At 37.5% G+C, this 144,179-nt stretch overlaps 4 protein-coding genes across 6 annotated transcripts in view; 2 read left to right on the plus strand and 2 right to left on the minus strand.

Annotated features, from left to right (window-relative positions):
- Positions 1-8,603: 8,603 nt before the first annotated feature.
- Positions 8,604-36,585, plus strand: LOC105446097. The gene is made up of 3 exons (XM_011682469.2): positions 8,604-10,116; positions 32,263-32,473; positions 34,444-36,585. Exons 1-3 carry the CDS (start codon positions 9,211-9,213, stop codon positions 35,721-35,723), a joined length of 2,397 nt encoding a protein of 798 aa, XP_011680771.2. The 5' UTR covers positions 8,604-9,210; the 3' UTR covers positions 35,724-36,585.
- Positions 36,586-41,320: 4,735 nt separating this feature from the next.
- LOC590201 (guanine nucleotide-binding protein G(s) subunit alpha) lies at positions 41,321-71,581 on the minus strand. 2 transcript variants are annotated; one of them, XM_030986759.1, is made up of 14 exons: positions 71,231-71,581; positions 59,631-60,279; positions 55,711-55,783; positions 54,925-54,979; positions 51,177-51,290; positions 50,567-50,664; positions 48,140-48,194; positions 47,820-47,893; positions 45,503-45,561; positions 44,976-45,096; positions 44,424-44,548; positions 43,541-43,621; positions 42,791-42,864; positions 41,321-42,148 (listed from the first exon to the last, which is right to left on the minus strand). In XM_030986759.1, exons 2-14 carry the CDS (start codon positions 59,836-59,838, stop codon positions 41,993-41,995), a joined length of 1,293 nt encoding a protein of 430 aa, XP_030842619.1. In that variant the 5' UTR covers positions 59,839-60,279; positions 71,231-71,581; the 3' UTR covers positions 41,321-41,992. The 2 variants fall into 2 exon arrangements, with proteins under 2 accessions (XP_030842619.1, XP_030842620.1); XM_030986760.1 differs by lacking the exon at positions 71,231-71,581 and adding an exon at positions 60,401-60,492.
- A 21,912-nt stretch (positions 71,582-93,493) lies between these two features.
- Positions 93,494-94,459, minus strand: LOC586114 (adenosine receptor A2b-like). The gene has a single exon (XM_785910.1). The coding sequence runs from the start codon at positions 94,457-94,459 to the stop codon at positions 93,494-93,496; it is 966 nt and encodes a 321-aa protein (XP_791003.1).
- Positions 94,460-99,712: 5,253 nt separating this feature from the next.
- Positions 99,713-144,179, plus strand: part of LOC590219 — a 62,940-nt gene continuing 18,473 nt past the window's right edge. The window contains exons 1-2 of one of the 2 annotated variants that reach the window (XM_003727182.3): positions 99,713-99,890; positions 126,111-128,026. In XM_003727182.3, coding sequence (XP_003727230.2) covers positions 126,242-128,026 — 1,785 coding nt within the window. In that variant the 5' untranslated portion in view covers positions 99,713-99,890; positions 126,111-126,241. Of the gene's footprint in view, positions 99,891-107,953; positions 108,268-126,110; positions 128,027-144,179 lie in introns of those variants that run through there. The other variant, XM_030986761.1, reaches the window with a different exon arrangement.

Raw genomic sequence — 144,179 nt, forward strand, 5'->3', positions numbered from 1 at the left:
AATTGGCCCATCTCCCTTTGTTTTCCTGTATCACATTCACACAAAATGCCTTTGTGGTGTTCACTAAAAATATGTTGAATAAACATCAGAGTTGCTCTTCTATTTACTGGAAAAATATCTCTTTTTGTATCTAGAAAGACTGTAAATTTGGAGTGATTAAATACAAAAAGTTGAAAACAAAAAATTGTGTCTTTTTTTTACATAGGAATGCTGTAGAAAACTGGGATATGCAAAATTACTCTGTGTATACAATTTGAATAGTGAAATTATACATGGTGCGGTTTAATGATGTTTTTATGCTTGGTTACAGAAACATTGCCTCAGAAATATCAGTCACACGAAGTGCCTTTGTATTTTTACTACATTAATGTTGAATTTACAGCAACATTTATATTTTGTTATCTACTTTCTTACTCTGTATTTTTTGGTTACTATAAAAATGCATTTATTTTTTTACAGAAACTGTAAATTTGAAGTGATTTGAAAATTTAAAGCTTTTTTGTTTTTACTATTACGTGAGAATGCTGTAAAAAAAAATGTATACTACTGGTATACCATTTGAATTGTAAAATTACACACAAAGTACGTTTTTTTATGTTTTATACATCTTTACAGAGAAATTGCCTCTAAAATTCATCTTTTATTTTGTTTATAACATTTACACAAATTATTTTTGAAAGTTTACTTACTTCAATACTTCTTGTATAATTACACCAGAATTGCTGTTTTTGTAATTTACCTGTTGATCCGTATTTGTATTACTGTCAAAATAAATACTTTTTGTTACAGTGTACGTATGTAATTTTTATACTTTGTGAGTGTGCGCCAATCGCGAGTGGATGCTAGCTAGTTGTGGCAATAATCCATAAATATTTTATTATACGTTCTTGACACAGGTAAAATATATTTAGAGGTGTATTAGATTGACTCTCCCCTGTTGAAAATGAAATGTTAAATATTATGATCAACTATGTGAACACAATTAATACATTAATTGTGTTATATCAGCGTTTTTCAACCGGGGTGCCGCTAGGAATCTGTAGAGGTGCTGCTAAAGAAATTAGGTACATCAAAACAATATTTTGGGGAATAACGTCGATTGCGTAAAACACCATAAAAAATTAACATCGAGAGTTCATGGGGAGAAAGCTTTTTTTAAGGTAATGGGAATATTTCTTTCTCGCTTACTTCGCTTGTTGGCATTATACACAGACAGGATGAGTTCAGGTTATAAGTGCCTGAATCCCTCCATATTATGGAAATGAGGTGCCCCTAATCATTCTATTTGATAGTAACACGCCCTATACATGTGTACATTTTATATCATGTATATCAAAATTACTTCTTTACCGCCCGTTCACATATCCTCATATTTATGAATATTTGGTGGTGGGATGCCTGCATAATTTGTTTTATATCTTATCTAATGTCTTGGTTACAAAAATACTGTGTTTTACATGACAAAGATGTCTTTTTTGGTTTGCTCGCTCCCTCAAAATTAGATGCAAGTATACCTTTACATGGCGATTCAAGAGTTTCAGAGTAATACCCATGTAATATTTTGTGATGAATTTGTGACACGAAACTTTTTAATTCTGGGTTCCATGACTGAAAACAGGTTGGAAAATGTTGTTTCATAATGATGTAACGTGAATGTATGTACAATGTTAAAATGTACAATGTAAAATGCCAAATTCAGCCAATGGCTGAAATGCATTGATTTAAGGAAAGATAGTTATTGAATTGAATTGAATTGATCGTGAGTGATGAAAGAAAAGAGATTTAATCTACAGTACCGGTACATAATTATGTATTATTCAGAGTCTGAGAATTATGTGCCAGAAGTTTTACATACATTTGTATAAACTAATTGGCTATTTGTATGGTAAAGTCACTGTTTTGTCTATGTGATCATGATGATGAATGGAATAATGCAGCCTTCTTAAACCAGGGCCAAATGGATGTTTTATTTTTATATTAAATGCGTGGAAAATACACTATATCGACTAAAGGCATTCAGAATTATTTTGTTCTCTTGTTTATCAATATTACTATTATTCATTCGTTTGGGTTGCTGAGAGAGAGATTTACAGAATCGGAAAGAATAAAGATTTGGTGATGAATATTTAAAGACTGTCAATACTACTGGGCCAGAAGGGATTAGACGACACAGCGAGGTCACTGACAGGTGGCTATCTCATTAACTCAGCTCTCACCTAACTTAAGACAAAGAGGATCATGGGGGACCAACAGGCACCGATTGGGGAAGTTTTCTATATAAAGGGAGCAATTAGCAAAAAATAGGACAGTGGGGTTTAATACATTGATGACGCACGCCCAAAATATACCCTTCCATCTTCCGATTAGACACTTGATACTTTTTTACTACAAAAAATGATAATTCATGTAACGCCCAGCGCACTACACGATACAAATTGCAACGATATTTCATATGAACATTTAACAATCATCTCCCCGATTTAGATTCTAAATAATGATATAAGCACGCTAATAACCTGAACGTGAGTGCAATTAAAACTTCTGGTCAGAATCAAAGACTGACGTCACTACGATTCTGAGTCAATTAAGTATTACATATTTTGAATGTTCATGTTAAATGCTTTTGCGAATTCTTCCAAAACCGGATCGTAGTCGGATCGAACAGTGTGCGACGGGCTTAAAGGAAACCAAAACCTTCATACTAAGTTACTTTTATTGTAAAGCTTAAAAGATTTGAATAAAATAAGTGAAAATTTGAACAAAATCGGGCAAGGAATAAGGAAGTAAGAGCTTTTTGAAATGACTAGTCACTAGAGGGCGGTATTCAATTTGATGACATCATCTGTGAACAACTCTCCATGCCTTTTGCACATAAAATTTCACATTTTTTTTGTTTTCTTCGTATTTATTTGTTGTTCTTGATCCGACTTCATAACATGTGAAGTACAATATCATTTTGCATTCTATATCTTGCTTTCGGGGGAGTACATTATCTCAATCACAAGAAAGAAGGAAAAGCATGAAATTTGATGTACAAAAGGCATGGAGAGTTGTCCACAGATAATGTCATCAAATTGAATACCGCCCTCTAGTGACCAGTCATTTCAAAAAGCTCTTACTTCCTTATTCCTTGCCCGATTTTGATCAAATTGTCACTATATTTTCCAAATATCTTAAACTTTACAATAAAAGTAACTTAGTATGAAGGTTTTGGTTTCCTTTAAGATACAGTAGAGGAGAGAGAGAGAGAGAGAGAGAGAGAGGGGGGGAGGGCAAATGGTTGCAAAGTCTTTCGAGAAATTTACTCAGGGCAATTTTAATACCTTAATGTACATTCCATGAATCATATTCGAGTCTACGTTATACGGGATTGGAATTTCAAAAGGTGATGGACATTGGAAAAGAATTGCGTTCGGGAAGATTTTTGGAAAGTCGTTGCGATAGTAGAAGGGAGAGAGGAGAGGAGTGAAAGAGAGAATGGATAGAGATTTTTCAAAAAGAGGGGAAAAGGAGTCGAGTGAAAGTTCAAATTATTTGAAATCCCAGAATGGCGATTTTTTTTAATGTGACAATGACCTACTTGGGGTCAACTATTCTATTAATATTATAATATTCAGATATCGATTTCCACTTCCCATAAGCACCGTTTTTTCGGGAATATTCTAAAAAAAATCATGTTAGACAGTTCGAGGTCCTAATAATAATTTTGAAGGAAAAAAATGTATACATGTTCCAAAATGCATTTATTGTAAATACCAACAAAAAATGTAATACATACTTTACCTACTTATAACAAATGTACGCTTTCGCAGGCAACGGGTCAACATATGTTTCTCTCTCTCTCTCTCTCTCTCTCTCTCTCTCTCTCTCTCTCTCTCTCTATGGGAGCCAAGATTTAATTTTACTGATGTTGACTTGAATTATTATTTTGAAAATGCAAAACAATAAAAGGTTCAGTCGGTAAGTTTGTATTATAGTTAACGGGCGCCTGTAATACTTCAGCCACTTTTTTCAAATTCTTGCATTGGATTTTTTTTTTTTTTTTAATCTGAGCTACCCAATTCTCATCTTGTAGCTACAGGGGATACCCTCCCAATCGAATGGCTGAAAAAAGCAAGATCTAGAAGAAGAAAAAAGAAGGGAGGTAGAATCCTAATGATAGACGATAATGTACCTCCCCCACACCCTCCCCCTATTTTGTAGGCTTATCACATTGACATTTGATCCAACCCCCCCCACCCCAGTCCAGAATATGGTCTATTTAATTTTGATCGCCAACGCAATATGCGACCTCCCCCTACTTACTTGCTGCCAGCCAAACATGGCGTGATCATTAAATTAGGACGCCCGGCGAAAACTGGTGAGCGTACATGAGTTCGTTGATAACGCCATCTTCGGCGGTAGGGAATATAATAGGAAGAACCGGCCAGATTTTGGACTAACACCCCCACCCCCCCCCCCCCCCTCCCGTCTCCACGCAAAAGCCCATTCGACAACCTACGTCACTGCTTCTCATATAACGTTGTATATTGCCGCCGAGTTATAGGCTGATGAACTCGATATCTGGTAACCAAAATATCAAAACGTCTTGAGTTTAAGTGTTCACGTCAGTTGCACTCTTAAAGCATTCAATGCCTCATCGAGTATTTAGTGTCGCCAACTCAAAAGCCGCCGGTTTAAAAAATAATTTGTGGCCTTTCCCTTTATGCTTATAATGAGCGGTGATGTCATAATAAAATTGTTACATGCAAATGATTGCTGTTTATCTTTATGTCCTTGTACTAGTTCAAATATGACAAGATGATATTTCAGAAGGTTGGACCAAAGTTAGATGCAACATGATTGTATAGTCCCCATTAAATTCCCATATCTCTGTGCAATTAGTTTTCCTTGTCAGCAGGGTCATATGCAATAATTTGCCAAGCAGTTAAAATTGTTTTAGCAGTACGTAGTATGAATAGTTAGATCTTGTGAGCAGTATTCTTTATGAATGTCAATTCTGAATTGCGACAGTTACAGCTGGTCAGGCAATTGCAGGACTGGAAGACGTGCTTTTCGAGGATTAACGTGTGTCCAGACGTTGAAGGGGCACTGGTATCATGGGGGTCGTACCGGTCCAACTCGCTGGATAATATTTAAAAAGTAAAAAAAGATTGTCTTCACCCCCCCCCCCCTTCCCTATTCCTCTTTTTTTTCCCATCCTCTTTTCACAATTCAATTGGAGACAAGTGCCTATGCTACTGACTGCCCTGGTTTTAGAAGTAGAGGTCGCGAAGAAGGCGGGTACCCTATATTTTGGGGGAAATCCCTTTTATTTTTATTTTCCTCTCTCTCTCCTATTCCTCTCTTTCCATTCTCTTTTCACAATTCAATTGGAGACAAGTGCCTATGCTACTGACTGCCCTGGTTTTAGAAGTAGAGGTCGCGAAGAAGGCGGGTACCCTATATTTGGGGGGAAATCCCTTTTATTTTTATTTTCCTCTCTCTCCTATTCCTCTCTTTTCGCACTACAATAATTATTGGCGGCAGGTGCCCTCTTCCCCCTCCCCCGGAGCTATGCTTCTAATTGCCCTTGATTCAGTGGTAAAGGTGGCGCAGAAGGTGAGTACCCTTCGATATTTTGGGGTAGCTCCCTTTCATGTTCCCTTTCCTCTCTCTCCTAGTCTATTTATCCTGTTTTTCCCGCAAATTAATTGGATGAGGTGCAAACGTGCACCCCCCCCCCCCGGTACGCCCCTGCAAAGCTATGCCATTGACTGTTCATATTCTAGTGATAGAGAAGGCCCTTCGATATTTGGTAGTTACCGCTACATCGTGTAGGTTCAACTGGGATTTGCGGGCGCCCCCTATATTCATAAATATTCATAAAAATAAATAATATTTATAATAATGCTAATAATAATCCGGGTTTTTATTGCGCTTACTACAAGGACGATGTCTCAAAGCGATTACAGATATGTATTTATATACATGTATTTTATATACATTTATATATATATACGTATATATATATATATATATATATATATATAAGTTAATTTGATTATTTGTACATTCAACATGAATATTGGTTTCGCTTACTCGAAAAAAAGGCTCAAACATAGCGTATACAAAGAACATAAATTGGACACAAAACATGAATACGTATTGATGATGGCAAAATAATAGTCATACATAATATCGATTCTCGTTTTTGTATGGCGTGTTTCGTTTCCGTTAGTTATGTTATTCAACTGTCCTCATGCATATTTATAAATACAAATTAAGTACCTCTATACACATAGAAAATTAAGCTTTTAAATTCGATTGAGGTTTATCGGAATAAATCTGATAAATTGAAAATATAAATACTGAATTATATAGGGCAATTGATTACCGTATACCACATCGTGATAATTACTTTCACTAAAATTATATTACACTTATTTCCTAACGAAACATTACTATTAAAGAGAAGGTTGAGTTCTGGGAAGGAGTGAAAAATAGTTTGTGAGCGTTATCATTGTATTATGCAAGTGTGGAAGAACATCAGATAAAACATGTTCCCTGAAAAGCACGGCTCTTCAAATGCTGTAATATTCTAAGTATGGCATGTAACATCATACAAATCGGGACGGATTTTTTCGCCACGTGTTCGTTTAGTCCCATATACATCTTTCTGTGTATACAGCGCTTGTAACTTTACCAAGACTGGGCCAAATTTCTTAGCATTTTGATGATTCCAGAACCTTGCAATACACATAAATACTTATATGCTAGATGATCAATCTATCGATTCCACAACGTTTCGTTCCAAATGCAATCGCTTGACCAGAACTCAAACTTCTCTTTGAAGAAAAGAGCATAAACGCTGGGTAACAAAACGCGTTATATTTGGATGCATGCCCCGATTGAATACGGAACGAATGTGTTTGTAAATCGCTGTGTCCTACATCTCAATGACCTCAATCTTACCCCTGATCTGAGAAACTCATAGAAAGATAAATAAAGGATAATATATAAATATATATATATATATATATATATAGTTCTCCTATGCAAACTTTCCTCTGTGAAATGCATAATAAATTCGTTTTCGAGGGTTGGCAATGAAAATAGATAAACAGTAGAAACAGACCATAAATAAAGAAATAAACAGCTTGTTCGATTTTTTTTGAAGCATTATATTCAAAGACCCGGACAGCTTTATCTTTATTATCCATATAAATAACGTCTATAAACACTCTCAGATGGAAGATAATACCAATACGAAATATATTAAGCAACGTCTAGACATAAAGGTCGAATCTCAAATTTATTTTTCTTCTTCTTCTTTTACATTTCGAAGCGTTGCATGGGATCTTAATCCTGATTTTTCTACATACATCAATGCCCCCATATAAGCATACTTTGAATCCGGTCACGCTTCGAAAAGTTCGTGGCCTAGCATTTTGCTTCTGTTGATGATCAAATAAAGAAAGTACCCTTTATAGATCAGGGAGAGTGTTAAAAAAGCAGTAGGAGCAGTGAAATTTAAATATCAAGGGATGGGTTAGAGTTTATTTCCAAAAATTGAAATGAAAGGGCTATTTTACTTTCAAGAGACCTTTCATTTCATTTAAGAAATAACCTCTCTTTATATCTTAGAGACACTTTCTCTTGAGAGTCAAATAAACTCGAGAGCATCCTTGGTCTCCGCCCCGGCACCCCCGGCAGGGTCTCTGCCAGGCAAAGCTGTGTCATATTGTACGGATCTATTGGAAAGCAAAATAAGCCCAATAAATAATTCGTATATAAAATACATAAAACAATTATATATATATATATATATAATGTATCGATCAGATATGATTATTTACGTCTGGGGATCGACCTTTAAACGTCACCATCCGAAAGAGGTGACTCAGTTTCGTACTTGCGTCCTCGGCTGAATCAGTTTGTAACTTTCATTGTTAGCTGGATTACAGACGCCACAACACCTAGTGATAATGTGCACGAGCGTGCAATATAAAGACTCTTTTTCACGGTAAAACGCAAACATAGGTGAATTAGACTGCTCACCTCTCTTTTCTGGGCGTATTCATTGTCTTAGCTGAGCCGGAGCTGAGCGCATCCCACGCGAAGGCAATTTGAATTTAATCAAGACGGCCAGACTCCAAAGGATCGCAAATACCCTACATAATTAATATATAAGAAACATTGAATGTATTTCGTTCGTTAATGGAGCATATATTCACCTTCGAATTCGGAATTTCTCTCGCGCCATTATATTTCAACATCAGCCTGCGGCCTTGGGGAACTACAACATCACTCGGGGATATTCTGAATCGGTCGATTCCAATTTTTTTAATTATTGAACGCCGGAGCATGCAATATTTGTATAATGTTTGTGTGTGTGTAGGCTCTTTCTATGCCCTTCCTCACACTATAATGTTTCTTTAGAAAATGCCTTAGAAAAATACATGAGTATATCTCCCTTTATTCCCCCAACCCAAACAGCGTCCATTTGAATGAAGATATGATGTCAATATCAGTTTCTGAATCAAAATTATCGATACATTATATAAATTTAAAATCGTCACGGCATTTCTTTTCGAAAGTTTATGTAACATAATATTATGGAGGTCTATTAACATTTAACAACATTCCCACAACTTTTTATTTGTTTTTTATTTTTCTCATAGGTTTACAGCGAGCAAGCGTTATTGCCTGACACGAAATCACTAATCCATGACATGTACAATAAGTGCAATACAGATTTGTGTTTAATCCTTTCCCGCCCATAATGGCAAAGGATATTAAATGAGAAAAGGGTCCTTCAAAGCAATGACGCTGCCGGTGAAGCATTTTCTTTTAATATGAAAGTTAGCGCACATGAATTCGCAGAAGTACGGTTGTGTCACCGTGAGAAACGTGCGCCCTGCTAAATTAATATGATGACGAGAGTACGACCCATCAACGAGCGGTAGTGCCTACAACTTCACCACAAACAATTAAGCACTTCATCCTCGGCTCTACATAGCGCCAGTGTCTCGTGCACCGAATCAATCATGTTCATTAGCTTCATGCCCAGTGAGTCGAACTTATGATGGCTCCGATTGTGTTTTTGCTTCAATCACGGGTCGCCCATCTAATTCTGATATGAAACTACCATCGAGTTCACCGCGTCAGCTACTGTTTTGTCGGTGATTCTATACCGCGTTAGCTCATTTTTCTCGCGCATAGCCTGACATGGCGGTTGATAATTTCTCGGCGCTCCCCATGACGCTGGATGAAGGTGAAAACTTGGAAAGTTTAGGCATCCTCAACGCTACCATCATCATTGTAATCGCAGTCCTTGTCAACATCAGTAATTTTATAACTCTTCTTGTCGTTCGCTCCTACAAGTACGTATTCAATCCTAACATCCTGATCGGTGGTATAGCCCTCGTGAACTATGTCTCCACGCTCTCCTTATTCCCTCTCATCGCCTACGCGTATCTTGCTTCAGAGCCACTATCACCTATCATCTGTGAGCTCTTTGACGCCATGTGGGCATTCTATCAGCTTCTATCAACTTCCATCGTCACCTTAATGGTCCTAGACCGTTACATCGCTATCAGAAAACCTATTTTGTATAGAACAAGACTCAGCGGTGCGTTCATGAAGTACATCATGGTGTGTGCATTGCTGACTTCCATACCCTTATCTTTCACACCCATCATCGTCAAAATCTTAGCAGACGATCCCGTGGTCGAACTGGAGCGGGAAGGGTCCAGGACACACTATTGCATCGGATTACACAACCAGTACTACCACGTTCATAGGATACTTATTCTGGCCATCAACTGTGCTCATCTACCCTTAGGTCTATTCTGTTACATTGGATTCTTGCTGGGTGTACGGAATTTTGTGAATCGTTGGCTGGTGAGGTTCTCAAACCAAAATCCATCATCCGTGGAGCCACCGGACGTTGAGGCATCCTCATGCTGGTGCCGGTGCGTCAAGGAACAACCCCAGAAGTCGCTCTCGAAAGAGCAGTTGGTGGAACGAACTCTACATCTTATGAAGAGTCTCCACGTCAAACGCTGCACCAGGATATCTAAGACCATCGCAGTTGCCGCTGGGATCTACTATATACCATGGCTATTTTCGCAGGTAAGATGCTCTTGGAGCCCATACATGGCGATTTGTTCAAACAAAAGAAAAAACAAGGAAAGTGTTGACGATACATGTAAAATTGTTACGATGCCCAATTTATTGAGTTATGATCGGTACGTCTAAACTTTCCTTTTTTCAGTATTTGTTATGATTGATATACAAAGTTACAAACAATGAAAGAATGATGCCCCGCAATGAGGTAAGATTTCACAAATTTCTCCTAAATGGCCATGTCAAAGGTTACTGGATTATTTCTTACACCTTTACGAAGCATCTTTTACTCATTGAACACATCGCAAAGACTTTCGAAAAAATAAACGAGAGTAATTTCAATTTCCTTTTGTATAAGCTATCAACATTTCGTTCGGAGTACGCAATTCTTCATATTGTAATGATTGCACATTGCAATGGATGATGGACGAGAGAACTGAGAACGCTTTAGGTTGATTTTGTTGCAAACGTCTTTGTGATCATGTTATTGTTTTTCATAGTTTCCTATTTTCAACTCTTCGAGAAGGGCCTATTTTCTATATACTCTTGTGACAGAAATCTTACTTTCTACAGTTTCTACATCTCCCACATAATATAACATCGTATTCTGTATGACTCGTTAATTTATGAGCAGACAGCAGCCGAAGAGAGGCGTTAAAAGATATCCATCTCACGGCGACTTATTGATACGTCATTGCCAGATTAAGGAGATCATACCTTAATCGACTTACAGCTATAAATCGTCTACTTGGGTAAATAGCACTTTGCATACCCATAAGAGCAACAGAAAAAAGGGACAAATGGTGGCTTTTGGTAGATTGAACCATTGGCGACTTACAGGCGAGCAGCTGCCATGAACTTTCGGCACTATATGGCGAAGACCTCTAAGTTATAATCTCAAGGATAATTTCAAGGCCCAATTGCATTGCCTATACAGACCATTGGCGGATTATGTAATATGTCTTTTTCATGTTTTCACATTTGAAATGGATCGTACCATGGAAATTGAAATTGCCTTCAAATTATTTGTTCTCCCTTTTCCATCGTGTCTGGCAACTATTGGCGACTAGTTGGCGGGCAACCTACACGTGCTTTTCAATTTAACATAGACTTGGTGAATGTTTTATTGTTAAGATTAGCGCCATTGCCATGTATTCTTAGATTTTTCATCAATAGGCACGCGGTATGTTTATTTTCAACGATATTCCCACAAGGCATATACTAGAACAAGTCTTAATATGTCAAACTTTCCTCCAGTCTGTAATATGTATACTGTATAAAAGGGCGCTACAAGGATTTGCACGGTGAAAATCTCAAAAGTTCACGGGCAGGTTTTTATCATCATTGATGGCAACATCGGGTCCTGCAATATATTGTTTGAAAAAGAGGGCCAAAAGAATTTTTTTGTAATCACCATTAAAAAAAATTTCTAAAATTAGTGTGATTTTTTTTTTGCCTTTGTTGTGTACAAAATGAAAGCTTCTTTTTTCACTCATAGAGGTGAAACAACACACTCGTTTGAACTGGAATTTAGCACAGATACTTTCATATATTCACCTTAATGCTACAAATACATTTTAGAGATAAGTTATCCTGGCTCCCCCATTGAATCAATTAGTTTGTCTACTCCACACTCAATGCACCCCAATATTACCCTCCAAGTGATCTATGTGATGGAGTTGATGCAATTGAGATTAGAATATACTTTTTTTTGGTGGACAGTTGCTAAAATCGATTCTGATTGATCATTATTGATTTACCAATAGAAGCCATTGGACTATCAACAATCCATCGTTTCATAACGTGTAATTAGTTGAGTCTCCATAGACTGATGTAAGTTTAGATCATCCTCTTCATTTCAACTGGTTTCACAAAGATCGTAAGTTGAACTTATCTCTAATATGTTGGACTTAACAATTGTTGAAAGCCGTTAGCTTCTATGAATTTTGTTTGTACAAGTTATTTTAAAAGGCATAAAATGTTGATTCAAATCATTCACATTTTCTATTATCAAGGAGAGTTCATGTTCTTGATGTGGAATTTGTGAAAAGTCTACAATATATGAATTTTTGCTGTTGAATATATTTTATCTTAAGGCTACAAAATGGCTCTCCGTGATGTTTAAGTCAAACTTAAGAGTTAAGTTCGACTAAGGATCTTTGTGAAACACCCCCCCAGATCCAATAGAGGACAATAAAGAGCGTTTAATATATTGTATGTTCTTTTGCGGTTTTCCAAACATCTTTCTTAGGGTTTCCCAGCAGACTGTCTATTATGTTAATCTGCAAAAACCACAGCGATTGTACGTCGATCATGTCATCTTTAGAAAACATGCCTGTTGCAGTGTAGTGAGAGCCACGATATAATGAAAGGGACACGGGAAAACAGAAGGAAATTAGCTTGAGAAAGACAACAGCTAGGACCCCTCCGAATCCTTCCCTAAATGTTGGCCTTTGTAATTCACATTTATTCCACCTAATAAATCCGATAACCAACCCGCCCCCACTATAACAGTGCCCCGCTAATAACTATGTGGATTCATGACAATCGAATGATTGGGGCATTAGTGCATGGTTGACAGGGTTAACATTATAGAATTCCTGACACTTAGCAGTGATTGATATGCGTGGATAACATGGTAATTGATATTAAAGCCAAAGCGAAGGTTACATATTAGTAGAAGGCGATATTCTACTGCATTGTGGGTATTCGCATTTATGGATCTCGATGTTTAACATTTTTATCTAGACAATTACAAAATTGTTTGAGAGATCATATTCTTTTATATGAAAATATGAAAATCCAATGCCACACTCAACGACGGGGTAAAGGTAGTTGAATTCAATGTCCATATCTAGCGGTGCATTTTTTTTATAAAGCTGATCTTTCTGCCGCCCCCCCCCCCTATTTAATAAATAATTCTTAGAATTTGAATATTTTACCAGCAGTAGCTGTCCTAGCGAGCTTGCTAAAGATTGATATATTATAAATATGGTCTACATACTAACAAAAAGGGTAATAGTGAAGTAAAGCCCTTAAAGCTTATCTGCCATAGTTTACAGGAGGGATTAGAGCGCCCTGCAAGATCACTAGACAGGTGGTTATCTCATCAACTCAGTTCTCAGTTAACATAAGAAAAAGAGGATCATGGGGGACCAATGGTCACCGATTAGGCATTGTTTGTTATATAGAGGGCGCAAGTAGCTACAAGTAGTGCAGTGGGCCTTTAAACAAATTAATACCGGCGTGCACATCCCCCAGTTAATATGAATGCATTGCTACGTCACTGATTTAGGTCAGCAAACATGGAAAAGATCACCTCCACTTTGAAACCCGCGTCAGGATTCCCCGTAAAAATATATAAACAAACCATCGGCGATTCCAGGATTCTCTGACGGGGGGGTGGAGGCGGTGTTGGGAGAGGCACGAGTCCGCAAAATATACTCTGACGGGCCATTTAAAAAAGTAGTGTGGTACGGTATGTCACTGAAACAGCTCCCGTAGGATTTTTGTGCCAAAGTTGAATTTTTTTTTTTTTTTTTTTTTTTGCATTTTTGCATTTTTGGATTCATTGGGGTCCAAGCTATCATAAATTGATGGGGGTTCAAATTTTCCCGAAAAGACAACATTTCCCTATTGCGCGTTATATATGCCATTTTGGCGCCCAATATGGAACCCCAAGAAAATGAAGGAGGGGTCTGAAAATTTGAACCCCATCATTTTAGGCCAATTGGGACCCTTTTGAAGCCAAAACAGCAAAAAAAAAATCAACTTTGGCAAAAAAAATCCTACGGGATTACATACCATACCGCACTAAAGAGGGAAGGACAAAGTTTATTCGATTGTTAGCCTGCCTTTTTCACTCCGAACTTTTCTGCCAAGCAACACGAAATTGTGCACGATCAGGAATCACGATAACTTTGTGCTTTTTTCTTTTTTTTTTTCTTTTTCTTTTTTTTTTTGAGGGAGGTGTTTCTATTGTGGGCGTATTTTCTATGGGTACATTATGTATGTGCACTTTAGGTAAGCCTTGTTGCGTTTGTATTGCCTGCCTCCCGAATATGATCCTTAATTTCCACGCACACACGCGCGCACGCACACGCACACACACACACACACACACACACACACTGGATTTCATGCGTTTCAATCCATTAATGGAACTGAATCATTAATTCATGTATTAATTTCGCTATACGTGATCATGATACAAAGTGGATTATCTACTACAACTTTTTTTTAGAGAATCTGTTTTGCTGTTAGCTTGAATTTACGTGTTGCCGTCATTCAAATTCGTACTAAATAAACTCACACAAGCAACAGTTCAATAATACATGGCGGGGTTAACCTCTTAAAAAAATCACCTAAAACAATAAAACAACTGCCAAAAAAAGAAATTACAAAAGCGGAATAAGAGTACAAAACTTTCTAGCTCACGAAAGAAATGTATTACCACTATTTTCTATGCATTTACACATGCATTTAATTTTGCTATGGATGTAACTTTGTATACAGTTTCCCACGTGATAAGTGAATGAAGCTAACCCTTGTGAAGATATAGTGATAATAATACATACTAGAGAACCATCGTTTGCCCGCATAGTGTGAACATATCAAATGCATTTAGAACTTTCTTAGTTTGTGCACAGTGTGAACATACCCATTTTTCACACTGATTTCAAAGTGGGCAACTATTTTGTTCCCAACGTATGGTAATCCCAAACAGCTCGACCTCCATTCCTGTCAATGAATGCTTCCGTCATCTTACAATATGCGTCTTTAAATGATACTTCCTTCAAAACCATTGTGACGCAATAATGTTGACAAGACAATGTGACAAGCTATCTTTTTACACTGACTTCAAACAGGTACACTATTATATTCCCAGGATCTTGGAACTATTTGGTTAACCCAAACATCACGGCCTTCAGTATTGTAAATGATCTGTTTAAAGGTAAAGGCAAGTATTGGAAACGCCCAAATTACAAAAAATGAAATGGAAGCTCTTATTACCAATCATGTGAAAGAATATGTTTTTAATAATACATGATGATAAAAATGTTGACGGGAAACCGCCTACTAATTGATATATTTGGTATCTCTTGCCTGTTGAGATATACAAATGTACGTGTCGCGCACGTGTGTGTAGTCCCATATACATCTTTCTGTGTACAATGATTCTAACTTTATGAAGACTTGGCCAAATTTCTTATCATTTTGATGATTCCAGAACCTTGCAGTACATCTATGCTAGATGATCAACCTTTTCTGATCGATTTCACAATGTTTCTTTCACAATGCAATCGCATGACCATATTGGTCTTTAGCTTTAAGTGAAGGCTTTCGGTATATATCAGCGTCTTTAATTTAGACATTAACTGCACGTATGAAAGACAGATCGAAGTCATCTCAAAGATCTTGTCATTCCGAAAGTGGGCATGCGTGGGGTGCGTCGCTGGGCCTGCATGTTTTTGTTCCGCCGCGTAATAGTTTGGTTTGACCATAAAAATGATGATAGGAACGTTGGAAGAAGAATTAAATGGATTTCTGGTTAATTGTCTCAGTTTTTAATTGTGTTTTGGCATTGAAGGTTTACAAGGTTGCATTTATACCGCAAGAAAGTATAATCAGATGTAAGATACGTGATGTCATCATGGTCAGCACGCTCAGCGGTACAAAATCAGCAAAATAAGTAAAACAATGTATACGGTTGGAAGGTTTGGCCTTGTTGTTGAAGATAGATGATAATTGTGATTTTTCTCACTACTTCGGGGCAATTTTAGGTGACAATATTACTTATTTTATTATTGTAAATTCAAGACCTTTAATGCAGGATAATGCAAAAATACAATATGAAACAGGATATAACACAATCATGTAGAAACTCAGTGGGAGATTTGGTCTTTAAACTCGCCTATGTACAAGCTCATTAAGTAATCAAGGATGTAGAAACCGAAGGTAAATACATTAGAATGGTTGTGCTGATTGTTGTTCGGTACAACCCTGTTACCACTAAATTAATGACAGGAGTAGGCGAACAAACAACAAAGAAACACGTCGTTCATAAAATACAAAGTACTAATTAGATCGTGTAGAGTAGCAAGAAAAGCGATGCTGACAGTCGAGAATTGTGAGGAGATAATGTGCAGATGAGAATTGTTAGAGAGATACTTAAGGTATCCATGGAGACTGGCTGGGATTCGAACTCTCAATCTCTTCCTTGAAAGCCATATGAATGAACAGCCATTCGACAACATCCGTTTGTGTTTGTGGTATCTTCTCGTTTTTATATCGAGGAAATTTTGTAACAAGAGGTGGCAGGAAAATGGTCTGGGAAAAATAGGGAAATTAACATAAACTAAAGGTAATACAAAGTTTTGAGAAATTTTGAAAATTGGGCGGATAGTGATTCTTTACATTTGTATATATTGGATGCCCCTGTGGATATATTATAAGCACTAGCAAATTCAGCGCCGAAAACACTTCTGCTTTTGAGAAAAATGGAATATTAAAATTTACCCCAATCGGTAATAATACCTACAGACATGGGCGTAAATCTGTAATTGATACCTATTGTTCAGGGGGATGATCTATTCATTCATCCCCCCCTGAACAATAGGTATTAAGTAAGGATTGACGCCCATGCCTACAGAGTACATAACAAAAACCTTGGAGAACAACCACACGGTAAAAAATAATGAACCTCGTTAAAATTGTTAAGTGTTTATTTTGTTGTTCAATATTATTTATATTAGGTATAATATTTTATTTCATCACATATACGCCATAATGGTTACCGACTGAACCAGGGTGGCCAGACACTGTGTCTAGATGGCTCTGGTTGAGACTAGTACATGTATCCAGTGGTAGTAATTGTAACAGTGTATTTTTAACACAGCCATATAACAAAATAGTTTCTCTTTTCGCAAACAAGAGATGTTGCAGTTTTCATCAAACATGATATTTCAGCCCTTTTTTTTAAACATTTTTTGAAAATATTTTGCCACTTCAAACGACCAATCATTTGGGAAATGTGCCAACCGTGAACTGGTCTATTATGCCATGAATATCATTGCCGCCTGGTAATCCATAAATTCATTGTTGTTTTAAAATATTGACTAAAACGGAATACCGCGATACAAACAGGTGGTCCGAGATATACCGATATAGTTTGAGTCTACCGATTTTATAAAAAAATACCTTCAATGGATTATTTTCTTTACAAGCAGCTTGTTCAAGGCCTCAGTGTGTTTCCAGTAGCATATATGAGAATAAAATTTGCCGTTAGGCTTTGTGCATTAACAGACCGTATGCATGAACAACTATCTATTTGTCTATTTAAACGGATGATTATTATTCTGTTATGGTAGGTAGGATTGATATCTGTCCTCAGTATTATTTTAGTTTTTTTTGCATTATGATGACATATTTGCTGTAGGTCATATAAGTACATTCAACATTCAACTTCAAACTGGATAAATGCATTCCTTGTCTGAACTTCTAAATCATTCTATCGCATTAACCCAGGTTATTTTGAACCGAAACATGCTTGAACGAAACCTATTCTGAAAAAAACTTATTTAGTACACGCATCTCTCCTTAGTAATTGCATTCGTTGAAATTGCTGAGAATGCGATTCAGCTCGATTTATGAATTAAATTTCAGACAGGAAATTGACCAAATTGCCATGCAAAAGAGGAAAGCTACCTTTGTTTCTCTTCCTGATGAGCAATTATAATTGGATATTTTGATATTTCACCGTGAGCTGATGATTGGTATCAGCATGGTCATCAACAATGACATTGACCCCAGGAAGGTGAAATCAGCAAGTCAGACACCTTCTGTCAATTTTTTCTTCATTTCGTCTACCTCTGATTTCTTCCTTGTTCTCCTTCATAATTTATTCAGTTGTCGGTTATTGTTTCATCCGATCAATTATACAGAACTCTCCTCGATCTCTTTCTGTCGTTTGTTTCTCTCCGTTTGTTATTCCACCGTTCATACTCACCCCCCCCCCCCCCCCTCTCTCTCTCTCTCTCTCTCTCTCTTCACTGACTTTCCCTCATTCTCTCCTCACTCTTTCCTGCATGGGAAATATCGATTTCAGTGCTCTGTCTCTGTCGCTCTCTCTCTCTCTCTCTCTCTCTCTCTCTTTCCCGTTCTATCCATCTACCTGTCTATCATCATTCTATTGCCCTCTATTCCTCTCTCTCTCTCTTCCCCAATATCCGTAACACACTCTCACACTACCGCTCTCATCGCACTCAAGCACACACTTCTTTTTTACACACACGCGCAGCTATACATACACTCACACTCGCGCACACCACATCTGGGGACTTCGTACAATCATGGACCTAAACTGTACTATACGTAAACAATGCGTAGTCATGCCATTCGTAACAATTATCTCCTTCTAAGCCTTTGTTTTCTTTAATGGCCATCAGAGATTCGGCGTATGGTTTGAAACGTTTGATTGTTGTAATTGCCTCTCAAACTATTTCATATTGAGGTGAAGGGCATGCTTGCCAATCAAAATATAAACATCGAGGAAAAACAATCGATCGGCTATAGTAAAGAAAACAATGATAGGCAATTATTCAAGTAGCAATTGAATGAACACAATTGCATCAAAATAACTAACTAATATAACGTGTATATTAAAAAGAACAACCAATATCTCCTTTTTTATATGAATACAAAATATTAATATATTGTGGAACGCCACATGCTCCTGCGAGAATTCTTCTGGAGTAAGTCATACACTAGCCGAATTGCTAACTTTAAACAATAGACTATAGTATTTTTATTGCAATTTACACATGACTGTATATTATTATGCATGTCTGAGGCATAGCATGATCTCTATCTAAGAATTGAATCACTTCTTATTCTTTTGTGCAGATACATAATAAATTGCACAATAAAAATGGGGGAAACTTGTTGGTTTTAATTTCATTGAGACGGGGGCATGTCCCAATGGCATGTTTTACCATATACTGTACGTCACTGTAACATTTTAGATTCATCAAACTAATTTGTGATGCCCTGTTAGAGAAAAGAACTAGCATTATTTTGACGTTTCGAAACGGTGTATGGAGGGGAAAAGAAGGGTGGCCTCTGCAGACACAGGGACGTTAGCTCATATCGTTTAAATAGGATAAACATCTTTACAGTAGTTCTCTGCTGATTATATCAAAGAGAAGATTGAGTTTGGGAGAAAGTGAAATGTCATTTATGAGTTTTTTTTTGTGTGTGTAATTCTTTTCATGTTCGTGTGGAAGAATGTCCTGCAAAAGAATGTCTCCTGACTAGGATTTTTTTCTTCAAAATAATGCCCTTATATTCCAAAATATGCCAAAATATGTTCAAAAAATGTGTGCTGGTGATTATTTTACCTGACTGCTTAGAAAGCATAAATGCTCGTTAGTGAGCAACCAGAAAACCGACGGCTTTAGGTCCTTACCACAGGGCACTAGCGCATCGACTTGGTTTCGAACCCGGTCATAACTGAGCTATCGCGCCTCCTTCAAGGTGGCTGAAGTTTGTGAACTAATCTTTCATGCCACATCTCTGTGTACAATGTCTATAACATTCAGCGAGCCTGAGTTCACTTGTTATGGTAATTCCAAAATCTCACGTTTAATACAACAACGTGTTCAACCTTTTTGTAATCGCTTCCAGACACGACCTGAACTCAACTGTATCTCTACATTAAAGGGATTGGGTAACTTTGTCTCAGATTCTGAAACAAAATCCTGGATTTAGCTCATGCTGCAATGATAATTATAAACCTTTAGGTCAGTGAGGAACCCATACAAGCCGATCGCTCGTCTGATTATCACGATATTTATGATTGGAAATCGAAATCAAATTTTGCGTTTTCCTAACGATTTTCATAACACTCCAGTCTATTGGGGAAAATGAGTATGGTAAAACCGGTCACTCCAAGAATTATACTTTTTGAAGCACTTCATGACCATTTTGACGCGCAATTTTTTTCGGGGCTTAATTATTACACCATATCACAGACACTAATAGCACATAGGGCCATGAATCTCATATTTGACATTGTTAAGCGATGCCTTTAAAGGTTGCATGGTGCTTTTGATTGCCCGGAGAACTCTCTGAATTGCCAGATGTTGCTGCTTTCCTGTCAGGGAATCAATACAGTTCACGGGGGATCTCTCACGGTCCAACGCCAAACTTACCCGCAACATGCAGCGGCATTCCCGCTATGACAGCTGTCCTCTTCTAAACACTGCAGGGAAAAGGGAAATCTTTTCGAGAATCGTCTAGTGCTGCATCTCTACTTTTTTAACATTTAATATGCTCTAGTAATAAAGTTGCATTTTGATTCAAGAAATGCTTCATTGCATTCTCCTTGGGGTTTAGCTCGAAGAAAATATGATGGCTCGCGTATTGACATTGGGTTTTGTCGAGACCAGTGATGCGAGTCGTGTTTTTAGGCAGGGAAGGGAAGTACAAAAACGAATGTCTACGTCTGAAATTACGCAAAAAATGCATTGCCTGCATTTAAAACTTTTTATTTTTCATAAGGTTTGAACAAAATTCACCGACAAGTCTCTCCCCCCCCCCCCTTCCATCATACAAACAAAAACACATAACTTGTCACAGTTTTCAGAGGCATAGGTAAATGCATCATAAATCTCTTACAGAGGTGTCGTGGTCGAGTGGATATATCACGTGACTGTGGATCACAAGGTCCACGGTTGAGTCCCGCCGCAGCACTAATGTCCTTTGGCAAGACATTAATCTTCATTTGCCACACTCGACCCAGGTGAGGTAAATGAGTATTTGGCAGGGAATCAATTCCTTGAAATGCTAGAGCGCCGTAATGGCAGCTAGGCTATCAATTTCCAGATTTGCAAGCGCATACCGTACAGATGTTTAATTGTGATATGCGCTATACAAGAACCGAGTATTATTATCATTATTACATCCCCCCCCCCCCCAAAAAAAAAAGGAATTAAAACCAATAAAAAAAAGTAATTTCAGTTTTCTCGTTTATATAAAAAAAAAATAATAATAATAATAAATAAATAAATAAATAAATAAAAATAATAATAATAATAACAATAATACCGAACGCTCAACCAACAACAGTATGCTGAAGGTGTAGAAAATGGAGAAACAGCTGAGATATTTCAAATGTAGATCCAATCAGATCCTCTTAATGATCATATTATGTCTAGTAGGTTTTCTGCATTGCATGTATATGTTCTTATAACGATACTTTATTTTTATGAAATTTAGTTGACGCACCCCCCCCCCCCCTCTCTCTCTCTCTCTCTCCCTCTATCTTTCTCTTTTCCTCTATCTCTATTCCTTTCTCCCTTTCTCTTTCTTTTCCTATCTCTCTCTCTCCCTTTCTATCTTTCTCTCTCTCTATCTCTCTCTCTCTCTCCTATCTCTCTCCTATCTCTCTCCTATCTCTCTCCTATCTCTCTCTCTCTCTCCCTTCTCTCTCTCTTTTTTCTTTCTCTCCCTATATTTCAAACATTTAAGATATACCAATTTCGCTTAAAATTCATCCCTTTTCTATATACCTCTCTCCTTGTCGAGTATTATTTATTTACACATTATGCATTACTGAACACTTATCCATGACACGATTCGACATTCTCTCTCTCTCTCTCTCTCTCTCTCTCTTAAATCAAATCGTATCTTTTTTGAAAAGTAGGGCATATGCCCTCCGTTCAAATCAGAGGTTATATGTATTCCAGATTTAGAAAATATCAACATATTATATAAACTGTCTAAGACTTGCACAGAAAAAATGATGTGATTATGATATTGATTTGATATGTCAAAATTCTATATGGTTGATATGACATTCGAGTTTCTGCCCCAAAGTGTAGCTGACAGGTTTCAAATTTCATCTACGATGGAGTAAGATACAAGGTGTTGGAAGGTGTGTGAATTGTGGCTCGCCTGGGCAAATGTGATAAAAACGCGATCACAAATACTTTCGAAAGATCAACTGAAGGGGCTGCTTCAGTACCATATGCTGCATTGCCTATGTAAATCATGTAGGGATTACGTAAGATGTTGATGCAATGTTTGCAAGTCTCAATAGGTGAATCACGAGGTTATTAAAATAAACTTCGGTTTATTTTTTTAAAGTATTTTCGTAAGGGTTGAAACACATGTTATCCTTTATTTTGTGTCTGTATAAGTCTTTGCGAACAGGTTTAAACATATGATGAAAGTAATTAAAGAAATCAAATTTCATGTTATTACCTAATTATTATATATAACTCTAAATTTTGATTGTTTTCAGCTTTCATCTCATTTGTTAGGCTACGTATATGTTAGGGGGAAATGGGCCCGTTCGTCTATTAAAGGCAGTCTTTACTACTTCAGCTAGAAGGGATTAGACCACCCAGTGAGCCAGCGAGGTCACTGTGACAGGTGGTTATCTCATCAACTCAGCTCTCAGTTAACATAAGAAAAAGAGGATCATGGGGGACCAATGGTCACCGATTAGGCATTGTTTGTTATGTAGAGGGCGCAAGTAGCTATAAGTAGTGCAGTGGGCCTTTAAGGGCAGCAGTGTTATTTCACGTTCATACCAGACTTACACTGACGAGACAGCCACCAATGTTTCGAAGCTTATTTCCATATTACGTTATTATTGTCTTTTTCTTCAATCAAAATACCGTAACAAAACTATACACGAAACTTACATAGTAGAAGTGACACAGAATCAATTTACATTGCCTATTCTTTAAAATGGAAATATGTAATATGCATAAGCAATCCATATCAGCTAGACGAAAAGAAAGGCTTGTATTCTATAGGGCCGTGGGTGAAAAGGAAAACGTTTCAATTTTGATGATTAGATAGCATTGGTGGAAGCGTGATTACTTAAGCACTACAAAAATCTCCTTTAAAAAAGGAGGAGGAAGAAGAACACGAAAACATAACATAAAACAGGAGAAAGGGAAAAGGAAGAACAAAATGTAGCTACTGACAATAAACACTTGATTTGTCGACAATAAGTTCATTTTGGAGTCAGTCTGGCGGTGCGGCAAGGCAATTAACACTTCAAAAGGTTTCAGTATGTAAATGTGTTGTTGTAAATCTCCATAGTTTATTCCTTCTTAAGTGTTTTGCTTTCGTCTAATCTAATAACTACCAGTATTACAATATTTCATGCCAGACAAGAACCTCATCAAAGGAGGGGATCCCCGTCATTGCATCGTTATGTTACCATAGTTACCACGTAATCGTGTAAATGCGGTGTATACAAAACATAATAATAACATTGAGATGAAAAAGAATTAATGATTTTTTTTTGTGTATAGTTTGTGTTAGTCCGTTCCAGACGAAACACACTTTCTTTACAATAAATTATCATTAAAGGGGATGTCCACCCTTATATTAAATTGGTTTTATTAAAAGCGGAACAATTAGAGAAACACATTATAAGTGAAAGTTTGAGCAGTATCCGAAATAGCAAAGTTATGAAATTGTGAAGCTTTCATTAATGAAACACAATTTGGCAACGCTGTGATGACGTATTTTGCGAGCACCTCTCCATTCTGCTTTGTACACAGAAGGTTTCATAAACTTTCATTTTCTCATTTATTGATGACGGAATAGTTTTTTGTTTCATGCAGGGGTTGTATAAAAACCTATTTGCAATAAACAAAATTAGGGGGAATGTATGATTTTAAATATTTTTGAATTTAACTTTACTAGTACATGCAGGGCCAAAATCGAAGGAAACCTCGCAAGTTACGTCACAGAGTTGATCATTGGTTTTCAATTGATCGCACGTGCAAAGATTGTAACTTTCTTATTCGTAATCGTTCTTTGCTCAAACTTGCATTGAATTGTTTCTCTCATTTTCTGCTTCTATTAAAACCAAATTAATATCAGGGTGGACTTCCCCTTTAACAATTAAAGGATCACTTTTATGGAGTAGGGAAGTGATCCTGCGGGTAGGTAGCTTTAATTATCACCGCGTTTCATGATCGTAGGCAGGATATTGATGAACAGGCTTAAAAGATTACTCCAGTCACACTATGGTCACACCTTTAAACGGGCTCTCCGAAGCCATACTATTCTTGAGCTATTCGTCGTAATGTAGTTTTCTATTCGTTCTGTCGCCGGTCTTCATAATAATCATGCCCAAAAAGGGGACTGACGCCCCCACATTACCATGGATACAATTGCCCGATGTCTAAATCTCAAGTTAGAATACATTCCTAATGCTACGGTCACAAAGGTTCGTACGAACGATAATTTCGTACGAATCTCCCTGTTTTTCCATTGTCTGAAAATCGTTCGTACGGCGTTCGTAGCAGTTCGTAATGCCATTTGTGACCGAGGCTTTAGGTAACGATTGAAAAGAGCGAGTGGCGTCAAATAGTGAACTTATATAGGCTGCGGCCGTCACATGATGATGATTGTTATTACGTCGTCGGTCTCATGTCGGTCTCGTCGATGTGACTGACTGGGGAGATCGCCGAGTTAAACCTCGGAAACACCGCCAAACAGACTCCTGTCCAACTTCAAACCCACCTACAACTGTACTCTTAGCCATTCGTTGTAATTATTTTATTCGGTCTGTAGTGTCTCGTCGCGATCTCGTCGCGGTCTCATCACGGCCTCGTCGGAGTCTCATCGCGGTCTCGTCGATGTGAATGTGTATTAAAAATGATACCCCTTTCAAACTGGCCTGAGAAAAACCTCGGTCACACCTCCAAACCGACCTCAAAACCCAGCTATTCTTCACCATTTTGTCGCAATGTAAATTTTGTAAAATGTAAATGTAAAATGTAACATGGCATTTTCGACACACCTGCCAGTATATCCTCCCGAACCCAAGTGTACTGAGATCACACGTTTTTGTTTTTAGTCACGAATTTGCCATAACGTACATTTCCCATTTGTTGAGGAGATTCTACCCGTTCATTAACTGACTTGTGTATTGATGCTTCTGTTGTTAGGCCATTCGTGAATGCGTTACGCTGTTGTCTTTTTATATGCCTCCTAGCGTATTATTTTGAGCGTTATGACCAATATTTCCCTGCCACATTTAGTTCTTTTATCTGGTAATGGTATCTCTCTTTTTGTATGTATTTTTTTTTTTTTTTTTGGGGGGGGGGTATCCGTTTTTGTTTTAACCAATGAAGAAAAGCTTAAATAGAAATTGATATTTATTTCGGACAATCCCCATGCATTGGTTGTTGTTGTTTTTTTTTTTTTATCATCATCATTTTTGTATTCTTTCAATGTCCATGTAATTCATGTAATCGTAAGATGTAGTGCTCCTGCGGAAATTGCTATACAAATGAACCAAAATAGATGGTGTCCGTTTCGTCGGTGAGACTTGGGCAGAGGAGTTTATCACCAAGATAAAGGTGTTGTCACAAAAACAAAACCCTGCAGCCACAAGCTAGTGCACGCTTCTCAAATTAAACTCCGTTATTGAATTCTTTTGAAAATCATTCATATTATATCGGTATTGAAATTCATCTGCTATCCTTTTTCCTAAAGTAATTTCATTTACGACCGGGTAAGCATTATCTCCTCGGGCATATGGGTTTTGTCTGCTGTTTTCATTTCTCTTGGCTTTTCTCATTGCAAGCTAACAAATGGAATTTGGATTGACGTACTTTAATTATATGGAGTAGTTCCGCACTTTAACTATAATCATGGTTCTTGAATTGGCCACAAGCAGAAAAAAATATACTTTTTTTTTCCAATACGGTAGCGACATATTTCCCCAAAAATTATATACATCCTAACGCCTATGCCAATATGATAGGCCCTGATATCATCTAAGTTACAATATAGAAACTAACCGATGAAAATACAACGTGATATAAATGGAAAACTGAAGGAATGTAGAATAAAAATATAAAGAAATAACAACTATATACCCTTTCATTAGTGCACAAAAGCGAATTAAAACCTTTTCCGCACCCCTCCAAATTACGGGTCAACAGGGGTCAAATTTGCCGAAGTTACAGTGACGACATACAGTGACGACATAATATGTGAACCCCATCGGTTCACCTATACAGTGCGTCCCAGAAAAAAATTAAACCGAGAATTATCGATGTTTTATCATAACTTAGTCACATTCATAATTAACAATGACACATATTTGGAAAGCTTAGATCCTTCTCTTTCATTTGGTGCATCTCATATGATGCATTTTTCACGCATGAATGATTAAAATCAATTTGAAGAGAGGAAACTAAAAAGTCATCAAGTCTTTTGTCTACGGCTGATTGTCAACGAAACGGACTTAAGTCTTTTGTTAATTCCGTTTGTTGTTACGGTAGGCAGCAAGTGAAAATGAATTCGTTTAATAAAATTATGGAAAAGCAAGCACTAATTAACACAAACATAACTTTGTTATTCCTTGCTCATTTTTCCTGATTGAGATGTCATATGAAAGGGCAGAAACTCAACTTTCCAGAAATGTGATTTTCTTTTTGAAATTCAGATACCGTCCGCCAAATGACTTTTTGGTTTCCTGTCTTCAAATTCATTTTAATCACTCATGTGTGGAATATGCATTATATGAGTTGCATCAAATGAAAGAAGAGGATCTAAGCTTTACAAATAATTATGTGTCATTTATTAATTATAATTGTGACTAAGTTATGATAAGACATCGATAATTCTTGGTTTCGTTTTTTCTGGGACGCACTGTATAGCTGAGGCGATGAGCTGTGCTCAATTTAATTATTCAAAGTCATTGTGAATATGGGCTTATGCCAAAAGGGTGAGTAGCGTCGCGTCGCGTTGACTTGGACGCGACCATTCGTCCAAAGCCCCCCCCCCCCGGGTTTGGCGGAAAGGGTGCGTTGACTAGTCTTCCACATCAGTCGTTTATGCGACGCTACCCACCCTTTCGGCATAAGCCGTGAATATGCGTACTCCATATAAGATGATGTCATCAAGTCTATAGCAAGTTTTTAGGTCGACAACTTCAGAGTTTCAAAGCTTTAGATTTTGAAGTTTGAGAGAGCTGATACTACTCTGACAGAAATTGAAATAGCATATAAATGGTATTATTGTAATCTATGGCTTATAAGCTTTCCGTTCATATGTAATTCATCCATTTCATTTTTCAGTTCGGGTATGGTCTTTAACCATTTAAATTGTTACCCTGGCGAATAACTCAATCTTCCCTTAATACAAATGACCTTGCCCTAGAGCATGCATTAGTGCTAATTCCACATGAGAAGAAACCACACAAGATAGTTCGAAAGTTCAAATATTTCCGCCATGATTTATGGGTTAAAAAATGCCCTCATCACAAAGGATAGTCCACAAATTAATGTTGAATATTCTGAGGGATATCATTTTTTGAAAGTGCAAACAGATGAAATGCTAAATTCTTTCTCAGAATGTAATCATCTTCCTTTTAGTGTATTTCTTTTTCTTCTTCTTTTTCTGTATTTGTCCCAAATTGTATTGAACTCTTAAACAATTATTTGTCAAATTACTACCCTCTTACATTTTGATTATGTACGTCTTTCTAAAGTAAATATATTCTGTCCACGTCATTTTCCCACGTCTCCCAGGAACCTATTCTTTACAAGCCATGTTTTTCTATAATAGATCTTGCATATTTCATAATTTTGTACTTTTCTTGTCTGGGTTTCCTTGAACATGATAATAGTTAATGCTAAATATATTACTCATTGCGGATATAGTATCGAAAATAATATCGCTTGTGACATTCGTTTGTCTCGCAATGTGTAGCAGCGGCACACGAAACGTCGTGATCTTTTAGATCCCTTGTTTACCATACATTGCGAGACAAACGAATGTCACTAGCGATATTATTTTCGATGATAATAGTTGTCAAACATATTTGGTGATATATAATTTTGAAGTCTGCTTAATTTGTCAATTATTATAATCATTGTTTTATTATGAAACAATATATCTTGTATGTATATTTTTTTTTATCTGTATTGAATCTGCATGTAAAAAGTGAAACCAATAAACTCAACTCAACTCAACTCCATGTCGTTCCCGACATTCCTACTTTAAAAAATGTATTGTAATACAATCAAACCTGTCTATTAAGGTCGCCCAAGGGAAACAAAAACAGTGGCCACTGTAGACAGGTGGCCTCTCTAGTTCAACAACATTTCTTTCTCAAGGGTGACCAACAAATGGTCGCTATATACAGATGACCTATATAGAGAGGAGGTCACTAAGACAGGTTTGACTATATGTTTATAGGGTAGGTTATCCACATATTAAGTTGGTTTTAATGATAATTTATTATTTAAAAAAAAGGAACAAATAAGTGTACTTCTGAGAAAAATCTAATGAAATATAAGGTAATCAATTTTTGAAATTGTTAGCTATCAATCGCAAACTGGCAATTCCGTTATGTACCTTTGGAGCACCTTCCAGATTTGTTTGTAATGAAATCTTCATAAATTACCATTCGTATGACAGACAGGAGAGCTTTACGAAAGCTCAATATTATAATTATTCTTTATTGATGTTGAGGTTTATTACTATTGTTGTAGTTGTTTTGTTTTTATTTTTTGTTAGTAGTAGTAGTAGTAGAAGTAGTGGTGGTGGTAGTAGTAGTAGTAGTAGTAGTAGTAGTAGTAGGAGTAGTAGTAGTACTAGTAGTAGTGGTAGTAGTAGTAGTAGTAGGAGTAGTAGTAGTAGTAGTACTAGTAGTAGTGGTAGTAGTAGTAGTAGTAGTAGTAGTAGGAGTAGTAGTAGTAGTAGTAGTAGTAGTAGTAGTAGTGGTGGTAGTAGGAGTAGTAGTAGTAGTAGTAGTAGTAGTAGTAGTAGTAGTAGTGGTAGTAGTAGTAGTAGTAGTGGTAGTAGTAGTAGTAGTAGTAGTAGTAGTAGTAGTAGTAGTGGTAGTAGTAGTAGTAGTAGTAGTAGTAGTAGTAGTAGTAGAAGTAGTTTCATGATTAGCAATATCATTTTGTTGTTTCTTGTTGACAGAGGATTAGATCTGTATCATAAAGAAATTGAATAAAAAAATAAAAATTCAATGATAATGTTCAGGATGCATTTGAAATTATATATTTTCAACAGAGAAAGTGGAAATTTCTAAATTTGTTATAACAGAGCATAGGTACGTCATCAACTTATCAGGTGGCGTTTGATTGGTAACATCTTTAATTATTCATAACATAATGGTTATCGGATTATCGCCAAGCTTTCACTGATCCGTATTTCTCATTTGCTCTTACTATTAAAACCTACTTGATATCAGATTTAATTTGAAAATAGCTGACAAGGTTATCCTTTGACAACAATTATTATATCACATATTGGCAACGTAGCACTAATCACTCTGACGAATAAGAATAGCAAGAGAATGTCCATGTAATTCTGTTACCGCCCTCGTAGAATTGCTCTACTGACATACAATAAATCGTCATCAATTAGCACTATCTTATCCAACTCATTGCCATGAGGTCGATGACACTCGCAACTCTTTGCATGGTTGATCTGAGTATAAGAAACATAATCCGAACGTGAAAGGCAAAAAATGTGCTCATATTTTGGTATTGTTGGAATTTCATCGTAATGATGCCCTTTAGGCCTACGTACATTCATGCACATGATGCTTACTTGTGTATGGTCGTATATGCTATCGTACGATGGAGGACAAAAAATTACAATGAATTACAGGAATGGTCAAAGATTTTTTTTTTTAATACTCAATTCTGAATAAAAACGCTCGCAGAAACTTTCGATAAGTCAAAATAAGGCAATTTTGATATCCTTGGCCATCAGTTTTTTAAATGAGCGAACATTGTTAAAAACAATCTAAAGAAATATCTGTTTAATTTAACTTATAATTGATTACTATAACCTTTCATGTCTGTATGTATCATGTACATGTACGTATTTCATCTTTTGCACAAGCTGCGCCTTGAGCATTTGACTGTCAAGTGGATTTGGCACCTTATAAATCTTACGTATTATTATTATTAACATTACAATGGTGCATTACGTAATCCGAACGAGATTTCTATTGGATACTTGAAGTCCCCTTGAGTTGAATCCGCGAAAGTTTTTTGCGATTGTTTCATCTCGAAATAAACAAATATAAAACATGACAACAAAGAATATCGCCGTTCAACCTCGAAACTATCCAGACTGAAATAGCCTCTAAACGCAAATTGTCACGTCGGTGGTCATTTTAATCCAATTTATTCTTTTCTCCCCTTTTATGATCAACCTGGGAATGTAGCACCTTTGCTTTTCTGCCATCCAATGTTTATACTCGGAGGTTAATCAAGTTTCAATATATATCTTTATAATCTGCTTACCTATCTCTAATCACCATAGCAACCGGGTGTAATATATCTACCGCGTTCTATTCGAGCCTACTAAAATAGATTGATAATTCGTTCTGAGTCAAGTTTAAATTCAAGGTCGACGGTTTAAACTGTTCTGAAGCAAGCTATATTGTAGTGGAAATTGAATGATAAATGGAGTATAAATGCTGAAGGCAACATTGTACACACCCACACACACGATATATAAACATACACACACACACACACACACACACACATGAGCGTGTGGATTATATGAATGATTTGGACATTATTTATTTTCTTTATAACTGTCCTTTCGACCACACTGCTGAACGAATCTTAAGTAGTTATAACAAAAAAGTATTTAAAAAAACGCATTTTAATACATCTTTGACAAAGATATACTCTTTTTCTTGAGGTAAGATGATGAATCACCAAACTCGAAAAGAATTCAAAGGACTCAAATTTACCTCGCAATATCATAAACGGTGTTAACCTTAGGTCTATAACAATACGTTACAATGCTTGTAGTAATTAGAGATGTGTGAAGGCTCCATACGAAATTGTGTGTGTATGAAGATTGCATGGTTGTTCAATCACTCCGGACAATCAGCATTTAATTGTTGAAATGAAAAAAATGCTAAAGTGGATGACTATTTACAGTTCTGCATCGGTAGGTCGACCATAACCTTTGCTCAGGAGGGACAAATCAATAAGTCAGTTACCCGATCAATTAAGTAATCACTTGTTTCAAGACCACTCTGCTCCGTCCGTTAAACCCACCTACATTGCCGGGCGCCGGGGATTAGATTTCATGAGTGGCGTAACGTGGGTCCAGCCAAGGAGGGGTAGCATTGGTCCCCAAGTTGTAAGGCGCGATCTACCATGTCTACAGTCAATAAATAAGCGATGCAGTGTATTTCACAGGGACCATATTTTGTTATCAACTAGTTTTCAGTCTTTGTTCTTTTTTTCTCTCCCTTCCCTCTCTCTCTCTCTCTCTCTCTCGTTCTCTCATTTATTTTCTAAGAAACGCATTCTATCTTGCCTCGACGCTACACAAACAAAAGAAAAATGCTGTACTAGTCTAATTAGCCTTCGTAACTCAGTGAAAGTATTCATAAGCGTACAACCCTTGGGGTATGTAGCTTCAGTCACACCCCCCCCCCCCCCCCGCGATCATTTGGAAATTGCCGACATCCGGGCCTCTGCCATCTCAAAATTCACGCAGTGATATTGCCATTTTGTAATTGCCTTCATATCGAGGATATTTTGCTGGCGAAATACCATTTGCACTACAGATAGGTGTCAAAAAAGTTCTGCCTTGCTTCGCTCGCAAATAAAAAAAAACAGAAACATTTATGTACGTCACGAGATGTGAACCTCTCAGCCAATATCGGGCTCGTATGACAGTTTTAAGTCTGCATAGTAGAGGTGTTGTGGTCGAGTGGATACGTCACCGGACTTTCGATTACAAGGTCCGTGGTCCGAGTCCCGCCGCTGCACTAATGTCCTTTGGTATAAGACATTGATCTAAATTTGCCACACTCAACCCAGGTGAGGTAAATGGGTACCCGGTAGGATTATTTCTTGAAATGCATTGTGCGCTAATAACGGTTGCCGAAGCTAAAGCTAGGGTAATAATCTTCCAAAGCTCTTCGGAAGTGCATAGAGATGTTATTTCATTATGTATTATGTGCAATGCAAGAACTTAACTGTTATTATTATTATTAACCCACAGTTTGTTATCTTCAAAATAACTTATAACTTGCTTTTAATTCCTTGAAAGAAAAATAACAATAGCCCATAATACTTTCGTTTTTCCTCCTTCTGTCATTCCCAGAGTTCCATTTTCTACGAGCTCGTCACCGGAAGCTATCTCCCCATCCTTGATTACGTCATCATTCGGGTTGTCCTGGCTTCGTCCATTCTGAACCCCTTGGTGTATGTGACCTTTTCAAAGACCTACCGGTACGGATACCAGCGAGTCCTGGCCAAACCATTCCGTATCTGTGGCTATGAATGGCGATCGAGGAAACCTCTGGGACTTTCAGGTAATAACAATAATAATTCATTTTTTATTTTTTTATCTAAAGCGCGCAGATCCAAAACGTAAGGGCCCTATTTCACAAAGGAGGTTTGTTGACAAACCTAGGTTTATGTGCGTCATAGACGCGTTTCGACGCGTTTCAGACCAACTTTTGTCTGAACCTTGGTCTGAAACGCATCGAAACGCGTCATATGACGCAATTAAACCTAGGGTTGTCGACAAACCTCCTTTGTGAATTCGAGCCAAGGTGTTCCAGGTGCTCCGATATTACCCAGCTTTGGTGTGCTCTCGATTCCGGTGCACACGGGATTCAATAATTTCTTCTCTACGGGTTCCCATTTAACAATTGGGTGTTACAGTGGTTAAACATAATAGATTGATGTCTTGTCGAGGAACATTAGCATCTACATCTACATGAGGTACACGGGTCGTGACCCAACATTTGCTCCTATGACACTTGCTCCGAGCTTTATTGATCTGAGGTAAAGGTTAGGGTTAGGGTTGTATTTGGATGTAAGGTTAGGTTTAGGTTTAGGTTTAGGGTTAGTGATGGGGCCAGGAGTGAAGTTGAGAATTCAGTTACTGTAGGAAATTGACACAAAACAACAACAAATTCACAGGAGCAAGTGTCGTACAAACCACATGAGGTCAATACCACATGGCTAAAAAAAATTGAACTTAAAATAAAGTTGAACTCTGCTAAAGATGAAATTAAATTGTGAGCTGATTTTGGCTCGTCACAGATCTAGCGATTTGTGCTCTTGTTTCCCTGTTTCACAAACACCAGGGTCCCGTCTTATAAAGAGTTGCGATTAAAACAAATCAATCGCAAGTTTGCAGTCCCCTATCTCTTATATTCATATTTGCGATCGATATCAATCGCGAATAAGATTGCGATTAATATCAACTATTTATAAGACGGGGCCCTAGATCCGCCCACGATTTATATCACAAAATACATAAAGAAAACAATATACTGCAGATATAAACTATTTTTAAACGTTTGCAGACGTAATGAATAATCATTTCAAAGGCCATTGTGTTATCAGTTAGAGCAGGGGAATCAAAACACGATCATATCAATATCTTTATTGGAAAACAAATTATACGACCGTCAGAACGATTCCATAAATGACTCTTTTGTGGCTGTTATTGTTACCCTACATTCCATATTGGATTTTATATTTATAGACTCATTGATCCATTTGTGCACATTCATGCACCGATTGTTAAATATCAGCGAGAGGAATTGCCAAGGCCTTGTTGAATGCTTGTTTGAATTGTATTGATCAGGCATTGTGCAAATACTTCTCTCGGCAAAATAACCGAGGGCATCACAATAATGGCAGGAAAATATCCAGAATGGAGGTTCATTGTTTTTTCCTGCTATTCTTTTTCCTTCAGGATATTTCCGTTCAAAATAAATGTATAAACAAATGCTCCGGCAAGACAATTAGTTCTCACGAAAGAATGGATGCATCATGAAAATTACAAACAAACAATATCGAAGGGCAGGTCAGTTTGGAGTCGCGATTTGGAGTCGGTTTATCGGTATGACAGGAGTATTAAAGAGACGAGGGAAGGGAATCAGCTTTTTCCCCTTCCTTTTCTCTGTTTAATTGGATCTCAAATTTCAATTCAAATCAATTCAAATCGTTTATTTCCCAATTCCAACATCAATATGTAAAAGAACAGTCAATGGGCAAAACAAACATTATAAAACTATCGCATTTCAATCAAACGATCAAGAAGATAAAAACATTACAAGTATAGCAGTCAATGAGAAACAAGGTGAAGAAAGGGGAAAGTAGACCGTATTATACATAATTCAGTATTGACAGACTACAAACAAACATAAGTGGATGGTTGGAAAATGTTAGAGTTAGAGTGAGTAAACCTATGGATTTGTTGTTTTTACATCATTGTTGTAGAATTACCGTCGGGTTTGTTTCTCTTCCGATCTCATTCTGGCAGGTAGCGATATGCAACGGATTTCTCATCGTATGGCTCTTGAAGAATGGGAAAGCCCTGGCTTAGTACGCAGACAGTACAGCAAAAGACGCACCAAGAGGAAGATTGCCCGGATGCATCACGTCTATACAGTCAGCGAAGACAACGGCAACGGCTCCGTCGGAAACGGACATGATAAGGAGGGTGCAGGGAAACAAAACAGATACCGGAAGAACACTTCGACGGATACGTCAACAGGCACTAGCATGACAACGAGTGCGTCAGTGAAAAGGAAAGTGAGGTGCCGACGGAACACGGGTCAGGGAAATGGCGATCAAAATCCGACCATTGTGCAGAAGATGGACTCGCGTTCCTCGGCTCCAGGTTTGTCCAACGTTGAGAATGGATCCGCTGTGTTCAGTCAGAACTTGTGGGTGCTAGACGCTTCCCGTCAAACTGTTCGCGAGGAACGCCAATCGGCGTCCTGTGAAGTGTATCCTCGAGAATGTCCAAATGTGTCATCAACTGGAAATAGCCATGATGATGCTCACTTACGGTCCAAGGATTTGTTGCCTGCTCCAAAGACATATCTTCCAAAGACTCTACAGACGCTTGCAGCATCGGCTGTGGAATCGGCTTTGTGTCAAACACAAGAGCACAAAAGAACAGTCGCTGAAGAATCTTTACCGGAGAGGGCGGGCGTAGATAGTATCATCCTATTCGGTTCGAGTAGGGAGGTGGGAGGGAGTAAGGAATCTTTTCAGAAGCCGTTCGAATTATCAGACAAGGCGGCCGCCCAAGGGCATGTATGCATCCACCTAGAAGTTATTGAATTTGTTAACAGACACGAGATGAAGCACAAGAATGCCTCGTTGGTGAGCACCATTAAAAAATGCCAACTGAAGGACAAATTTCCAAAGACAATAGACGATGGACAACCTGGACCATCGTTCGTGTTTTCCTTGAGGGAAAACCGGTTCGTACCCGAACGAATACACCAGGAAAACGTTGATACCTACTCCTGCCAATATGGTGAAGACGTTTCTTCACCGTCTATCCCTGTCACCCTCAAAACAACTATCATGCCAAATTTAGGAGAACATTCTGACCTGCCTGTGTCTGAGGCGAGGCAAGATCGTTCTCCCAATTCCGTAAGGACAAACACACATCAGCATAAGAGAACAAGCGAAATATTGCGCGAAAGTTCGCGGTATAGTGATGATATTGTCATGCTAAATGATTTGATTCTTCAAGACCAATTGCAAGATGCACACAAAGAACACAATGGAAGAATCGGTAGCTAGTAGAGCGGACACTCTTAGTTCCTATTTGGACTAATTCGGTTAATTATATATGAACCTGAATAGATAACTACACAAATAAAAAGCAAATCAGAGAAGTATAATGGTGAGAGTTTAAAGCAATCGGAGAAAAATAAGAAAGTCATGCATTTTGGAAATTTTATTCACTTTAAAGTAAGAGCACTTCAAACTGACTTAACCAATAATATCAGTGTGACGTAGTGCGGGACAACTTTCAAATTTCTTTCAACACACCTCTCTTTAGAGGATCAATGATCCTTATAATTGTTATCCATATTATATTCCGAGAAGTGTCAAACAGGAGGACGCGCTTAATAAAATAAAAAACAGAAATCAATGATATTTTTGTACACGAGTCACTCACTGACGAAATTGTCAATGTATTCATTGTATTCAATGTATTCATTGGTCCGATTTATTTCAAACTTTTGCTATTCTGTTTCTCTTATTTTCCTGCTTTCATTTATTACAAAAGTTGGATTGTCCTCAAACCCGACTCTTGGTCTAAGATCACTCTTAACAAAGGAAATTTAGACCTCTGACTAAGTTCCTATATTACACCCCATTTTTACCTCGAATTTTTTTCTACGCAAGCCATGTTTTATTCCTTGTAAAAAGTGAAAAGTCATTGTTGTTACTTTGGCGGAACTAAAATATTAATTGCCTTCCGTGCTAGAGCCTGAGTTTCTATGCATCGCTAGTCACGCTTGACGCTAGACATATCACCTTCTCATGTCACTACTTCTGCAACATGAGGTATGTCACTATCAGCTCGAGATTGCCAAATAGCCCGCTATTTCTGACTTGGGAATTAATCCCGAAGTTACAAATCGCGTCCTCATCAGCTCGAGTCTCGACCTCGAGAAATTAGCTCGAGATATTTTGATCAGCGTTCGCGCATAGTGCGAGTCTTCGGGCTGGTGAAAATGCACCGGACAAATAGCGGGATATTTTGCCAAACAGCGGGATATTTTGCAAACTAGCCCAAGATATCTTGGGAAGATTATCTCGACCAAATATCCCGCTAATCGAACTGTGGGCTGATGAAGACGAAAATTAGCTGAATAATTTGTGATCGGGATAGTTAAAGTAGCGGGTTATTTGGCAATCTCGAGCTGATGGGGACAAGGCTTTCATTGTTATCACTTTCCTTTGTTTAGAAGCCTACTGCCTTAACATTTCAATAAAAAGGATGTGCGAATCAATGCACTTTTACTAAAGTACATTTGTCTCGTAAACGAGTATATTGTCAGTATTACTTGTTGGACTCATGATGACTGATGAGAGAGAAGGATGAAAAGAGTTCATATGAGGAAGAGAAACAGAGGCATGAGAGATAGAAGGGAAGAAAGAGAGACATAGGAAAGGAAATAGATAGCAGAGAGAGAGAGAGAGAGCAAGATATGGGAAATAATATAGCCAAACAGAGAGAGGACGAGAGATAGGAAGGGGAAGTTAGGAGAGGGAAAGAGAAAAGAGAAAGAGAGAGATGGGGAGGGAATAGAAAGGAAGGTGGAATGATGTAGTGTGGAACCAATCTACAATGTGTGGACGGCGTTTGGGCGTTTGTGTGCGTGCGTGCGTGCATGTGTGGTTGTATGTGTGGGTGGGTGGTATGTGAATGTGGGTTTTTTTGGTGGGTAATCTAATCTTCCACACAAGCAGTGTCACGGGATAACAACATTGTAAAACATACCAAGGGTGCCTCTGCAAATTTATCGCTTTTTCCAATTTCATTTTGTAGGAATTTCGTCTTATTTGTGCACTTTTACACCAGGGAAAACAAAATATTACTCATTCAAGAGATATTTTTCATCATTGTGTTTTATTTATTTCATATAAAATATGATATGCAAAACTACACATTATCTTATTTGCCTATATTAAAGGTAAAAAATATTAAAATGATATTATATTTGTCTGATCACGTACAAAATATGCAAAACACGACATGTTTAGTACCATCAGTATCATATATGCAAACATGGTAATTCTAAGGATCAGTCGTATTGATGTTCCATCGTCTTTTTTTAAAGGCATGAATAATACTTTTTTTAAATTTTATTTAGATGACTGCAATATTTTCAGTTTCATTCCTTTCATATTTTTTTCCTTACAATAAACATGAAAACTACCGTACAACATACTCTTATGACAATATTTTACAGCATGTCTTCATATAAATATATTCTACCCGTCTCTGGAAGGGCAGTTTTTCTACTGCAATTATTTAGCTATACATTGCACATCTGCAAATCGAATGCTGTTGATTGCGTGTTTCAATTTCAATTCCTTAAGTGTTTTATTTTCGAATTTTCAAAGCAGATAATTCGATTCTACTCTACCATTCAGATGCCCATGGGACAGCTTGATTACTTATTCATACTTCTGTCCCCGTATATGTGTGTAAATGTATTATTTATTTTCTATCGTCTTTACTGTCAACAGAATTTGCACATTTTCCCCTGATAATACTATTGTTTTGTAAATGATAATATCATGATTTTATAGTACATCGACCTCGCCTGACTGTCAGTAAATTAGATGGAATCTCAACGCATGTTGACTCGCATCACAATGTAATAAACAGATTACGAATTCATGCCTCTTTTTTAAAAGACATGTATGCCTTCTTTAAGATAAATAACCATTCGAGGATTTCATTTCAAAAAGAAAAATAGCAAAAACCAAACACTATGTTTAACTGAGAGTTATTCGTGACAAATTGTCACATCATTGGAATAAAAATTGAGAAGAAACTTGCACCGAAATAATTATCTGCTTCCATTAAAAAACCTGTCTATTGAAGGCATCAACGGGAAACAGGAACAATTGCCACTGCAGAGAGGCAGACGTTCTAGACAGGTTCCACAAAATACATTTTATCTTGTGAAAGACGAAATACATGGCCGCTATAGAGAGTTGACCTTTAAAGAGAGGTGACCACTGAGACAGGTTCGACTGTATATCAAGAAATTGCAAATTAGAAAATCCATAAGACATGACAATAATGGAACATAGACTGCCAGTAGGCATTGAAAAAAGAAAAGCAGTTGAAAACAAATCTGAGACCCTTGACACTGCTATTTTTTCATAATTGTTTTGTTTTGTTTTGTAGTTTGTAGTGCACTCTTTTTCTTCCAGGACAGTGAAGTATACTTCCAAGACAGTGTTGTGTGTTCCTAGGGTTCATAGTGACTTTACCTTAGAAGAACTTTACGTTTGTATGTATAACACTGTCTTGACTTTATTGTGTGGCTAGAAATCTTGCCTTTTATTCAAACGTCACCATTTCTATAGTGACACCTGTAACATTACTCGAGTGCCACACATACTTGCTCTGGCAAGCACATTTTAAACCCTATTGTATTGGGATGTGCAACAACTGCAGCCAACCAATGTACTGGTAAAGCCTACATAATATGCATACGTTAACGGCTACCTATAATTCAACTTGTAAATATATATTAGGGACTTTTAGATTTGCGTGGACTGATACGTGTGACGTCCATTCAAGGCAGTGCATTAAAAGGACGTCGATCGTAGCAATTCCCATCGTCTTCGTGCGAATCTAAAAGTCCCTATTATCTCACTGAGACTAGTGAAATAATTCGTCCCAACAATTAGTGGCTCATTAATTCTGGTGTCGGTTTCAAAAGGTGTTTCTACAAGACAAGGTAGGAAAGAAACCACTTTCTATTTCCTTTATTTTAGGTGACCAATTTCCTAAGGATTCATCATAAAACCGAATACACTGAATAAGAAAAAAATGTATGACATTTAAACAAAAAGTCTTAGGGCTACGTGTGGCTTCTTTCTCACAGGTTTTCGAATGGATTTCGTCATTATTTCAAAGAAACAGGTCGAGGATTATTTTTTCCTAAGAAGGTCACGTTTCTTTGAAACGACCAATCAGACAACGAGAACCCCGTTAGAATTATGCTCGATTTGTAAACTGGGGAAACCAACAGCGGCATCAAGGTTATACGCATTATACGCATTAGCATTGACTCTCTATGCTTTGCTGGAGTGGGTTATACCTGTTGCATACGATGTGTAATTTGGATGGCGTTATTACCTACCATTATTAGGTATATGTCGCCAAATGTCAAACGAACCAAACATAACATCAAATTTGTTGTTATGCTTGTGTTTGTTTACCCTTAAAATACGAGCACTTAATATCAAATTACTTTTTGTAACATTGTGATAGACTATATAGAATGCAACTTCGCTTTAGTCCTGTAACATTTTGGTTCGGAAATCAGGCACAAATATCTAGCGTTATTCTTCCTACAGTTGTTTCCCTCGACCAATAGGGACTTTTAGATTTGCGTGGACTGATACGTGTGACGTCCATTCAAGGCAGTGCATTAAAAGGACGTCGATCGTAGCAATCCACGTTGTCGTTGTGAAAATCTAGAGTCCCTAATATGAACTCTTCGGCTGCTGCTCCGAGAACAACCAATTCCATGAGGCATTATTCAATTCATACACATACCGTACAAAAGTGAGTTGATATTACCTTTGTTTTCTTATACCATTAAAAAGTGAAAAATTCATTGGGATCATCGAAAGGGGCCCATGGCTCCTCTGACAAGGCACAAACATTATTCATAATATTGCTATTTGTTATTACTTAAAGAAGGAGGAGGCAAGTAGATATGTTTATCTTTCTTACATTTTGTATTGTAAATAGCATCTCCCTCTATAATGTACATTATTTTCTCAAGCCTCCTTTGCCAGTATTATAAGCGTAATAAGTCAAAGTTTAAACCATGAATACAATACGGGGCCAGACTAGACTTACATTACACTAAAAGGCTCCTTTAACCAACATTCATCATTAGTTGAATATTCAGCTTATACGTACATGTTTAGTAGGCCTATGTTTAATTGCTGAGTATTTAAATATGTTTTCCGGTGTATGACTACTGTTTTTATTACCAAAATATATCCATGTTTTGTATCCTATTTCTGTTCTTTGTAAACTATGTCTGAGCCTTTATTAAATACATGTGAGTGAAACAAATATCCATTTTGAAAAAAAATTGAACAAATAAAAACAATTAATTTTTATTGAACTGAAAGGTTACACTGGCACTCGGCGTTGATTATACATCAGACCAATAATCAATAATCAACGCGGAATTAGATATCCGACTTAACCAAAAGTATTAAAGCATAATACGAATTCCTAGTAATTGCTTTAACTCTAGTACTATATTTCTACTGACATACTTAACGTCATACTCGAACTAATATTTCCAAATAATATACGCACAATTTTTGTTACCAAGTAAAAACGAACAAAGTAAAAGTTAAAAATAAGTACCGGCCCTTAAAATGACACACCGTCCGGTTGCTTTCTTCGTCTTTCTGCACACTCGCTCATTTGCCACTTGCACCTTTTCGCACAAAACAATAGGCACCAACAGGTCTTGATTAGCTTCATGTTAATCCTTGATCCTGAACACCGGTATAGGATTAATCTTGCACTGAAAACAGTTTAATAATGTTGAAGCCTTAGTTATATCTATCCCACGGTAAATACAATGTGCCATATAAAGAGTTAACTTTTTTCTTTTTCAAGAGAAGTCTTTTTTAACAAATGAACAAGTGAAAATGTGGTATTCCATACGTATTTCCCCTTTTTTACTTATTTCAGAAATCTTTTCCCTCCAATTTACAAAGTCCTCCATCTGAACCTGTACGTTTGTATCATGATCTGGTAAACCTCAGATGAGCGACGTTTGGCCGTTAAGGTTGCACGTATTATTTTGGGCATTTGAAATCGAGCCTCATTTTGCTGGTAAAGCTGAACGTCCTTCTGCCATTGAAAGTAAACTTCCTCGTGCAGTTGAATTTGAATGTGTTTTGGCCGTTGAAGCTAAACGTTGCATTGTCGTTGAAGTTGAGCGTCATTTAGTCATTAAAGCTGAACGTCCTTTTGCCTATGAACCTGGACGTCATGTTGCCATTAAACCTGAACTCCTTATGCCGTTCAAGTTAAATGGTTGTTTGCCGTTGAAGATGAACGTCATTTTGCCTTTGAAGTTTGAACGTCCTTTTCTAATGAAAGGGAACGTCATTTTACCATTGAAGTTAAACATCCTTTTTTGCAATCGACGTTGAATGTTCTTTACTGTTTACTGTTGAAGTTGAACACCCTTCTGCCAATGGTACTAAGCATCCCTTTGCTGCTAAAGCTTAACGTCCTTTTGCCGTTACAGCTAAACGTTAGTTTGCTATTAAAGTAGTTCATATTTTTTGAGATTCTCCCTCTGAATGATATCCTCGCAGTAGTGGAAGACTTTCTTAATATTCTCTGTGTCTACTGCGCATGTGTAGTGGGGATAACAGCACTTACGGAACTTGATTGCCGTATTTTGAACGGTACTCAACTCCTGGAAAATGACAAGATAAAAAGAAACCCCAAAAGGAAATGAATTGCGAATTGTTAAAGAGGATCGGTTAGTATAGTCACATTATAAATGTCGTATTAGTTGAATAAAAATGATACATTTAAATATCAAATTCTAAGCCTTATTTGTCCAACTTTAGACCAGGTTTAAATTTGTTGATTTGTTTGTTTTTGTTGCCTGACTGCAAACAAACATGTATGCTTGTAAGTAAGCAACCAGGGGACCGACGACGTTAGGTCCTCTCCGAAATACTTGGTAATGGGAATTAATGCCTTACCAAAGGGTAATTACTCATCAACTCGGTTTCGAACCCGGGTCCTCCCGGGAAAGAGAACACTGCTTGACCACTAAGCCATCCCGCCTAACTTAGACTGCTTTCAAGAAAGCGTTTACTATTCACCGTGCATGACTGTTGCAGTGCAGTGTTTTAGATTCGAAATAATTTATGCTTAGACAGAGCAAAAATCCTTGTTTGACGTTAACGACGCCTTAGAAAATATGAAAACGAGTTTGGATGTGATCTTTTCGACACGTTTTCCAACATAAAACAAAATCTTATAGCGGAAACTTTAAAAAGATCTCCCCACCAAAAAGAAAACTTAGACAAAAGTTTATTGTACTCACTGTGAATTTGTCTTTGATGAAGCTCTTGACTTTGAAGAACTCCCGACTTTGGATCATGCCGAGTTCGGGAAAAGCTACAGCAAATTAAAAGATATAAGAAGAATAAAACAAAACAACTAAGGAGGTTTAGACTTACTTTATGTACAGATCATGTAAGGCATCTGAAATATAAGTGATAAGGGGAATTATTAGATTTTTTTATTTTTCAGATAGGAGAGCAATTTTTCAAGGGATGATCGTTTCGTGCACAAAAGTGTAACAAAATGAAGGAAATGATGAAAAGTCTTTGTAGATTTTTCAAACATTCCACCGATGATGGCGCCGTTCCATTCAAGGAACGTCCAGGTATAATTATATAGTCGAACGTGTGCTGCTGAATTATGGGGATTACTTTTATTATTGACTATTGAGCAACGTCCAATTTTTAAAAAAAAAATTTTAGTCTTTTGTTCTCTCTCTCTCTCTCTACGACGAATTAAAAGTATGGTTTTGATTATTTTCGCGGCTTATAACACTTAAGTTTCAACGTCCCTAGTGAGATTTATTTCCAATTGATAGATTGGATAGTATTTATAAACTTAGCATTGTAACCGATGAGATTTAATTCAGGTCTGGTACTGGAAGAAGAAAAAACGGGTGAAACAAGGGTCCAAAGTAGGCCTATGTAAAATAAACTTCGGTGACCGTCCTAGTATTCCATCGTTTTAAATCAATTATGGTGAGGTGTTTGTAATCAGTTCATTGACATACTTGATTCTTTTCTCCTCTGTCTCTCTTGCATGGACCGTGTCACAAAACAGCAGCATTGCTCTTCAGCCGGCTCGATCGTGGCTAGATTTGAAGAATAAAAAGAGATAATAGATCGTTAACACATTCAACATTCGACAGATTGTAAAGACAATTCAAAATTCGAAAAATCAACCTCAGGCGATTTTGTTGTCGTTCATCACCTTTTAAAAATGTTCATACCATTACAAAGACGTACTACGTCATCAAAACGTGATTTCTACTGGAAGTGCTTTGGGATAGGTTTTTGAAAGTGCTCTTGTCTGAGCTGACTTCTGGTAAGTCTTTTCAATTGTGTTGCAAAGAAAGACCACATGAAATAAAAGCAGAATATATAATTGCTTTCCACAGGTACATTCTCCACTCCCTGGGGAGCATTCCAAGCTTTTCCAGCTAGTCTCATTTTTAACGGGCAGGCACATGCTAATCTGATCACATTGTCCTTATCATCCATCAGGGGCGTTTCACAAAACTTGTCATCAGTGACAAATGACAGTTTTTGTTATAAGCTACTGAAATCTTTGCTTCTTTGCCATTGAAGAAAGGCTTTGTGAAACGGGTTCAGGGTCCCCATCTAGAACCTGGGTGAAGGACAGCAATGTATATAGCATGCCTTGCTCAAAGACATAAATTACGTTACCATGCCGGGGCTTGAACCCACGACCTTTGGATTCCAAGTAAAGCGATAAACCTCTCAACTACGACACCTCTGCGCTTGTGATCATGAGAGGTGGCATTAGAAATTTAGAAAAAGAGGGTTTCAAAGTAGCCGCAGTAGATTGTTAGACAAAAAAAAATAAAAGACAGCCCCCCCCCCCCTCCCCACCCCCCAGGGAAAAACACTTACGTGGGGGTGTATAGTCATCGTATTCTGGGAAGTAGTACTGCATCTTGGTTCTTCCACTTCGGATCTTATCTGCTAAGATATCTTGTTTATTCAGAAAGACGATGACAGAGGTCTCCTTCAAAAACCTGAAGCAAAAAAAAAATCCATGTTTATCGAGAAAACGATGAAGATTTCATTTGAAGACTTTGGGAATTCCTTTTTCTTGTATTCTAAGAAAGACAAGTTCAAGATTTAACTACTAACAAGACTATGTCAAAACAATCAGGATAACGTTGAGTCGAATCTTTCAATTACACTTTGGAGGAAACTGTCTGGAACCAGTTTTGAAAGGTTGATTTCGTAGTGCATAATGATCGGACCGTAAGATTTTGGAACTACTAGATGAGAATGAATTTAAATTTACTAGATAGATGGCCGACGAGAACGACCTTTTTTCTAAAGGTTTAAAACAGACATTTTCTGTCACACGTACTATCGTTCCTAAGAACTGTTAGTCTGCATGAAATGAACTAGATTAATGAATGTTGCAACGAAGATCAGAAAGTTACTGACCTGTTCTTCCATAATCTTTCGTAGAGGGATAGCGATTCTGCAAGCCTGTTCTTGGAATCATCTTCTCGCAGTTGAAGATCGAATCCACTACAGGCAACGACGAAGATTAAGGCAGTTATATCTGAGAGATAAAAACATAATAGTTATTATGATAATAATTATAATAATATCTATAATAAAAACTACCATAATAATTAAAAAATAATAATGATATTGAAAATACCTTAAACAACTTTTTAAACAAAAATGCAAAGATGATGCCATAGAAGGCAAAACTGCAGTTACGGTTGCTAGCGATGTAATTCGTTTTACCTTTATAAAGAGGTATTCGTGACACAGTACGAATATAACTTTTATTTTCGTAATGAAGAAAAAAAAAATCTATATTTTCTTTATGAGACGCTATTCATTCTTCCTAAAGCTTTTTATAGGGATTTTAAAATTATTTAATCGTAATATACCCGTCTAATTCGTTTAGCATGTAGCAAATATCTTTGGAGGAAGAATGTAAAATGATAAAGAAATACCTGAAAAACATTGAATCCACTTTTTCCGTTCGTCTCTCTGTCCTCCTACATCTAACATACTAAGGATAAAGATAAAAGCAATATATATAAACATGAAAGTCGTGATATTATGTGTCTTGCATTGTAAGGATAAGCTTGTGAAAGTCCTGTCTTTCAGAATAGTGACCGTTTAAGGTTTAAGTTCTGGTATAAATTAAAATAATTTGTGAGCTTAATCATTCGTTATAACGACAGTTATTACCAGAGATTACCAGAGGGGAGAAATGTGTCCTGAATAGAATTCCTCTGAAATTTCCCTCATATTAAATATAATATCAAGAAATCGGTCCAAAAAAATTGTTTGTGATCCTATATACCCATTGATGTTCGAAGTGCATGTGATCTCCAGCAAGATTAGGGCGTCTTTTTTATCATTCCTAACTTGCACAGTATAACCTTTCCCAAAAGCATAAACACAGATTATTTCACGATGTAACTTCATAACCAAAACTGATCTTAAAGGTGAAATTCAAAGAAGATCACAAATATGTCAACATTACTAATGTATAATTAGAAACTGGTAAGCTAACAGATGGCCACGAACAAGTTTTAGGTCAACTTCATATCGGGTGATCTATAAAAATAAAAATACAAAAACCTCCATAGCAGCTGGGATATAAGAGAGATTCGCCGGAAAAATAACAATGTTTTAATGACGTCACTATATGGACCAACAGTGCCCAAGCAGACGACATCCCATAGAGAATGAACGTAATTGCAAAGCTATTATTTCTCAAATTATAATGAGTTTAGTGTATATAAATGTAATGGCATGTCAAAACCATTCAAAAGGGGATATGACCCGATTCTGATAACTAAAATATTTTGCTTTTAAATACACAGGATAAGGGTTAATTAACAATCAAAGAAACCAGACTTTCAAATTGAAAAGCCCCCGGAATGGTATTAAGGACGGCATTTAAGTCTGCCCAAGCAGACGACATCCCATAGAGAATGAACATAATTGCAAAGCTATTATTTCTCAAATTATAATGAGTTTAGTGTATATAAATGTAATGGCATGTCAAACCATTCAAAAGGGGATATGACCCGATTCTGATAACTAAAATCTTTTGCTTGTAAATACACAGGATAGGGGTTAATTAGCAATCAAAGAAACCAGACTTTCAAATTGAAAAACCCCCGGAATGGTATTAAGGACGGCATTTGTTTCCTCTTGAAACGCCGAGCATATCCCGGCGTGTGCAACTGAATATACAATGGCGTCTTATTTTGTTTACAAGCGACAGATTCCTTTATTTTTTTATCGCTGCATTTGTCATCAAAATAAAACCATGCGCGGGGTTTAGAGTGAGGCAATAGATTATACATTTAGCCTGACGGTATAGTGAAGTAAGAGAAAGAACTCAAGAGAAGATGAAAACACAGGCACTGAAAATGTGTGAGATGTCATGGGACATCGTCTGCTTGTGCAAATCATGTCCATACTGTGACCTCACACATCTCAGCAGCGTTCGGAGAGCTCTTCAGGTGCTATGCCGGGGCTGTATTTAAGCGTTTTGTAATTTATAATAATCATTACTTCGAATGTTTTCAAGCATTGAATTTTGATAACCTTGTCGAATCAAAGTTTTAACTTTGCAATAATGAAAATAAATTATAAAAGCAATATGTCAAACAGTCACGCTGAACTGCTCACCAAAATAAATACTCTTATACTCGTTGGTAACCTGCCATTTACTTCGACGAATTGTTCTCTTTATTACGTCACTGATATAGGAATAGGGTAAAGGTAGCATATAAAGCTAATGTTGCAGGAGTAGGTGCCGTAAGACCTTTTAGTTCCATATCCCGAATTACTTTTGATAACCTGATAACTTGCTACACTGGGCTACTACTACTTAAAAATTACAACCAAAACGACTAAGTGCTAAAAGGAGAAGGACGTGAATGTAGCTACAAGAATTGGGGGAGTTGTGACCTCCCAACATTCGACATTTGTGTACGCTTCATGCATGTCTGAGCAATTTATCTTTTATCCTTTCATCTGTATGTTGCTTGCTGCCTAAAAGTTGCCAAATCGTCAAATTTGGAGTTGTTTTACTGAGCGAGACGAAAACCTTCGCCTTTATCGCTCGAAGATGTCGTTCACGAAGCTGTTCATTATGGTCATGGCCCGGCATCAGGATGAACCTGCTTAAGGACGTTGTAGATGTAGATTCCATAGCTCTACGTCATTTTCCGATACCCCCCCCCCCTTACACATAGTTTAGATGGTCTTAAAACGGCCCCGAATAGGAGATTAGTAAATACTTACTGAAATGTGACATTGTTGATATCAAACCAGGTTTCCACCACCCCTGTAGTCATCTTTCTCGTTCTCACAATGTCCTGTAAACATATGGATATGATACATTATTTACACTTTGGGCGTGAACAAAGCAGTTCAGGAAAAGATTATATGAATGATATTAATGTAATCATGAGATCCGTTTCGTTTATAGATATAGCCTTAGCTCAAAAACCATCTTTGAAAGTGATTATCTGCCGCATTCAGTTTACCAGACCTTTCGTCAACACAATGGGCATGCATAAATAAGTACAAATTCTTGTTTTTCCCCTTCATATTCGACATACCTGATCTGACGGTATAAAGTCCGGATCCATGATGAACTCAATCTTGTCTAGAAAGCTGGAGTGAAAGTTAAAAAAAAAATCAATCGCGTTAGTGCCATCACACATTTCAATTATCTTTAGAGTTTGACTTATTTTGTGTTTGTTATATCATTCTGAAACTACTTACCGACAGCATGATGTTTACACTTATATCATTTATAGTTGATCAAAATGACAACAATCAATTTCTGAACAATACGATTTCCTCCGAAGTAATGGAGTTTCATAATATTTTCTTTTTAATACAGTATCTTCTGAATCAGGGGCGTATCATAGTTCAAGACGTATAGAGGGATCCCTTGTCTTAGAAGAGGGAGTTAAATTTTCTAAATCATTGTATGCAATGTTATCATCTTTGTCATACCATCATTCGCGTGTCTTTCCCCTTCTCTTGCTCTGTTCTTCTTTTTCTCTATCTCTTTCTCACAATGTACCCCCCCCCCCCCCCCCCCCCCCCCCACTCCGAGAACGGACGGACCCCATGCGTGTTACCAAAATGTCCTTTTCGTAACAAAAGAAAAAGGTCGACCCGTATTGACTTTACACACCGGACTTTTGCTGAAAAGGGGGGGGGGGGGTGCTGAAAAAGGCTCATATAACAAAAGAAAAAGGTCGACCCGTATTGACGTTACACACCGGACTTTTGCTGAAAAGGGAGGGTGGTCGCTTGGAACACGCATATGCGTACCCTAAATAACACTGAGTGGGGGGGGGGGGCGGGAATTGTACCCCTTCCCATCCCCCTCTCTTCCTCCCTCCCCTTCCCTCTCTCTCTCTCTCTCTCTCTATCACCCTATCTCCCTCGCCCTGCCCGCTTCTCTCTGTCTCCCGCTACCTCTCTTTCTCTCTCTTTCTCTCTCCCTCTGTCATCTTTCATGCATCATCGATGAGGTGGGGCAGGTATGGATAGACGCATACTGTCCTGATTTCTAAGTTACGAAATGACCAAACTAAAAATACGTCACATCAATTATTTACGTAAAGGCCAAATTAGATCGGTCGGTGACATTCTCAAAATATCCCCCTCATATGCCCCCCTTTTGTTCAATGCCCCTTTACACGTAATCATCTAATGGAACGGGCATCTTCAATTTGGATGCATAATTCAATTCAAAATTGGAGCCTAGTTTAGGGTACTTCATTGTCTGAATACCCCGTCACATATCATTACTCTCAAAGCGCTGGCTTTGTAAATTTTATCAGGAGGGAGTTTCATGATAATGCAGAATTACTGAACCATAGTCGTGTATAGAGAAACAGGAAGCCCAAAATAGACCTATCGGGTGTGAAGGCCCAATTTACGCGTTTTTAAATTACACATACTTTTTAAAATTAAAGATAAACTCCAGTACTGGTAAACAAAATAATAATAATTCTCACAGAATCAAACGAAACTTACACTGAATGTCCAAGATTACAAATAAATGACATGTGCCAAACAATTTTGGAAGAAAATGTATACTGGCTGAGTAATGAGCATAGAAAGACAAGGAAATCAAGGTAGTACTAGCCCCGACACCATGTGTGTTGTCCCATATATAGCTTTCTATGTGAGTGCTTGTTACTTTACCAAGACTCGGTCAAATTTATTATGATTGTGATGACTCCAGAACCTTGCAGTGCACAACAATACTTACATGCTACATGATCAACTGTTTCTGATCCTTTCCACACCTTTTCTTTCACAATGCAATCGCATTACCATTACTAAAGTTTATCTTTAAATTGTAGCTGTACATTGATATGGCGTTGATAAGTGATACGTTTTCAAAAGTCAAAGTTTTTATTTTAGTTTATTTGTTTAATAGAACTGAATGGAAAAAACTTGTCAAATCAGTGCGAGTACGCTCGACCAAGAAGTATTTGATAGCATATTTATTCTAAATCTGTCTGGCAGCCTAGACTGAATTCTACTTTTTTTTTTATATAATACCAATAAGAACGAAGTGCATTATGAAAAAAACATAACGATACTATACCAAATATATTTGTAAAAAATGATGTAGAAGGCATGCTATCCAATTCAATTCACAAATTTACAATTTAACAAATCATTTTTCATTTTTTTATTGGGTAAAGATGCTGATTGGTTTTTAACATCAATTTTTTTTATTTGATACTGTTTACAATTAAATTGTTTGACAGAGACGTTCCTGCCACAAACTTAGGCTCAAATGAATTAACGACTTCAGTTAAATGTACGCCTTCTTCCTGCTCTTACTATGCTTGTTGAAATTATTTGTCATGATTGTGCATATACATTTCATTACTTGAGTAATTAGTTGTTATTGAGAAAAACATATTGAAAAACAAATACTGCGTTGAAATAAAATCCTGCATTTCCCTGCCTCATGACTAAGGAATACATTAATATTGGACAATACTTACTAATTGGCACTATCTAAGAGTTGGAACTCGTTTGCACGTGAAAAACAGTCCTGCACTCCATCGTCTTCCCATAGCCGCTGTGTATTGCTTAGGAATTCCTGTAGATTAAAGAATGAAATTGTTAAAATGTTAACATATTATACTCCAACTATTGCCGAATTTCATAATTGCATGGGGTTCATTTAAAGGCATCGTTTAACAATGTTAAATCTGAGATGCATGGCAGTGCCATTGATTAGGAGAGTTTGGCCAACCCGGTTCGAGTTGGACTCAATATGGTGACTACTGCTTTGTTGGGCGAGCACAAAACAAAAGAAAAGATTATACGCCATGCTGTGACCCACTGAAACCATGTTGGCCAAACTCTGTGTATAGATGGCTCTGGCCGTAGGTGTCAGAGAGCGCCTTTAAGATTCAAATAAGCACCTTTCAGACAAAAAAAAACACCCAGTGTCGCTCTGGGCTGCGTCTCACGAAACCGTCATAAGTACAAGTTCAGCGACATCCCATTAAAATGCGTGTATTAATTTTAACACGTGTTTCAAAGGGATGTCGCTGAACTTGTACTCATGACGGTTTCGTGAAACGCAGCCCAGAATGATGTACTTACAGGCGTTACTTCGCACTTAGGTTCACATGCCCGGATGTACTCTAAGGACGGCATCAGCTCAGGATCTTTAAGCTCTACAGGCGGATGAAGACGAGGCATCGCTTCGACCAGACTCTTCCCATTGCATTTTGGAAGAAGTGGAAGAAAAAAAAAACCTTAAAGTTATTGAGATTGGTTGGTATGTAGTACATAAGATCATTTGTGTATTTTCAGGTTTAAGAATCATCAAATGAAATGACTCAGTCACGCTGAACACACAGATATGGGTGTATGGGACTACACTGACAAACATTTGTCATAAAATATGCTCCCAAGTTTGAAGTATTACGAGTTGAATTAGGAATATCTCAGCAATTCTAGAGTACTCCCTAGCATGTAAAATTTCTATATTAAACATTTCCACATCGGAATAGAAATAATTAATAGGTTCACAAATTATTTGTCACCTTTACAAGAACTCAAGCTTTTCTCAAAATGATGATAACAGCAATACTTCATTGTTTCATATAGGCATAATTATCAGTGTATCTGAGGAGCATTCTTGTTTGTTTCTTAATGGGTTGTGTAATGTTTCTTTATTCTTGCTTTATTTTGTTGTTGTTGTTGTTGTTGTTAATTAGCTTCTTTTTTTTGTTGCTTCTTTGTTTCTTTTGTTTGTTTGTTTCATTTGTGTAAGCAAGTATTTTTTTTCTCCCAAGTCCATTTTGATCACAAACTGCATTTAAAGGAATAATCCCTTCAAGTCACTAATCAAATTGTTAAGTAGTGAACAGTGTCCATTGTAAAGTGCAGAGTCGTACTAGAATCAAGTTAATTAAACGCTTTAGGCAGTAACATTGTAACACGTAACGCATTATATAACAAACATTTGACATTGAGAAAGCAATATCGGGCTGCATAATGCAGACTAAGTCCAAATCTAATGCAGATTACAATTTTCACATAAAAGTGAGCCTTCATCGAGTGATTGCTTGTAGTGAGGTACAATCATAAACACCATATAACATGAAAACATGGTATCAATCAGGCAAAAAACGACAGAGATGATGACAATTGGCAGTATATTTGCCGTCTCACTTTAAACCATTATGAAATGAAGAAATATTACCACATAGTAAGTTATAAAATTCAAATACCTAGTATTGAATTTACATAATTAGATGTGCTTAAAAAATAACATTTGTTTTTCTACAAGGTTTCGATTTTCATTTGAAAATCGACAGTCATTATTCGTTGATTTACGTCTCCTCTAGTTTATTCAGAACACATTTCAGTAGAGTTTCAACGCGAGGCCATTAAACAGCATATACCCTTAAGTATAATTCGCTATAAGATGCTGAGCTATTAATAGCAGCTGGGTTTTCGCGCGTTTCCTTCCTGCCTCTATATTCAGCACCCTGTCTCCGCATTATAGAATGAAAAATCCCAAATCAGCATTGTGCCGATTTAGCCGTTGCCATGGTTACGTCTTGATGCCTTCTATCAACCTGTTATAATATACAGTTCATCTCTTCTCTTCTCTTTCTTCCTGTCGCCTTAACTTTCCTTCTCCCTCTCTCACTCTCTCTCTCTCTCTCTCTCTCTCTTTCTCTCTCCTGCCTCTCTTTCCCTTCCCTCGTCAATGATGTATATTTAGGAGCATCTTTTATTTATAGAGATATGCATAGCCCCCACACTTGCTACTTCTTGCCAATCCCCCCCCCCCTTTCCTCTCTCTCTCTCTCTCTCTCTCTCTCTCACTCTCTCTCTCTCTCTTTCTAACACTATGCTTGTGTGTATAAATGAACCCTTGTGTATAATTGTATATATGACTTTGTTCGTATGATCGTGCGTGTACGTTATGTGTCTTAAATAATGCTTCATAAATTCTTAAGGTAGCCTTGACTGGGCATGTGTAGGTTGCGACAAACCTGAGGCAGTACAATGGTTGCTATTTCATCTCTGTGTATTTAATCGTATCATTGTTGTGGTAAATCGAGCGGATTATTTCCAAGCTAGTTTGATAGGCTTCATGTTTTCTTAGACTAAATAAATAGTTATCTTCAAGTTGATTTCAAAATTATCCAGAATAAAATTAGTTCAAACATACAACGAGTGGAGTTACTGTCAGAGGCTTCTGAAGCACATACCAGCAGTTGTCACCGATACTACGTTTAATATAACAGTTGATGATCATATAACAATCTGCAGGTATATTATGATCTAATACATGGTATTATTTACTTTGCACTTGGTTTTATTCAGAGGGTCATTAAATGACCACTACACCATTACGAGGGTTCAGTGACACAAAGACGTAACTCCATATTTTGCCAAAATGTGTATTTGATGTCAAAATGTTCAGAAGAATATGGGCTTTCCAGGAAACACAAAGACGTAACTCCAACCAACAACCCATTGAAGTCAATGGCTTGTGAAACATAGACTTAACTCCTTGAGGCCCAAGTGCTCAGTGACACATAAACCACTTTTCTTTTCTTTTTTAAATGGCCAAAATGGAGTTACGTCTTTGTGTCCCTGACCCCTCGATTATATGGGGATCGTGTTCATCCCAAATGAAGCACTTGTCTGGCGCCATGTATCTGTTTCAAGCATTAAAAAGCACCCGCTCCTCCAATAGTTATAGAGGCTGTTCACACTGCAATGAGGTAGCGCGGTCTATCGTAGCACCCCCTTTTTTTCTAGCGCGCGCTAGACCGCGCTATCTCACGTGGACCACCCCAAGAGGTGCTCCAGTGGCACGCCGTTTTGGCTCCCCGTGGCTCGCTGTTGGGCGGACCGAAACGACGTTGTACCTTCCAAACCGCAGAGATCTCTGCCGGTGTGAACAGCCTCATGGAGTACACATTTTGATTGAAAAGATGGGTTATGAAACAACACATGCATGCATCGCTGATGTTTTATTCGGGAGTCCCCCAAGACTCTATACTGGGCCCCCTACTGTTCACAAATGTAACAGTGTGTCGTATTTGAAATTATACATTTAAGCCATGGGTAATACTCTATCCGTATGAGTAGGAACACGGCTTCTAACCCAGTCACATCACTCTCGTCCAGATAACACGTGGTAAACAAAATGCCAAAATACTTGTAAAGGAATGACATGCGCGCAACAAAGGTTCTAAGCATTCTCGCGTTCACACGTAGCTCTGTGTTTGATACAGTAATGTGAAGCGTATTGCACTTAAAGAAATCATTTGAAAAACGCCATGGTTTGGCCGCGTCATATATATGATGCTATGACTGACGGTAAACTGACCGGGGTCCGTCGCTATTTATAAGGACCGCTATTTATAAAAGACCGCTATTCATTTAGTCCCGCGTTATGGATAGCGGTCCATATGAATAATGATCCTTATGCATAGCGGTCCTTATTGATAGCGAGCTTGACCCAACTGACCTAATCTGAGCCAATCGAGGTTATGTTATGTAATTTTATGTTCGGTCTATTGTCGGTCTCGTTTGCTTGGCTTGTAGTTTAGACATTTCAAGGCGAGAAGGAACCAAATTGGTTGAGAGGAATACGTAAATTCTTGGTTCTGACAACGCAAACGTGATTTTTGTAGTAGTTTCATATCGGAAACAATATCAGATCGAGGAACATGTTGTGGGAATTTCCCAGCCCAACGAATGTTGGTAAACTTAAGCAAAGGTCCATTAGATACGAAGGTGTTAATTACTTGGAGCTCAATATACAATTTGAATCAATCACGTGTTCCGAATACAAAACATAAAATAGATAACTTACCATGATACATTCTCGAACATTTTCCAAGATAATGGGAGTGAATTCTCGTCTTTCACTGGTAAAAAATGAAAGAAGAGAATTATTTGATTACAATTATTTGAGTACGTGTGAAAAGTAAGCTACCCAGAACAGAAACTAAAATTTCGAAAAATCAACCTAAGACACCTACTTTGGATTGTGCGAACATGCTTATGAAGTATTACGTAATCCGAACAAAATTTATATGGGATGCTCAAGGGGATATTGAAATTGCGCTCGAGTTTATTCTATTTTTTAAATAGGCCTATTTATAATCGTCTTATTAATATAGCAAAATAAAAGTAATGTGTTAAAATAAATGGTGTATTGTAAAAATCATAAATTGGTGTTTACGAGTTATGCAGAGTTGCATCTTCGGCACAGCAAGGTTACATTGATTTTATGAAACATCCTGAACAAGCAGATTCATGGGAACATTTTAATCGGGCTCTACGCCTGATAAGGAATTGCCGGAGCAATTATGAACCCTTCCTCTCCTTTCCCTCTTTCCCGTCATCATATTTAACGGAATACAGCCTGACTGAATGAATCAGTGCCGGATCAAAGTTTTTTTTTTAATAGATGAATATTTCATGCGATTCTTCATTGGGGGGCCTTTCTTTAAGAGAAAATATATGCAAAGCAAATATCCCCTCATAATAAAGGGAAAGGGGGAGGATGTTGTTCTAAATCACAAAATACCTTTATTTACAAACAAAATTCATTTCTTATGAAGTTAAATGGGGCGGGAAGAAGAATTTATGCTACCTCTCATTGTATCCGCCTTTATGTAGGATCTTCATCTGTTTGACAATGGTACTCTTACCAGATTCGCCTGCGCCTGGAAAAATGAAACAAAATAAATTAGAATACATTGTAAAGCCATGTACAATTTAAGACCCACACACATACACCACTATAGCCAACAACAGCAACAACATCACCGCCACCATGATACTCGCCACCACCTTCCTCATCACCATCATCCTCACCATCATCATCCTCGCCACCATCATCCTCATCACCAACATCACCGTCACCATCCCCAACAAAAACTGTGCTTCGTGGAATTTATTTATTTCAATAAATACCGAAAATTCCCCACAGTCTAAAGCCGATATTAAATTATGATATTTATTTAAAGGGGAATAGTACATATCTCTCTCTCTCTCTCTCTCTACATATATATCATACACGGACACAATCTAAGCATCTTAATGATTTTCTTTGTAGCTCAAAAATTAATGGAATAAAATATATTTGTTTTAGTTGTCTTTTTCCATTCGACAAACAGGACCTAACACAATTTATTACCGGTTTACTGCCTCTAAATACCGTTTTGGTTGCTACGTACTATGTCGAAATGAACAGATTATTTGAAAGAAAAAAAATTGTCACTTTTTAATACCAGTCCGAGAATGAAATATAAAAAATATGACTTTTTACCCAGGGTAGCCACATCAGTATAAATACAAATAAATATAAATGACCCTGCAATTACTATTTTCCCAGCAATTGCATTTACTTATTAAGTATAAAACATTGTCTCAGCTTCTGAAACAAAATCCTGGATTTAGCTCATGCTGCAGTGTTAATTATAAGCCGTTAGGTCAGTCAGGAACCCCATGACTTTTAAAAGCCGATCGCCCGTCTGATTATCAAGATATTTTTGATTGGAAATCGAAATTAACTTTCCTTACGGTTTTCATAACATTGCAGTCTATTGGGGAAAATGAGTATGGTAAAACCGGTCACTCCAAGATTTTTAATTTTTTGAGGCACTTCATGATCATTTTGAAGCGCAATTTTTTAGGGGTTCAATATAACACCATATCAAAGACGCTGATAACACGTAGAGCCATGCACCTCAGATTTAACATTGTTAAACGATGCCGGAACACCTATATCCTCAACTCTTTATAAAAATAATGACATCATGTCTGAATTATTAAGAAGGGACAGTCCTTTTCGATGCTATTAACTGGTACTTAACTATTGTCGCGAATGTATTTTACATCCGGCAAAACTTTAAACAAGGTATCGTAAAATACCTTTTTATGGCGAAGGTGGAGATGGCCATGGTAAAAAGAGATTTACAGGCACCTTTTCTCTGTTTTATTGATGGAGCCAAGGGTTGTTGCGTCTGGGAGGTTGTACGACCAAAGAGTTAATATTAATAAGGAGACACGAACGAATGAGCTCCTTAGTACGACACTGTGTTTGTGTTTATTGCTCCGCGCAAACATTTGCTTTAACACTAACCAAATTCTTAAATTCAACCCTGTATCCAATACTATACAGTGCGTCCCAGAAAAAACGAAACCGAGAATTATTAATATTAGTTTAAATCATAACTTAATCACAATTTAAAATTAATAAATAACACATATTTAGCTTAGACCCTTCTCTGTTATTTGATGCGACGCATATGATGCAAATTTCACGCATGAGTGATTAAAAACAATTTAAAGAGAGGGTACCAAAAAGTCGTTTGGCGGGCGGTATTTGAATTTCAAAGAGAACATCACATTTCTAGAAAGTTCATTTTCTGCCCTTTCATATGACACCTCAATCAGGAAAAATGAGTTAGGAATAACAAAGTTCTGTTCGTTTAAAGTAATGCTTGCATTTTAAGTTCTATAAATTTATCGAACGATTTCTTTTTCACTAGCTGCCTATCGTTTAGCAACAAAGAGAATTGAAGAAAAAAAAGACTTATTCTCCGTTTCGTTGACGTTCAGCCACAGACGAAAGACTTCATGCATCTTGTGAGTGGATCCGGGTGTTCTTTGAAGCACCCTCCCCCTTTTTGGTCTACTTGGATTGGAATCAAAGGCACATACCACCCCCTCTGACTATCCCCGTCCTCAACCCTTTCGTTTCGTTTTTATCCTCCTGGAAGGAAACATTAAACAGTGTCCTTGAAATTTATAGGACTGACTGAAGCACATGCGAAGGTTCTTAATGAGCAGGAACCCGACAGATTCATTAAAGATGTAAACTGGTCGAAATTAACCAAACTTTTTGTTTAATGTGCCAAGAAAAAAACAATTACAAATAGTATGTCGAAGCAGGATTTAAAAGACCTGTCATACAATATTAAAAGCACATATAACGCATTAAATATATGTATTTACAAGAACATAAATATCAAATTCGTGAATGCAAGAAATTATAGGAGAAACAGACCGGCGAATTTTGGAATCAAATGAAGAAAAAGATTTCGGTTCGGTTATTAATATATATGATAACGTTGATTTATTGAATTCATTTTATATGAAGTATCGAATTTGAGAGCTATCCTCCTCGAGGTCACAGTTGCCTATGTGATCATTTCGAATGACTTTGGAGATTATATTTCAAACCTATAATATTTTCGATTGCTTCTCCTTTTTTATTCAAAAATTATTCATGATTATCTTCAGAACACTTCTACAATTACATTTCACTTTGAGGGTTGTGGACTTCGTTTATTTTTCCACCCTTAATTTGTTTTCGATTTTTTTTTCGTCATTTGAGTTACATGTTTATAAGTAACATTGGGTGTATTGTTTCGAGCCTTGGACACTAAGAGGTGTTTCCGGTGACATCAACACAGACTAAAGACACCAGTGTGTTATGATATTAATAATAATGATAAGCAGAAAACATCTTGTTTAAAGAACGGCTGATAAAACTGTCCCGATGTGTATGCAATCTTAATATACAATATAACATAGGAAACTATAAATATACAAAACAGGATTTCTTCTACGAGAAGGTTCGCCTTATCAATAGTTTACCATTAATAGCTCCATTTATTATTTCTCTTGGGGCTAAGATAGCACGAGAGTTATATATAGATGATTGTAAACAATCGTATCGCTCTTGTCAATATATCCCAGTATACCAAAGTACGTGACATGTTCTAAGGTCACCATCAATTGCACAGGATATCGAAGACATATGAATGATAGACCTACTCATTTCATTGAGGTCATTCGCAACTCTTATTAAGCTATACCATGTAGACAATCAAGGGCCATATAAATATGACTGTATTATGTATACTAGAGCATGTATTTATCTCTGTGAAATATTCTTCTGTTAATTATCTGTTCAGCCAATCGTATGAATAAGCAAAACAATGATACGAACATCATGATTGCCAAACAAATCCAGACAAAATGCAACAAGAATATTCACAAACTGGAAAGCTCACAAAGCTAACGTCGATGTCAATGATTTTGATACACCTAAAGACGTGGGGGATACTCCTATGATTAATTCATTTCAATTATTTGAGAAAAAGCTCAATTTTTTCTTCTTCAAGAACAGTAAAACCAACAAGTTTTTACCATATTAAAAGTGCCCTCCCTGCAAGGAAAAGGGTAATTGCCCACCCTAATTACGTTTTACTTACGGTTTTATTTATAAACTGTCAAGCTTGTTGGCTCTTTCTATCTCTTTTTTGTTTCTCTTCTCCTTCATTTCTTTTCCCCCTCCTCACCCCCCCCCCCCCCCCATCTATTTACCTCCCTCCCCTCCCCCTCGCTCTCTCTCTCTCTCTCGTTTTTTTTTTAATTATACTTTCCGTTGCCCTTGGACAAGATTTATCACATTCCAACATTCTCATCTATTGTTTTCTTTCAGTATATATATGTATGTAGAAGATATAACTGTATATCATGGCTAGGGCTTTGACTCACCTACTAACAGGAGTCGCATCGTCTTTCTCATGTAATGCTTGAAGCGGGTGCTTTCTCTCTTAAGATAGCGGTCAATTTGCTTGCTGCGTTCCCGGGGGTGAAGGGTCTCGCACGTGCCTTCCCCCGCCGAGAGCGGATCGGCCATTCTCGGCAGGTTCTCGTCCGTGGTGCTGGGCGTGATCAAACGGTAGTTCGTCGACACGGGCATGTCGGTAAGCTAGTCTTCCTTGACCTTGGTGGTAGAAAAAATGTCTTTGAGAATATCTTCCCTTCTTAAAAAAAAATGTCGCAACGTGACTCGTGTAAAATATCTTGTGCTCCTTTCAGAGCTTTGGTCATGACATGTCACCGATTCGACTGAGCTTCAAATTAGTTGCATCTATTTGTGGCCTCATTTCCTCCATCGTGTCTCTGTCAACCTATATTAATCGCTCGGCCTTTGTGTGTTACTGAGAGCGAATCCGTGTCATTATTGTGTTCCAGTTTCATCCAATATTATGCAGTTGATGTTCTGATCATAGTTGCAGGCAGGTTCAATACACGTGAGTCAAATGGCGCGTGACTACAAAACAAGCGGCAAAACACTTCAGATGCCCATAATGACACACATCAGACATATGGGAGACAATGCTTCGTCATCGATCGACACCTGAAAAGAAAATACAAAAGCAAATTAATTAGATAAAACAATTATGAATTAAACAAATAAGTGGCGTTAAAACGGATGTATATTACATTTTGGCAAAATTGGAACAAGGAAAAAGGCATACCCTCTAATTAGAGGTTAGGTATCGAGTGAGGTGTGGAAGGACGTCGAAATTAGTTGGGGACAGCCCCGCTCCCAAAGGATTATCTGTGTCTTGTGTATGCAGTAAATTCTAGCGACCAATGTGCCTAAACACACATGCACACCCACCCACCCACACACCTACACACGCGCCTATGCAAATCTGGTGGTGACGAATAATCTCTATACAAGTTATCAGTTGCCAACATTAAATTGAAAATGAGTGTTAAAGGTGAGAGGGGATTGTCTTATGGAGATAAGAGGCAACAATGAAACAGATCTACAAGCCTCCGTCCCAGCGGTTCTTCTTATCATCAGCTCAACGATCTATATCAAAGTAATAAGGGGCAGATCGAATAGTTTTGTTTCATGAAATGTTTTATTTCTCTAAACAGAACTAGTACAAATCAAAACTTAATGCAAATTACATAATTCATAATTGAATCAGTTACCATTAAGTCTGAACTCATACATTTTCTTTTTTATCCATTACATTAATGCAGAGGAACAATATTCAAAATATATATACTTTGGTGGGTTATTTTACAATTTTATTTTAAATAAAACAATGCTTTGTACATACAATAATAATACTCTTTAAATAAAACAAAGTACTACTCCTGGAATACCAACAAAAAAACAACCTACAAACAACGATCAACTTTAACCATAATATAAACACCTTACACCAGGATTTCGAACCACTGCTACGTAACACCATATAGAGAACAAACACCTGGGGGGTGTTTCACAAAGATTGTAAGTCAAACTTAACTCTAAGTTGGACTTAAATATTATGGAGAGCCATTTGTAGCCTTATAATGAAATTTATTCAAAAGCTAAAATTCAAGTATTTTAGACTTTTCATAAATTCAATATCAAGGACATAAAATCTCCCATGATAATAGAAAATATAAATGATTTGAATCAACATTTTATGCATTTTAAAATAACTTTTACAAAATATTTTTAAGGATGCTAATGGCTTTCCATAATGTTTAAGTCCAACTTAAAGATAAGTTCAACTTAGGATCTTTGTGAAACACCCCCCTGATATGTCAAATAGACTGGTTTAATAACATATTTAAATTGTATCCATACTTTGTAACAAGGGTGGTCTTGACAACCTGGAAGCTTTCCCGAGGCTTGCCAGACATAGCAGCAGTAATGTATGCAGCCTGGATTTCCAAGTATTCTAGTTTATTCATCAATAACAGGTTAATAGAGTAACTCGTCATTAGGTCCCCAGGAAAGAAATATCCATTCATTCGAATATATTAGTTAACCCGTTACTACAGGTACTTCTGAATGCAGGTTAATTGATAAAATAAAATCATAAGTATTATGGCAAATAATATAGGTTAGCTTAGCTGCCAAGTTGTCAAGATATGCTGTTGCTTCTCAGTGAAAAATAGTATTTAATATGACATCTCGCCTAGAGAACATACATTCATTAGGAGCTAGTCTAAATCCTTCCAAACTCAGTTCACCACGTTTCAATTGAAAAGGGAAAAAAATTCCCTTAGCCTGAGAAATAGGCTGAATAATGACACGCGAAAGCAGAACGCACTTTTCCTTGATGAAAATAAATAGGGATGCACATGCCCTTGTAGTCGGTCAACAGGCATAAATCTTCTTCTCCCTCGTTTCCCCAAGACTTCATCCTTATTCACCACCAGCTAGCGACATGTATATGCCTAACTTTCCTACGGATTTTGACTTCAATTTTCATTCTTTCTTGACAGATAATGCCTCAGTCACACATTTGCGTATTCGGCTTGCGTATTGCTGCGCGTTTATGTCACTCCGTTTTAACATTTATTCCTATTTCTTGATATCAAGAATTACCATTGCTTTACAACTAAAAATCATTTCTTGATATCAAGAAATAGGAATAAATGTTTAAACGGCTTGCCATAAATACGTGAGCCAAATACGTAAAGGTGTGACCGAGGCATAAGAGGTGTTCTGTTCTGTCCTAATCTCCTCTTGCATTTCAGTTATCATATCTTGCGCTTCATGAAGTGATTGATATCAATCTAACGTAGAATTCAATATGGACAGCATATTGACTCTCTAAAGAAGACACACATTTTAATTTCCCTGAAATTGAGACCAGAAGGATGAAGAATATCTTTACAACAGAAAAAAAACTAATTATCTTACAACCCACTTAATAGACCATGCAGATGAACAGAGACTACGGGCTGTATGTGTTTCATATGTACAGATGTATGTATTTGTATTAGGCAAACATTACAATGAAAGAAATATGGGTTTGTTGTCATAGAAACAGGTGTACAGTTGAGACATCCGATGCTTATGGTGCATCGACATACGATTGACTATGAAATCAAACAAACCAACATGATGCCCTACTCTATGAAACTAAGTAGCGTCCACGAGAGGTTCTAGTCTTCTATATTCAGCTCCCATCCCACCCGCTTGGATAAGCATGATACATCTGAAATGAGGATGAACCTAGTTCCTTATTTTCTGCAGGCATGTGCGTGTATGTATGTGGGTGGGTATTACACTAATTAGTATTATTTATTCGGCACCCCAAAGATACAAATAGTTGAAAACATGAGATATAAAGTGAGAACAACAATTAATGACGGTGTTTCTCCTGCTTCACTTCCTGGCATTGCCCGGAAGTAAAACAAGGAGCGTGGAATTCCTATGACCCTTGGGCCTTTCCCACCGACTCCTGGAAGGCGTTTCACAAAACTTGTCATCAGTGACAAATGAGAGTTTTTGTTATGAGCTACTGAAATCCTTGCTTCTGATTGGTTATCAACAGATTTGTCATTGATTTTTGTCATTTGTCATTGAAAAAAGGCTTTGTGAAACGGGTCCCTCGAAACGCAACCGGGAAGCCACGATCATGAAAACGAGCCAAAATAAATGAATAATTGAATAAATTGATCCTTAGATAGACAAATGAAATAATCAATTAATGAAAACAGAACAATCAACTGTCACGAAAATTTCCTTTGAATCATAACACATCTTGAGTTGCCCAAGAAATGAGGGTGTGTGGCAAGTATAAACAGCTGCATCCCTGACTGAAGTACCTGGTTTTCTATGAAACTACATGTATATCATTACAGCAGACTATATACATGTATAAGAGAAAATCATAAACTTTGCAATTATTTGAAAGATACAGCAGTAGAGATCGAAAGTCCGTTCTGAAGAAATTATCAAGAGGGTTTACAAGAGGGCCGCGAGGCCGACATGCTTGTCTCGTGGGCCATATGACAATTTTCTCATGCTCCGTTCAGGTATGAGATGGTGAACCGCGGCATTTTTTCGTTTTTTTCTTTCATTGATGACGTAAACGCCTTACATTTTTGTATCTTACAACACAGAGGTGAAGAGAATACTCGTATGACCTTTTTTGCCCGCAGTTACTATTCATTTACACGTTAAAAAAAAGACCGCTGCGTTTTGGCTGCGGTTTACTGCGTCATATTGGAACAAGCCTTTATGCATCAGTCACACCTTTGCATATTTCGCTTGCGTACCGCTGCGTATTTTTGGCTAGCCGTTTTAACTTTTATTCCTATTTCTTGATATCTGAATTCTTGATATTCTTAACTGAATTCTTGATATATAGAAATGATTTTCTGTTGTAAAGCAATGGAAATTCTTGATATCAAGAAATAGGAATAAGTGTTAAAACGGCTTGCCATAAACACGCAGCAATACGCAAGCCGAATACGCAAATGTGTGACTGAGGCATAAGGGCTCACAAGAACAACATTGTCGGTCAGCCAGTCTACTGTGATATTTTAGATTTTTTGTCATCTTCATGTCCAATATTCCCTGGTCATCTGGGCACCAGTGGTGAACAGTTTGACAATATCATGAAATTTCGTTTTGCCTTTCGCCATCCTTTAATAGGCATGATTAAACATCAAAATTCGCCAGTATTACAATGGCCTCAGTACTTTAGTTTCAATTATCTTTAATTCATACAGCCCATCGTCATAACAGAATCATTAGCATAAAAACAAGGCAAAGAACATTTGCAATTTAATTTGAAATTCAAACTAGTCAACTTAAAAAAATGAGAAGCCTCGCAGCCGAAAGAGCACGAATAAGCGTCACACAATCATACAGTACCTTAAGAAAATATCACAAGCTAAAATTAGTTTCCTACGTGTAGTCACAAAAGTCACGTATGACGATGATTGTCTTTTGACTACGTGACTTTTATGACTACACGTAGGAAACTAATTTTAGCTTGTGATATTTTCTAAAGGTACTATTTAAAATTCTAAACGACGTGACTACGAGGAATTGCTTCGGCGGATCTAAGAGGCGAAGGGGCACTCTCCCATTTCTTTATTACAGGTAAAAATGCCGAAATGATAACATTGGTAAGGAAATTCCCCCATTAATTTTGACCATTCTGGAGCCGACTTTAAATATGGGGAACATGGTTAAAAAACAAAAGTGATTTGACTGTTTCATGAATTTTGTGGATGCAGATTTCACAAGACAAAACTAAAAAAAGAAATAGTGTGCCTGGAAATGCAATATCAAAGTCTAGTGATGAAGAAATGAAATAATGAATATTATTTTATAAATACCTAAAAGACAGTTCGCTGGATATGTAAAGTTTAAAAAAACAGAGCATATGGAATGCTATATACCCCTAATTACAGACACACAGGCCCGAATTCACAAAGGAGGTTTGACGACAAACCTCGGTTTATGTGCGTCATATTACGCGTTTTGACGCGGTTATTTAAACAAACCTTGGTCTGTAAAAACGCGTAAAAACGAGTCATATGACGCATATAAACCTAGGTTTGTCGACAAACCTCCTTTGTGAATTCGGGCCCTAGAGATGGAGTAATCAAAACGTCAGGACCCAGCATAAAATGTTCAATATGTTCAAGGGTTCACAAAAAGTTCATCCAACGTTCTGTGAACGCTTCATTCAACTTTCTCAAGACGTTTTGTGAACGCCTGTTTGCTGGTTTTCACCATCCATTTTTTTTTAAAGTGTTGAACCTTTAACATCCAAACATGCCTCAGTCAGCCTGGATCACAAGTCTACGATCCAGGGCTTTGTTGTCAGTATCGTCCATCTATATCCATAAAATATGAATGGGTTTTTTAACCTCGGACGATCTACATTTTTTGTCCATCCTTTATGATATGCCACCATATTTATCATTAGGTATTACCGCTGTTTTTGCTACCCCTCCCCCTCTCTCTCCCTCTCTCTGTCTATCGCTCTCTCTATCACTCTATCACTCTCTATATCGCTCTCCCTCTCTATCACTCTCTCTCCCTCTTTTTCTCTCTACACTGTGAAAAAGCTGAGCAATATTTTGCCCAGTGATATTGGTAAACGTAAGTACCCTACTTCACACGTGCATAATTATTGTTTCTTATTTTGACCACCAGCTTGGTCAAGATTTTCCCAACAAGTGGGCTACCGTAGTCAGGCAGTTGAAGGGTCATATCTTTACCCAAATTTTGGTCAAAATATGAAACAATTATGCACGTGTGAAGTAGGGTACTTACGTTGGGGTACGTTTCCCAATACCACTGAGCAAAATCTATCACTCTCTTTGTGAAAGAGGCAGTTAGGCTTTCGTCCTATCTTTACATCGAGTTCGGCCAACTTGGTTTCAGTTGATTACAACATGGCGTATATTATCTTGTTTTGTGCTTGCCCAACATAGCAGTACTAGCCATATGTAGCCAAACTCGAACTGGGCTGGCCAAAACTCTCGTAATCAAGGGTACTGATTCTGGACAATCGTACTAGATTTCTAAAAAGAAATATCATGCAAAAGACACACACGCAAAAAAGAAACCAATGTTGGGTCAAATGGAATCTTTGAGTCAAAATAAGAAGCATTTGCTCGGGGAAATTTACCCACCATAGTAGGCATTTTAGAGCGTAAAGCTTAATTAAATTGTAAGTGATGGTAATAGTTTCTTATTATGTGATTTGATCAGATTTGATCAGATTTATAAAGGATAACGAAGTCTCGCACAGAGCTATAAATCGTCATTTTTTTATGCTTCTGACGCTTCAATACATCACCATTTATAATTTACCATTTGTTTATGACAAGGCAGGGGCGGAGCTACAGTAAGACCGATGCAGCCCCCCTCCCCCTTACACACAGACACACACACACACGCACACACACAAACCATACCAGTGCCTCCTCAATGGCTTCCTGCTGTTACAACGCATGTTCACTATTAAAGTGTTGGATAAGAAGTGTCCTAACGTCTGATGAATTTGGATTGAAATTCACGCTTACCTTTTTTTAAATTGTGTATTCCTATGATACCACTTTTAGTGCAAGATCATTAGTAAGAGTAAAGGGGTTATGTGTGCGTGAGTGCGCGTAGGTTTTGTGTGTATGTGCGTGTGCGTATTTCAAAATTTCCGTGCCGTCGTAACTCTGCAAACTGTGGATCACATGGTAGGTGGTTCTAATCATTGATACGGCACGAATATCTTCGGGGAAGCATTAATCTGAAATTTGCCACTATTGACCCAGGTGAGGTATTTCTGGGGTTTTTTAAAAATTACATTTCTTTAATTTTGTCTCATAATGGTAGCTCGGCTAAAGCCATGAAAGGTCGATAAATAATGTACTTTATTTGAATGTGTATCATTATTTTATATAATTAACTATGGAATTGAGCTGGTTTGTAAATTTGATATAGAATCAGAAATGTTAATGTGGCCAGTTAGCTGGCAAAGCTTCCTGCATCCTCCCTCTTGCCCCCCCCCCCCTTTTCTCTCTCTCTCTCTCTCTCCGTCTGTTCATATCTCTCAATCATTCTTTCCCACCGACACCCTTATGTACATACATTAAGCTGGATGTAATGTTTATCATGTGTCATTGTCTATTAATAATATACAAATATTTGAAGCAAGTGGAGAAGAGGACACGTTTTCGTAAAGTCGCAGCACCCCTCTCCTTTCCAACTGCCTTCCTTTCATTCTCTCTCTCTCTCTCCCTCTCTCCACCCCTCTCTCTCCCTCTCTTGCTATCTATCCTTTACACACCCTTATAAGTATACATTCATTTACTGGACGTTTATTCAGGCTAGACTATTAATTTACAAATATATTTGAAGCGGGAAAAAAGATATCTCACTCTTGTCGTAGCAGCCCATCCCTCTCAACCCCTTTCCCCTTTATTTCTCTCTCCCTCTCTCTCTCTCTCTCTCTCTCTCTCTCTCTCTCTCTCTCTCTCTCCTTCCCTCCCTCCCTCCATCTCTGGCCCTCCGCATTCCCTCATTTAATCTCACCGTATGCCCATCCACGTAATCCTATATCGAGTTACAATCATATTCCAAATACGTTCTCATCGTTCAATCATCCATATTTATTCATTCCGAACGTCTTTCAGCCAGACAAGAAATGTATACAGATGATATTTACCCTTAATGTCATAATGATTATGATAATGGCCGAAGGTTATCAAATTGTGGGGCTTAAGCTGGACGAGTTATATCGCCTATAAATATCCCCCTTCCCCGGCAACGGTGAATTGGAAAGGTAGTATGTAACATAGCAACCAATATAATGTCCAGATGATAGAGTGTGCTAATGACCTTGCGTGCTACAGCGCTGTATAGGGATCGATCGATCCATGGTGAACTCTCTGCTACGAAGGTTGGGTGAAAGTAGGCTAACAAGAGTTATCTAACATACCATTTTCTTGTTTATATAAGCCTGGTTATATTAGGACGTCTTGATCATGACATTTTATGGAATTAAAGCGATGTTATTGTATTTCAATAGTTTATTAAAAATAATTTTTCAACAGAAAGAATTCGACCTCAATTCGACCTCTTGAAAAGAATGGATATAAATGGGTTTTTTTTTTCTTCTGATTCGATCAAGTAGTGAATTTATGCTGTTCATACAAACTTTATTCAAGATTTACCCCATCTCCTGAAATTCCGTTGAGAATGAAAGTAATTTTTTACAGTTTAAGGCTGTTACATATTTCTTAGATTTCAAGGATCCCTAATTCGTCGCTGTTTTCACGAAGTGACGGTAGTGAAAAAAAATTGCATTCACTTTGCGTTACGATTTTCCTCACTACCGTCACTTCGTGAAAACAAGGACGAATTATCATGGAAATACACTCGAGAAAGTAATAGCACGCTGTTAATTGACACTCGAAGGTACACATTTATTTATGACACTGCTGTATTCGTTACGAGTGCAAAATGAAACAGGTGAAAAATTATTGCTAATCCTATTTACGATTATTTGTTTACTTCTACCACACGGACGCGTGCAGACATAGTCTCTGTCCTCGTCTTTCTTTTATCCCGTTTTCCCTGCCACTAGCGCTTCTCTCTCTCTCTCTCTCTCTCTTTATCTCTCTCTCACTCTCTCTCTCTCTCTCGTTATCTTTATCTCTCCCTCTATCTTTTTATCTCTCTCTCTCTTTCTTTCTCTTTGTCTACGCCTCCTCAGTATTTTAATAAACTCTGTTATCTGGACAACGGTCACTATATACTATAAACTATATTTGTTGCAGGATGAATAGAGAATACAGAAGAGAATAGGAGGGCTATTTATATAAATACTGAAAATATTTGATCAATAAAGGAATAAGAAGACCATTAAAAGTTAAATATTTCGACAAAAAGGGAAAATATTGACTTCCCTGGGTATTTAGTGATTATTTATTGATTGTATGGGGCTCTGCATATTTGAAGGGGCGGATCAAGAATATTGTGTTAAAATGGCCATAATTATTAGCAAACTATCTGAAGAGCAAAGAGAAAAAGAAAATCGAACAAATAATGGTGCATTTTAGGGTCTACACTTTAATAGGGTGCACAGTTGAGGAGCATGTCAATTGAAGGTGTGCTGATTTAGATTTTAAAGGGGGAAAAGCTGTTTGTGTCGACCCCCCCCCCCCTTCACTTTGATTGACTAAGTTCCTTTTTAATCAATTTAATTTTGCTGGTTACAGATGCTCAATTTGATAGCCAGTTTTAGAAATCGTTATGATTAACATACTACATGTTATACTAGAATGACATATGTTTTAAATGTGGAATATTTTCTGGTATCTGCTGATATCTATTGGTGTGATGAGGTTTCACATATATCAGGATTTTGTAATAAGTAAACGTTGCATTTCTTCAATCGCTTATATCTCTATACAAGCTACGAGGCAGTCATTTTTATTTAATAGATTTATGTAGTCTACGTTATCATGCATTGATTTTTATTTTAAAAGTTTTTAACAATTCATTATTAAGATGATGTGTTCTGTTCTTCAAAATCAAACACAGCAATAAACAAAATCTTGTTAGAAAACTGCCTTGCTGTGCAATACTTTTTTTGAATGGTACACATTATAGTATTTACAATGTACTGAGTTTTAAATTTGCAATGCTCGATTGAAGATGAATACATTAAACCATATGGATAATTTATGTAGATCAACATGCATTTAAACAGAAACTTGCATTTTATCAACATTGCCTCTTCCCACCTAGGTATATAAATGGATACCAGACAGGAATATGAGCGTCAATATGATTTGGTCAGCATTATGCTTGCCTGAAAGTACCGAGTTGATGGAATGCTACCCAGGGAGTGGAGAATGCGCACAGATTGCTTAAGGGCAAGCAATCTACAACTCATGTCATGAATACCACATATTGCGCCAAATAAATCGAGGATCCTAATTATTCTGAAATTATTTCAGGCCCAAATTAATATCATTTGGGAATGCATGCAAACATTGCCATTAATTTCCTATAATTATTTCGAATTGAGTACGACATCTTAAGGCCTATGAAGATGAATCATCAACAACAGTTTGTGTTTTTAATTAGCAAAATCTTTAATATAAATAAATCATGTGTTAAAGGCCGCATTTCAACGTTCCTAAACATTATGTGAGAATCCCTCTCCCTTAATAATGTATAAGAATGACAATCATAACCAGGATTACATCAAAGAAAACTAACAAATTCAACTTACGAAATGTCAAAAAATATCAAGAATTTACTTGCCTAACTTAGAGATTCCAAAACAGTGCCCTTCATAATCCCACACGTATACTCAATGATCATCATGCCAATCAAAGCTTGTAATAATCATCCATCACTTTCGTGATACTCTGACCTGTTTTTAAATGTTTATGATGTTGCTATCAAATCACTGCTTCTTGTTTTATATATTTATACGTTTACCATACTGTACTCTTTCTCCATCCCAATTTGTATTTCTTCCTTACCCCTCCCCCTCTCTCTCTCTCTCTGTTTTCCTATCTCTCTCTCTCTCTCTCTGTTTTCCTATCTCTCTCTCTCTCTCTCTCTCTATCTATCTATCTCTTTCACTATTTATCCTTCTTTCTCCTTGACCTCTTACTTTGTTATCGTGCAATATTTTCCATTGATAGCGGGAATTGAATCATCTTTTAATTGTATATGCATTAATAATACCTTTTAACGACATCTTTTAAAATGCTAATTGACATTCAATACCTATCATTTTATCAATGTAAAGCACTTAATATAATTTGGTATATAATTCAATATGTTTTATTCACAATCGCAATTTGTATTTATAATGTATTTAAATCTTTGTAATACAAGTATAATTCAGTCTTTGTACTGCGAAACATGTTCGAATAAACCTTTATTAAATTGAATTGATTTGAAATGAACTGTCAATAACCAACAAACGTTCACGAGATGAATCGACCCTAAACATTAAAACAGTATGTATGTACACACACGAAATGAAATAAACAGAAGTACAAACAAATTACTTTACCTCTGGTCATTCCGGTTAAATCCAGAGCTGGTGATTAATCGAGGTGTACTACCCGTGCCCAACGTCCTCCACTGTTATGACAGCCGATAGCGGATGCTTCAGCGAGGGAAGAAAATATAGCGGTAGTTTGAAAATAGAAAGTATAGCGCTTCCACTCACCACCGCGGTCGAGTATGGATAGACAGAAGATTGCTGGCAAAGCAGCCAGTTTAGCCAGCTCCTGCAATCGATTATATTTCCCCAGGATCCGAAAATAGACTTTACCTTCCTAAATGATCTATGAGAGTATGAGGGCATAGCCAGAAGCTGGGTAAAGCCAGGCACTGCGCTGGGAGGTTTTTCTTTTTATATAGTCGATGCCTGCTTGGCAGCCCGGCCAACTTTGACGGAGACTCGAATGTGGTGGACTCTACTATATACCACGCTCTATATGCGCATTTGCATAAGCATGTGCCGAGAATAGCAGCAGATAAACTTGTGAAGAGAGAGAGAGGGGGAGGGGGAGGGAGAGAGAGAGGGAGAGAGAGAGAGAGAGAGAGAGAGAGAGAGACAAGGGGAACGATAAATATAAATATGTGGGCACCGTAATGAGTGAGTGAGAGAGAGAGAGAGAGAGAGAGAGATAGATGGTGGAGAGTCCGGCTTAAAAATATATATACATATTTTATCACCGATGTATATGAGCAAAAGGTCTATTGATCTTTGATAAGAAAAGGTAATTGCATGTATGAAAATTCTTCAAAGCCGTGTATAATAGCATGCAGTTATTTATAGCTCTGCCGAACAATGGCTGACGAAGGCGAGCCATGTGTGAAAGACGGGTATTAAAATGCCAGAACTGAATAATAAATGCTGCAGGACATTTCTACCATATTCATTCCCATAAGGTCATACAACAGTTTGCTCTATATAGTGTGGGTGTGGGTTAGCGTAGGGCAGATGTTCGTGTGTGCGTGTGGGTGCGTGTGTGTGTGTGTGTGTGTGTGCGATATGCGGGGAGTTTGAAACAAGGAAAATATTACAAATTCGATTTAAAATGCATGAGACCTTTTAATCTAACACAGAAAGGTCCCCTGAACTGCATCGGTGTACGCATTTAGCAGAGAGAATGCGGTGAGAGAAAGTGGTGTGAAAATGTGGCATAAGATATATATGATGCAATCCATCATCATCATTCCTGGAAGGAGCCATGGTATTTCATTTCATTCCATTCATCATCACCACATTCTTATTCCTCCCTTCCCCCCATGCTGGAGTGAGCATCCAAGTGCTCCCGTTGTCATAGCAACCCGTCCTTTACAGGAAAGAACACCGGATGGATGCATGCATTGTATCGAGGAGGGAGTGAGATGGGAACCATTGATAGAGCCTCCTTTTAGTCTTCTGCTGTTAATATGACTAACCAACTGGTGTAGCTTGAAGCCAAATACAGTTATGACATAAGTCTGAATTCTATGTGGTCTAACTGGTGTCATGTATACCTTTCTCATGTCCGACAACGTGCTGTAGTAAGGGGGTGATGACATAATAGACTCAGTAACACAGCCTTTACCAAGGCATGAAAAGGGCACTGGCAACATAGGGGCTATATTATTAGGTGAATGAAATGCGTATTCAAAATGCCACTGAATATGAATAGTGGGAGGCGTCCCATCGCCTTCTTTCCTCTTCATTTACTCCCTACTTTATAGTCCTTACCTCTCCTCTTTCTCTCCTTTTTTGTTTTGTTTTGCGATGGGGAGTCTTACCCCCATGCCTCCCCTTAGCTATGCTCATGCAGCGTACCAGGTACCATCAAGTTTCCTCGGCGTAAGTCCACTTTTCAAGACATTATTGTAAAATCACCTTGAGTTAACCTGGATGGCTTTAGTTAATTACGCTTAACGGTTTTCATATCTTTTATATTCTCATCCCTTGGACCTAGAGAAAATGCTGGTCCTCAAAGATGCTTGGGTTTCAATAACCCTTAAAGTACCTGCACCGTTCGAGGTAAACCACATTGTCGTTTTCTGAAGAACATTCACTAATAATTTCTCTGTATTTAGTCTTTTGTTACCTTCGTCTCTTCGCTGTTCTGTGAATTAATGTCAACATACTTTTCATAATTACTCTATTAATTACATTATTCAAGGATATGAAGACTCCAATTACAGTAAATACAAGACCCTTTGTATTACTTTATGTTTACTAGATAAAAAGTACAATCTTGCACTGTGCAGCTACTTTTTAAAGAAATGTAACGAAAAGTCTCCTTAATGGATATTTTAGAAGCTTGAATGATTTTGTGCCTTCTTTTGTCTTCTTCTATAACTTGATTGCACACCCGATCGGTATAGTCAAGCCAATTAAAGGATTGAAGAAAAAAAAATTGATCTCATAGACTCCCGTTATAGTTAAAGTTTGATATCGCTAGCTTTTATAATTTTTTCCGTAAAACTTTAATTATAATAATAAGCCCATAGACAAAATTGAAGATCTCTATGCGCTTTACACAGAACAGAATACAGAAGCAGTGAAGTGGTGCACTGGGTTCATAATTGTGAGAAACTACATTTCCTACTCAACCTAAATCAAAACAGTCGTCTTTTTATACCTGAAGCAGTCTCATATTGAATCGCAAGACTATCAAATTTAAGGGCTGACCATTCGTAACAACAAGCTTTATTTGATTTAAGACAGAACAATAGAGAGACAGCATACACAAATTTGTATAACATAAATTTATGTATACCTATACAATATATCTAATTTGTAAACAAATTATTCATGAAAGCTTTTTTGTTAATATGTATGTATGTATACCAATATATGTTTTAAATTCGGATATGCATAAGGTAATCGCATTGAAATCAATATGGCTTGGGCAAAGTCGGGAGGAAATTAATTCCCCGAAATACGAGACAGGAAATGATTGATGAAACAAATGGTAAAGCAAAACAAAAGTTGATGACATCACATTTTGACGACTGGAACTCAAAATTGTCTTCCACGATCAGATGTCATTATATTGTTTACTCTTTTATTTTCCTTAAAACCTCTTTTATCTATTTCTTCTATGAATCAACTAGTTTTAATAAAACAACCTTGTTTTAGGGCTTGTCACAGTAACTAACTTAAGGAACGTCTGTATTGCTGGACTAGGAATGAGTGTTGCTATACCAGCCTTTGGTCCGTCGACTGGTTTGATGATATCTCTGGATGGTACACAGATGATGCATTCGAATGAGTACATTATACGACCTAACAGCATTTGGGTTGAAGCTGTATGAATCTCTAGTTAGAAGCCGTAGGGCTGAGTATGATAGGTGCATAAAAAGCTTCATCAATAGCTGATAAGTCCTGTATTAATATTCAAAAGAAAATTTGCACAATTTTTTTAATATAAAACGAAACTCCTAGATCCTTGTTATTTCATATTTAAAAAAAAAATCATTTCAAGATTGTTTCGTGTCATTATCGCTGGACAGTACTGGAAACTATTGAAACTATGCACGCAAATAAAAAAAAAAGATATGCTAGTCTAAGCCAAGGAATCATACGTGGACACGTTTGACCACCAATCATTTGAACCCCATGACTTTTACAAGCCGATCGCCTGTCTGATTATCAAGATATTTATGATTTAAATTGAAATCAAATGTTGCGTTTGTCAAACGGTTTTCATAACACTACAGTCTATTGTGGAAACGAATATTGTAAAACCGGTCACTCAAAGGTTTTTACTTTTTGAGGCGCTTCTTGATAATTTTGAAGCGCAATTTTTGTCAAGGCTTCGATATAAAACCATATCACAGACACTGATAACACGTAGGGCCGTGCATCTCAGATTTAACATTGTTAAACGATCCCTTTTAGGAACCAGACGTGAGTTGTATTAAAGTAAATAGTATTGTCATGGATACGTCACATCATGCTCGTTTTCGTACTTACGTCTAAGATATCATGGAGTATTTCATAACCTTATTGTTTGGTAATCTAATTTCTCCCCCAACATTTTTACAACACGTAAACGCTACACTCTGTATCAATATTTGAGTATGAATGAATAAATAATAAGGAATGTGTTGTCGTTAATCTCAATTATAACCCCGGGATACAGACAGAGCTATTTTTAGACAAAGATATTGATTTTTATTACCACAATGACTCTGCTCGTTTTCTCATCTTTTTTTTTCTTCTTCAATTTTCTTTCGGTTTGGTTATTTTAAAAAACTGTGCGTGCAAACACTGTCTCGGCAAGAAATTCTAGGCTCGGACAGTTTTTGCAGCCTATGCAGTATTTCCCCCCAAAAAGAAGCCAGTTTGGAAGATGAATTGATACATAGCTCAGCTAATTACTCATCTAATCTGATTTGGTTCGTACAGTTTGTTCCTTTTTCCCGCAAGAGTTGCCATTGATAATGTATGGGAACACAACATGTCCATATTATACAGCTTTACCAACATTTGCAGTTATTTCCACAGAAGAAAATGGAAAAAAAGGAGTTACACAGAGTTTGTTAGCTCCGAAATTATTTCTCTCATCCAATTCCTTTCTTTCTCTCTCTCTCTCTCTCTCTCTCTAGCTCTCTATCTCTGTGTCTGTCTGTCTCTCTCTCTCTCTCTCTCTCTGGCTGTCTGTTTCTGTCTCTCTCTCTCTCTCTCTCTCTGTCTCACACACATATATATGTATACCTATACTCTACAGTATCTTAACTTGACTAAGCCTTAAGTGCGAAAATGTGTTTCACCATTACGTTCTCAACCGATTTGTGCGTGTTTGCTTGGCGTGTTGAGTATCTTTTTTTAAAATCTACTTCTTCGCATAACGATGTCTTCGTTTTAATTATATTTACATGATATTTGTATACATTCAATATAATAGGAGTAATATATTATGAGTATGTTCTTCACTTTACTTTTGTTTGGGTTTTTTTCGTTACCCATTTACCATACATGTATGTACATTGACACTATTGAAGATAAAGCTTATCAGCCAGGCAGCCGTTATTAGCGATAAAGGACAGCTATTAATACAAAGTCAACAGTTTCTACTATCATCATATATGCTCTATGATATACCACCTATAAAAGAAGTCTATTTTTAGACCGATATGATTTGTATAAGTGGTTTCTAAATCGAGAAACGTGTGCACTTTGAACCTCTATATAGATGTTATTGATCTGTATTTGCTCGAGCCTCGGGGCACTAATTCTACATGCACTACACTGCAGTGCTTCTCATTCAGGTATGCAGAGGGTCCCAGAACAAAAACCGAATCCAACATGTACAATTAAAATTTTGACTCAAGTAAATTATAAATCTAATGTTTGCCACTTTTATAAAGGTGGTCGTAAAGCGCCGCGCTGATGCATACATTTTTTTTAATATGGTATTTTAAAGGTACTTTGTAACATTGTTCAGATGAGAGTTAATGGTGCTAAGGTAGTGACTTCAATACTAGATGTACAATTAAAGATCATCTGAAAGTTTGAGTGAAAACTGACCATTATTAATGATAAAAATTGGGAAAAACTGATGTGATCGATTCCTTACTTCTCCCAACTGTATTTTTACCATTTTATTACATTTTAGCTATATGTTAATCGCCATAAAGCAATGAATTGGTTCTATATACCATCCAGGCGTTTAAGTGTTGAACAACATTAAAGCCTATCGTATGTCTTATTTTAATGGAAAAACGGTTGGGAAAAATTCAAAAATGGTTGGGAGAATTTACTGTTAGAGGGTGTCGCACAGTGACGCCTTCCAAGAAAAGCAGAAATATCTTCGTGGTTTGAGAATCTTTTCAGAATATTTTGCATATTAGAGGGTAAGTACAGTAGAAGGAATATAATAAGTAACATTTCATAAACAAATTACACAGTTTTTTCATCAACCTTCAACAATTTTACCGAGTCACTTTAAAACTTTATAGGGACTCATAGGTCTCAGACTCATAAACCAGAAAAACAGCCTTGCACTTGACAAATTCAGAGTATTGTAAAGAAAATCGTGCCACATCCGCCACGTGTAAGGCTATGTTATTTCTAGGTACAAATGTAGTTGCAATATAGCGCCACGTAAACGCCTTTAGATTAGGCCATGTAAAAATCACGCAACGCCATTTTGAGCACGTAGGCCCCTGTAGCAGTGGACATGACTGACTAAACGCTATACAATAATTATGAACATTTTAGATTCCCTCTTTTCATTTACAGTAAACGCTAGACCGCGTAACGGCCACCTAGATGTCAGAATTGACATGGGAAAGCAATGTCCCAAACTCCCAATCCCGTTTCATAAAAGTGGCCTTTGGTGGCGCTCTATGCTTCACAAGACCAGAGCAATCTATACACAGAGTTTGGTCAACCCGGTTCGAGTTGGACACAATATGGCGACTACTGCTTTGTTGGGCAAGCACAAAACAAAAGAATATATGCCATGTTGTGACCCAGTGAAACCAAGTTGGCCAAACTCTGTGTATAGATGGCTCTGCACATCACAGCGTGTACAGTAGGATTTGATCCCGTAATCATGTTAACGGCAGCGTATAAGTCACAATTTACTCTCCCTTCCTGTCAGTATCACGAGTGCGTCAATTAGCCTTTGCATGACGTACAACTGCGTCAGCGATTAGCGCGGCTTTTGACGTGCCATATCAGTGTGGCATCGTATAACGTGAAGGTAAAATCTACAGTGTTAGCATTGCTTTATGTTTAAAGATATAGATCAGTTTTGGTCATGCGATTGCATTGTGAAAGAAACGTTGTGGAATCAATCAGAACAGATTGATCATCTAGCAATATAAGTATTGGTGTACTGCAAGGTTCTGGAATCATCAAAATGATAAGAAATTTGGCCCAGTCTTGGTAAAGTTACAAGCACTGTACACAGAAAGATGTATATGGGACTACGCGACATATGCGCGACACGTGCGCGATATCTATCAGGTCCAAATAGATATAATAATTTACCAAATACACACTGTATATCAATTAGCATACAGGCGGTTTCCCGGTAAAAATTTGTATCATCACGTATTAGTCAAAACATATTCTTTTACATGATTGGTAATAAGAGCTTCCATTTCATTTTTTTTTAGAGGGGGCGTTTCCAAAACTGGTCTTTACCTTTAAGCTTTATCCTATCTTTATCATTACATGCCATAGATTCACGCAATAGAAATGGCGCCTCGAGAGCAACGGGTATTGGGTCGCTATTATATTTTTGGTTGTGGTTCTACTGTTGAAGTCATGATACAGAGGCTTGGGAGGTTAATATTAATAGGTGTCTTTATTAGAACAAAATTGCGTCATGATTCAATGTCATGATCCATGTTGAGAACAACTGTGGTCTAGTCTCAAGACTTACATAATATCAACACAGTTGAGTTTGCGAGTTTGTTTTAGATGCGTCCAATGTTAAACAAACATTTCGATGCAGGGCCACATGGGCAATATTCAGACACAAGACTTTTGCTATCCCTTACTGTAATGTTTAAAACAATAGATGGCGCGAATCAGTTTTGATTAAAAACAACACTGAAAGCTGAGCTGTATTTAATATGAACAAATTTCATTGCCGTCGAACTAGTGGTGGCGCTATACTACTATTTTGTACAAACAATATTGACCGTTAGTACCCTAAGGTTCAAGAATAAATTGTATGAGTTCTTAAGAACTGTTTTAATCTCTGACAACAGATTTCATATTTGTTAGTACCATGTTGTGAAACTTAAACTATTATTAGGTATAGCACACCAAAAATAAGTACAACCAACACATGTTATTTGATGATTGCAAATGATTAAGCTTTATGAAAGCTTAAAAAAACAAAAAAACAGAATTGAAATCGGTCGATGCGTTGTGATTTTATACCATTTTGGGGAAATCGCAAAATTACCGAATAACCTGCCAGATATGGTCAAATTGGCAAAATGGCGAAATTCGACAAATTTGACAACTTAATTCATCACTTTCTTGGAAACAAATAATAAATTAAATTATCAGACACTAAAATATCATCTTTGTGGTAAACAATACAAAAAAGAAAATTCATATATCTATTACCGTTTTGAGAACAGAAGCCAACAAAATAAGTCATTTTTGCAATTTTTGCGAATCTGCAGATATAAAAAAGTTGTGAAAATAACTAAGTCCGCCCAATTAATATGCGCATATGTAATCAAATCAAAACCGAAAATTATACATCAGTGAAACCTATGTATATCAGACAGGTATGAAATATATTTTATTTGGAATAAAAAAAAATCATGAATATTCACCAAATATGCAAATTAGGTCATTTCAGCTAATTATATATTCGCGCACTCATTATGCAAATTAGGAAAGTCAAACTGTTCATTTTTATGGCATTTTATAAATCATATATTTATAGATCATATTTACACCAAATATTAACATTAAATTCCAAATATTTTTTCAATGCCAATGAAATATGGCGATGGAAATTACTTTGATCACCGTCACAGCTATTTCCTCATGTGTTTCACAAATCATTCAGAAAAACCGATCAAATGATAAGAATTTGCAGACTTTTAGCTACATCACAGTATAGTTTCTTTTAAAAAAAATGTCAGATTATGAGGTTTTATGACGATTTTCCGAGAAACCATTCAACAGACCATAACATTCCACAGGGACTGAATTTTAGAGTAACAAAAAGTTTGGTGATTCCAGTACAGTTGTGGCTACCGTGAGTGTAAACAACAAATTGATTCAATGAGTGAAACACATGAGGATATTGCATTTTTTTGTAGGGGAGTTTTATACATTGAGGTGCATTTTCACCACGCAGAATAAAAGAGCAAGTCGATGGGCGATCAGCGGGCCATGTCACACATGGCTGAAAAGACAATATTCTAATTAAATAATTTAACATATTTCCCACATGCCTATAACAATGAAACTACACATAATTGTAGTTACAGGTATGCTTGAAATATATGTGAAATAAAAATTTAAAAATATTGTTTAGTTTTTTTTAATAAATTTACAAAAATTGCTATTTCTACCAACTGACTGCTGTTGCGTGTGTGTGTGCGTGTGTAAATGCCTTCGATCGTGGACTTTCACCAGAATACACACCTTCAAACCGTGGACACACAGGAATCGTGGACGTCCACGATTAGAACGCCTATTATTTTCGTCATTTACGTGGCCCAATGAGGGCGCTCTCTTAATATCTGGAAAATTTGACGAAGTCCACGTTAGAGGTAATAAATAGTATCAGGAGTGTACGAATACACAGTTCGTGTGACAAAATTCTCCAGGAATCGTCGCGCATAAATGAATAACGCCCCCTTTCGGCAGTGAGTGACGTGTAGAGATCTAGATCGATATCGAGCGCCAAAACTCGTATACCGTGCACGCGCAACCAAAATACCAACGTGATCGTGACAATGTAGCCGCACCAAGTACGGCGCGCAAGTTCGCAAGAGGTGTGATAAATCTTCAATTTCAGGTACGTTTCTAATCATTTTTCTTTTCAAATACAGGATATTCATCTAGCCCAACATTTTGGGCTACTTGAATGTTAGCTTATGGTATCTTATTATCATCATCATTGCTTTTAGCAATCCGTTTTAATTATTAAACACAAACTCACTTTTCTTATTGACGTCTTCATGAAGGTCAAATCCATCAGTGAACGTAACTTTAGCTAATAAATTCCATGTAGAAAAATAAAAGGTATTATGTTTGGATTTATAATATTTAATATAATACATTTAAGATAAATTATAATAAATAATAAGAAATATTGTTTTAACTGTTGATCTATTAATAATTACATGATAAAATAATGTCTTATTATTATTTACATATTTCCACTGATTTTACGATTGCAATCTTGAAGAAAAAAATTGATTTTCACTTTTATTCTTATGTATTTCTTTGTTTTTACAATTTCTTATGTTTTATATTAATTATTTTAATTGTTATGTATTTCTTTGTTCTATGATATTTGTGTCATTATATAAATCTTCAATGAGAAATATTTGGATACCAGGCTTATTTTATAAAGTTATTTCAAAAGAGTAGCCAACCTAAACTTATCAATGAAAGCAGAAAAAACATGAAATATGTAATTTTATTATGTTTATTGTTTATTAAATTCATAATCCATTATTATTGCTTTTATTATTATTGCTTTTCAATATTTGAACAAATGAATTATTGCATGCTTATGAATCCGTGCATTTATCGACGGAAAGAGACTTATGTTTATCATTGAAGCGTTAACAAATGATGGTATAAAACAATAAGGTATAATAAGTTACTTGCAGAGAAGTGCATGATATACGTCATCACACATGACCAAGGTTTGCCAATTTGCATGAAAGATCACTGTTGAAATCAATTTTTAGATTTCATTAAAAAAATCATAACTTTCTTATTTATGGTTGGATTTGCTTCAAACTTTTTTTGATCTGTTTGTCTGATTTTTCTGCTTTCAATAAAAACAATTTTTTTTTGGAGTGGAGTCAGTCTTTAATATGATAGCACTGGGTGGGGGCTTCGAAACTTCGACATAGAATTTTGAAACTCATTAAATATGCTAATTTATGTCGAACCCTGCTGGCTGGCAGATTCCCATCAAAAATTTCCATGTAAAAAAAAAACTTAGTTCATGAATGCATAGCAATGATCTGATGTATACATTTAGGGCAGTTGAAAGTGATCTTGCTTTTTCTTCATTTCCTCAGCTCCATGCACTGCATCCACCCTCCCCCCTACTCCTCCCTTTGCTCATTCTCCATCTTCTTCCATCCACTATTCTTCTATTCCACTTTGCACTTATATATTCCCTTCTCCTCCTCCTCCTCCTCCTCCTCCTACTCCTACTCCTCCTTTCTCCTCAACTTCTCATTCATCCTTGCCTTCACCTGCTTTTCATCTGTCTGATCCTCTTCCCCGTCTTCCTATTGTTCTGCATCCCCATTTTCGTTTTATGATATATTTTTTTCTTACTTCATTATTTGTCCTCTTGTTCCTCTTCCTCATTCTTCTTATTTTAGTTTATGTTTAGGAATATATGAATAAGTTCTTGTGCATTTTCATTTTTTCCCCTATTTTTCATTTATGGGGTGGGGTGGGGGGGGGGGAGGATACTCATCAGGGGACTGACCTCTTAGTAAGTACATCAACTCATTACTCTGATTTGTCTATGATGATTTATAAATAGCCCTTTTTTGTCATATTAATGCTTAATTCTTTCTGTTAGTCAAATAACTAACTCTGCTAATTAAAAAAAATCTGGCAAAACTTCAAAGGCACCCCAGGAAAGTACAAAGTATGCGGACACCTTCCGGCAGACCTATGGTAGACTAGCCGCATACTAAAAATAAGCGGGAAATCTACCGAAGGTCTGCCGTTAAAGTTTTTGTTTAGGAAGCTCTCATTTCTCTATTTCTCAATCAACTTTTGATACAACTTGATACAAATGATCCTTGGGTAATACAAGATGTGACGTATTGATGATTATGATGAAGTCAAATGTCATCTGTTGGTCAAAAGGTCAAGTGAAATAAGGTTATGTGGTTACAAAAATGTTAGATGCACTCATTTCTCTATTCCTTAACCCTTTGACTGCTGGCCTGTGCTGCTGGTATCAATGAATCTGGTAGTATTCTTAAATGAGAAGGCTAATTAATCTCATTTAATTATTTGTTTGGGTTTTTATTCAAGGTACAAGGAAATATGATACCTTACTTCTTTGGATAATGTAAATATTTTTCTTGAAAACGCCAATTAAGAGTCTGTAATTTAGAGGTGAAAAGCCAACCTCATTTGCCAAAGCCTCATTATTGGGCTTCTGTAGAAGCCCGTCGCATCTTTTATTTTTTTTACTTGGTACAAATGATCCTTGGGTAATACCAGATGAAGAGTGATGATGATGTCCAAGATCATCTAGGGGTCAAAAGGTCAAATTTGTTAGTACATTAATAGTCTGTTTTAAAAAATGTTATAGGTTTTCTTTACTTCGGTTGCAGTTTTCTATTTCTCAATTATTTTGAAACTTAGTTCAAATGATCCTCGGGTAATACCAGATGTGGGGTGATCACAATGAGGTTAAAGGTCATCTAGGGGTCAAAAGGCCAAGTGATATAAGGCCTTGAGCCTTTGAAAGTTCTTATACATGTTTTAATATTGATCGCAAATTCAGGCGAGACTCATGGTCCGCGAACCACCTTGTTGATATCTCAAGATCTGCAGGTATATCCTTGGAGGACAATACTTTGATTTGATTTGGGGGTCATGGGGTCAAAGGTCACAGAGGTCAATTTTTGAAAAAGACAGTTTTTTACAATATGTTGCACACAATTTGACATATGAACTTGTAACTTGGTGGGATGATAAAGTATAAGAAGAAAAAAATTTGGCTAGTAAATTGGGGTCAAGGAGCCAAAGGATAATTTATTGTAGAAAATAAGATTTTTTGTCTACATCAAGAACCGTGTGGCGGTTGGACCTCAAGTATGGAGTGAGAGCATATCCTATGGGGACAATAATTTGATTCCATTTTGGAGTCACAGGGTCAAAGGCCACAGAGGTCACTTAGTGGAGAAAAAAAACAATATCTTATATATAAAATTGTGACTCGGTGTTGAGGGTTGTGTATGACAAGACAAAATTATGCTGATATTTTGGGGTCATGGGTTAAAGTTCAAAGGTCATGGAGGTCAATATATTGTAAAAAAAAAATTATGTTGATATCTCAAGAACCGTGTGGCAGTTTGACATCAAACTTGCTGCTACATGTATATGGTTATTGTATAGTAATTTTCTTTTTTATTGATCATGCACTCGGCGGCGGCATATATTTTGGTTGAATATGGTCGAATATCCATCTATTTTTTATTTATTTTTTTAGTTTTATCCATCCTTTTTACTGTTCTACTCTGTTGCAAGTACAAATTGCATCCATTTCTTTGTTGGATGCCTGATGAGCATCTTATCATTGATGTGCTAGTTACAACAGAATTTGTGTAGGAATTTCATGAATTTCATCTTCTATATCCTTTTGTTAAGGTGATACAGATGTTGCTGAAACAGTAGGCACCAGCAAACGCCAGACAAAGAAGATGTGGAGTGATGCTGAGAAGGAAGCTGTCAACAGGCATCTGGGGATTTTCTTAAGAACAAGAAAACTTTGTGGAAAGGATCCAATCATCTCTGCGATGAAAGCTGATCCACGCATCTTCAAGGGTCGCACATGGACAAATATAAAGGATTTCGTGAGAAACCAAATTAGAAAACGAGACCCTTTAGGATTTCTTCAGAAATTTTAAATGAATGAGGTGTTACAGTCAGGCATGTTACCACAATTATGAGGTTCTTTGTATGTTCTTGGTTGAGCATTGCTTGTAGGGGAAGCTGTGCTTTAATGCTGAACTGATGTGCTGGCAGGTACAGTCTGGCAATTTTTCATTGTCTGCAGTTCACTAAGTTCACGAATGAAGGCATTTGTTTGAAAGACAGTAACTTTACCCTGAAATGCAAACTGTTATGCTGAGGGTTTCAAAAGTACAGGTATATAATATGATCTTGAAAGAAGAGTCGATCAAAAATAATTTCTTACAAGAAGCAGAAAAAATTGGCAAGCAAAACAAAAGAGTTTGCGGAATATTGGACAACTAATAACAAAGTTATGATTAATGACTTGAAAAAACGGGCAAATCACTGAAAATTTTCAGGGATGTTGCCAATTTGTTGATGTTATGGGTGCACAACTCACCATTCAATTCATATATATTCACAGTGCAAAATTCATCATTTTTACAGAAAGATACAAATCTTGTACTAATGCAAACATGCAAAAAAGGGGGCCACATACCTACCAAGAAGATATCCTACAGTTAGAGTTTTGAGGAAATCATAATTTGGGGGTAAAAAGTTACATTTTATAACATTGATATCAATATGATAAATGGTCAATTGTGCACCTATGATGTCATCAATTGCCAATTTGTCTAAATATTCAAACATTCATAACTTTCTTATTAATTGTCCGATTTCACTCAATCTTGTTTTGTTGTTCTGCTCACAAAAATTTTCTGCTTCTATTGAAAAGATATTATTTTTGGGTGGACTCTTCTTTTAAGTACTTTGAAAGTTGTGTAACAGTTAGAGCTGTTGGCAATCGGGCTTTTCTGCAGTATGTAGCATTGGGGGAGGGGCAATCCCCCTGTGGGAACCTATCCCCTTTGTTGTCCTGTGTTGAATTTAAAGTTTGTAGTGTTGGGGGTAGGGCTACCTTCCAGCCAAATCCAGTGTTAAATGTAGAGGGGAAAAACTAGGTACAAAGTTTGAGGCTTACGACTTGTAAAATTACATTGTGAGGAAAGTGTGAAAAAAACAAAGAGTCCTTGCTTGTCAGTAGCACATTTTTATACAAAATTGTTAAAGGCCCCTGCACCCTATCAAAATTACCTCTTCAACCTTATTAATAGCCAAGTTCCCCCCCCCCCCTTTCAACGAAAGAGGCTGTTTTGTAGCTTTGTAGTTGACTTCAACTCAGTAAATAGCCAATTTCTCATTTACATTTCTGATGACATGTTAACATATTTTTTGTCTCCGGCGAACAAGCAGGGGACTACGAAATGGGCTCCGTACCTTTGTGTGTGTCCATCTTTCTGTCTGTCCGTCCATGTTTGATCAAAATGCTACTTATTCGCCATTTCTCACCAGATTTTGATTCTGTTTTCTTTATGGGATGGCTCTAGGTGAGATCTTCAAAACTTTTGCCCCAAATTTTGACCTTTGACCTTGATTTTTAACCAATGTTCTACATTTTGCTACAAATGCTTTCTGCACTGTAACTTAAATACTGATTGGAATTTCAAAATTGTTGGTATATAGTTACAGAATGATAAAATACAGGTCAACTTTGTATGGAGTCTGTTGGTCAAAGGTAGGTCACAGCTCTTTAAATATGCAAAAAAAATCATTTATGCAAAATTGTGTTTCTGTCCAATAACTCAAAAAATCTTTGCCCAATTTTCACCAAATTTGGTGTCGATGGGAAGTAAATACAGGTCAAGTTCAAATATGGGCTCTGTATGCCAAAAGGTCAAATGTCAAGGCTCATAAAATATGCGGAAAACCTTATTATTTATGCAAAATTGTGGTTTCCATCCAATAACTCAAAGAATCGACGCCAAATTTTCACCAAATTTGGTGGGTTGATGAAAGCTATTGAAAATACAGGTCAAGTTCGAATATGGGGTCCACAGTTCAAAAGGTCAATGGTCAAGGCTCATTAAATATGCAAAAAATCTAATTATGTGAAATTGTGGTTTCCGTCCAATAACTCCATAAATCTTTTCCCAATTTTCACCAAATTTGGTGGGTTGATAGTATTGAAATACAGGTCAAGTTCAAATATTGGGTTCGTAGGTCAAAAGGTTGAATGTAAAGGCTCATTAAATATTCAGAAAACATTATTTAATGTGAAATTGTGGTTTCCATCCAATAACTCCAAAAATCTTTGCCCAATTTTCATCAGATTTGGCATGTTGCTTGAAAGTATTAAAATACGGGTCAAGTTCAAATATTGGGTGTGTATGTCTAAAGTTCAAAGGTCAAGGCTCATTAAATATGCAGAAAACCCCGTTATTTATGCAAAATTATTTAAAAACATGGTTTCCGACTGAAAAATAGAATAACCTTTCATAAATCTTTGTATATTTGGGGTATTGCTATTGTTAAGTTCAAATTTGTCAATGGCCAAAGTTCATTAGATTATTTTGAATGCATGAAGCAAGGGCATCTGTGGCCCAGGGACACAATAATTTTCTAGTTTGTTGCCTGAAAAAGTAAATGTGCTCACAATTCTCTACCAATTTAAGCCAGTACTTCTGCAATTCATAGACAAGATTTCAAAGATGTAATTGAAAATATAAATCAGTGCAAATGCCTTTTTACGGGCCATTCGTAATTTTCAATGATTTACAATTTTGATTTTTTTTTTCTTCATTTTTCACCCATTGGTTTGAAAGTGAAATAAATTTCAATTTTCGAATTTGTGGTTTGACACACACCCACAATTTTGTTGAAAAAAAAAATCGAAAATTTAATACATTGTGAATTATGAATGTTTTTTATTTCAAAAACTGTTCATGTTCTACACACAAATATGGGTATTAAAGGGTTGTCCTTTTCCAAGTTAGGAGTAATTGAGACACGTTTTTGCTCTGATGCAAACCTTTATGTTGAAGGTTTAACAAACATATTTTATGTACTTTGAGGTTGTGTAAAAGTTTTAGCTGGTGGCAAATGGATTTTTTTTTTTTTTTTTTTTTTTTTTTTGCAGTGGCATGGGAAGGGGGGGGGCAGATCCCCCTGTGGGTATCCTTCCCCTTGTTGCTCTCTGTGGAATTTGGGGATTTAAGAAGAGGCATCTTTTCCCTGTTGTGGTAGAGGGGGAAGGGCTGCCTTCCAGCCAAATCCAGTGTTAAATTTAGAGGGGGAAAACCATGTAGAATGTTTAGGGCTTCTGACTTGTAAAAAAATTCCTGGTGACAAAAGAGGTATAGGGAAAGGGTTCTTGCTTTTCAGTGCACACTTTTAAACCAAATTTTAAAACCCCTGTAGCCAATCGAAATTGCCTCTAAAACCTTAAAATTAGATGAGCACCCCCCCCCCCCTTCTTCCCCAAATAGGCTGATTAGTAGTTGAATTCAACTCTTATAAACTTCTCATTTGCACTTCTGACAACGTGTTATGTTTACGGTTATTCTTTGGGATGGGGCTGTCCTGATTATGTTTGTTTTTCTTAGATTTCAAAAGGGCTAAAGCCAAATGTTTCCTGCTCCAAAATAAGAGTTTTCTTTTTACCTTTGTGGAATTGAAGTGAAGAATTCCTAATTCGTTTCAGTGGATATGTTATAAAAAGTTTTGAGTTGAAGAATTATTAATACATTGATCTTTTATATTGCTATAAAAGTTATTAAGCAAAGCAGAAGTATACCTTCAAATCACTGTGCTGAAATTACACGATTCAGTTTTTCAACCTGGATTCATTTAAGTCAAATTTTTAAGTGCTTAATCCAATTTGGAAAATGGGGTAGTTGTAGACCCTAATTTTTGCCACTGGTTTTTCAATAGCAGACCTAAGATCATCTTCTTCTTTGTTTGCATGTGTATGTCCATCTGGGATCTTGGTGCATTTTTTTTTGGGGGGGGGGGTGGGTGGTCTTCACAGCCTCAGTTCAAGTGGGGTCACTCATGAGATTGAATTGGGGTCGCTCCTTATCACATGCCATCTCCTTAGTATTTTTCTTCGTAGAAAAGTTAGTTTTTATCGATTCATTTATTTCTTAACTAATGTACATGTAGATACAGGTGTAGAAGAAAATGTTATCTTGAAAGTGGTTGATTACTATCAAAATAATGAAAAGGTTATTACACTTTAGAAAACAGACCAATTTGCATATTTTCAACATTTTCTTTTTTGATTCAGAAACTTGAAATTACTAGGTTTTTGATGATGTATGTTACATTTCTTCCACTTTAAGTTGAAAATTTGTTATTTGAGGGGACATTACCTTGGACTCGCCCTATTTATTTTTCTTTTCAGCAGAAAGCCACTGCTATGTCTAGTGTTTATTATTTATTTTTCATATTTGTTTCCAGCAGAAAACCACTGCTATGTTTACTAGTGATATTTTTTATTTTTATTTTCAGCAGAAAGCCACTGCTGTGTCTAGTGTTTATTATTTATTTTTCATATTTGTCTTCAACAGAAAGCAACTGCTATGTTTACTAGTGATATTATTTATTTTTCTTTTCAGCAGAAAGCCACTGGTATGTTTACTAGTGATATTATTTATTTTTCTTTTCAGCAGAAAGGCACTGCTATGTTTACCAGTGTTATTATAGCAGAAAGCCACTGCTCTTTACAAGTGTTTATTATTATTTTTTATTATTTTTTTTCAGCAGAAAGCCACTGCTTCATGTATGTTTACTTGTTTTCATTTTTAGTCTTTATTGATAGACAACATGACAAATTTTAGCTACACAAACAATGAATGAATGTTACAATATATGTTTACTTTTTAGCAGAAAGCCACTGCTATATGTTTACTTGTTATATTTACTTGACTGTGTTTATTATTTATATTTGTCTTTATTTGGAATTTGTCTTTATTAGCTGGAATCCATGAATCTCTATACATCTCATCAGGAACATTTCAGTATACCTTGTGTCAAATATTGTATTCTTCAATGACCTTGCTATGCCATCTCTCATACTGGATTTTGTCAAAGAAATAAAGTTTATCCATAAAAATATAATTCACAAAATGAATACTGCATCATCATTAAGATGATCGTGATACGGTTGATGACGATGATGATAATGGTTGTGGTGATGATGATGATGATGATGATGATAATGAAGATGATTATGATGGTTGTGATGATGATTATGATGTTTATGATGATGGTGACGATGATGATGTTTATGATGATAATGGTTGTGATGATGATGGTGATAATGATTACGATGATGTTGACGATTACAATGATGGTGATTATGATGACGGTAATGATGGTGATTATGATAATGTGATGTTGATGACGATGAGGGTGATGAAGGTGATAATGATGCTGATCACTATGATGATGAGATAATGTTGATGGACTTGTGTGTGTGCGTGCGTAATATTCTCGAGATAATCCAAGGAAGCGGAGCGATGGTGGGGGGGGGGGGGGGGTGAATACTCAATCAGAGTTTAGGCCTTCCTGTATATTCTATATATTCTATTCTATATAAGTGAGCAAATGAAGCTGGAAATCCCCCCCCCCCGGCCCCCACCTCTTTCCTGCTTGTAATTTTTTTTCGGATGAATTATGCATAAACCTACAAAACCTGCAACAGTGGACCCTATTTACAGACCATGTCACCGTGGACGTTAGACCTGGCAATACACACCTCTTCTTTCCAAACCTGCAACAGTGGACCTCTATTTACAGACCATGTCACCGTGGACGTTAGACCTGGCAATACACACCTCTTCTTTACAAACCTGCAACAGTGGACCTCTATTTACAGACCATGTCACCGTGGACGTTAGACCTGGCAATACACAACTCTTCTTTCCAAACCTGCAACAGTGGACCTCTATTTACAGACCATGTCACCGTGGACGTTATACCTGGCAATACACAACTCTTCTTTCCAAACCTGCAACAGTGGACCTCTATTTACAGACCATGTCACCGTGGACGTTAGACCTGGCAATACACACCTCTTCTTTACAAACCTGCAACAGTGGACCTCTATTTACAGACCATGTCACCGCGGACGTTAGACCTGGGCATACACAACTCTTCTTTCCAAACCTGCAACAGTGGACCTCTATTTACAGACCATGTCACCGTGGACGTTAGACCTGGCAATACACAACTCTTCTTTCCAAACCTGCAACAGTGGACCTCTATTTACAGACCATGTCACCGTGGACGTTAGACCTGGCAATACACAACTCTTCTTTCCAAACCTGCAACAGTGGACCTCTATTTACAGACCATGTCACCGTGGACGTTAGACCTGGCAATACACAACTCTTCTTTCCAAACCTGCAACAGTGGACCTCTATTTACAGACCATGTCACCGTGGACGTTAGACCTGGCAATACACACCTCTTCTTTCCAAACCTGCAACAGTGGACCTCTATTTACAGACCATGTCACCGTGGACGTTAGACCTGACAGTGGCAGTACACACACCTTCTTTACAAACCTGCAACTGTGGACCTCTATTTACAGACTATTATATCAATAATAATAATAATAATAATAATAGTAATAATAGTGTTTTTATACCCAGGGTTGCCTCTTCAGTTCTTCGAACTGTTATCCTAGAGGGCCCTGCTATTATTACCCCTTGCACATTAGCCGTTAGGCTACAGTTGACCCCTGTATTTTAAGACTATGCTACCGTGGACTTAAGGCTTGGCAGTACACACCTATTCTTTACAAACCTACAACCGTGGACCCCTATGCGACTGATTATACCACCGTGGTTAAAGTGCCCTATTAATGTAATTATTATGTATTATTATGTATTATCCCTCCGTTCATCGTCCTCCTTACAATTCACTCTCGGCCCACGTACGAAAACCCGATATGGGGACTGCCTTCTCCCCCATTGCCCCTACCCTCTGGAATAAACTTCCACCTCACATCCAAAATGCCCAATCTGTTGAATCATTTAAATCCCTTCTCAAGACCCACCTATTTAAGCAGCTATAATTTAATTTTGTAGTATATTGTTGGAGGTGCACACCAAGTTAGTTTATAATTAAGTAGTTTGTTTATTATTAATTATGTATTGATTTTTTTAACGGTATTATGATTAGACAGACCACATGTGCGCTTTGAAACACCCGTACAAAGCGCCTTATAAATGTTATTATTATTATTATTATTATTATTATTATTATTATTATTATTATTATTATTATTATTATTATTGTTATTACCATTACCATTATTATTATCCTTATTGTTACTATTGCCATTATTATTAGTAGTAACGTTATTACATGTATTATGATTATTATTGTTATTATTTTTTTTCTCATAATTATTTTTTTATATTGTTTTCTCATTATTATTATCACATAAACATCTATTATTGTTTTCCATCATCGTCCGAAACGCATACTTAAGTCACATTCGTTTGAATTATGCATAATTGCCTGAATTTTCAAAATGTGTCCACGTTAGTATGGTCTTCTTAGGTCCGTGTTTTGTTAGGAGTCAGGGTCCACATTTGGATATGATGGCTATAAGGGTATGTGCATACATGTACGTCCACAGTTTGGATGTGGAAAACATATCTCTCCAGAAGGCCCGCAGAGTTTCTTTCTTGGTGTTTTCGTAATGGTCGTACCAAATGTAACTATAATCTAGCATCTGGTCCGCATGCGCCATTGAATAAAGATGTCCACGATTGTACAGTAAGAAATACATGTCCGCGTTTTAAGGCCTATACAAGTATGTGTGTGTGTGTGTGTGTGTGTTCGCGGGGCAGACTGTGTGCACAGGCAGTGTGATCACCCTACTATTATCCATTCTACAGAACTCTTTGGTTTCAGACTTCTCAGGTGATACATTATGATTAAGAAATTATTCTAAGCAGTGGAAATTTTATAGCACTAAACAAAAAGAATACTAATAAGTAAAAAAGAGACGAAATCTTTCGTTACGTGTTCTTGAAACGCCAATATGCGTCACATTTTTTTGTTAAAGGCAGAGACTGAAAACCTCCCATTACCTTATTAACACTTGTTTAATCCTTGCGATGAGATTAAATTTAAAAAACAAACATAAAAAACAGCGGCTCTCATTTCATGTTAAGTTTTCATGTAATTGTAATAATTTTACACTGATTCACAAACATCATAATGATTTGGCAATTTGAAAAAATGAACACTACACAATAGTTAGTTTTAATACATGCAAGAAAATATTCCAGAATTGTGAATCTCACTACAACAAACGCTTAAGAGATTATTTTACAGAAAAACATAGGACCAAATTATTATACAAACTAACTAAAATGTAAACATACGCAAAAGTCTCACTTTAACGCAGGTGGCTTTAAATACACTTCAAATGCCAGTTTCTTTTCCCCAAAATTTTATCAAAAATAAACCCCCCCAAAACGCACAAATAAAAACACCGTTTTCGTGCCTCGACGTTTAATGGCGATGGGTTCTGATAACTTGCAGTCCATTTAGATATCTTATTTATCATCAATGTTACATCATTCAGATTCCGTACTCAGATCAAAGATTACATCAAGATCCCATCACCACGAATGCTAACGGCCAGATAATTTGTTGATATAGAATTATTAAGTACCCTGTCAAATATCCTCAACCCCCTGAAAACAACCAATCCAAGGTTTCTAAGACATTCCTAGGTAAACCGGAAGCTAATGAGACCGACGGCCCCTAAAACCAATACCCCTCGGTCCCGCGGGCTGTCGGTGTCGTACGTGGGCTGTAGCAGTAACTGCCCGATTGCAAAAACAATTCTGGTGGTATAGTTGTCCGGAAGGTAATCTTGGAACAGTTGTCCTGGGAGGGGGTAAACATCCGGGGATACTTGAACGGATGGTAACAAATCCCAAAAGGAGTAATTATCCGGTTGGTAGTCATCTGATGATGAAATTCCAGGTGGTAGAAATGTCAAAAAACTTCAAGGTGCTTGTACTTTGTTACAAACGATGGTCCGTGGTGATTTTATTCGGACTTCCTCTGGAAAATCTTGATGAAAGGTTCAGCTCCTTCTAGAAAGGCACGGCGGAAAGGCCTGTCTCGGAAACAGTAAACGTACGGAGTAATCGCGGACGAAAAGGATATCATGACGAAAGATCCGTCCAAAATGGTGATGTAAACCGTTTTTGGCAGGTCTGCAGTGACAGCGAGGATGTGCGAGAGGATCGTAGGTAACCAACAGATACAGAAGACACCCACGATGACCAGGGTGGTCTTCACCGCCTTCACTTTGCCTGGCGTGCCATCCCGTGGTCCGAACAGCATCTGGACGTCAGCGATTCTGCGTGACTGGTGTATGGCAATCTGGAGGATCTTCAGGTTTAAGATCAACAGAGTGATACAAAACAAAGTTATAGCAACGGCGACAAAGTACAGAATCCCCTGTTGCACCGGATCAGTGTAGTGCACTCCGCTGCAGCGTATAGATGGTGTTTCGGCCGACACGGAACTGAAGATCCCAAACGCTATTCCGATGATGATGACGCTTGCCACCCAGGAAAGCCCGACGAACATGGCAACTCTTTGAGTCGTTATCAGTACGGCGTACCGAAGGGGTCTGGTGACTGCAACATAACGGTCGGTCGTCGCGGCGATGTAGTGCAGGGCAGCGATGAGTCCAAACATGTAGGATAGTAAGGACAAGGCAGAGGTGAGCAGGAAAGAGCATGTGGTTTCTTCATGACGGTTGTACAGCTCCAGTGGGATGGATATCAAGCCGGAGAAAAGGTCAGTAACTGCAAGGCTTGCGAGAATGTAGTTTTTGGGAGTTTGCAAAACAGGGTTTTTGTAGACAGCCCAAATGGCGAGACCGTTTCCAACCAAAATGACAATTGCGGTGATGGTCATCACAACAACAAGGAATTCATGCCGCAGAGATGAACTATCGTTTTCAAGCAGTGCATCAGAATCCATTCTTGATGTAGAATTCATTTTGGTTTTATTGAATGCTACTTACTTCGGAAACAAGCGCACTAAATGAAAAGAAAATGGTGCAATTTGTCGTTACTGAACTAATGAGACAAATCTACTAATACTGATTCTTAACTCGATGTTAAGGATGATGAACAATTAAGCTATCTTGGATCCTGGAAGTCTTTGGTTCAAAACCAAACTCCTAAATGTACCGTCTATTTTCAGACATCCCGTCGGCTTCCATTTCAGTCTTGTTTTCTTCCTCTAGCTGCTAATGTTGGTGTTCTGAAATATACAGCACACAAAACAAAAAGGGGCACGCGAACAAAACGGATCCGAAAATCAGACCTCAGGAATCACAATTCGCTCTCGTCTTCAACCGGTCACCATTAATCCTTCTCCTTCAATTATCTATACTTTTTGCTTTCAGTCAGAATTTGTGAAAAGATCCTGGCAGCAAAAAGATGACAAAATGACTAACTTCGCAAAAGTTGGAATCGGCCTGTCGGTTAGGTTGCTCTTCCTTTCCCGTGCCTGGATTCTTCTCGGATGCGGCTACCAAAAGCCCGCGTCATGTAAAATTGATGTACGGCTTCCTATGCGAGGAAAGATTCTCAATGTTTTGTTCATTCTACGTATACCAATATTCCATATTGATCATCCATGCGTGTGCATATTTCTCTTGATATGGTGGATACATGCATGCAACAGTTAAAGTATAAAGTGATCGTCATAACCACGTCACGGTATTAGCAAGTTTGTGTGAGTGCGTTGGCACACAGAAGACCATCGCCTTCTTACATTGATTACTTTAGAGATAGTGGGCATCGAAAATCCTCGCATGTACACCCATATCATTTGTTAAAGTGTTTTGGTCGTCTTTACACCCATCTGTTCACTTATATCTCAAGTCGAAGTTTCCTTTTATCTAAACCCATGATGATGTCGTGTTGACGCGGCATGATACCTCAGGCACACGCCAAAGCGACTCGACTTTTATTATAATTCGACCGATTCGTGGTAATGCAATTTTTGTCCAATCTGATGTTGGTCTGACTGGTGCCACTGGTGTTTGACCAATGAAAGAACTACGCATTCTTTATATTATTCTTTCTTTTCCCCTCAAAATCAGCATTTTATCAATCTGGACCATGCATACGTTTCATTCGATTAGTGTGCATACGATGGTATCACTCGGTTTACTTCATTCGCTCGATGTTTTAGTTTTATTCTTTGCGCAAACATTTTCCACATTTTGACGTGTGTGTTGAAGATTTCCAGGTTGCAGGGGAGTAATAGATCTTGAAAATTTAATGGAAATAATTCGATTATATTGTTTTCCGTTCCATCTCCGCTTCCGAACGGATACATTTCTGAATCAATGAATCCTCGAAATAAGTGAGAAAAATAAGGCTAAAGGGGAAAGATGAATCGTATACAGAGATGAACATAAATGTAATAGGGTTGGTGAAAATGGCTTTCTTCCCAAGTCCATAAACCACAACGATAAACCCTATCCAAGTATTATACTTCAAAATATGGCGTTTCAAAGAAACGTCGGATCAACTAGGCAATATCCTTCTTTTTTTTCTTCTCAAGCACTCTTGTTAGAAATATGAGTAATGGCAAATTTGGGGTATAATTGCCCTTCCCCTTTCCCTTTACAAACGATTTCCATGTTTAAAGATCAAGTCCGAACCATTTGCAACTTGAATTAAATAAACAGAGAAAAACAAACAAACAAAATGGTGCATCAAAACCAAACGAAAGGTGAGAAAGTTATGGTATTTAATTGTTCACACAATGTAATGAAACGGTGATATGTAGCACATATGCTATATGCAGGATAGCAGGATATATGCAGGATATATTCCCCATACATATTTTTTTTTCTTTTTTGATACACTTATAATTTTGTTACCCTTTCATGCTACAATAAGTTACAAAAGTGGTGATTCTGCACATATTCCATGAAGATTCAAGCCATGTTTGATATTCCCAGAGCAGAAAATTAATAGTATAGTATTAATGACTGCTTTGAGAGAAATAGTTGTTTTTATACGCTCAAGGGAAGGTTACAATTGAGCAATTGCCCGAGGCGTGCCGAGGGCAATAGCCCAATTGTAACCTTCCCAAGGAATACAGGAATAGTTAAAGTTTATGAATGCAATTTCGACCAATCAGATGGCTGGACTTCTTAAGTGAGGTATATAATCTATTATATTATATACACAACGGATAGAGACAAGTGAGGGGATTACATCATCAACTCACTAATTTGCACACATTGTACAGTGTATGCAAATAATTGTATACAATGTATTTTTAAAATGATTTTTCCATACTTGTAGTAATTACTATGCCTATGTATTCCAAAAGAATATTTATGTACCATGTGAATGAAGTTTTCTAATAAATGAATACAAACACATACAACTGTGGTTCATGAGTAATATAGCGCCCTCAATTGTTGAGAGATATGTATATACGAGCTTGCTCTCTTCTTTTTTCACACTGATATTAAAATATTCTTATTATTTACACAAACCAGTATTTGAAACAAAACCAATTGAATAATTTTTATTTTATTCCAGTTTGTATTAGTATTACTTATATCAAAATGATTTAAATCAATCTTTTGAGAAAAGTGAATGTTCCAATTCAGAAAAGACTGCATTTTAATCATTTCAGTCCAACAAAAATGCAACCACTTGCGTATTTGTAGCGGTCAAAAGGGTCATTATTTCTGCAACACCCCCCCCCCCCCCCCTTCCCGCCCTCCTCCCCGAGGAAAAACAAACGTTTAATCAAGCCGCGTAAATGACGATTACTTTTTAATATTTTTCACGCCATTAATGGAAATCACAACCAGATAACGGTGGTATAAACGATAGGTTAAAAGTCGACTTCAAAAACTTGAAAAGGTGGTATTTAGAGACAATTAAAATTCTTTATGTTAAGTATTATTAATTCCAACAACAACTCTATTACCATTACATTACTCATGACTAAGGTCTATATTCGCCGATTAATGCATTCTGGTTATTCAGTATTTGTATAATACTTTTAATGAGTCTGTCAATAATAATAATAATAATAAAAAGCGCAGCCATATACTATTGCGAAATTGTATGATTTGCATATAATGAGAAAATTATTGATGAACCAACAATTATTCTTTAAAAAGTTGACGCCAAACGAAACTCAAAATTAGCTTCTTTCTTCATTTGTTTATATTAATCTCCGACAAGGTCATGTGCTCAATCAAAATAGGGATTGCATAACTGACGAATTATTGAATGTGTTTAATCAAATGAAATATAAACATAATAAGTATTTAGACATCGTCTCTTAATATTATAAACATCGTCTCTTAAGATGATGTTAAGTTCCTTCTTTTCCTCAAAACATAACTACGTTTATTCCCGAGAAGTCAATATGATTTTATGATGATCATACCACAGTTTTTCGAGTCGGCGTCCGAAGTTATGGAATGTCTGTTAGGTTGCACGCTATGCAGATAGAGCGTAAAGTCAGGACACGTCAGTTATATTACAATGCAACCACAGTTATGCGTTTATATGAGACAATAATTATTTCGCATAAAATGATAAAGAGATTTTATTTGCAAGCGTGACGGGTTTCTCATTGTTCTTATAAGGTCAATGCCGACCCAATATAATTATGGTTGCTATGATTATTATGCTCACAGGCGAGTCTTAGAACAACACGCCCTCCGCCCCCCCCCCCACCTTTTCCTCGAATAGCCTATCGCCAAGACTTTCGAGGAATCAAACTTAAGGACACTTTTAATACCTCTGTACTGCTTAAAGGGATTGGGTATCTTTGTCTCAGATTCTAAACAAAATCCCGGATTTAGCTCATGCTGCAATGGTAATTATAAACTTTTAGGTCAGTCAGGAATCCCATGACGTTTACAAGCTGATCGCCCGTTTGATTATCAAGATATTTATGATTGGAATTCAAAGTTTCAAAAACCATTTTCCCAACTTTTGTTATAACGCTACAGTCTATTGGAGAAAATGAGTATGGTAAAACCGATCACTCGAAAATGTTACTTTTTTAAGGCTCTTCATGATCATTTTGAGGCGCATTTTTTTAGGGCTTCAATATTACACCATACCACAGACGCCGATAACACGTAGGGCCATGTGCATCTCAGATTTGGCATTGTTAAACAATGCCTTTAAAGAGATTATATTCCTATTAGAAATTGTTTTTGTAGTGCTCAGTTATCCCAAAAGGTGATGTATAAGTCAAGGTTTTATTACTTCCTATTGTGTTGGATAAAAAGAAAAAGGAAACAAAAAAGGAAATGCAACGTGAAAAGAAGATGTGACACCCCCCTCATAATTACCACCTATTTCTATACCGTTGTTCCCTCACATTGTATCTACTTTACAGTGCCACCCTCCCCCTCCCCACCACCACCGCCCCTACTTGATGCCATTGCCCCCCCCCCCCCCACCTTATAAATGAACACTCGCAACGCCACTGATGTTTCGTATTAAAGTGAAACGATACCCCTGGTTACTCCCCCACACTGCTACACGTATGTCAAAACAAGTGAACTAGAAATCCTTGTTTTTCTTTGGGAATGCAATATGAATGTATATGATTTTGATTTACTTTGTTTGCTTTGTTGTTGCGTTTTTTTTTTTGTTTTTTTTGTTGTGTTGTATGTGTTTTGTTTCATTTTGCCTTCTCCTGTTATAATGTTAACTGTGTTTTTAATTCCATTATGATGAGGCTTCGTGAAGAAGAAAAAAATAAGCATCTTTTACCACAAAATGAGGAGTTTCAAGAGAAGCTAGTCCGAGATAATTATCTTATGAAATGAAAGGAAATGCATAGTCCCCCTCTTCTCTCTCTTTCTCTCTCTCTCTCTCTCTCTCTCTCTCTTTCACTCTCTCTCTATCCCCCTATATACACACCCCCAATTCCACGGGCTCATCAACCACCCTCCCTATTTGTTACATTGCCATCGCCGCCATGAGTGCCCCTCTCAAGATCGCTTTCCTTTAACTCCAATGACCATTCATAGTCTCTTTCTCTTTCTCTCTCCCCTTCACCCAAACAAATCAAACTTTTATATTCACTATCTCTTTGCTTGGGCGATTCTCTTTCATAATGTGTATGTCTACGAGTGGTGTGCATTGGGCTTTAAAGACCCGTCTTTATGGCGTATTATACGCTTCCGTGGTTTGTTACCGTCCCTATTCATTCCTGGTATTATTTACCGTGTGCACAATCTGAAGCTAGCATTTGCTTTATGACTATAGAGCCAGCAGTACACACGATATATACGGGTCTAATCTCCACATTAGAGCTCAGTGCACGATACAGGAATTCTAGACGCGATAAATATGGGATTTTAGATACCATACCGGTGCTTATACCTAATTGGACTTAACTGCATAACAGTAAGGTAAGTTACTTTAATCCTATATTCTATAATGAACTATAATTTCATCGTCCGAGTTTTGTTTTGTTGAATGTCGAGTTGTCCGGACGAGGCCGAATCGTTAGTTATGACGAGTTGAATGACTGTTTCGTTACATTTATTGAAAATTCTTCTTCTTCCTCTTCCTCTTCCTTTTCTGCTTCCAATTTTGTCTTCTTCTTTTTCTTCTTCTCCTTCCTCGTCCTTCTTTTTTGTGCTCCTCTTCCTTTTTTAACTTCGTTGTTTTCTTTTTGCATGATATTGCATTATGTAAGTGATTTTTTATTTTTTTTTATTATCGTTGATGATGATGATAATGATCTTGATTATCATGTAGTTGTTCGCATGTATCTGTTATACCAACAGACTGAAACGTACCGACATACCATTATTGAAAACACTTCGAAAACCTTTATGTTTCTTCTCCTTTTCACTCCTGGCTTAAAATATCAGAGGGGTGGTATATGAGATTGCCATGTGCCTGAAATAGAAGAGGACCACTCAATTGCCCTTTTAAATTGTATTGTGTAGGTCTATTTATTAGTCAGAATGTCTGTATAATCTTTTAGATATATTTAATTAATATTTTGGGATGTCTTGTTGATGTTAAGTCCGGAAATCTTTCCGATAGCCAGAAGTTACCTTTAAGTGTACGTCACATGTTGAATAGAAACAGATGCGAAAGTTGGTATTACACCAACTGGCGCGACATCGGTTTAATCGGGAAGGGGGCGGGGCACTGATCTTCGAAGAGGGGTCATATCATCACCCCCCCCCCCTCTCTCTCTCCCTCTCTCTCTCTCTATCTCTCTTTCTCTCTCCCTCTCTCTCTCTCTCTCTCTCTCTCTCTCTCTCTCTCTCTAATTCCTACTAATTTCTCTCTCTTTCTAGTGGAGGTGCCATGATATAGTTTTTTATTCACTTGGCTCTCGATTCTTCAGTTGAGGGTTCGAATCCTAGCCCGGCACTAAGGTCCAGGTGTGACATTAATCCACATTTGCCACTCTCCACCCAGGTTTAAATGGGTGCCTGGCAGTTACTGGGGTAATATTAATCACAAGGCCCCCAGGAAGAAAATCATTGATGCTGATAAGGCTTCACTGGGTGAAAAAAAATTATTATAATGATATATTGTTCCTCTCTTCACTCTTCCCACTCCTCTCTCTGTCTCCCCTCCTTTGTCTAAGTCTTATCATTTCAATTTGAAGGGGACACATGTCCCCCCCCCCCCCACACACACACACATCCCTCCAACGCTACGCCAATGATTACACCTGATCGGAGAAGGGCCTCATTCCGATAAAGGTCAATATCTGTCACTCAGAGAGGTTTGAACCAGTTACTAATGACTTACATGGCCTTTGTACACAAGTTTGTCTAAGGTATGCACAACATATCTACGCAACAAACACAGCAGGGAAGTAGCCAGATCGATGTTGATGTTGGTTTAAAGTAAGATACATGTACATCAACAACAAAAATGATAATAATAACAAACAGTTAACGCATTCTGCAAAGTGTATTCTGAATTGTTTTGGTTTTTGAATTCCTTTATACACACCTTATAACGGATCATGTATTTTTGTTATCATTTTCGTAGGGAGTGGCATATTTAAGGGAACACAACCCCCCCCCCCCCCCTTCCCCCACTTCAAACCAAATTGACACAGAAATTGGAGAAGTTACGCTAGTTTGTTGGTTGCAATTGCGGTAGGGTGGAAAATCCTTGACTTGCTTTAAACCGAAAATGAGCCAGCTACATATACGGTACATGAATTTGATACCGCCTGATCGTGAATGTTCTGAATGTGAAACAACGTTACATTATGATTACTTTGCCTCAGTGATTATAGCCCATGTTTATCCGACCATTTTATCGGTTTAACAGATGTGTAATCTCTACATAATAAAGAGCAAGCAAGGACAATGAGATTTCACTTTTATTTGCGACATTGTACCCCAGACAGTCTGACCCCAAAACCCGAGTAGGTGAAAGTAAATATATATCATCCCTCATTTTGTGTATTAATATCTAATAACAACCTTCAACATCATGAATAAAACCAACGATGGGGTATGGGCAGCCTCCCCCCCCCCGGCCCCTCTCCCTGTGTACTTTTTAGAATGATTTCCTGGGCACATATTTAACATATTTTACATAATATGTTTAACATGAGTCCATCACTTCTGTTTAGCCTTCTGGCACACTAGCTCCCCCATTCCTCTCTGTCATTAAAACAAAACAAAATCTTCCTACGCAAAATATTGAAAGTTCACTGTGCTACAATATTCAGTCTACAAAATTATCGGAAAACAATTTTTTTAGGAGTCAAAGTTATAGATTGTAGAGCGAATATATAGGCCTATTCCATGGGAACAACTTGCCAAGTGTATCCATTTATTATTGTGTCAGGTTTTAGAAATGCGAAATCTAAACAGATTGTATTCAGCAAGTATGTAATTTGATAATACGACTGCATTATATTTGATGCACCCCATAATCCTGTGCGATATGTGATGCTCGTGGATGTTTTCATGTCGTTTTGGTGTCAAAATATAACAAAATAGAACGCAACGCTGGTACCTCGCTCGCTAAAGGGAAGACTTAGGCCTATGCATTGGAGTTTAAAACATGATCAGAAAGGGTAAAAGTTCATATTGTCTTTTCGATTACTGGTCCGTGCCTGGGCGATAATGTTACAGCTCTCTATAGTGCAAGAGGCTTTTGTTATGCGCCAGTTTTTATAAGCTGTTTTGAACTTTTTTCTTGGCATTACAATAGGACTAGATCTTCACAACAGAATTCAATGAATACAGAGTTGTTAAAAAGACCGATCATTGCGCGACCTAGCATTCTACGGCTTCGATACCAGAACAGTTAACCTTTGTGGTATACAGATTTAAAATGTCCCTTTATTGTTAGGCAGAGCGTAGAAATACCAGAGTCGTATAATAACTGTGAATATACAAGTCGGGGTATTTATAGGCTTGCGTTTTGTGGTGCTTATCTTATCCCCTCTTGCTGCTTACACTGGTAGTGCACGTACCAAACCAGTATTTGCTCACCAAATATTGGTACTGCTTAACCGCCTATGAAAATGTCACCGAATATATAAGTGTGCGCATTGTGTGTGGGTATTTAAGTAGTTGATATGCATGCTTAATGTTGATTCATTGATTTCACATGTTTCGGAAGGAGCCTGGGCCAACTCGGAGGGGAACAATCCCCCAGTGACCTGCACCCCTTACCACATTACATTACCCCCATCCCCTCTTCCGTAGTGCACAGGTGTCACGTGACTTGAAACTTTTTGAGAGTTGCGCACAGGATATAACGCTACCCAGAGTCCATGATTTATGGCAAAATAATGCCATGTATGACTCCTTTTTAAAACAAATTCCGGGTAAAAACATGAGAAGTATAGAACAATGATATTAATATCAACATATCTACAACTTAAGTTACATTACAATGGGCCAGAAAGGTGATAACTAATAACATTGATAAATTACTTCTCCTGCTGACATGGGCCTATAATATATTTAGATATAGATAGGTGGTACAAAATGTGCACCCCCCCCCCCCCCCCGTCATGATAGGAACTTATGAAGACCAAGCGGATCTTAGTTAGAATGTGCAAAATAATAGAATCAATGCATGCCTTTAAAATGATTTGCCCTAAAAGGAATAAAAGTTTAGTTTCGGGGGGGGGGGGCTTTCATTCGATCTGCAATTTTAGAAAAATCCTGTCATTCATCACTGACAATAATATTGAAACCAAACCGACTGATATTTTAAGAAACGGTAAAAAGTAATATTTCTACTTTCATGACTAAACATTTCAGACCCCCCCCCCTTCCCTCCATTTCCTCCCTTCCTTCCCTTCCCCCCTTCCCTCCCCTCTTTAACTGCGAACAATTTCAAAATATTTCATAAAGACATAATATCAACACACAGCCGTTTCACCCTTTTTTTTAAATGACGCACTATTGTTGCCAGAAAATTCCACTTACATGTACACGATTTAGGCACGATTTCTGCATCATGTTTTTGTTTGTTTTTCTTTCCTTTTTTCTTCCCTCCTCTTTGTTTTTGTTTTAACTCTAAAGCCCCCGTCTTACTAATGTTCCTGAATTGCTCACTGCAACAACATTGAACGAATCCGACTACTTCCGCAACTAACCAATAAAGATTTAACAGATACATGAATCTAGTGACGAAGCATGGAGTTACTCGCTAGAAGTCATGTGCACTTTTCTCCCTCATGTTTAAAATCAAGCAAGGTAACAAAGTCGCATTAAAATTTAAATAGTATTATTATAATACTATTTAAATTTTGATATAATCTTATCCAATACAATTTTTGATATCGTTTTTTCTCATCTAGTTTGAATATATCAAGTATTATAAAAGACAACTATGTAACAATAAAATATAAACAGTTAGTTCTCGAAATGATTGGCTCCTTGGGACAACTAAAATGTGTTTAAGTCAAGGTTTTATTTTAGTCAAAATCTAGCCCCAATTTGTTTGATTCTATGTCATTCTAGTTCACTGGTTGTTTTGATTTAGTATAAAGGCGAGCTGTATAATCAGTCATCCCTGGCAGAGTTTTAATCTTGTATTTTACTTTTTAGTAAAATAAAATGTATTCATTTTGTTATAGAAGTCGTGACTGTGTAAACAATACATTGTAGCTCGTCCGATTAGTCTTCAAAGTTCCCGATAGTCCCATTGGTATACATTTGTGTGTTTTATTTTTTAGTTATTAGTAAGTTTATGTAATCCTGTAATGAATTGTTGCAGGTCCAATCACCTTGTTAAAAAAGAAAGATATTTACTGCCTTTTCTCAGCGATGATACAAATAACTTCTAAGAAATTCCGTACAGAATGTAATCTCTTTTCAAGTAGGCCTATATTCCGAATTTGTTTCCTTTTAATATATTTTGGGTGCGGTAAAAATCCTTCAATTTTATTCTGTGTTCACTCTGGCAATAGTTTGGATAAGAGAATTAAGCTTACTTCTTGGTTGACTCATGAATAAGATCTTAGAAACGGTTTTTGGGATAATTAATTTAACGTGTGATTGTGAGGGGCCTTGGTGTGCAAGTGTTAAAAAGACGGCCGCCATAATCAATGATTTACAGGCATTAGTGTGTGATTGCTTTGAAAAATGTTAGTCTAACAATCAAAGCTCTGTTTAATCACACCGGTTGTTCAATGGCGGTGGCGTAGCGGGGGAATTGGAATGGGGGGGGGGGAGGGCAAGGGGGTATTTATGATTCTGTAGGTCTCAAGGGGCCACAATGATTTGTTTTTATAATTACAAATCAATGTCAGTTTTGTGCAGTCAAGGTATGCAATTGTCTCTCAAAAGGGGATGGATTACGGAACGTCTGTGGTGCCCCCCCCCCTTAACCAGCCACTGTTGAGGGCCCTGGTCTCACTTGCGAAAAATGCGAGAGAGTGCACGGAGCAACTCCATCAAACCCCTTTATTCACAGTGTCCTTTCTTTTCTTTTCTTTTCTTTTTTAATAATGTAAATCGCTTTTCCACAATCTTTTTCATCATTATACTTTGAATATAAAAAATCAAAGAATTTATACAATCATTCTATACTGAATGTCTAGACTCCTGCATAATGTCGGTATCATAGAATTTCTTTTAGCCACGCAATCACAAATCAAACAAGATTGCAATTTTTCACATTTATATCTTTTTAAAATGTTATGCCTGTTAAGCTTATAGATTATTACTCTTGCAGAAAATTACAAACCAAATAAGGAACAAGATTTGTACACGAATATCCTTTTGATTTCATGTTTGTTAGTCTTATGCATAATATAAACATTCTATTTGTTTTCGTTAGCCATGTAGAAAATTACAAAACAAATGAAAAGATTAAATCAATAACGCTTATAACTCTGTCGATTTGTATTTATGACATAACTGGGTCGCGGTTCATTGTTTTTTATCTGTTCACACGACGTGAAAGGAAAAGAAATAAATTATTTATTTTCACTGTCACTAGTGTTGGGAGCCCCAAATCCGCTTAAAAAATTGATGGCAACATTTCACTTAAATTGTGTAATGATATGAAAGAGAATGTCATATAACACTCAACTCCGCAAGAATTTTCAAAACACATGTGTTTGAAGACGAATATTGATGAAAGAATACAAAACTTGGGTCTTGTGTTGTACGCAGAAACCCTACATGTTGTATTCTTTCATCAATATTCGCCTTCAAACACAATTATTCTAAAAAAATACTTTCAGAAGTCAATATTAAATGACATCCTCTTTCACTTCATTAAGCAATTCAAATGAATGTTTACCATGAATTCCTTTGGGCTCCCAACTCTTTAGATGGCCTCATTTAACCTTATTGCGATCAAAACAGGTCTGGAGGTTCTAAAACTTACAAGTCCTTTCCCAAAGTCCATGTTTACCTGATTATTGTCGGAGAATAATGACCAATTTATCATATTAAATATGAACAACACTCGACACCACCTATTTGCGGTTGGGGACACAATGTCGCGACCGAGATTTCTTTAGTCCTACTTGAAATTCCTCAACATCGTTTATTCTTAGCTAATGAAGGATGATTCATTCCAAAGTGTTATGCACAGTAATATCTTTTGGATTGGAATATAACTTTAATAGGAAGCAAAACACATCGTGAAATAGACATCTTTCTCGATTGAAAGTTATGTATAATTTTGCCATTCATGGTTAAACATGATCGCAAAGGCTTTCGACAAAAATCAACCTTATATGGCAATTCCAATAACCTTGTCCATCAACATTGATTTATATGGAAAATACAAGAGGGTATTAATAATGCCCTTAAGATGATCATGTTTATTTTTCGAAAGTCTACTAATATGCCATCGCGTTGACTCGAAGTTCTGTTTTCTTAAGTAGAATTTTTCTTTCAAGACATTAAATGATCCCGTTCCTTGTGATTTTAGTCTGAAGATATACTAACAATACCCTGACACCTTGTATTGGTGGAATTATTTTTTTTTTCAAGTGGAAGACTGGGATTCGAACCCCGGTCGGCTTACGGAAGGCCGGAAAACCACTGGTCCAACTCATATCCCCTTACTCACACGATGATGCATTAAGATGGTTCCAAAATCCATATATATTCATTTTGTGGTATAACATTAGTAATTTTGGTGGATGACTGCATCGAGTGGAATATTTTCAACCAGAGGAATGCGATACTTCGAGGAAGGAAGCGACTATGGGGGATGTTGGGACATTCAGGGGTGAAGTGAGAGGGGCAAACAGTCCCTGCTCCCTCCCCCTTTAAGGGATCCGGAAACTTTGTCTCAGATTCTGAAACAAAAATCCTGGATTTAACTCATGCTGCAATAATAGTTATAAAACCTCTAAGTCAGTCAGGAACCCCATGATTTATGATTGGAAATCGAAACCAAATTTTACGTTTTCCTAACCGTTTTCATAACACTACAGTCTACTGGGGAAGGTAAGGTAAGGTAAAACCGGTCACTCAAAGATATTTACTTTTTTTAGGCACTTCTTGATCATTTTGAAGCGCAATTTTTTTAGGTCTTTAATATTACACCATATCACAGACACTGATATCACGTAGGCCGTGCATCTCAGATTTAACATTGTTAAACGATGCCTTTAATCTCAATGTGGCATATACCTTTACTACACAATAGGGAAGAAATGTACCCTCTTCAAAATCTAGACCCCAAATAGGGCACCTTAAAAGTTGATAACCATTCTTTACTCGGGGATGGGAATCATGCCGCCCCCTCCCTTTCTTTACAAAAGCCTGAATCCACCCCGGTGAGGACGTACATGACTATTGCGGGGGATGGGTTAAAAGTTTGACATAACTGTGTCGTTGCAGCTTCATGGACCATTTGGAAGGACAACACTGCCAACGAAAATATTTTGAATGTGGGTGTTAGGAAATCGATTCTCCTAATGCCTCCTCAGTCACACTGAACAACCGACTCAAATCCGTCTCCATTATAGCGGTCAATGTTTTGTTATATCGGTGTAATTCACTTTTCGTTCTGTCTTTCGTTGGTTTGGTATCGGTCGCGATTGTGTGCCCGGGGTATTTAAAACGTGGGGAGACGGATTCCATTCAGTGTACATTCATAATCTAGTATCATTGTGCTATACGTGAATCGCTCTTCAGTCAAACGGATATTTATTGGCAGTATCTAGTATTTTCTTTTCAATTTCAAAAGAATTGCTGCACGTAGAGGTTCGGTGGGAATGTTATCCACAGTTGACTTGTTGTGAGTGTTACTTTCAAGTGGAATTGTCAATATTTTGGATTGTCAACATTTTGGATTGTCTAGGTAAGAGATACAATTCATCGTCTGCTTCTGTTCGCAAATTCAATTTTAATTATTAGCGTGGCCTATGGGGCACGGGACATTTGCCGTCTCCATTTTGTGTTTTAACTGTCTAAATTATCTTTTGTAGGCGAAAGTTATCTTTCCTGCACTAATCAACTTTATTAAAGTCAGCATATTTTTCTTGGTTCCCATCCCGTTAAAATATTGGCAATGTATTCAATGATTTCTCGATAGTTCTTAAATATTGAACTTTAAAAAAAAAATGTGGAGATTCGGTAAACGGAGAAACAAATCGTATGTTTTGTTCTATCCTGACGGAGGTAAGCAACGTTTCGTCTGCAAGCAAGTATTTCGATATTTAACATAACATTTCCTTAAAATAGCTGCAAAGTAGTTTCTTAGACTAACGATGCGAAGCAGAGAGAAAGAAAAGGAGGAAGGGTAGAAAGGTGATAAGAGGACAAGGGGAGGGATAGAAAAAGTATAAGGAAGGACAAAAAGAGGGAGAGGAGGGATGTGACAGGGAACAAGTATATGAGTGGGATTCGAATAAGAGAGAAAGAGATGCACGGGGGCAGCCATTTTTATTTTTTCTTCCTATCCCATGACAATAAGTTTCAATAAGCGAACCTACTACAAGTCATGTGCGTTATCGGAATAAGTGACATAACGTGTAGCAAATATTCAGAAGGAAAAGAGAGTGGGAGAGATAGGAGAAAGGTGACTGCTCGGGCGTATAAACCTTCAAAAGGCACCCTTCCACTTACCTTTTCTCCTAATGGAATCACTGGAAACCCCCTTTCATCCCATTAAGCTTCTGAGAAAGACTAACGTCGTTAACATGTCTTAAGAGTCCCACTCCTAAAAGGGGGCATTACCGCACCCCCTTTGTCCCGATACCAGTCCGTTGTTGCCCCCCATCACCGCGTGAACTTAACACTCTTTCCAATCAATATGTTTGTATTTGTACTTGACTTGTCTATCACTTGGGACCTCCTACCGTCACACCGGTGTCGTACCAATACTTTCACTCATTCATTCGTCCATTCCTTCAGTCATTCGTTTATCTATTCATTCTATCTTTCGTGTATTCATTCCTTATAGTTCATAAAGTCATTCAATGTTTTTTCTCCCATGGTTTGAAACTCCATATTGGTCCAGCATAAAGGGAATAACTGTTATGATAAGTACATACATGTAAAATACGCAGACCTATCTTAAAATATGTTCCTCGTTGTTCTCTTTAAGTTTAACTAGAAGCCATGACAAAGTGGAATATTTTTAGGTTGATGGCAGACTTTGAATAATATCTTTAACATGTTTTAAATAACCGGGTGTATTAGTTGTGAATTATTTCTTTATGAGGTTATTGGATAAATATCTATTTCCAGTATCATAAAGATGCTACGAACCTTTCGATTTTGCCCTGTGTGCGTGTTTCTTTGTATATATATTGTTGTTCACTTTACGGCCTGTTGTAGATATTATCTCGTTTATTTTTTGAAGTTGAACACCGGATTTGATATTGGATAAAGCTTGGATACACTCCATTACACTAACAGGAACGGTGTCGTATCAATGCATTCATTTCTTCGTTCGTTTATGTATTCTTTGCAATACTGTTGGTATAACTGTATTTCAGTGCATTTATGCATTTTAGCTTGACCTTAAAGGCTTTGCTTGGCCCACCAAGAGGAAAAAAAACAAACTTGTCCACTACTTTGCATGCTTGGTTAAAACACTGGCAGGTGAGCAAGTTATTCCCCCATAGTACACAACTCCTCTCATGTATGATTGACCCTTCTCTACCAATTGTTTCTAATTGTTTGATATTCTTTTAAAGCCCCACTGTCCTACTTGTAGCTACTTGCTTCCTCTATATATAAAACTTCCCCAATCGGTGCCTGTTGGTCCCCCATGATCCTCTTTTTCTTATGTTAGTTGAGAGCTGAGTTGATGAGATAGCCGCCTGTCAGTGACCTGGCTGGGTGGTCTATTCCCTTCTGGCCCAGTAGTACTGACGGTCTTTAACAAGCCACTAATGTATTAAGGTAGAGTTAGTGAGTATTCGGTAGGACAACAATATTTATCGAATGTTATAGCGCCTTATCGCATTACTGTAGCTCTGCTAACGCCAATGTAATGGCAGTATTCAGCCATTCATATCATAATGAAAAGGCATTTATGAATCCAACGACAGTACCTTTATCATTCGATTTATTCCCGAAGGTATTTCACTACTTTTGTAAAATTCCCCAGTACTATTCATTATTGTTGTATCTTTGAAAGGAAAATCAATATCTGGAATCAGATGTCAAGTCCCCGTAAACATATTTTTCACTTCAGGTTTGAGTGTGACAAATACCTTTTTTTTTTATATAGTAGTAGTACTGTAGTAATGAAATCGTACCAGCATTTCTGACAAACCATTATTATTGCTTAAGTCATAAATAAATGTCCTCTTTGTTACTATTATCGTTATACAAATGGTTTATTGGAGCAGTCATGAATGGAAGTTATTTCCATTATTAACCATGATGACATGTGTCATAGAAATCAGTGGAATGTTTTTGTTCTGTGCCGAGTCATTTTTTGTGGGCCATGCTTGGGTTGTTATATATGATTACGACTGTAGCAAAAAGATCTGCCAAAGGGGGGGGGGGGGGATTATAATGGGTTGAATAATATATTGCATCACGTTGTTTAGTTCGCTATGTTTGGATCTGATGCAATGGCGTAGCTAGGGTCCAGCCCTTGAGGGAGGGATGGGGGAGAGGGGGGGGGGGGGGGCTGACGTCGTTTTGGGGGCCAAAAATATTAGGTGGATGAAATGCGAGAAAACAAGACCTTTTTGTGATTTGGAGGTGTGGGAAGGGATCGCATCACATCACTCTTATCACATCGCAGTTCCCCTCTTCCTATACGATCGCATAGACTTTCAAGAAATCAGTAATTCCAATACTCTATAGTATATATTCCATAGAAAACACGTTCAGATTACGTAACCAGCCATTGTAATGTTAGCACATTTACTGTAAGTACATTTACTGTAAGTACGATGGACTAATCTTTTGAAATTGCCTTTAATAGGTTGATTTTTCGAAAAGAAAAAAGTATTTTCTTTTCTTTTCTCTTTCTTTGTTGCCATTCGGTTGGGTACATGTGCCCCTGTGTACCCGGTAGCAATGCCACTGGTGTGATTAATATCATTTAAGGTTCCCTGGAGCAATAAAGTCCCTTTGTTGGGGAATCCTTCAAATTTTCCAGAGGCCATTTCGGTTCAGTTTGATTCGGAACTTTAAGAACTTCGTCAACCGTGAAACTACACATTGTCGTAATGATTCGTTCGTTCGTGTCTCCTTAGAACAATATTAATGTATCTTGATCTTCGGAGTAGTTGTTACAACCGGCCGTGTCAGACACGTTGCCCCGGGGTGCAAAACAATTATACAATTACAATTAACATTACATTCAATTAAAAGTATGAAACTATTACTCTCATGTTACGTGAAAAAATAGTATATATATGAATCAATTGATTTGGTCGATCCAGTACTAAAAGAATCTAACTGGAATGCACTTCGAATGCCGTCGGAATCTTTAGATTGCCGCTCGAATGCGGCTCGAATGCGGCTCGAATGCAGTTGGAACGCAGTTGGAACGTCCCGAATGCACTTCGAATGCCGTCGGAATCTTTAGATTGCCGCTCGAATGCAGCTCGAATGCAGTTGGAACGTCCCGAATGCGCTTCGAATGCCGTCGGAATCTTTAGATTGCCGCTCGAATGCAGTTTGAACGTCCCGAATGCACTTCGAATACCGTCAGAATCTTTAGATTGCCGCTCGAATGCGGCTCGAATGCAGTTTGAACTTCCCGACCAGGATGTAAAAAATGCATCTCGATTGCCGCCGGAATCTATTTCGATATTTTCGGTACTGAAAGAATCCAAGTGGAATGCACTTCGAATGCCTTCGGAATGTTTAGATTGCAGCTCGAATGCGGCTCGAATGCGGCTCGAATGCAATAAGAACGTCCCGAATGAACCTCGAATGCGCTTCGAATGCCGTCGGAATCTTTAGATTGCCGCTCGAATGCAGTAGGAACGTCCCGACCAGAATGCAAGGATGTCCCGAATGCAAAAAAAAATAATGAAACGTATCATTTCCTTGTAGTCAACATTATTGTTCGACGGCGATTAACGTATACTAGAGGCAAATATATAAATATATTTTCTTTTTGTATGTGGACAGATTAAGGAATGGTAATTATCGTCCAATTATCTATCGTTACTATGATAACAAAAAATCTGGAGCAAAGGCGATTCAAATTTTCACATGATTGCATCCAATTTTCTCCAATTCGTTCACAATACAATGGTCATTGTAATCAACATTATGACGAATATACATATTATATACCCAAAACTACATACGTTTTTTAATAAATTTTAAATAAATCCTTTATCCCGCCACGGGCCTAAACGTTAGCATAGTGTTGTTGGATATATTGATTATTCCATTTCGTTATTATTGTGGTACGATTATCCGGCAAAATCAAGACTATTCTATGAAAAATCTTTATGAAAAGGTATACTTGTGAAATTGCAAGTATTGTGCAATGGGAATTTACCCACATAATCTTATTTAATCACCTACACATCTCGAATAAAATTATGATTCGTGGAATGACTTCGAACTGAGCCTCTTCTTCTCGTCTGTAAATGTACAGCGGTGGTAATCTACGTGAAGTGTATTAGGAATCATGTCATTTGCATTGGAACTTCGACGCTGAAAATAGTGATTTTACTCTAGAAATTTGTAATTCCATCACTACTTAGGAGTAGATTCAATTGCAATCTGGAGTGAATTTTACTCCAAAGTGAGAACAAAAAATCACTAATATGACTCTTAAAAGAGTATAGATTCCACTCAGTTGCAGTACATGCACGTACAGTTGAACCTCTTTATGAAATACTGCTCTAATCTTTCCCCATTGCCCATGTTATTTGGCTTATCCCAGCTCTGTATGTTCTCTTATTTTTCACCCGTGTTATAACAAGGTTGCATTATAACAAGGTAATTTCCTTGGTCTCAAAGATTTCGATATAACGCGGTTCCTCTACATTACACAGCACCATTATTTATTATTATTCACGTACTCCAAGGCGTGAAATACGATATATTGTGATTGCTAACTTCATTGACAATGTTGATTCGTGTTCGAGCTAAGTATTACTAATTCTCTGTTGGATAGCGCCGGTATGTCAACATGAAAATCATTGTCAAAAGTATTTACCAAATCGTACTCCAAATGTGTTCCCTGCAGGGCATAATGTCCATAAAAGCTAGCTGATCATTCGATAGATATTACTTAAGTTCACACGGCAGTCCCTTAAGATTAAGTTTAGATCGTGGTTGTAAACTTCGAAGCAATATACTCGGGATCGTGTGGACACACTCGTGGTTACAAACTTAATTCCAAATAATAAGGGGGGGGGGGGGGGTGGGAGGTGTCCTCACTCGAAGAGAGTCGAAGTTATGTGTCGTGTGGACACAATTAACTTCGAAATTCTTCCAGCTATTGTTAAGATGACCGCACGTAGTTTAAAACTCGTTGTTTTGCCCCCGTTTAAACCCTCGTCGCTGTCAGTGCATCGCTGATCGTTGTTTATAAATTCGAGGTTTCGCAAACTTAAAGTTTAAAACTACTACGCTCCCATGAGAACATAGCTACTGAGTCTGTATTACTGTCAGATTAACGGTCGATTACATATATGCTAGATTTATGATATCCGTGGGAATGATCAATTAAAAATGGCAGAGGCGGATCAAGGAAGGGGGCGAAATATTTGGTAACTGATTTTGTTTTTCCCCGAAAAAAAACTTATTCCTCGAGGATGTACAGGCATAGCGTCCTGCCAACTCTCCCACACTTGCCCAGCAAGCGAGGGACAACCTTTTCCTCTTTTTTTGTTGTTGTTGTTGTTGTTGTTGGGGGGTTCATTAAAAGGGAGCAGGATAATCTACCTTGAACTACCTATATAAGTAGGACACTTGAGAGTCGAAAATAGAATTTGCAAATGTTTTGATTTTAAGGAAAACAAGGGGGCGTATAAATTGTCATTTTTGCACGAAGTAGGTTGTGAATCATATGTGTGAATGAATTCTAATCTGTTTTCAAAATTTCTGGTAATAGTCATAAAGTATATTATAAAGTCTTTGATTTTGTGAAACAGGGGGAAAATTTGATTCTCGGACATGGTAGGAAGATGGGGAGATGGGGCTACTAAATAGGGGCTGAGGGATTCGAAACTTCATTCCATGCCCCTTTCCCTTTCTACCCCCCCCCCCCTCTTTCTCTCTCTCTCTCTCTTTCTCTCTCTCTCTGTCTCCCTCTCTCTCCCTCTCTCTCATTCTCTCTTTTCTCTTTTGTCAACTCGTCTTTAGTTCATCATTCACTTTTAGGCACATGCCCTCCGTAGCTACCCCCTTGTACACCGGCATGTTTGAAATGGTAGGATTCGGGAACGTTCTAAAAATATTTTGAGTTCAGCACTTGCAACCGCATTACTAGCACAATCCTGAACATTTGAATATCAAATTTCTTTTTAATGTTCGATGAGATGATTTGCAAAATGCAAAGGACCGAAATCGATCCCCCTAAATTATTAAATGATTTTTAACTCTCCGCTACATCAAATCTTTATGCGGCTTGTGGAATTATTAATAGAGCCGGTTTCAGATTCATATTAGTATAATCTTTTCCCGGGGCTAACTGTAATGGCAATGACATTGTTGTTTTGGTGTTTATTTTCGATCTAGCTCCCTCAGGCAAGTAATATTAATTTGTACAAGGGGTGGACTGGGACTAGAATACGGTTGGGGCATTTTGATGCGACAGAAGTCCAAAATTGACCGGCCCTCCAGCCAAATATAATTGGCGAAAATTGCCGAAACTCCCCATGTCCTTCCGTCCATGAAGTCGTTGAGAAAGCTGTTCATGATCGTCATGGCCTGTCTAGAGATGCTGGTGTCAGGATTAGGGTTATTGCTATTATTCATATTCTGATACATGCATTTTTTAGTAGTAGTGGTAGTAGTAGAAATCATATAAAGATGGCATGGTCGTAATTCATCATTCCATGTCTGAAGGGGCATCATTATATATTTAATGGGGTTGTCGGACAAGATTTGCTCTTAAGGTACATGTAAAGCAAAACATTTTCAAACAAGGATATCAAACAAACGAACAAACAAAACAAAACAAAGGTCTTCAGTTTTTCAACTTTGCAGACAAGGAAAAGAGCCCACATCCCTTATAACGACGCTCCTGTATGGGTTTTGGTCAGTCTCATGAATCCACTTCAAATTTATGATTACATTTTATTGTACAAGGAATGTTTTATATGGTTGTGATGATGATACGTCTTGTCTTAGCTTCCTACATGATAGAGATGTATTATCGTTCATTGACCGTTTCCCCTGTGTATTTACGCCCTCTCCGTTCACTCATCTTCTCGAGAACTTTCACTGCTGAAGTTGGACTGATTCGGCTATAATTGCATTGTGAGTACGAGAGAGAGAGACACACAGAGAGAGACAGAGGGTGCAATGCGAATAAATAAATGAATAAAGGCACTGAAAATGGATAAGATATGAATGAAAGAGTAAAAGGGAGGTATGATGAAATACAAAAACAATTTCTTAAGACAACAACATTACCAGATAAACTATCCAAACGAAACCAATAAGGAATTAATTATAAAACACAAATAGAAAAGTAAGTTTACCTCTTGTTTTAATCATGCATTTCTCCCTGATACCTTTTTCTTCATGAATAGAAAAAAATATGTATTTCTAGACTGAACAACAACAACAAATCAAATGACAACTATCAAAATAAAAGAATACACTGTTATCTGTGTAAACGGAATTCAACAAACGATAATATAGAACCATTATTTTGTCCCCATAGGGTTAGCACGGTAAAGGGGATGAAAACATATATACCAGCCAATGGAATTTCACACTTCTTTATCAAATTACTGTTCAAACATGCACAACGTCTTTAAACTAAAGTAGTTCTTTTTTCTATATACTTGTTGTCTTCTTTTTGTGCACGGTGATTCAAACATACCGTTATGGTGAGAATAGTGGAATGATGCTCAAGTCACACCGACTCAAAACCACCCGATTCTTGGTCATCTGGGGTAGTGTGATTGTTTGTTCGGTCTCTATAGTCGTTCTGGTGTCGGTCGCCTTGGTGTGACCGTGGTCGAAAAAAGAGGAGGAAGATTTTTATCGGAGTTTGATCTGCGTTACTCACATCTTGATAACAAAAATGACGTCATCGTAATCATCATTTAGGTATTGCGTAACATATCTTGCGTGATTTGAACTCTGATCTCCGTAACCCGCTTCTTACAAATTAAGAGATAAACAGCTGAAAGTAAAGAGTTCAACTCTATTTATCATCAAAATGTCTAATTTTATGAATCTTTGTGGGTGCATACCCCGTGTATGTAAGAGTTTGGGCATCCCGAGGCAACTCAAGATGGGGGAATAGAACTGAACCTTTCATTTAGAACACACTTTTTGTTAACAGGGGCTGGATGGCAGGGGTGAAGTGCGAGGGCGTGGAAGGTCTCCTACCCCCTTTTCTTTTTGGCCCCAACATGGCATACCTTTAATACACGGAATGTGTTCCCTAATTGTGTTCTAGAACCCCATCTACATGTAACATTCAAAATGCATCCGAAAATTCGACAACCTATGGATTTGAAGGGCTATACATTTGCCCCCTTTTTAAATAAATATTTCTTACAGAAACCTAGATATATATGTAAAATGTTGGAGGGTTCAAAACTGCATGATTTTTTATGCTGATGTTAGTATATTTAAGGCTAAAAAGATGGACTTTGTCTTTGTTTGTGTGTGCACATTTCGAGTGACATGTATCGTATTTTTAGAACACTATGAACTTTGCATTAATTCACAACCTAATGAGCATACGATTTCCTATCTCATATTTAATGACGCATTGAGGTACAGTATTTATTTTGTTTGAAACAGACGTAGCAGTTACTGCACACTCAAATTCAGTTTACATCGTGTAATTCTGACCTTCTAAATGAAATTTTGTATGGATTAATCATACAAAATACATTCAAGTTTTTTTTTTAAACGGAAGTTGCTTTTCCATTACTCTTTTAAGATGAATATTAAACTCTTTTAGCTGTGAATATTTGTTCGATAAAACAGTACATTTAAATGACGTGTACGTTGCACTTTGTATTGTTTATTGTTTGTTTAATTAATTTGGACGAAACGTGTTTCATCTTGGGAATCATGTTGTTTGTATACAATCATTGAGTTGATGGCTTTGATAATGTTTGTAGTAATGACGATAATTTTTGATTTCCTGCAAAGTAAACCCGATGGCTGTTGTTTTACTTAGAAGATCAGAAATATGTTGATGTGTCTTTCTTTCGTTCTTTCTTCCTTTTTTCTTCCTTTCTTGTCCTTTCTTCCTTTCTGTTCTTCTTTCTTTTATCTTTATCTCTTGGTAACAATCATTCGCGGTAATTTAAGTCTCGAACCAGTTTGAGATAAATTTCAATTTTTTAAAATTCTACGAAACTTAATTTCAACTAATGAGCATCGCGAGTTATAACTTTTGTTTGTTCTTTCTTTCATATAACTTTCATAAATACCCAAAGCACGATGGCAGAGACTCCCAAGAAAACAAATCAAGTGTGTTTTCAATACTCTATGTTATTGCCTATAGAAATAGCAATGTTCGGATTATGTATTAAACATGTCATTGAAATGTTTACAAATCTGTTGTACAAGGCTGTTGAAATTACCTTAATTTATTTTTTATGAAAGTCTCTCCGATTGTGTTCCAAGTATCCCAAATTAATCTGGAAGAAAAAAGTTGATAAATGAGAAGAGAGAAATGATGCCGTATCAAATTGGTAGGATGATAGTCACCACATTGTCACAAGAGTTCCTCGATCCCTGTCGGTGCTTTTAAGTTTGGTTTCAAGTTGATCTTCTCCATTTTGTTATTATGTGTGTGGTCCATAATACCCCATATAACAACACCATGAGGATTCAACTACTTGTCACATATTTTGAATAATTTTCAGACGGTTTCTTTGATAAATACCACTTTTCGTTACTCAACCAAGGTTTACCTTTAGAAAAGTACAATTGATTTCGACGCTGTCATTACAATTGCGACGTTGTATACACGGCAAAGTTAAATTGAAAGCGGTTGCTGTTCTAGGAACTCGTGAAATCGTCGATCGAATCATCACAATAGTGAGAGAAAATGAAATGATAATAAATCACTTCCGATTAAAGCAATAATCTCAAAGGAATGCAAGGATTGATGTAATTCGCTCAGGCTGATCGCAATAACTTAGGCCTCAGTCACACCTACGAGACCAACAGATCAACAACAGACGGACCAAACCCATAGAATTGCCCGGATAGAGTCGGTTTGGTGGTAACGGTTCTAAAGGGGGAGGGGGCTTGGGGGTTCAAACCACCCCCCCCCCCCTAAAAAAAAAAAAAAAAAAAAAAAAAATGTATTCAAGGCCCCCCTTTATTTTCCATGATCATGAATGAATTCAATCGAAGCACGTCTAGAAAATGGCTGCAAGAACAACTTTGTCCACCCTGCACCAAAAGTTTCCTCTCCCGCCCCCCCCAAAAAAAACAACAACAACATATCTTCTTCTAGAACCAGGCCAGCGATTTGCCGGTGTGACTGGACATGGTCCTTCGGCGGAACAGAGAGTCCATAGTTAACTGATTGTATTCGCTGGATCCTCTCTTAATCATCTCATAGCAACCGCATGGGAGAGAAAGAAAACCAGTCGTTAAAACCAACGATTAGCGGAGATAAAAGAGCCCGAAAGGAAACAATTATTGCTTTTAAATACGGTAGAGTCATCGCCATAATGGGCATGGTTTTCAGAATAGTTGTGTTGCTATCTGAAAGAAACCCTGTTTGTAATCGTTGAGTCAATGTCAATAGAGACATTAAAACGCATACAGGAATAATAAATGGTCAAAAACTGACCGGAACATCGCTTTGTCCGAACTTTGTTTCTTGTCAAGTTGTTTCTTGTGCCTTCTTCCTCTTCTTCTTCAAAATATATAGTCTGCCTTTTAAACATCAAATTTTGATTTTTATATTTATTTTGAATAGGGTTTGAAGAAATCAAAATTAAACAGCATTAATTTTCGTCGCATTACTCAATCGAAAAGCTCTTTTGATTAACACACTTATAATCAATTTTCGGATTTCTTTTCAGAAAGGTATTATCTAATCATCTCATAGTTTTTGCCGTAACTGGCACTACATTTTATGTTTTATTGCCAGTTCAAAAACTTTTGAAAATTAGTTTGCACATCCCGTCCCCTCACGGTGGCGCCAACGTCTAGAGTATAATAGATTTCAAGCTTTCTAAAAGACCGCAAGGGGGTAATACCACGGTAAGGAGGAGGGTGGGGAGAATTTCAAAGATTAACAAAGAAAAAAAATTAAACCACTTTCTTATACTTACCCCCTCTCTGCATGTATCTCTCTCTCTCTCTCTGTCTCTATCTTAATATTGGAAATTGCTTTATATGTTTATGACTAAGGGGGTAAGCATTTAGTTTCCCAACACTTTACATTAGGTTGTAAAATAATATTTCTTTCTCATTTGCTATTGTAATATGGATATTTATTTTTTTTACAATTGTAGTATACATGTAGTTTGACGTTCCTTAATAATGAAGGTTTAAAATCAGTACATGAACTCTCTCTCTCTCTCTCTCTCTCTCTCTCTCTCTCTCTCTCTCTCTCTCTCTTTCTCCTGTGACACGTTAAAACAGTCATCATAGTTCTAAGGATATGACATCTTTAAAATAAAAGCCAATAAACCTTGATTATAATCCTTCCTTCTCATTATTTTTATGGAAACGTCATATTTTACCACGATCTCTGTTTCCGATGAATGCCCTTGGCTGATACACACTGGCGGATTTAGGGAGGCAGAAGTGGACTATGGCCCTCTCTCTTTTTTTAAGCCCTCCTTTAAATCCAATTAGTACTCCTTTAACTACCCCCCCCCCCCCCTTCCCCCAAAATAATAATAAAAATCAATCAATTAATAAATAATTGAGCATCCCTTGGTTGACTCCTTTCACATATATTAGACACAAGAGGCACACGGGAAAGTGTGGATTTTCTTTTTTATGAGGAGAGAGAGCGAGATGTGGAGAGGGGGAGGGAAGAAGAGAGACAGAGAGAGAGAGAGAGAGAGAGAGACAGAAAGACAGTGAGGGGGAATTTTTGAATGGTGCCCCTATCTTCTTTTTTATCCAACCCTGCCGATATGTACTCATATTACTTGAAAGCACATCAAAATTAGTTTCGGAAGGGGGTCGAAATTGTAAGGCGACAATAACAGGAAGAGGTGTTATTGTTACATAACATGGACCCCTTCTCCCGAGCTAGCTCTTGTGTCGTGTAACAGGACAGTTATATGCAAATTATGAAACATACGAGATGTTTGGAAATCTATTTGTCATAAATTGCTATTTATAAATACTTGTTAGCGAGGTGGGCATGATTTTCAGCAAAATTACACGGATTAAAGTAAAAAATATATTGGAAAATTCTGTACCATTTATGAATGACAACCCTTATGTTTTACTTCCGATAATCTATGCACGATCTAATTTATTTATTTTCTTTACATTGTTTGGCTAGCTTGTTAGAAATCGCCCAAAAGATGAATTTTATTGAATATTTATTTTTCCATATAAATCCCACGGTCTTTAATACAGGGCGGATACAACTTCTTTTTAGGTGAGGAGGGGGGGGGGGGGGCACAATTTCGAAATTTCAAACAAGCAAAGGAAAAAAGTTATCAGATTTTATTGGACGACTTTTGGTTCTTGGATTTTTAAGGTGGAGGACAAATTTCACAACCAGGGGATTTTTATTACAACTCCGACAGTAATGTTGTGTCCCTATTTCAACAGTTGTTATGATGAATTGAGAAATTTAATTCCTCTTTGATGTCATTCTCTTTTCCATTCAGAGTCTGCATCTCTGGTCTATTTACCAAGCTTATCTGAACCAGAGCGTCAAATTTGTTTCCCATCCGCACTTTGTTCTGCTGTCGGATATCGCTCAATATATGTCTGCATGATTTAATCGGTACACCTGTGAAGAGATGATCCTTAAAGTAATATTCAAATTATGAAAAAAAATAGCTGAAGTGATTGGCGTGATATTCATGCCAGATGTGATGATACCAAAAGCTCCAGTTTACAATTTCTATGCATTGCATAGTCAACCTTTCCAAGTTTCTACCAAATAGTTTCTCTTAGCAATCCTATCGCAGGACCAGAGCTGAACTTTATCTTTAAGCATTTCATGTCATTTGGTTCTTGGCACGCAGTTGTACATACCTCTTTATTAAACGTTTATCCATTGATCACGTACTCATCACCTTCAACGGGTCATTACCCATGATTAAGGGATGTATGCATCGCAATTTTTTGAAGAATGATCCTCCTTTTTCATGACAAAAGTCAACTTTTGAATCAACTTTTGAATTCACCTCCGTTCATGAAACTAATGCAATTGCCGATAAAAGGAGGTCTCCATACAAAGTTAAACGTAAAATTCGCTTTGTAAACATTCTAAAAATAATCTGCAAACTTTTTGTCAGTCCGTTATCCCTGCACTAAACAGGAATCGTATAGTACGTGAGGTTAAAATAACTTGTCTTGTTTATTTATTCAGGAAAATCTGCTTGATTTGGTCATAAAGAAAACACATACGCCATGTCCCTCATGGAAATATTGGTCGAATTTCCTCTGTAGATTACTGTCAGGAAAAGAGTATTACAAACGTAAACATTTCATCCTTCACACATTTTGAATTCCGAATTCATGACGAGTATAGTGGACGATGATTTGCAGAAACCAATCTGATTTATTTGCCCACATTCAGTTCAGTTCGGTTCAGTTTAAAAAAATCAGTCATTTAAAATGATAACAAGTAGAATTAATTCCCTCCGGCTTTTTCGAAAATGAGAGAAATAGATTCCGCCATATATTTGTTATGTTTGATATTGTTGTGTACATAGAAATGTTGTTGGGTCGATTTGGACACAAATTTTGTTGCCTGAAAGATGCTTTGTGCTTGCACAACAGATGCTAAAAAAAACCCGGGTGAAGCTGCAAAATATAAAAGAGTTCTGTTTACCGCAAGCTGAACAAAATGCTTGTCACCAGCTTGTTCTTTATATCATTTCAGACAAAGATATCAAATAAATAACAAAAATGTAAACGGACTGAAAAAAGGAGGAAACATGTAACAAGAAAATAAAATTTCTTCTTTTTTGGGCCTAAACAGAATATCAAGTTTGCGTCAAACATTATGGAAGGCAGCAATTCATAGAAGAGGCCTCTAGAGCTTTTGACTCGTGAGCGTCGGCAAATTATGTTGTGCTCTAAAATACTCGAAACCGACTCGGGATTTTCTTTTGTAATTTCCATACATTTTATTATATTCTATGACTTATGAGCAGTGTCGTTGGAACTTGAGCTTAAGGCTATAACAGATTGGAAAATGTAAATAAAGCACTTTACTGATTGTCGGTTTGATGTGCAAATATTTAAGGTCGCATAGCGTGACCCTTTCTATTCAACACGTTAAGTTTGATGTGGATATAACTTTGATTTATTCGCTCATCCGTTGTTGTCTGTTGATTCCAGAACAAAAAGACCACATTTTTGTGTGGCCCACAATAAAAATGAAAGAGAAATGGATGCCAGGTGAGAGAGAAGAAAGAAAAAGTGCAGAGACAACACATAAGAGGGTTTAAGGTAAAGTGAGTGAGAGGCACACATAAACAGACATGGAAGGAGTAGAGAGAGAGAGAGAGAGAAAGAGAGAGAGAGTCAGAAAGAGGGGGTGAAAAGGGGTAAGCGCAGAGACGAGAGGGGGGGGGGGGCAGACAGAGAGAATGAAAGAGAAAGAGATAGGTAGAGAGAGGGGGAGATTGTGTTTCATATTTTGACAGTGTATGAACTTGTCAAATAATTCTGGACAATGGAATGTTGTTGCGAACTAGTCGGGATGATGCATTACATTGCGAATTAAAACGAAGATAATCGGGACGCTGGTTAGCGATTTCTTTTTTATTGGGCCAATTGTTGGATGCTTGCTTTTATAATCCTCACAATAGCATGTGAAGGGACTAGAATATAAAGTCTTTAAAAAAAAAAGACTATTGATAGCGTTATTTAGATGTACAGGGCCCAATTATTATGAATTGCAATATTTGAGGAAGTTAAAAGTTACAAATATGGAATCAAAACAATCACTGTCATCGACCGACTCTATGCCGTCCTACCCCTCCCTAGATCCCCTTTCCTTTTCCCCTCCCCTACCCCATCTCCCATCTCCCTTCCTTCCTTTCCATGTTATGTAACTGCTTAACATGGACTTTTTTTAATTTTTTTTATTTACTGTATACCAACTCCACACTTCTTCTCCTCTCCTTCCCATTCCCCTCCCCGTCCCCTCACCCCTCCCTCGTTCCCCTTCCCTTCTCTTACACCGTGCTGTACCCCTCCCCTACTCTTCCCCTTATCCCCTTTCCCATCTCTCTTTCCTGAATGATCTACTTTTAAAATCGAAGTATCAATCAAAACTAAATTTGTTACAAATCATTTATTTTTCTATATTTACCCTCCTTGAGATTCTTAAAGCAGCACAACGGCCCCCTCATCTCACCAATAACACTCAATAATATAAACCCATATTAATCTGTTTTTCTCTCACTGACTTTGATATTTCCACAACCTGAAAATTCTATTCAAAAATGCAGCCTAACCGACCTTCTAACCAGCTATGTATTTCATATGCGCGCTAAAACTGGCGGCAAGCTAGGCTCAAGAACTTTCTTATCTTTCAAAGTAACGATTTGAGGGAGAACGGCTTATTTCCGACCCAGTCGGATTTTTAGGTCTATTTTTAGCGAATTGAGGATTTCTGGGTTTCTCCTATTGACGTACAGTCATCGGGATTCTCACGTAATCTTTGCATGATAGGCTATGTTTTATATTTTGGGACAAATTTGGTATTTTTAGATTTTCTTGTGGAAAGTACCAAGTAAATCATTTCCGATACGACTCTCAAACCGGTGGGTTGAAAATTGCTTGACACGGGCATCCTACTTTCTGTGGCCTTATTGTTTTCCTGTCAACACAGATGGTCTCTCTCTCTCTCTCTCTCTTTTTTCTTCTTTCTTCTTCTTCTTCTTCTTCTTCTTCTTCTTCTTCTTCTTTTCTTTCTTCTTCTTCTTCTTCTTCTTCTTCTTCTTCTTCTTCTTCTTCTTCTTCTTCTTCTTCTTCTTCTTCTTCTTCTTCTTCTTCTTCTTCTTCTTCTTCTTCTTCTTCTTCTTCTTCTTCTTCTTCTGTCTTCCTATTCTTCGTTGTTTTCTTCTTCTTCTTCTTTGACAAACATCTTAGGCAAAATCGTAAAAATCAACGACTGCTAAATGACTCCTCATTTTGATGATAACAAAAATGGTTGATTCCTATTAAAGTTACAGATCAGCTGTTAGATATTGAAAATGAAGACATGTTGTAGGGCAAGCATTGAATACCAACAAAGTGCCATGATGATAACATTGTCCAAGAACTATAATTAGAGTGATTCATTATTTTGGGGGTAGAAAAGATGTTCAACATTTTGCTCATGTCGTATGGAATAGTTCTGCCTATGTTTAATTGTATTCACCCTCCGCCCTAACCCCCCCCCCCCCCAAAAAAAAAGGAATATATATATATATATATATATCCATGGATATTATTTTTTGCTTTTAGGAGGTATCACTTAAAGATAATCACAACAAATTCAATTAATCAAATGTACAACCAGTGAGCTAAAAGATTGCGTCATAATACACACTCTTTCAACAACAACAAAAACAAACAAAAACACGTAATCACCCAATGATTTAATATGATTTTACTTAATGTTTTATGTTCAAGAAAATTTCTCAAAATCACAAAATAATTCCCAGATAAACCACATACCTCACAGTCAGAAGGAATCCGCATAATTGAAATATTTTTCAAAGGAATAAAAACAAAAGAACAATCGACCTTGTAGTTTACAGATTAATTTGCGGTAGTTTCAGGCGCATAGAAACTTCCCTTTTCCTTGACATTCCGGTAAATGGTTAATTTTCAAATGAAATGATTCTTTGACTGTCACATTGCAAACAATGACCCGAAGAAATATTCAGTCTTGCATTGACGTATATTTTAGATTTACACTGATCAAATTTTAAATCAAATTTCCTAAAGATAATTAAATTGGTTTTGAAATACATTGTGGTAAACAGAATGTTCGGTTGGAGAAGGTGTCGTATCGTTATTTTTATGATAACTGGCAAGCTATCAAAATTATGAAACAATGTTTCATATTATCGTGTTTCAAGTCATTTTATCTCCTTATTTTGAAATTCGAGTCTTTTCGACAATACCGTATATTATCGTGATTTTTGCAACTATAGATGATGTCTGAATTGTATAGAGTCACAGACTTAGATCTAAATTAACAAATCTTTTAATACATTGCACGAGGAGAAAGAAAGAACTAAATTGCTCATATAATAATTTATATATGATTGATTAATTGGTTGAATTACTTCAATTATTAATGACAGGAGAGCCGATATGAATTGAATTTAATAATTATGTTATTGCAATCATTTGATTTTCTATCATTTTCTTTTTTTTCTTCTAACACAGATTTGGAATACGGTATTGGAGCTGTGTGGTTTCAGCACTCTACAGAGGCATGATCACTATCAATTAGTACCCGGATAAATCACCAATACAAAACGTGAAATAAATTAATTATCAATATTGAACCCCCCAAAATGGCGGATTTGGATATAGAAGAGTTGCATACTCCAACACGAGAATGGAAGGGCTGGATTCGAAATCGAATGACCCACGAGTTGGAATGGTGCATCGTGACAGCAGGGCTGATGGGCGTGTTCCGAGATCCGGAGGCCAACCGAGCCCGCATCGTCCTCAACCTCAACGACTTCGACATCAAACCCCTTTGCGAGGGAGCAAAGCGAGGCTCACACGTCTTCACCTACGTCGATGATTGTTACAGCATCAAGTTCGTGTCGAAACGAAACGCGCGGATGATCTACACGTTCGGTACCGAAACGGAGGATGATTTTCGTACGTGGCATCGCGCGCTGACCGGAAGTGAAGTGGAAGAATCTGGCCTTGATTTGACCCTTGACGCTTCCTCGAGTTCAACGTCAGTGGAGGTTAAGGGTAAACACGTTGACGCTCGTAGGATGGACAGTGGTTTGGGAGACGACATCTGCACGTCACCGAGTCCAGACGCACAAGGAAAGAACAGCCGGGTGAGGCAGTTTGAAGCTATTCAAGAAATTGAGGTTGCGACTAGTAGTCTACGCAGCAGTGGCCAAACAGGAAACGTCACACCGGATAGCACTAGCGGGAAATCAGAGTCAAGCGATTCGCTGTCTGACTCGGGGCAAAGTAATACCACAACGCCTGATTCAGAACTAGCGGATGAGGTGCCGAGACTCCGTGCCAACGCTCATAAACTTCGAGGGCCTCGCTCCGATCAGTCTCGCTTTAGTGCTCCAGTTGGGGACTTCTCGCTCTGGGAAGAAAAAATGGGAGAAGACGGATTACTCATCAAGACATACTCATTACCCATGAAATCACCGCATCGTGTTCGTGTCTCGTCCGATGGCGAGGAGGAGGAGGACGCCTTCCAATTTGAACCCTCCTTGACAATGTCTACCTCCAATCAACAAACAACTCGCTCAGCAACGACCACGCCGACGTATCGACGACCGGGGCCGGTGACGAGTTTCAGCGACCCCGCTAGGAAGAAGCTGGGTTCACGAATGACCGTCAAAGCGTCGAAGCTCGTCGGCCGAATGACCCAGCTCCGCTCGCAGCGACACAAGACACCGCTAGCTCAGTCATCCATAGTCACCATCACCGTCGAAGGCGATCTCCTTCGAAAGCACAAAAGCACCTTGGTGCCCTGTTTTTGTATACTCAGTGGAAACGTTATGTACTGCTACAAATCCAAAGAATCGGAAGATTTATCGGATTTAACCATCGACATCCACAAGTACCGTCTCTCCAAACTGACGGCGGCGAGGACGGAATCGAAGGAGCTCGACTGCGCTTTCGTTCTGACACCCCACAGCAGCGGCTCGAAGGAGTACGTCTTCATCGCGAAGGATTTGAATCTCGCCAGAAAATGGTACGGGCATTTGGAGGATATTTTGAAGGAGCTGGAATCGAGACAGATCCGAGCCATGCAGAGCTCGGCACCCGACTTGAGGGGTTCCTCGCCATTGTTGAACCAAACTGGAAAATACGATGTAAGCCAGCAAAGCAGGTATTCCAAAGCCAAGACGAGGGGCAGCACCTTCAAACTCCTTGCCATGGCCGAGGAAGAACAGAGGAACTCGATCGCGGCGCGGATGTCGAGGGGCAGCTTCGAGGACGGGTACGGGTTCACGGAGGAAATAAGCCGACATCGAGCTTCAATGGGCGACATCATAGGAACAGACCACACGGACAGCCAAGCCTTCGACGATGACGATGGAGAAGCTTTCATCGAAATCACGATGGAGGACGTCATGAGGTCAAAGGTGAGCACTGAACTATCATTATTATTGTTAATGTTATTTGTTGTTGTTTTTGCTTTTGTTATTATTATTGTAAGTAGTAGTAGTAGTAGTAGTAGTAGTAGTAGTAGTAGTAGTTGTTGTAGTAGTGGTAGTAGTGGTAGAAGTAGAAGTAGTAGTAGTAGTAGTAGTAGTAGAAGTAGTAGTAGTCACGGTAGAATTAAAAATAGCAGTAGTCATGTTAGTAGTTACTGTAGCAGCAGCAGCAGTTATAGCATTGGTATTGTCATCATTATTACTATTTTCATTTTAAAAACCATTATGGACTTGGGATACTTCAGAATAAGTGTGTTCACAAAGACTTCGATAAGATCAGTAAATGACTACAAATATCAGTTGCGTTACCATGGCAACGATTCCGCGGGAAATTGCTCGGAGCGTGATTTGAAACAAAATGCGGGCTAGGGGCTACACAAATTCATGAATTCTTTTTATTTAATCCTGCATGCCAGAGAAACGGTGACATTTACACGGGGAGAATAAACTTTGCAATTTCTTTGAATGCAAAATCCTCTAGAAGTTCCACATTATTTGTTTAGGAAAAAACATGCTAGTATATGTTCTTTACTTATTTCCGCTTTCAAAATTAGCCAACTCAATCTCAACATGCTCTTTTGATTAATCTCTTTTCCCCCTCGAACTTGAAGAAGAAAATCGAAACTATATTTATTCCTTCTGACGAGAACTTCTGCCAAGAAATCACTTGAAATGTCTTTCCTGTTGTTTTATTTCATGGGGTCCCGATAAGGACCAATTTAGAGCGATTAATTCAATCATTCGTCATCAGCAAGCAAAGATAGAGAGGAATTTAAAGATATTTGTCACTCGTTTGAATCAGTTTACAACTCAATAAATTGCGGGATTGCCAAGGGGCCGCTAATTGCTGTGAAAGACGAGTCACTGCCTTTTCAAAAGCGTTTTTAGCGGGACCTTTATGTAATCAAGAGATTAAGATTTGAAGTAAAGCGAAACGTTTCTTCATGCATTCGTCATCAGTGAGTTACGATATAAATGAATCAAGTAACCGATATTTCTAAGCCCGTTTTTTTACGAGAATATAAAACTTGACACAAGGGACCACTTATTACTCATGACCCTACTAATTTTTCTCGGGGGGTTCCCCCGGTGACCTTTCTCTTCTAAAATTGTCCGGCAAGCATACAAAACAAAACAAAGCAAAAACAACAAAAGAGTAAGGTGGCTTTTCACAACGATTATTTGACAAACAAGGACAAACTTTTCTGACCAACCCGAAATAAATAAATAAGAAGAACCAAAAAAAGCTTTCATTTCCTGTTGATGTCATTCCACCAGAAAATGGAAATTAAGTACATTTTTGTCAAACACTTTTCCAACCCCACAACAACCCCTACTTAGTACGACCCTGTTACTTAATGAGAATTTTTTGTAAACCTGCGTAAGTTTTTTTCTTTTTCTTTCTTTTTTAAGGAGGGTGGAAGTTGAAAAGGATAATTCATGCAGCGAAAATTCTAAACAAGGCGAGATAGAGGAAGGAAGATATGTGAATTAGGGAAGATGTCAATTTGGATGAAAACATCTTTTATGAATGGGAAAACGGCAATTAATTTAATGCCCCACACGTGTTGCGCATTTCCCAGCTTAATAAATGACAGACTAATTGTGACACACTGATTTTTATCAAGTAATGATCACCGCTCCCCCCCCCCTCTCTCTCTCTCTCTCTCTCTCTCACTCTCTCTCTCCTCTCTCTCTCTCTCTCTATCTCTCTCTTTCTCCGTCTCTCTCTCTCTCTCCCCCCCCCCCCCTCTCTCTCTCTCTCTCCCCCCCCCCTCTCTCTCTCTCTCTCTCTCTCTCTCCCCCCTCTCTCTCTCTCTCTCTCTCTCTCTCTCTCTCTCTCTCTCTCTCTCTCTCTCTCTTTATCTCACTCCATTGGAATATATCCCTCATAAATTATCCCGGATCCCCGTAGCAATACGAAAATATTGGGTGTAAAGCACATGTATAATGCTAATATACAGTGAGGTAAGGTTTTGGGATTATCAAACAAAACAAAAAAATACTCAACTTGCTGAAAATCACCAATACTACACACAGATATGTGTTTATGGGACTACACTACCCATGTGAAATGAAAGTGTGGTCCACACTTTTCAGCTATTTTCCTGTCATATTTCGAATATTGGGGCATTCGAAAAGCAAACTTTTCCAGTGGTCATTTCTACTGTGATATTCTCCCAAACTGACATACAAAGAATGCGAAAGTTTGTAAATAACTCGTATCTTTGCCAGGGGGGCGTTTCACAAAGATCCTAATTTGAACTTATCTCTAAGTTGGAAAGCCGTTAGCATCTCAGTACAAATATTTTGTAAAAGTTATTTTAAAAGGCGTAAACGCTGATTCAAATCATTCATATTATTTATTATCAAGGAGATTTCATGTTCTTGATGTGGAATTTATGAAAAGTCTAAATTATTTGAATTTTTGCTTTTAAATATCTTTTATTTTAATTTTAAGGCTATAAATGGCTCTCCATAATATTTAAGTCCAACTTAGAGTTAAGTTCGACTTAGTATCTTTGTGAACCCCCCCCCCCCCCAAGAACTCAAGCTATTTCTGTCGTCTCTTTAAAATCAGTCCCTTCTTGAACTTCGCAGGGGGCCTACTGCACGTGTAAAATGAGCGGTTAATGACAGCGTGTGGAAATCAAGTTTAATCACTTAACGAAGTCAACGAGGAAACAGCAATTAGAAGATTCTGTAAGCTCGTTAATGAATCGTGTCAAAAAGAAATCCATTTCTCATATCAAGGCATTACCAAAATCCTTCAAGATTAAATCATAAAGTATATTTAGGAAAACGAGACACATTTGTGTTTTTAATATGATGTATGGCAAAAAGGAAAATCATTATATTAAACCTACCAGATGTTTAGACAACTGATTGACACATTTATGTTTTTAGTATGATATATGGCAAAAAGGCAAATCGTTATTTGTTTAACCTGCTAGATGTCTAGATGAATGATTGTCACTTTAAACGGCCAGTGTCTGGTTATTGCACTAATAATGAGAGATGAATCAGAAAGCTTTCCTAAAGATTATATGACATGCAACATACCTCATAAGAAATCAATAAATGTACGATGCCGTCATTTATTCTAAATATACAGTGTAGGTCATATCCATATTTTTAATTTGATGCAAAAATACTGGCAGGGCTTTGTCGTGGGTGTTTTGTCATTACCTACTTCACCTTATAATGCGTCTTAAAAATCTTTGATAATTCCTATAAGCAAGGGCGGGTTCATTTTTATAATAAGAGGGGGGGGGGGTGGTAGTGTGTGGATCTTCATCTAAGAATGTACGTCAGCATGATGTAGGGTTGTCAAAAAAAGGGAAAGTTCTTGTACCGCAATGGACACGCCACAGCCGCATTTCTGATTAAGAATCCAGTGAAATTTCAATTATACGTTTAAGACCACTAGGTAAATAAACTTTGCCGAAAGAGTTTGATAGAGAGTGAAAGAAAATAAAGCAAACAAAAGAAGTCATACCTTTTCATATGAAAGCATGAATGGTAGAGTTAGCCCCACATGTGTGCACCTGGGTGTTCGTGCTGCTCGATGTAATTTTTAATATTTTTCTTTTCCTATTTTTTATTTTTTTTTATTCTGGGGCACTTTTGCTTGTCCAAACGACGCAATCAGTTCCTGATAAACAATTTAGATTGACTTCAAGAGCGTTTCCATCGCAATACATGACCATTCATTTGCCAGAACCCAACCATTCAACCTCTAAACCATCCCTCGGAGTCAAGGAAAGCGAGCTCTCCACCAATTAAAGTTCAATCAACTCTCGTAAAACGATCAAGAGGAAATCACCGATTACATACTATCAGTATCGGTTAGCATCCTCGCGTTTATCTCCGCTTGCAGTCAGGAGTTGCCAATTTACATGGCGTGTATGTTTTAAAGACCCGGTCGTCGGAAATTACATTAACACAGTTAAAGCGAGGTAGGAGCTCAAACCAGTCGCAATAGATAGAGAAGTTTAATCTAACCAGCTATAGGCCGAGAACACATTTTTAGAACTTTAGAGAGAGAGAGAGAGAGAGAGAGAGAGAGAGAGAGAGAGAGAGAGAGAGAAAGAATTTGGGGCCAAGGGCGTCGGTCCTTTGGAGTCTTCTATTATTATCATTGCTCGAATGCTCCAAAGACCGACGCCCTTGGCCGCATTCGGGCAATACTTGGCAATGCCCCTGCCCGCCCCCACCCCTTCTAAAAAAGGTGATTACGGAAGGACTACGGTGTTTTTGAGGTATATGCAGAGTAGGTTTTAGCTCAATTCTGAATATGGAAAGACGCCCCTAATTAGTAGCGCATTAACTGCATCGCTACAGTGGACGTCGTTTTCAGGCTCAGAATCAGTTTAATTGGGTTGTTTCTAATTTATTTGCCTTTTTGTTGTAGGTTTGTTTGGTTGTTAGTTTGTTTCTTTGTTTCTTTGTTTTGTTCGTATTTAAGAAACCTCTCACATTGATCTTATCATTATCTCAAATCTGATATAAATCATAACTCATTGAAGATTACAAGCCAGTGTGAATATTAACACCTTAATCTCAATGAGATTTCTCCTTCCGATCCCAGCGATACTGCCAGGTCAAAACATGGCTATAGCCCAAATATCTGTTTATTGTTGTAGCGTTTGTATATACACACACATGCACAATCATTTCCTTTTTATTCGGTACATAGAGAAATATTGGCTACATTTAGGTGTCACTAATTACTGTTATACGGTAATGAGGAAGAAATCACTTTTCCCAACCTAGATTGATTAAGCCTTTCTCTTGTTGACCTACTTAATTAACCGCCTGTGCCTGGCCAGTGTCCCGACATGTCAACCTTACAGTCTGTTTTGTGTATACCTTCCATCAACACGCCTGCTAGCGCTACTGGGCGTTTAATTTTCTTCCATAAACTAATCGGGTTCAATGAGTGGGTGAGTAATACAGGTTTCCCCTCTTGAGAATTTGATATGCAACTGTTTGAAGTGAGTCAAGGGTTTTTTTATGGGATACAAAGTTTATAAAGTTCTTGCTTTCAGTCGGCCTCCCCTCACTGGCACTCGAGTGCAAGGCGAAAGTTATTTTACCCCTTACACCGAAAAAACAGTAGCCGCCATGATAAGAGCGGGTTTATTGAGAATACTACAGATTGCAGATTCGAAGTAATAATTTTCATCGAGTTTTGGGAGGAGCATTTCTCGTGGAGAGAGTAGAACTGCTAAACTTTCCTCTGCCACACTCCCTTACAATCCCGCCTACCGCCACGCCCTTTCGTTTTACTTTTTATAAATACTTTTTCTCTTTCTCTACACCCTCTGCCCATAGGTGGATCCACATGAGGGACAAAACAAGGCCGCCCCCCCCCCCCTTCCCCGGGAATAAAAATATGCATAGGCTCTGTTTGTTATTTTGCTCAGATATCTTGGAATGAATCCCCCCCCCCCAAACACACCTTCAGATAATTCAAGATTCCTACTTGATCCTCTTTCCCTCTCTATCTGTCCCTCCAAACGCTCTATGCTTGGATCGAAAATGTAATTATCTTTCTTCCATCCTTTTTTTCCATTTCAATTTGTTTGATCCAATGCTGCAGAGTTAATATGGCATAACAACACTCACAAAGAACGCAACGTGAAATGAGATCATTATTCAATTAGCGCCCTCTCTGTGTTAAGTGCAAGACATGTCATTGTTGTAAATTGACCATGAATTCAATTCACTACCATTCAATTTGGTTATATTAGCATATCTATATACACAAGCCTGCAGTCCAAGGACTTATGATTCACTAATTGTTTACTAGCACAGGCGTATACAACGAAATACTAGGTAGATTGTAAACATATTAGTATGATATGATTAAGCCCCAGAAAATTTTGTATTAGTCCGGCACTGTAATATGCTGAGCATGCTAAGCACCCACCCCTCTCTCTCTCTCTCTCTCTCTCTCTCTCTCTCTCTCTCTCCCCCTCTCCATCTCCTTCTCTCTCTTCCTCCCTCCCTCCTTCTCTCCTTCCCTCACCTCTCTCGCCTCTCTACTTCTCTCTCTCTCCATCTCTCTCTCTCAGTGTATGATACCCCCCCCCCTCCCCACCTACCGCCTTCTTCTTTAAATTACATTCGCTTGCAGTCGTGAGACATTCATATATCTCCAGTGACATATGTCTCAAACTTAGTCATTTATTATGGCATTATTAGATCTTAGACCACAAATGTTGCCTCTTCAACTTGACCGCGGGTCTAGCTCCTCTATGTTATTATTTATTTGAAACCTAGACCTCACACCCTTGGACTTAATTCATTGAATTTACACATTTTCACTCAAGACATTTTTCAAATATTTTTTTCCTCTCGCAAAATCGTCACCGCCCCGCAAAACCTTCTTTGCTACTTCAGTAAATGGGCATGATTATTCATCGGATTGTGGTTGTGACCGACTCGAGTGGTTAATTTTTAATAATACCGGTTGCACATTATTTTGCTGGCGGAGGTCTGCGTCAGAGACAAGCGTTGTCTTTGAAGCATCACCTAAGAACGACATCGTACACAATATAAATTAAAAATGAAACATTGCATAGATATAGTGGCGCAGAGGATGGTTGAGACATGTACTGACAATTTTAATTGAAGTAAACAGTGTTAGTGGTAACATTTTGCCTTCCTGGAATAAGGCTGTGCCCTAGAATACCCTTTATTATCATGATTATTGGGAATTTTTTTTTATCTCTCTCTCTCTCTCTCTATCTGTTTCTATCCTCCCCTCCTTCTTTTCTTCTTCTTCTACTCTTCTTCTTCTTCTTCTTCTTCTTCTTCTTCTTCTTCTTCTTCTTCTTCTTCTTCTTCTTCTTCTTCTTCTTCTTCTTTTTCTTCTTCTCCTCCTACTTCTTCTTCTCCTCCTCCTACTTCTTCTTGTTCGTCGTCTTCTTCTTCGTTTTCCTTTTATCTCCAATTTGGTACAATTATTATTGAGTGGAATCCCGGAGGTTATTCCAAAGGAAGTATGAAATCTCATCCTGATGTTTATCACGGACATCCTTCATTTGTTTATGTCTTATGAGGAAGCTCTACGTCACTAAATCAAACTTTAAATCTACAATCTCATCTAAATTTTATTTAACATGTATCCTTCTAATAATTCAATAATCTGCATATTCATAACGCATTTCGGAAATAAAGATAAAAAACAAACGTGTAATCATTGCTTGAAACATTTGCGGGTAGTCGGTGAATTCTATTGGCAAGGTTATTTAAAATTACATTTCGGAGGACACATTATTCTTGTTAGAGATGCTCATACGTGCTGATCACACTGCGGCACGTTGGACTGCAGTACATTTTCTTTGACGTCAAGCTATTGTAAAAACAGTCAAATCAACCCAAAAAATTGTCTTCATCGAGATTCAAAGCAGCAAAAATATTAATAACTGAATATCATGTGTGTTTAGTGCCTTGAGTTGGAATGCTTTCGTCGCGAATCGTCGAATCGAGGTAAGGTGATATTCTGTTCCATTTCGCCTTCTTTTGAGGAGGTGACAACAAGTCATTTTCGAGTAATTGATTCGCTATTTGTTCTTCTGGTTGATTACATCTTCCATTTTCGCGATGAAATTGGGAGACGTTTACGTGGTCTGCCAGACGGCAAAGAAAATAAGATACAAGAGACAAGTTAAACGCATAATAACAGGATAATATTTCGTGGTTTGGGGGAATCAAGGGGTTGTAATATTTGTTATGACATTCTGAAATTTCCAGCTGATAGTTTCAATATGGTGATTTACATTTCGGTGATTCATAATGCAGTAATGACAGAACTTAGTGTTATTTACGAATGGTATGTCATTTCGTGGATATTTGCTCTCAATCACTTTTATTTCATAATTTTGGTTCTGTGTATATATCTTTAGCACATAATTGCTAAGATAACCAGGATCGCATAGACTTTCGCGAAATCAGCTTAGTTCAACTTCAATAGCCTTGTACTTCTAATGTTGAAAAGTACGAATTATTACGTCATCCGAACATGACTTTTTATGTCGACAATAGTGTGGTGATATTGCCCTTCAGTTTATTTCTCGAAAGCCTCTGCGATCGTGTTGAGAGGAAAATATGACCCTTTGAGCAAGCGCTGTAGATTTAGCTAAGAAGAGGGGGGGGGGCTCGAGGCCCATCTATGGACGGCAATGTGTTTATTTATTTTTTTTAATGGGGGAGGGGGTCCTCAAACCCCATGTGCCTCCTTTTCCGGAGATGTCTCAACGAGCAATGAAGATAATGTAACTTGAACCACATTCCCATTATGTTTTCCCATCTAACCTTTCGATTTGTTCATATCATTGCTTAACTTTCTTTTTGTTCATGGAGGGACGTCGGTAAGGGCGTTTAAGTGTTTCGTTCTCGTCCCCCATTTAAATTTTGAGGTGGATTCCTTTCCTACAATTTTGTCAGCAATCTATGACTTATTTTAAATTGATATCAAGGAATATTGAATTTGCTTATCATAACGTTTACCTAAACCCTTATTAGTAAGTTTTAACTGATTGTGAAATTTATTTTGAAAATTGTTATTAGCATTCACGGTCGACAACACCCCCCCCCCCCCATTCAACTTGCTATGGCTACGCCCCTGTGACCTTGAAACCATTATTTCCGCAACTAAGGACGTGTTTTGTTAAACTTCGGTGAAGCCTTAATAATTCATTACATATCTCAAAAGCAAATCTGAATTATACTTGGGTTCAACAAGCAGACGAAACGCGTCCTCGCACGCTTCGTATTTTCATTTATGTTACATAAAAGAATACACTTTTGAAAAGGAAAGGTACAATAGATAGGAAGAAGACGAAGACTTTAAACTTGTAATTCGAGACTTTTCTCTCAACTTTTCCGGACAACTTTTCCGGATCGGACGTCTTGTGGTAATAGGGCATGTAATCAAACTACTGACATCAAAACAATGCTACCAAATCTTGCGGAGTTGTTAACATCCAGAAGGATATTGCGGAATTGCGCAAACAAGGAAAGCTCTCATATTTTGTTCATCTAAGAAAACTTTGGTGCTATGGATGTCATTTTACGTTCTCAAGTGAATACATCATAACAACATTTGCGGAGTTCTGTTATTAACATCCAGGTGGATATTGCGGACTCATTTAAACAAGAAAATCTGTCAGATCTTGTTCATTTACGAATAGCTTGATGCCTTAAGATGCTGTAGGCTATTGGGTCGATACATGGCAACAATATAATCGATAGACTGGCGGAGTAAATAGCATTCAAATGGTTTTGCGGACTGACTTAAACAAGGAAAGCTATCAGCACATCATCATTAATTTCTAAGAAAGGTTTGATGTCTTAGATGTATTTGTAGGTTCTTGGTTCAAAACTCTGGTCTTTGACTAACTATACATACGAGAGGAAGGTTGTTTTATTGGCGGAATCCTAAAAAATGGGTAGAGGTAAAATGCCATTGTTTCGTCGGATCACCACCGGTACCCTTACTCTACCGCGAAAGGTAAGCAATGGTTTCATCTTTACTCTCTGTCACGTGACGGGACCTGTAAAGGGTCATTTCAATCTCGTATTATATCCATAATTATCTCATTGTTTATGTCATTTCAAAAATAATTTAATTACAAACTGACAGTAAATGTCGTTAATCACAACTTTTGTGCCTAAGGCAAATGTGAGTTTCGAAATTTTCTCTTCTTTTTTTTGATAGCTTTCATTATGCTTTTTATCATCGTAGTTCAATTATGAATCTTATTAAAAATACCTTGTTTCCACAATGACATCTTTCAAAGACAAGGGGGACCTTGAAACAAAAGGAATTCAACTTTCAATCATATAAATCCGTAATAACAATTATGTCATTAACCAAGCATTTTCTATATATAGACCCATCATCTTATGATATGACATTTCTTTCTCAGATTAAAGATATACTCCAGTTCTGGTAAAAAAAAATTAAAACAAAAATAATTCTCACAGAATCAAACGAAACTTACACTGAATGTTCAGGATTACAAATAAATGACATGTGCCTAACAATTTTGGAAGAAAATGTATACTGGCTGAGTAATGAGCATATAAAGACAAGGAATTCAAGGTAGTACTAGCCCCGACACCAAGTGTATTGTCCCATATATAGCTTTCTGTGTACAGTGCTTGTTACTTTACCAAGACTCGGCCAAATTTATTATGATTTTGGTGACTCCAGAACCTTGCAGTGCACACCAATACTTACATGCTACATTAACTGTTTCTGATCCATTCCACACCTTTTCTTTCACAATGCAATCGCATTACCAGAACTCACCTTTATCTTTAAAGTGAGCTTGGAAACTACCTAGCACGTGTTGTTTGATCTGTACAAGTACTTGCCCAACATAGCAATATGATGATTGCAATATGGGATTAGTTTATTGATTGCCTCGACGACATTCTATGTGACGCAGAGATAGCTTATTATCTGGCGCCAGCTAAGTTTACAATTATCACAAAACTTTTTCAAGAGAAAAGTAACATTTTACATCTTATTTTACGCAAGGCCTTCTACGCCTATTTTATTATTCCAATCGTACTAAAATTAGCCACAAGTTGTGACCATTCGACCTAAAGGGCACCTGCAACTGGTAAGGAAGTCGATAAAAACCTTGACCAAGGTTTAATACAGAGCGTTCATTTTGAACCGTCCGTATCCGACAAAGCACGGACCTACGTCCATGGACGAACGGAACGAGCTTGGATGGCCTACCGTCTAAACCGAAAGAAAGAAAACATATTTCCTGTATGAGTGACTGCATCTTATGCTCCCAGCGTTCACACCCCAGTCACACAGCACCAGACCGACTCCAAACCAACCGAGAACAAGCCCTTGTCCATGTTAGGTTATAAAAGTTTTGTTTGGGTCCGTGGTGTTTGGTGTGAATGCGGTCTCGTCGATGTGACTGGGGCGTTACATTGCCGCTTAGCAAATCTTCGAAAAAAAGAAGAAAAAACTCTAGTATATGTGGCGAATTTTTAACTATCGGTTGTTAAAAATGTACCCACATTAAATGTAAATTTATGAATTCTCGCGACCTCGCTTTTTGCAAGGAGATGTACTCGATAAACTCGGGCTACATGCTAACATCACTCCAGTTGGTCCAAATCAAGATGAATTCGTTTTTCTTAAGAAATATTAAGATTCAAAAAGTACTTTAGATGTAAAATGTTCACCCAGCATTGCTTTATACTGCCTGGAGATAAACTCAGTACATTAATATTACCCGTTGACACCAGTGTATCTTTGAGATAATCGTTATCTTGAAAACAATGATCTCGAACATCTCAAGGTGAAGAAGTGTGCTCCTGTTAATGAAGTTGCAAACAGCGACGAATTCAATGGAATTCTTTCCTGTCAATGGGACGCCCGCTGTGGTTTAATTCCTGCCAATAAAACTTTCGAACGACTTCCTTTCGTTGACCGGTTCGCTTTCATCGTGTGATCACGTGATCTCATTCAGATCACGTTCGCTCGCGTGCTGTGTTACCATGACAACCAGGTGACACCATGACCCCTGCCAGCTCAATTTTTCTTGTAATTGATGCTTATCTTGAGCTTTTGTGAAATTTCCATGTTTTACATTTTAAATTTAAAACTTAAGTTTTATTAACAAGATTTGTGTGTGTTCATGATTTCGAACTAAAAAACAACGTTCTAAAGACATTCTCGAAATATCTGAGGATTTTACGCCTTTCATAGAACCCAAGTAAGTTTTTTTTGTTTTCTGGGTATATGTTGATGCTTGAACATAATTCATATACTGTATTAAAATGAACAAGATTGGCAGTTATATGGATGTATAAAATTATTGTATATACAAGTAGATATGGACATGATGCCGTGTTTACCTGTTTTAGGAGGATCAGAAGGTAATAATAGTCCTATGCACGCGTAGCTACTGATTATTATTAATTTTAGACAAAAAGTAAGACAAATTTTCGACCGCCCCTGATAATACACTTCGTTGAATCAACACTCCGTCTACCTTTGAGACCTGGGAGGTGTTTCACAAAGATCCTAAGTCGAACTTATCTCCAAGTTGGACTTAACAATTATGGAAAGCAATTAGCATCTTTGAAAATATTTTGTAAAAGTTATTTTGAAAGGCATTAATTGTGTATTCAAATCATTCATATTTTCTACCATCAAGGAGATTTCATGTTCTGGATGTGGAATTTATAAAAAGTCTAAAATACTTGAATTTCTGCTTTTGAATATATTTCATTTTAAGACTCCAATGGCTGTCCATAATTTTTAAGTCCAACTTAGAGTTAAGTTCTACTTAGGATCTTTGTGAAACACCCCCAGAACTCTACGTACAACCTAGCATTAAAACATAACTGGTCTTGGAGTTCTAGACTAAATCTGACCGGTTATGAAATGATTTAGCGTAATGAAGACGGACAGGAGCTTGTAGATAAGCCATGTATCCAGCAGAGTAACATCATGGAGATTTCCCTGGTACAGATTTACTATAAAAACTGAGGCCACTATTTACTCGCCTAACTTCAGGGGGAATTACATTTTCTCTTTCAATTGAATTAATTTAAACTGGGCCTTGCGAGTGTAGACTATATCACACACCTCATTCATACCTACACACGTACAGGGGAATCGATAGTCTACTTACTATTTTTCTCAGACGGACTTAGTGTCGGTTATTTTGATTGATAAGAGCCGAGGAGAAAATTCATTTTCGGATGGAACTAAGACTAACCAAAGCATTCCATTACTATTATCTTTCTATCTCTGAATCGAGATATGGGGCTTTTACAATATTTTGTATCTCTTAATTAACTTTTGTTTGTCTGTAAACACGTTTAGAAAAGAAAATATGGCAGATTGAAATAGCGATTGAAATAAAAAAAATAAAGTCAGCTTTAATCGACATGCCTACTTGTTCTTGTCTTAATGTTTGTGCTAAATGTAAATAAAACGACAACAACGTTTAGCGGTCTTCAAGAAGAACAAAGTCTTCGTAAGCCATTCATTTATATGTTAAATGTGCAAGCGGTGAAATGTCAAAGATCTAGACACGCACAATTAGTATATCATTGTCGCCTAAGCGTTTAAGAAGCGATCGATAAGTCAATAGAATTGATTACGAAGCTTGCCTTTTGAATTAATTTTGCCGGTATGGCGTTTCATCCATTGTTATGTTACACAATAGGAAGTTGCTTTTCATACCGTTTTGTGAACTGGTGATAGGGATAAGCTTTAAACATTATTATACAACTTCAGGCACCGACTTGATTTGAATTTATGATAATTTTTCAGAATGGTTTCAGGACTAGAAAATAGATGAATGAACGTGAGCTCTGTGGATGCTGACTGCCGAACAGGAAGCGGGGCCCCCAATGGAGTGAATGGGTCGAACGGTGCTCATGCTAAATTGCTAGTCCGACTGTGAATGCAATGCGAAAATGCACGACAGCAAGATCAGATGCTGTCTTAGAAGTTTCTAAGACAAGTTGTACGGAATAGGCCTCCATCTCGTCGTCATGTCAAGCACAAGCGTCCACAAACGGAAGTTCGGTTCCGAAACCAGCACAGATAATGACGATATTTATCATTATTTTTAAGCAGCTGCAAAAGTAACCTTACTGTATTTGGACCAGCGGGTTAAGGGTGGCTCAAGTCGCTGAAGCACCCCCTCCCCCCCCCCCCCCCCCCACCCACCAACCTTTCAACTTTTTGAAGTCCACTCGCTCACGTACCACCTGCAGATGGGCAATTTTCCTATGTGTCTATTAATGAGCTGCCCCCTTCTCCGAAACTGTCCCTTGTGACTTTTAATCGATTTTCGGCTTTTACATATGGAGGAATAGCAATATTTACCACAATTTTCTCGTTATGCTCGTACCAGGAGTTCTTGTTCTAATTTCTAAGAAGACGTGAGACCAGTTAATTATATATCGAAAAGGTCTCAACGCGCTTAATAGGACAAGGTAAGAAATAAGCAAAAAGAATAGCTGCAAATGTCAGTGGCTTCTAAGCTATATGTATAGCAAGAAGTTTTCTTGGAAAGACTACATCATTCAGCCGTGTGCCTGTTATTAATGGCCTGCTGTTTCGAGTCGATGCCTGGACGGACAGACATACAAGCAGAAGATCTCCAAGACCTTCGAGGAGCATCATTATCTTGTCATCATATTTACACACGCGTGCTTCTTCACAATTTGAAAACCCTTAGTGAGATGTGGATGTGCTTTTGACAAGTCTTCGGCGATTTTAACAGCGATCTTTAAATGGTTTAGAAAGAGGAACGAATTCTATAAGACAACCTGAAGATTTGAGGAGTGTGTTACTTGCTGCACTGAACATGGTTAGAAGCGAGTGTGTACGTGTGCTTTTGACGATCTTCTTCGTTTTAAACGCGATCTCTCGGTGATTTATCTGAAGGATCGGATCCTAAATTAACCTTAAGATTTGAAGAGAGTCCGTTACTTGTTGCGGGAAATAGAGTTCGAATAGATTTCTAGGTCGGATTTCAGACTTTTCAAACAGTAATGTAATTTCAAACCCTATACGCGGCAGAGATTCAATGTCAATGTCAACGTGGAACGAACTCCTTTTTTGAGGAAGATAGTTTTATTTTTGTGAGAGATGTGTATTCACCGAATCAGAGAAAGTACCAAACTCGTTAAAAGCATCAAGGAATAAGCATGATAAATCTGCAATGATGTTCATCCAGGATTGTCTAACCCTTTGAACTGTGAATACCTGCATGAATGTGAGATTATACCACAATGTTTACGGACTTGGTGATGAATATTGGATGATATTTGACGCACGAGCTTGAGGATTTTTATGTCATCACATTCATAGAGACAAAAAGGTTTGTTTTCTTTGTTTGTCACAACGGTTGTATATACAATGATCGTCATAGCAATATTTTAAAAAATACACAAAGGATGCATACAAGGATTTACTCGAAGGTTGTGAATACAGTGGATTATTTAAAAATGTGAGTGGTTACATGCCTTTTTGATATGCCTATATTAAATGATGGAGTTTATGATAATAATAATTCTATTCAGTAGGCTTGCGGGTACACCATGTGAGAGAGAGAGAGAGAGAGAGAGAGAGAGAGAGAGAGAGAGAGAGAGAGAGAGAGAGAGAGGGTTGAGGAGTCCTGGAAAGGACTCTGACTCGGTAATCTTTCTTGGGGGTGTGTGTAGTCCTGAAAAGGACTGTTTGTTATCTTTCTTAGCTTATAGTTCTATGGAGAACTATAGCGCGTGGAGAGGATGAGTGGCTCGACATTTCGAACAGGTTGACTATCCGTCGTCCGTCGTCTGTATATCTACATCACCATGCAAGCCGACACTTACAAGCAGCATCTAATAATAATTCTGTTTTTATACTTATTCTGTTCATACATGCAGGATAGTCTCATCAGCTTTAGTTTTGTTCTTTCTGAGGTTCCTGCTGTAATTACTGTAATTGTTATTACTCCCAACGATTGCCAGAAACCCATTGACACCTGGGTGGAGAGAGGCAAATGTGGATTAGTGTCTTGCCATAGTGCGTTTAGTACCGCGTTGAGAACCCTTGTCAAGTGAAACAATCTCTTTACCACGACACCTCAACGAAGTGGAGTAGCATGGGCCTCATCATGGGGGGGGGGGGGAACACTGGCATCAAGGTGACGAAATGTGAGGGGGGAACAGTCCACCAATATGGGAGAGGGTGTAAGAGGGATACTACATGACTATATATCATCTCCTTTTTAACGTCCCCTTCCCCTATCCCTTTCCTTCCCCTCCCCCCCCCCCACTCCCCCTCTCTCCCCCTCTCTCCCCCCATCTCTCTCTTTCTCTCTCTCTCTCTCTCTCTCATTCTCTCTCCCCACCCCCTCTTTCTCCTCCTATTTTTTCTCTTTCACCCGTGTGATGTACCAACCCCTGTGTAATGAGTAGTTTACTTTAGTTCACTTTTTAATCACTTGGAAGGCAAAAACCCAGCAATATGTCCCTTTCTTTGAAAAATATAAAAGGGTTTAGAAATAGTTTTAAACAAAAA

Source organism: Strongylocentrotus purpuratus, unplaced genomic scaffold (genome assembly GCF_000002235.5).
Source record: "Strongylocentrotus purpuratus isolate Spur 01 unplaced genomic scaffold, Spur_5.0 spur5_scaffold_16, whole genome shotgun sequence".
In the NCBI taxonomy this organism is placed as follows: Eukaryota; Metazoa; Echinodermata; class Echinoidea; order Camarodonta; family Strongylocentrotidae; genus Strongylocentrotus; species Strongylocentrotus purpuratus.

What these genes read in the sequence shown, in the direction of transcription:
- LOC586114 (XM_785910.1), bottom strand. Translation starts at nt 94,459, where the DNA reads ATGAATTCTACATCAAGAATGGATTCTGATGCACTGCTTGAAAACGAT.
- LOC105446097 (XM_011682469.2), top strand. Translation starts at nt 9,211, where the DNA reads ATGGCGGTTGATAATTTCTCGGCGCTCCCCATGACGCTGGATGAAGGT. An exon ending in TACCATGGCTATTTTCGCAG is followed by an intron (nt 10,117 to 32,262) that starts GTAAGATGCTCT and finishes TGTCATTCCCAG; the next exon opens with AGTTCCATTTTCTACGAGCT. An exon ending in GAAACCTCTGGGACTTTCAG is followed by an intron (nt 32,474 to 34,443) that starts GTAATAACAATA and finishes TCATTCTGGCAG; the next exon opens with GTAGCGATATGCAACGGATT.
- LOC590201 (XM_030986759.1), bottom strand. Translation starts at nt 59,838, where the DNA reads ATGCCCGTGTCGACGAACTACCGTTTGATCACGCCCAGCACCACGGAC. An exon ending in GTGGATTCAATGTTTTTCAG is followed by an intron (nt 45,097 to 45,502) that starts GTATTTCTTTAT and finishes TTTATCTCTCAG; the next exon opens with ATATAACTGCCTTAATCTTC. An exon ending in TCATCAAAGACAAATTCACA is followed by an intron (nt 42,149 to 42,790) that starts GTGAGTACAATA and finishes GTCATTTTCCAG; the next exon opens with GAGTTGAGTACCGTTCAAAA.